The sequence below is a fragment of the Erinaceus europaeus genome, unplaced genomic scaffold (assembly GCF_950295315.1).
Source record: "Erinaceus europaeus unplaced genomic scaffold, mEriEur2.1 scaffold_275, whole genome shotgun sequence".
Taxonomy (NCBI): domain Eukaryota; kingdom Metazoa; phylum Chordata; class Mammalia; order Eulipotyphla; family Erinaceidae; genus Erinaceus; species Erinaceus europaeus.
The window spans coordinates 46,244-177,100 of record NW_026648162.1 but is presented as its reverse complement, the minus strand read 5'-3'; the positions used below and the strand labels follow the sequence as shown (position 1 = coordinate 177,100).

At 42.8% G+C, this 130,857-nt stretch overlaps 4 protein-coding genes, 1 long non-coding RNA gene and 1 pseudogene across 9 annotated transcripts; 2 read left to right on the top strand and 4 right to left on the bottom strand.

Annotated features, from left to right (window-relative positions):
• Nucleotides 1-10,650: 10,650 nt before the first annotated feature.
• On the top strand, nucleotides 10,651-45,937 carry LOC103120560 (testis associated actin remodelling kinase 2; the record flags this gene model as incomplete). The annotated part of the gene is made up of 8 exons (XM_060184785.1): nucleotides 10,651-10,721; nucleotides 24,108-24,254; nucleotides 41,801-41,883; nucleotides 42,096-42,180; nucleotides 42,434-42,517; nucleotides 42,721-42,807; nucleotides 43,925-44,042; nucleotides 44,275-45,937. Coding segments are annotated over 8 exons (1,394 nt in total), but the record flags the coding sequence as incomplete, so codon positions are not given.
• On the bottom strand, nucleotides 12,213-18,295 carry LOC132536645 (uncharacterized). Its single transcript, XR_009548133.1, has 3 exons — nucleotides 17,953-18,295; nucleotides 13,443-13,951; nucleotides 12,213-13,144 (listed from the first exon to the last, which is right to left on the bottom strand). It is a non-coding gene; the product is annotated as an uncharacterized LOC132536645 (long non-coding RNA).
• On the bottom strand, nucleotides 45,840-49,698 carry TOE1 (target of EGR1, exonuclease). 2 transcript variants are annotated; one of them, XM_060184784.1, is made up of 8 exons: nucleotides 49,520-49,698; nucleotides 48,710-48,852; nucleotides 48,584-48,624; nucleotides 48,346-48,442; nucleotides 48,057-48,236; nucleotides 47,551-47,810; nucleotides 47,002-47,161; nucleotides 45,840-46,762 (listed from the first exon to the last, which is right to left on the bottom strand). In XM_060184784.1, the coding sequence occupies exons 1-8, from the start codon at nucleotides 49,569-49,571 to the stop codon at nucleotides 46,145-46,147; spliced, it is 1,551 nt and encodes a 516-aa protein (XP_060040767.1). In that variant the 5' UTR covers nucleotides 49,572-49,698; the 3' UTR covers nucleotides 45,840-46,144. The 2 variants fall into 2 exon arrangements, with proteins under 2 accessions (XP_060040767.1, XP_007531050.1); XM_007530988.3 differs by having other exon boundaries at nucleotides 48,057-48,215.
• A 22-nt stretch (nucleotides 49,699-49,720) lies between these two features.
• On the top strand, nucleotides 49,721-63,624 carry MUTYH (mutY DNA glycosylase). Of its 4 annotated transcripts, none has more exons than XM_016191644.2 (16): nucleotides 49,723-49,864; nucleotides 59,201-59,345; nucleotides 59,853-60,010; nucleotides 60,100-60,139; nucleotides 60,261-60,334; nucleotides 60,480-60,521; nucleotides 60,601-60,672; nucleotides 60,970-61,083; nucleotides 61,280-61,377; nucleotides 61,456-61,600; nucleotides 61,676-61,739; nucleotides 61,904-62,095; nucleotides 62,199-62,335; nucleotides 62,418-62,570; nucleotides 62,767-62,808; nucleotides 63,425-63,622. In XM_016191644.2, exons 2-16 carry the CDS (start codon nucleotides 59,207-59,209, stop codon nucleotides 63,554-63,556), a joined length of 1,602 nt encoding a protein of 533 aa, XP_016047130.1. In that variant the 5' UTR covers nucleotides 49,723-49,864; nucleotides 59,201-59,206; the 3' UTR covers nucleotides 63,557-63,622. The 4 variants fall into 4 exon arrangements, with proteins under 4 accessions (XP_060040764.1, XP_016047130.1, XP_007531056.1 ...); XM_007530994.3 differs by having other exon boundaries at nucleotides 59,850-60,010; XM_060184781.1 differs by lacking the exon at nucleotides 62,418-62,570 and having other exon boundaries at nucleotides 49,721-49,864; nucleotides 59,850-60,010; nucleotides 63,425-63,624.
• A 77-nt stretch (nucleotides 63,625-63,701) lies between these two features.
• HPDL (4-hydroxyphenylpyruvate dioxygenase like) lies at nucleotides 63,702-65,776 on the bottom strand. The gene has a single exon (XM_007530987.2). It carries the CDS (start codon nucleotides 65,492-65,494, stop codon nucleotides 64,379-64,381), a length of 1,116 nt encoding a protein of 371 aa, XP_007531049.1. The 5' UTR covers nucleotides 65,495-65,776; the 3' UTR covers nucleotides 63,702-64,378.
• Nucleotides 65,777-115,316: 49,540 nt separating this feature from the next.
• On the bottom strand, nucleotides 115,317-116,086 carry LOC103120568 (mitochondrial genome maintenance exonuclease 1-like; annotated as a pseudogene).
• Nucleotides 116,087-130,857: the final 14,771 nt, after the last annotated feature.

The window sequence follows — 130,857 nt, the reverse complement described above, 5'->3', positions numbered from 1 at the left end:
AGGTCATGAAGAAAAGAATAGTGAAGAGTGGTTAAGAGCATAGGCTTTTGTGGCAGAAGTGACTTAGTGCATAGAAGTGCAAGAGTCGCAATTTCTGGTACTGCACTCCATCTACTGGAGTAGAGCAGAACTCTGGTCTGCCCTCTCTCATTAAAGTTTCTGCCTAAGGTCAAGAGTTTTGTGCCTCAGTGTATCATCTATAAATAGTACTTGCTCCAGAGAGTCTAGATAGAAAAGTAGACTACTCTATGAGTATTTTTATTTTTGATTATCGATTGACTTTTACCACCAGGGTAAAAATTGCTGGAGTTCAGTGCCTACACAATAATTCCACCATTCTTGGTAGCCACTTTTCCCTTTTTTTTATTTTCTTTCTTTTTTTTTTAAATTTTATTTATATATTTTCCCTTTTGTTGCCCTTGTTGTCTTTTTATTGTTGTTGTAGTTATTATTGTTGTTGTTATTGATGTGGTTGTTATTGGATAGGACAGAGAGAAATGGAGAGAGGAAGGGAAGACAGAGGGGGGAGAGAAAGATAGACACCTGCAGACCTGCTTCACCGCCTGTGAAGCGAATCCCCTGCAGGTGGGGAGCCGGGGGCTGGAACCCGGATCCTTACGCCGGTACTTGCGCTTTGCGCCACCTGTGCTTAACCCACTGCGCTACCGCCCGACTCCCTTTTCTTTTCTAATAGAGGGTTAGAGACAGAAATAGAGAGAGAGGGAGAGAGACTGAGAAAAAGAGTCACTTGCAGCACTCCACTGCTTGTGAGCTCTACTCCCCTTGTAGGGGTATTGTAATGTTAAAAGTTTGAGAAGGGCAGATTGAGAAGGAGTGACTAGTGCGCCAGGGAGATAGCATAATAGTTATGCAAAAAAAACTTTCGTGCCTGAGGCTTCAAGGTCCAGGTCCAGGACCTAGGTTCAGTCCTTGGTTCCACTATAGGCTAGAGCTGAGCAGTGCTCTGGCTGATTCTTCTTCTAGCGTTTGCCCTTCTTCCGTAGCCAGTCAGCAGCATCAGGTTGAGCCTGATGTAAAGTTTCGAGACCTCCTTTGAATCTGGAGAGGTGGCAGTCATTGACTATGTGGGTCATAGTCTGTCTGTAGCCGCAGGGGCAGTTCGGGTCGTCTCTGATTCCCCAGCGATGGAACATAGCGGCGCACCGACCATGGCCTGTTCGATAGCGATTGAGGAGGGCCCAATCATAACGTGCTAGGTCAAAGCCGGGTTGACGCTTGCAGGGGTCTGTGATGAGGTGTTTGTTCTTTACCTCAGCTGGCTGCCAACTCTGTTTCCAAGAGACTGGAACAGAGAAGTTCAGTGTAGGCGTAGGGGACCAGATTGGGTGACGAGACGTCAAGCGTTGGACAGGGTGGGCGAAGATATCCGCGTATATTGGCAGGTCCGGTCGAGCGTAGACGTGGGAAATGAACTTAGATGATGCCGCATCCCGACGAATATCTGGCGGGGTGATGTTGCTAAGAACTGGCAGCCATGGAACTGGGGTGGAACGGATGGTTCCAGAAATTATCCTCATGGAGGAATATAATTTGGAATCGACCAAGTGGACATGGGGGCTACGGAACCATACTGGGGCACAGTATTCTGCAGTGGAATAGCATAATGCCAGAGATGATGATCGTAGTGTGGAAGCGCTCGCGCCCCATGAGGAGCTGGCCAGTCTTGCAATGATGTTATTCCTCGCGCCCACCTTTGCTGCAGTTTTTATGAAATGTTCGTGAAATGACAGAGTGCGATCGAGAGTAACGCCAAGATAGACTGGCTGGGCTTCATGCCGGATTCTCGTATCGCCAAGCTGCACATTAAGCTCACGCGAGGCCGAGGCATGGTGTAGATGGAAAACAGATGATACCGTTTTTGCAGTGCTAGGGATTAGTCGCCATTTTTTACAGTAATCAGATATCAGAGACATGTCTTTTGTGAGTGTTTCCTGAGGATGTCGAACTTGGATGCCTGAGTTGCACAGCAGATGTCATCGGCGTAGATGAACTTCCTTGAAGAAGTTTCTGGGAGGTCATTGATGTAAATATTAAATAGCGTAGGAGCCAGAACAGAGCCTTGGGGGAGGCCACTTGAGACAAGTCTCCATCTGCTAGACTTGTCACCCAGATGCACCCGGAATCTTCTGTTTTGGAGAAGAAACGATATAGTGTTGGCCACCCATGGAGGCAGGCATCTTGAGATCTTGACTAGGAGAGCACGGTGCCAGACCGTGTCATAGGCTGCTGTGAGATCAACAAAGACAGCACCCGTCTTTAAATTCTTCTGGAATCCATTTTCAATGTGGGTTGAGAGGGCCAGGGCTTGTTGGCAGGTAGATCTTCCTGGGCGGAAACCAGCTTGGGCGGGTGATAGGAATTTCTCTGTAAGATGAGAAATACATGACAGAAGCAGCCTCTCAAGGAGTTTGTAACACACGGAGAGGAGAGAAATTGGTCTATAGCTGGTGGCCAGTGTTGGGTCTTTCTTTGGTTTCAAAACCGCTATAATCTTCGCACGACGCCAAACTTTGGGCATAGACTCAGATTCCAAGATGTGGGACAGGAATGAAGCGAGCCACTTCTTTGCCGCGGGACCCAGGTTAAGAATGAGTTCTGGGGTGATGTTATCATAGCCTGCAGCTGTTCCCGGTTTAACCCTCTTCAAAGCGTCTTCCAGTTCAGACAGTGTAAAGGGAGAGTTTTGGAGATGGACAAGATAACCGGAAGTGGGATGACCCAGTCTGGAAAAGAGAAATTTCCCATGAGTGGTCATCCCACTCTGGCTAATAATAACAAACAGCTTATTATTATTATTGTTATATAAAAACATTCCTTGAAAAGAGGAGTGACTAGAGACAGGAAGAAACCTGGAATGTCTGCCTGGAATGGAAAGATAAACCACCTCTCCCCCCCCCCCTCGAGAATGGACTAGTTGTTGCAAATATTTCTTTTTAATCTACTTATAAAACCTTTTTAATTTATTAATGAGAGTGACACAGAGATGGAGAGAGAGGACTAGAGCATCAATTCTGGCACATGCAATGCTGGATTTTGAACTTGGGAATTCTTGTTTGAGAGTCTGTCCACTGCCCCCTGCCCCAGCCCATGGAAAATGCTTCTGATAAGATGGTGACCTTAGAGGAATGTAGTGAGGATGAAATGTGAAATGCTTAGTTAGCACAATGCCTAGCATATAGTAATTGCTTAATGCATGCTTAAAATTTTTTTCTTATCTTTATTTATTTATTGAATAAAGACAGCCAGAAATTGAGAGGGAAAGGGGTGATAGAGAGGAAGAGAGAGAAACACCTGCAACACTGCTTAGCCACTTGGAAAACTTTCCTTCTACAGGTGGGGACTGGGAGCTCAAACCCAGGTCCTTGTGCTTTGTAACATGTATGTTCAAGCAGGTGTGCCACCAACTAACACCCTTAATGCATGTCTTAAAATATTTTTAAAAATCACCTCCCATATTGTCCTGGAGCTCAAACTGGAGTTCCTTACATGGCTACATTAGGCAGATAACCCTAATGAGTGAGATATCCTTCCTGCCCACTCTTATTAATGTCAGTGAACATTTTTAGAGGTATTGAAATAGCTCACTTGGGTAGTGTGCTGCTTACCCATGTTCATGACCAAAGTTCAAGCCCAGCCCCCACCACACTAAAGGTAGTTTCAGTGCTGTGGCTTCATTCACTTTCTCTCTGCCCCTGTCTCTATCTCTATATATATATCTCTATCTATATATCTCTATCTCTATCTATATATATCCATATATATATATATATATATATATATCAAGCCTTTTATGGAGGTATTGCAGAAGGCACACATACAAAAAGCCCACATTTTTTTTCACGTGAACACACCCATAACCAACATCGTAGATCAAAAATATCTTCTATGTGTTTCTTTTCTCGGAAGTGAGTCTATAAATTCTTCAAAGACAAATTTTTCTGTTATCAGGTCTTATATCTACTAAAGTTCCCCCCCCCTTTTCAGAGCACTGCTCAGCTCTGGGCTTTGTTGGTGCTAGAGATTGAACCTGGGATCTTGAAGCCCCAGGCTCCATGGAAGGCTCTTTGCATAATCATTATGCTATCACCTCAGCCCTATTTTATTATTTTTTAAAATAGTTATTATTATTGGTGATTTAACACTGTCAAAAATGTAAGATTTCAGGGGTAGAGTTTCACAAAGCCTAAGAAACAATTTTGTTACTTTTTTTTAAGTTGTTCCACATATGGATGAAACCACCTGGTAGTTGTCTTTCACTTCTTTTATTATTATTAAATTTTTTGCCTTCAGGGTTATTGCTGGGGTTTGGTGCCTGCACCACAAATCCACTGCTCCTAGAAGCCACTTTTTCCTTTTGTTGCCCTTGTTGTTTTATTGTTGTGGTTATTATAATTATTGCTGTTATTGATGTCATTATTGTTGGATAGGACAGAGAGAAATGGAGAGACGAAGGGAAGACAGTGAGGGGGAGAGAAAGATAGACACCTCCAGACTTACGTCACTGCTTGAAAGGCGACCCCCCCCTGCAGGTGGGGAGCCAGGGGCTCAAACCAGGATCCTTACGCCAGTCCTTGCGCTTCACGCCATGTGGGCTTAACCTGCTGCACTACTGCCTGACCCCGTCTTTCACTTCTTTACTTATTTCACTAACCATAGTCTCCAGTTCCATTCTTTTTAAATTAATTTAAAATTTTTTTTATTATTATTTATTTATTTATTCCCTTTTGTTGCCCTTGTTGTTTTATTGTTGTAGTTATTATTGTTGTTGTCGTCATTGTTGGATAGGACAGAGAGAAATGGAGAGAGGAGGGGAAGACAGAGAGAGGGAGAGAAAGATAGACACCTGCAGACCTGCTTCACCGCCTGTGAAGCAACTCCCCTGCAGGTGGGGAGCCAGGGTTCGAACCGGGATCCTTATGCCGGTCCTTGTGCTTTGCGCCACCTGCGCTTAACCTGCTGCGCTACAGCCCGACTCCCTAATTTTTAATTTTTAATCTTTTTATTTGATAGGACAGAGTGAAAGTGAGAGAGATACCTGCAGCACTCTTCACCACTTGTGAAGCTCCCCTTGGGGAAAGACTGGAATCTTGAACCTGGGTTCTTGTGTACAGTAACGTGTCACCACCCAGTCCCTATTCTTTTTTTTGAATGATACAATCCATTTTTTTAAAATTGCAGAGTAGCATTCATTGAGTATATATTATTTTTTATTATTATTACTGATTTAATATTGATTTACAAATTTACAAGATAATGGGTACAATTCCACACCATTCCCACCACCAGAGTTTTGTGTCCCCATTCCTTTCACTGGAAACTGCAGTAGTTCTCCCAAAGTCACAGATACGGACTGGCTATTATATATATATATTTGCCCAAATTTTTCTATGGTTTTACTTTCTCTTCCTTTCTGAGTCACACCTACCCCTATTCTACTTCCAAATGTCTTTCCTTTTTTCCTCTTCTCTTTCTGGGTCCTGATGGAATTGGGTTTCAGAGCCCTCTGGCTTACTTTTCCTAACATTTCTCCGCCTCTGAGAGCATGGAACAAAATTATTTTTTTTTAATATTTATTTTTTTATTTAAGATTTTATTTATTTATTAATGAGAAAGATAGCAGGAGAGAGAAAGAACCAGATATCATGTACATGTGCTGCCAGGGATTGAACTCAAGAACTCATGCTTGAGAAACAATGCTTTATCTACTGTGCCACCTCCTCGACCACTGGACCAAAATTCTTTTTGGGGTGCAGAATGTGGGAATTCTGGCTTATGTAGTTGCTTCTCTGGACATGGGCATTGGCAGGTAGATGCATACCCTCAGCCTGTTGCTGTCTTTCCCTAGTGGAATAGGGCTCTGGAGAGGTGAGGTTCTGGGACACATTTGTGACGTAGTCCAACCAAAGAGTTCAGGATGTAATCATAGTAGGATTTGCAGCTTGGTGACTATAAGACATTAAGATGTAAAGCAGGACAAAATGTTTAATAAACAAGAACAAAAAAGTAGGAATAGAACGGGTGAGAATAGGGATTTTAGGGTGGCAAGAAGCTAGGAACTCTGTTCCTAGGAGGCAATGATGTTAGTAATTTTTGCTTGAACTTGATAGTTAACATGGAGGTGGACTAAAAAATATTGTCTGGGAAGATGTATTCAAAGTTGAGAATAGAACTAAAAGCTAGATTAGGGCAGAGAGTAGTTCCTCAACTTGAAGAAAGTATATAAATACAATTAACAGTCATATCAATCTGACCTCAGGCCCATGCACAGGAGCCTGTATAATCTCCATGGACACAGCTGGGAACTCTAGGCTGCACTCATTTCAGGACCAATCTTCTTCAAGTGGCAGAGTAGGCTGAGCCAACCTCCTTTTGGAAAGTGGGGCAGTCCCTACCATTGCTGCTTTATAGTGAGGGCAAGGTCCCACAAAATGGCTTATAATGATATTCCTGTTGGAAGTGACCAGTGATGGTGGAGAGAGGGATCTATTAGAGGTCTAGGCCCATTGTATATATGAGGGAATCTTAGGATTTCCTGACTTGGGCCCCAGATGGGTGGTCTGATAGTGACCAAAAAGGCCACCATTGAGTGAGCCAGTCTTTTGCTCTATTCTAGCTTTTAATATTATTATTATTGATTTAATAATGATTGACAAGATGGTAGGATAAGAAGGGTACAATGCCATACAATTCCCACCACCATAGTTTCATATCCCATCCCCACCATTAGAAGATTACCTATTCTTTATCCCTTTGGGAGTATAGACCTAGGGTCATTATGGGATGCAGAAAGTGGAAGGTCTGGCTTCTGTAATTGCTTCTCAACTCCAGCTTTTGTAGTTCTTTCTTTATCTGACGAACTTGGACTTCCCAACTGTTAAAGCATTGGATGTCATTTGTTGTATCCAAACTGGTATAGGTTTATGGCGTCTGGCCTCCAGTTGGGGAGGAAATACACCTAGGGGTTTTAGTGGGGTTTAAGTTAACCTCAAGTTTTACTGCAATTACTTGTTTGATGATTCTAATAAAGGGACAATCCATAACTTTTTTTAAAAGTTTTCTTAAATATTTATTTTCCCTTTTGTTGCCCTTGTTGTTTTTTATTGTTGTAGTTATTATTGTTGTTGTTATTGATGTCGTCGTTGATGGCTAGGACAGAGAGAAATGGAGAGAGGAGGGGAAGACAGAGAGGAAGAAAGAAAGATAGACACCTGCAGACCTGCTTCACTGCCTGTGAAGCAACTCCCCTGTAGGTAGGGAGCCAGGGGCTCGAACCCGGACCCTTACTCTGGTCCTTGCGCTTTGCACCACGTGTGCTTAACCTGCTGTGCTACCACCCGACTCCCCGACCCCCAACATTTTTATGTAACCATTTGTTGATGAGTATTTAGGTTGATTCCATGTTTTGCCTATTGTGAATAGTACAACTATGAACATTGGGGGTACATAAGCCCTTTTGAATTAGTATTTTTTGTGGCTTTTTCATACATTTAAAATGATAACAATCAGTTTTTTATTCATTTTATTTTTTTGCACCAGGGTTATTGTTGGTACTTTACACCTGTATGCAGCCCTGCTCCTCATCAATTCTTTTCTTTCTTGGGGGAGTGGAGGTGGGTAGAGGTTGACAGTGAAGGAGAGAAAAACAGAGAAGGAAAGACAGCACAGTACTGTTCCACTGTTTGTGCAGCTTCCCTTGTGCAGGTGCTACCATGTCTTGATCGGAGCTCTGCACTGAGTCCTCGTGAATTATAAAATGTATATTCGGGAGAGTCGGGTGGTGGCGCAGTGGGTTAAGCGTCACGGACTGGCGTAGGGATCCGGGTTTGAGCCCCTGGCTCCCCACCTGCAGGGGAGTTGCTTCACAAGTGGTGAAGCAGGCCTGCAGGTGTCTGTCTTTCTCTCCCCGTCTCAGTCTTCCCCTCCTCTCTCCATTTTCTCTCTGTCCTATCCAATAACAACGACATCAATAACCACAACAATGTTAAATAACAAGGGCAACAAAAGGGAAAATAAATAAATATTTAAAAAAAATTAAAAATGTATACTCAGGAGCCAGGTGGTGGTACACCTGGTTAAGTATGCACATTACCATGTACGGGGACTTGGGTTCAAACTCCTGCTCCCCACCTGCATGGACACACACACCCTTCATGAGCATTGAAGCAGGTCTGCAGATATACTATCTTTCTCTCTCCCTCTCTAGCTTCCCTCCCCTATCCATTTCTCTCTGCCCTAGCCGATAAAAATAGGAAAGAGGAAAAAAAGGAAAAAGAAAAAAATAATGGCCACCAAGGGCAGTGGATTCAGTGCTGGCACTGAGCCTGAGTGATACCCTAGTGGGAAACATAAATAAATATACTGTGTGCTCTACTGGATGAGCTGTTTCTGCTCCCCCCCAGCTTATTACTAAGGACCTACTATAGTTTTAGTGTGATGTTAGATGTTTTATATGTTAACTATAATTCTCAAGTCTAATTTTGTTTTTTCATTTTATATATGAGAAAACAAATACTTAGAGAAAGTAAATGATTTTCCCAAAATAGGACTGTTCATTTGACTTCAACATGTTGTCCTTAATCCATTTGTGTATTCCCCCACATGCTGAACACAGGTTCTCGTTTGTATAGCTTCTATAGTATTTGAAGAATTTACTTTTGACTAACTCCTATATTTTGGCATATTGTTCCCTGATTATTGGATATAATAGAGTGTGTTTGGTGCAAGAACAGAAATAGTTAAATGACCTTAAACAATAAAAGAACTGCACTTCCAACTGTTTATTAGGTTAAGGGTTGGTTTAATTCAGCAATTAAATAGATGGTATCAGAGACTCCATTTATTTTTCTTTGCATTGTTAAGTTCATCCTAAGGTTGGCTGTCACTCATAATCAAAAAGTAGCTGCCACCAACTTATATGCTATACTTTGTCTTGTATCTCTAAGATGAAGGCAGGGCGAAGGGTCAAAAAAAGAGAGGAGAGACATGCTTTTAGACAGATGTATCATTTCATAATACTTTTAAAAAAGATATATAAGAAGAATGCTTTTCTTTTCAAGTTGTTAGTAAATGCACAGAGAGGGGAATAGTCTTATAATTAAGCAGTTTTGGGAACCTCTGTGTGGAATCTCTTAGAACACAGTTGTAGGGCATGTGACAATATTGTCTGGTCAAAGGAGTGAGTAAAAGATTTTCTGAGTGAGTAGGATGCTTTGCCTACTCTCTCTTGCCTTTTCTCCATGAAGATATTCTTCTGTTTTTTCTCCCACTGTGGCAGTGAAAACCACTCAGATAAAGACATAGCAATTGTTTGACCTGATAACAGTTTCTTTGTAGCAAAGACATCCCAGTCTAGCAAAAATCTTGGTACTGAAAGAAATCTTGGTACTGAAAGCTCTTAATTAATGAGGAAATAGGACAATCCTGCAGGTGATTACAGAACATTAAAAAAAAAACAATTTTAAAAACAAAAAAAAATTTTCATGGTCATCCCTCTTAGTCACCACTTTAGAGCACAGTAGCACTAACCCACTAAGTATTTTTTTTTAATTAAAGAATAGTTACTTTCTCCCCACTTGCAGGGGAGTCGCTTCACAGGTAGAAGCAGGTCTGCAGGTGTCTGTCTTTCTTTCCCCCTCTGTCTTCCCCTCCTCTCTCCATTTCTCTCTGTCCTATCCAACAACGACTACAACAATAAAAGAAAAAGGGCAACAAAAGGGAAAAAAAAAAGAATAGTTACTTTGGAAACTTGTTTGTGTGGGTTAATGTGTTGTTTCCGAATTCTTTTCTTTTTTCTTTTTTGACTTATAAGAAGACATATAATCAGAGAGTTTATTACAATGAAAGGAAACTCTGTGGGTTCAATGACCAAACTCATGCATTATTCATAAAAATGAGCAGATAGACCCGATTCCAGTTTCTTGTTGTGCTGTGATATTACCATTATTCAAGCCTGCTTCTTTTCTTGTTTTCATGTGACCCAATACAGAGTATTCTCTTGGTTTTATTTACTTTGAGCCAGATACCTGTCTTGGGCTAACTCAGCATAGCCACACCTATATTTTAAGTATAGAGTAACTTTGGGGGAGGTTACTGCTACTACTATTACTATATGTTAGTTATGAACATTCAACATGGGGTTGGGTGGTGGCACATCTGGCTGAGTACACATGCTACCATGCACAAGGACCCAATTTTAAGCCCCCTGGTCTCCACCTGCAGTGGGGAAGCCTCACAAGTGGTGAAGCAGACCTGGAGGTCTCTACCCCTCCCTATCTCTCCTTCCCTATCTCCCCCTTCTCTCTTGATTTCTGTCTCTCTCCAATAAATAAATAAAACATTTAATTAAATAGCATTTGCATAACTATTATGCTATCTCCCCTGCCTGTGATTGACTTCTAACTTCATACCCTCATGGTCAGAAAAATACTTTTTATGATTTTGATATTCACATACTTATTAAGGCTATCTTTGTGTCCCAGCATATGGCCTGTCCTTGAAAATGTTCTGTGTACACCTGAGAAGAATGTGTATTCATTTCTTTTGGGATAGTATGTTCTGTATGTATAATCTTAAGTTTATCTTGTCTATAATTTCATTTAAGGACACTATTGTTGATTTTTCTGTCCCCAGGATCTATCTCTTGCTTTGAGTGGTGTGTTAAGATCTACTATTATTATTTTGCTGTCAACTTCTCTCTCGAGGTCAGTCACCACTTGTTTTATATATTTAGGCGTCCCATATTGGGAGTGTATATATTGATGATTATGTCTTCTTGTTGAGTTGAACCTCTGACCAATATGTAATGCCCAGCTCTGTCTCTTACTACTTTCTTTTGCCTGAAAGTTTGTTTTATCTTACAGCAGAATAATGGTTCCTGCCTTTTTCCTGCATTATTGGCTCAGAACATCTGTTCCAGCTTGTCACTTTGAGCTTCTGCTTGTCTTTCTGTCTTTCTGATTTGTGTTTGCTAGAGACATAGAATAGATGTCCATTCAGTCACTCTGAATCTTCTGATTGGTAAACTTAAGCCATTCACATTTAGGGTGATATTGATATATGTGGTTTATTTATAGGTATTCTGGTGTCTGTTTTGAGGTTATCTTCTTATTGATTTCTTTTCCTGCTTGCTTGTATTTGTCACTTTCTGTGGATAGTTTTCTATAATAGCCTCATCTACTGCATTTATGCTTCTTATGGGTCTCTGTTCTATATTTTGTTCATGAGTGTTTTGTTTAACTTAGAATGTCTACAGCAGCATTTTTTTTAGGTTGGTCTTGATTTATCAACATTTGATTTTATCACCTTGTCCATTTTGTCCTCCTCTTCCCTCTTTGTTCTTTCCTGTTACTGTTGTTTGTGTTCCTTGCTCTGTTCTACCACTGGTCACCTTGCTTAGAGTTGGAATTCCTTTGTTTGTTTTCATGTGAAACTCTTTTCTAGCAATTCTTACAAGGAAGTGTATGTTAGACTAGACCTGATTATGCAGAATATTTTTTAAATTTTTATTTATTTATTCCCTTTTGTTGCCCTTGTTATATGTAGAATCTTTTAGGCCATGGTAAAAATTTTGGATTTTATTTCAAATACAGGAATAAGTCATTGAGATATTTTTGGATAGGAGAATAATATGATACACTACTTTTTTCCCCCTTTATTTGATAGCACAGAGAGAATTTGAGAGGGGAGAGGAGATAGAGAGGGAGAGAGACACATGCAGTATTTGTTTCATTGCTTGTGAAGCTTCCCACTCCCCCATTGGTGGGGATTGGGAGCTTATATCTGGTTCTTGCCTATGCTAATATGTGCACCTAACCAGGTATTCCACCACCTGGCCCCTGATACATTGCATTTTTAGGTAGCACTTTTGCTTCTCTGTGGAGAATAGACTGTATTGGGCCAAAAGTTGGGGCCAGGAGACTTGCAAAGAAAAACTTTATTGAAGATTGGGTGAAAGGTAACTGAAGCTGGGGTGGTATGAACATGCTTGAAGATCTTTTTGGAAATAGAAGCAAAAGATCTTGGTAGTGACTTTAATAAGGAGAGAGTGAGGAGTCAGTTAATGATGCTTAGTTTCTAGATAGGTGGTAATGACCTTTATGAGAATGAAAAACTTAGCATAGCTGGAATACTTTGCCCCACCCTAAGCAGTTTGTATATTGCCCAGAAAAACATTTTGTTTTTGTAAATATTAATCAATTTATTTACTTCGAAAACTCACTTTATTGAGGAAGTATTGATACAGAATAATTGTTGTCACAGTGATAGTTTCACATCTCCCCAATATTTATTTTTATGAGAGAAGGAAAGAGAGAGAGAGAGGTGGTATGGCTGAGACAGGCAGACAGACAGAGACATCAGATCACTGCTGACCTCTAGCATATGGTGGTGCTGGAATTAAACCTAGCACTCTGGGGCCTTAAGCATGTAAGTCCTGTGTGCTACCACTGTACTATCTCCTCAACCACTGGGAAATGTTTGAAGAGCATACCATTATAATCAGTATAGTCTCTTCACTTTAGAAGACCAGACCAGTCTTAATCTGAACCTTTAAAAGATAATACGGGGCTGGGGAGAAGCATAATGATTATGCAGAAAGCCTCTTAAGATATGAAAGGTCCTAGGTTCAGTCGCCAGCACCACCATTAAGTCAGAACTGAGTTAGTACTCTGGTAATATTAAATAAATAAATAAATAAACAAACAAACAAACAAACAAACAGTATGCCACTGTATCTTTAGGTACTTTCCTTAGATAATTTTTTGTCTTAGTTTTGAAGACCACGTTTGCTAGTGAGATAGAATAGAGCCCTATGTGTAAACAGAAAGCTTGAAACAATTATAAATTAATTCAACAAATATTTATTAGGGAACTACTCTTCCAGTTGCTGATGTAGGTAGGCCTGGCATCAAAGCTATTCCCAATGAACTCATGAAATGTGTCAGGATCTTCTGGATTTCAGAAGTCAGTGCTATGGTCAGTCCTTGTTTTTCCTTTCTCCTCCTCTTCCTCTCTACCCCTACTTTTCCACTTGTACTTTATTTATGTATTTATATTTTTTATTTTTATATTACAGAATTACATGTCAACAGGGGTTTGAATCCACACCATTCCCACCACCAGAGTTCTGAATCATCACTCTCGCGCAAAGCACAAGGACCGGCATAAGGATTCCGGTTCGAACCCCGACTCCCCACCTGCAGGGGAGTTGCTTCACAGGCGGTGAAGCAGGTCTGCAGGTGTCTATCTTTCTCTCCTCCTCTCTGTCTTCCCCTCCTCTCTCCATTTCTCTCTGTCCTATCCAACAACAACAACAACAATAATAGCTACAACAATAAAACAACAAGGGCAACAAAAGGGAATAAATAAATTAAATAAATATTTAAAAAAATTAAAAAATATATTTAAAAAAACCAAAAAAAAACCTGAATCATCACTCTCCCCACTGCAATCCACCGCAGTTCCCCTAAGGTTGTAGACATGGGCCAACCATCATCTCTACAACTATCTGTCCACATTTTTACATAATTATGCCCCCCCCCTTTCTGATTCAATCCTCTCTTCAAGCCACTCATGACAACATAACTACCTCCATGTGTCCCTCTCCTTTTCCTTCTCTCTCTCTGGGTGCTGATGGAGCTGGAGTGCAGAGCCCTCTTATCTTCATCCTATCACTTCTCCCCTGCTGGGAATATAGATCAAGGTTGTTTTTGGGGAGCAGAAGGTAGGAGTTCTGGCTTCTGTAATTGCTTCTCCGCTGAACAGGGGCATCAACAGTTCGATCTATACCCCCAGCTTGTTTCTATCTTTCCTTAATGGACCAGAGCTCTGGAGATGCGAGGGTCCAGGATACATTGGAGAGGTCGTCTGCCCAGAGAGGTTGGGATGGAGTCATGGTAGCATCTGCAACTTGGTGTCTGGAAAGTGGCATGACCTAAGTTGAGACAAGATGGTTAATGAACGGGAACCAAAAAGCAGGATCAGAGCAGATGAGATTAGGGATTTTAGGATAGAAGAAAGCTAGAAAACCATTTTAGATATGTTCCTGGGGGCACACAACTATGGTAGTTTTGCTTGAGTTTGGTAGCTAGCTTGAAATTGCATAAGAATATTGTCTGAGAGAATGGTATAAGACTAGAGAAAAAGAGCTAGAAAGTTGGATTGGGGCAGAGAGTTGCTCCAATTCTTGGAAAAAAAAAATCTTTCACTTTATCTCTCTCACCTTCTCCACTTCCTCCTCTTCCTTTTCAGCTTAATTTTTTAAATTAAATCACTTTATTAGGGGGAAATGATGATTTATATAACTGTTGTCACATATGTAATTTCTTATCTCTCCATGATAGTTGTCAGCAAACCGCACCCATCACCAGCATATCATCTTCCTCTACCACAGGGCTCTTCACTTTCCATATATACCACTCCTACTAGTCAGTCCTTTGTCTTAACAGTTCAGCAAAAATTTTTATAATTTAACTTCCCCCTAAGCCTTCTGAGTGATAGCATGTCCAGGGATGCTGCTTTGCTTGAGTTGAGAGTTGGCCTTAGATCAGTATTAGCTACTTCCCAGTGAGTCCCTCAGAGGAAAGACAGTTTTGAACAAGTTAAGATATATTTGGACTTAACTTCATTCAAGTTTAACCATCTGGTTTTTCTCATTTACTCTCATTAGAGAGGTCGGCACATCATTCTGACACTGGAGATGGTCTGAAACCTAAGAAGTAAAGGCTCTGCCTTTTTCCTTGAGGATGGAGACACTTGTATCTCTATCAGTCGTCAATCTGTTTCTTTACAACAGAACCAGAACTGTCCTCTGTACTCATACCTTCCTATGATAAATCCAAGTAGTCTTTGGGAAATGAAGGTGAGGGTGTGAGAGTATTTAGTTATTTACCTGACCCTTACTTTTTTTTTTTTTTTCCCTCCAGGGTTATGGCTGGGGCTTAGTGCCAGCACTATGAATCCACTGCTCCTGGTGCCCCCTCCCATTTTATTGAATAAGACAGAGAGAATTTGAGAGATGAGGAGAGAGAAAGACAGACACCTGCAGACCTGCTTCACCACTTGTGAAGAATCCCCCTTGCAGGTGGGGAGCCAGGGACTCAAACCTGGGTCCATGTGTGGGTTGCTGTGCTTAGAACCATGTTTGCTTAAGTGGGTGTGCCACACTGCCTGTCCCTCTGGCCCTCAGCCTTCAAAAGAGGTTACTGCCTGTACTTGGAGTGACTCTTTGGCTGGGGAACTATCTTCCACATAGAAAAGCAGGATCCTGTCCCTTCCTTTCTATCTCTCTGCCTACCTGATCTACCTTTAGAAGACACCATTTGAACTAACAGCTTTTGTTAACTTTTGCTTTTGCTTGATTTCTTCCTTATCTAGAGGCAAAATAGCATGCTAATGTTGGCAAAGGAGAAAAGAAGAAGTGATTGATTCATTTAAGGACAGATTCCTTTGTTATGTTACCTTAATGAGAAACTTAAACTCCTTTAGTTGCCATTTTCATTTGTCCACTGTCAGGCCCCCTACTTCTCATATCTTGTGCAGAGGAAGGATACACTGTCTTCTTTAATAGATTGCTTTATTCACTGGTGAGCCAAACCATCAGGTTAATGTCAGAGAGTCCCATCGGGAGCTGTAAAGTGTGAGGTTGTAGTAGATATGAGATAGCAAGCTGTAAGGAAGAATGCTTTTAAACTTGGCTCCAGTAGCCAGGTCACTGGTAGACTTATTAAGGAATTTGAGTTAGGAACACAAATTGGGTGGAGTGTTTAGGAGCCCTGGCCTGATACTAAATCATGTCTAAATCTAGTTGCTAGAGAGTTTCATGGACTAGAGTGCTATTATGGGCATAGAAAAGTGGGCCAGTGAGCAAAGGTAGAATCAAAAGGATTTAGCAACTGAGGCTAGACAATGAGAACTAAGAACAAAGGAAAAGAACAAAGGTGAGTGGTCCGGTAGGTGGCACAGTGGATAGGGCATCCGACTCTCAAGCATGAGGTCAAGCATCCGACTCTCAAGCATGAGTTCAGTTCCCGGCAGCACATGTACCAGAGTGATGTCTGGTTCTTTCTCTCTCTCCTCCTATCTTTCTCATTAATAAATAAATAAAATCTTTAAAAAAAAAAAAAAAAGAACAAAGGTGATGCAGAGATTTAAAACTGAGTTGTTTAGAGAAACAATGGGAAGAGCTCCTAGAATGTCGTGTAAGTCAGAAACCATAATGCCACATCAGCGGCTTCTCAGACCTCTGTTCTTTAGAGCAGCTGTCTACAGAAGAGAGCCTGGGCCCTGACCTATTTTTCACTGTAGCCTAACAATGCCATTGTGCTGGCCACTGTATGTTTGTTGGTTGGCTCCAAACACAAAGGCTAGCAGACATCCCATCCTACTGGCTTGGATTAAAGAAAAGAAAGCTTTGTTACTGCCATGGGTAATTCCAGGACAGGCATCCCAAGAGCGCCCTGTGGGAGGTTTGTGCTCTAAAGGATCATCCTGTTCTCGGCTCAAGGTTCAACAGTCACTACAAGCATATATTCATACATTTGCCAAGGCCTGAGTTTGCCACAGTTCAGCCTCCACTTCAGGAGGCCCATTAGGGCCTGCCTGGCTGAGTCAGTAATGAACTGACTCATGAAAGACAGAGAACCCAAAATATGTTTGTTGGCTATTGTTTCACTTCCTCTGCTTTCATATATGCTTATATACCACTCTGAATATACTTTCTCCTCATTATCATTTAGCTAGTTATTTTATCTAAACCCAGATCCAGTCTTTCGTTTTATAAGCATTTCCTCATGCCCTACTCCACACTTGTGTCACTTTGATCCCTATACATATTTCTGTTATTCAACCTACTGTATTACAATCTTGAAGGCAGGGACCAGATCTTTCTCAATTTTGTAATCCAGTATCCAGTGAAGTGTACACTACATTGCTAAATGAACAAGTGAATGATTAAATACAATTAAATAAATGAAGGCAAGATTTAAGTTCCTTCTTTTAATTGGGGCCCTTCTAATCAGCCACTATTATAATTTAAAATTCAGTAGCCTATAGATATTGATACCATGCAAAACAAATATTCAGTACTATGGTATGCCCTCTTAATAGACTCCTCAAAGTGATAAAAACCCAGACCCCCTAAACTCTTGACTACCTTTTCAATTTAGATATAATTCTGAAGTGTTGCAAATTCCTCAGGTAGTCAGTCAGTCAGTCTGTTTTCATACCCAAAATATTTACCTCTACCAAAAGAGGCTGGTGATATTATTTACACACACGTATCCCCCAATGAATTTATTTAAGGTATAAAAATGATTAATTCATGGAGATGAGTTATATATCCACATTTACTATGTGCCAGCCATGCTTCTGATCATGGGGCAAGGGGAGGTGTGACTTAGTGTTGATGTACATGGGCAGGTTCTTTCTCTCGAGGAGAATAGTATTCAGTAAACATTTGTAGAATAGTATTCAGTAAACATTTGTAGAATAGTATTCAGTAAACATTTGTAGAATAGTATTCAGTAAACATTTGTAGAAGTTACTTGAACTGGTATTACTGAGTAGAGAACTGAGTATCCGTGTATCTGCCCCTTTGGAGATTTTTTTGAAAAGGCTTATGATGTCTTGCATAAAAGTTTTGTTTATTTATAATACATACTTCATAAGTTCCTTCTAGGGACAGAGTCTATATTTTTTTAATGAAACTAGCAAACATAGATGAAATGACAGAAACTCTACTACTTTACTAGTCTGTGGAGAGGCAGGTTTTGGTATAGGTTTAGTTAGAAATTTACTGAGAACTGAAGCACACATATTTGACTGGCTGATAGTATGATTCTCTGAACTTGAAAGCTTAAAAGAATGAGAATAAAATGCAAACATTTCCTATTAGGTTATTTAAATGCATTGCCTGGGTTGGAAGATATAACTCACCTGATTGAATGCATGCCTTCTTGATATCCTGGGTTTAAACACTAGCATCATGTTGAAGTACTACAGAGAAGTCCACCAGTTGTGAGACAGTGTTTTGGTATCTCCTCATCTCTGCTGTCTCTTTTTCCCCACACTAGAATTAAAAAGCTGGCCTAGGAGCATATTGTGCATATGCAAGGCCACAGTGCCACATTATGTGTATTGCCAGTACTTTCAATTGTTTTGTAGGGCTGCCCAAGGGAGTGGTCTCCAAGAAACTGAGAGCAAAGTTGTTAACTACATCCCAGAAAGCTGAATGTGCTGTTGCAGTTCTAGCCTCTGCTTCTGCCAGAGGGGTTTGTTCAGATGACACATCAGCTGTGTCTGTATGTTGGGAAGTGAATGTTCCCAATAATGGGCACACAGAGTATGTAGCAACTTAGAAATCTTCCTTGTTGGCAGATCTCAAACTTCCTTTCCTCATATATGCAAAGGTCTTGAGATATTGAGAAGTTGTGGTTTTGAGTGCTTACATACTTATTAGCCAGTGTATTTACTAAAAGAAGAGAAGAGAAATAAGTTAAAACAATAAGCTTCATCTGGCTTCCCTTTCTAGTCCTGGTTGATTCTTTTCCCATTTTGCGTGGGAAAGCCAATGTAACTCCTTTCCTTGTCATTCCTTTCCTTCTCTGCTTTCTAATTTGGTGTGTGGATTTCACAGGCCTTCAGATACATTACTGACCAGAGCAAATACACATTTCTCTGAACCAGAGTCCTGTCATAGCCTGGCCTACAGAGAATGCACATTTAGGCTTTTCATCATAGGTTTCTCCTTTCTGCCTGGTCCTTAGTTGGGAAACCTAAGTGGCTCCTGAAGTCAGGCTTTTTTTTCTTTTCTTTCTTTCTTTTTTGTCTCCAGGGTTCACTGGAGCTTAGTCCCAGCACTACATATCCACTGTTCCTGGAGGCTATTTTTTCCTTTTGTTGCCCTTGTTGTTTATCATTGTTGTTATTATTGCTGTCGTTGCTGTTGGATAGGACAGAGAGAAATGGAGAGAGGAGGGGAAGACAGAGGGCGAGTGAAATATAGACACCTGCAGACCTGCTTCCCCACTTGTGAAGTGACCTTCCTGCAGGTGGGGAGCTGGGAGCTCGAACTGGGATCCTTACACCAGTCGGTGAGCTTTGTGTCATGTGCACTTAACCCACTGTGCTACTGCCTGGCCCCGGAAGTCAGGCTTTCAATATGATCGTGTCGATATGCCACCAAAACAAACCACTACCTCTTCCTTTTTTCTTTCTTTCTTTCTTTTTTTTTTTACTTTCAGAGATAAAGAAGTCTGCCTGTATGACTGGATTCTAGCTTTACTGTAGTTTGCAGTTTTCAAACTCTTATTTTTAGTAAACTGGCACCTCAAGTATAAATATTGGGTAGATTAAATCAGTGAAATCACTGTGCTAATGTCATTATGCTTTTTTTTTTAAATTTCCAAAGATGGATTATTAAGCAGGATGAAGTAAATTGACAAGTTTCTCTTTTGAGAAATTAGATATATTGCATTATCTCTTTACCTTGCCAAACTGGAGCTGCCTTACTCAAGGCTTTGAAGTGCTGCATGGTGCTGCCCCCAACTGGTTAATTTTGGTGTTTATGTTACCCTAGCAGAAAATCTCAAATAGGTACTTTTTTTTTCCCCTAGATACTTTCATATTTGTACTAGATTCCTGTGATAATGTTGTGAGTTACATGAACCATGGATTATCTTGCCTACTTTAAAAAATATTTATTAAGGAGAGAGAACCAGAGGATCACTTGGCACATGCAATATCAGGGATTAAATTTAGGTTCTCATTCTTCAGAGTCCAGTGCTTCTTCCAGTGCACGACCTACCAGGCTGCTGTCATGCCTACCTTATAGATGAGAAGACTGCTGGATTAGCTGACCTGTCCAAAGTTAAATGACTATCCCATTAGGCTCTCTAGTGTTTTATAAATTCAATATCTCCCCACACCTATGGACATTTAACTTTGGCAAAGGTGCCCAGACTATTAAATGGGAAAAGGAGAGTCTCTTCAACAAATGGTGTTGGAAAAATTGGGTTGAAACATGCAGAAGAATGAAGCCGAACCACTATATTTCACCAAATGCAAAAGTAAATTCCAAATAGATCAAAGACTTGAATGTTAGACTAGAAACTATTAAATACTTAGAGGAAAATATTTGGAGGTAGGAATAGATAGCATAATGGTTATGCAGAGACTTTCATGCTTGAGGCTCCAAAGTCCCAGGTTCAATCCCCCACATCACCATAAACCAGAGCTGAGAAGTGCTCTAGCAAAAAAAAAAAAAAAAAAAGGTCTTTGTGGTCTGGGAGGTGACACAGTTGATAAAGCACTGGACTCTCAAACATGAGATCCTGAGTTTGATCACCAGAGTGATGTCTGGTTCTTTCTCTTTCCCTCTCCACCTATCTTTCTCATAAATTAATTAATTAAAAAATAAAATATTTAAAAAATATTGGCAGAACCCTTCCATCTAAATTTAAAGGCATCTTCAATGATACAAATCCAATTACAAAGGAGGCTAAAAAAAAAAAAAAAACAATAGGACTACATCAAAGATTCTGCACAGCAAAAGATACCACCACCCAAAGAGACCTCTTACAGAATGAGAGATCTTTATATGCTATACATCAGACAAGAGGCTAATAACCAAAATATATAAAGAGCTCATCAAACTCAGGAACAAAAAAGCAAATGACCCTATTCAAAAATGAGGAGAGGGTACGAACTTAGAATATTCACCAAAGAAGAGTCCAAAAGGACAACAAACATATGAAAAAATGCTCCAAATCACTGATTGTCAGAAAAATGCAAAGAAAGACAACAATGAGATACCACTTCACTCCTGTGAGAATGTCATATATCAGAAAAGGTAGCAGCAACAAATGCTGGAGAGGTTGTGGGGACAAAGGAACCATCCTGCACTGCTTATGGGAATGTAAATTGGTTTAACCCCTGGGGAGAGCAGTCTGGAGAACCCTATGAAGGCTAGCCATTGACCTTCCCTATGACCCTGCAATTCCTTTCCTGGGGATATATCCTAAGGAACCAAACACACCCATCCAAAAAGATTTGTGTATACCTATGTTCATAGCAGCACAATTTGTAATAGCCAAAACCTGGAAGCAACCAGGTGACCAACAACAGATGAGTAGCTGAGTAAGATGTGGTGCATATATATAAACAATGGAGTACTACTCAGCTATTAAAAATGGTGAATTTACCTTCTTCATCCCATCCTGGATGGAGCTTGAAGAAATCATGTTAAGTGAGATAAGTCAGAAAGAGAAGGATGAATATGGGATGATCTCATTCAAAGACAGAAGTTGAAAAACAATAATAGATGAGAAAAACACAAAGCAGAACTTGGACTATATTTGGTATATTGCACCAAACTAAGAGACTTTGGGATGGGGAAGGGATCAGGTTCAGATCCTGGAACATGATGGCAGAAGAGGAACTAGTGGGGGTTGAATTGTTATGTGGAAAACTGGGAAATGTTATGCATATACAAACTATTACATTTTATTGTTGACTGTAAACCATTAATCCCCCAATAAAGAAATTTTTTAAAAAGATCTTCATTTATTCCCCCCACAAAAATTTAGTATTTCTGCACACACACACACACACCAGCAAGTGTTAAAAGCCTAATTTTACTTTGTGTGATTAATTGGGTGCACCACCTCCAGGCCCCCATAAAGCCTAATTTTAGACCTATAGGAATTCGCTCCTTTTCTTCCCTTGGGTTGAGAAAGTTCATTAACCTAGCCGGCAGGCATTTTTGAGCTTATGTTTTGCTTATGAGACTCTGACTCTGATGCTTTGGTTTCTAACTCTCCACAGTAATGTAGTGTAAACAGCATGGACTCTGGAACCAGACTACTCAAGTTTGAACCCGGACTCTGCTGCTTAATAATTGGGTGGCATCAGCAAGTTGTTTAACCTCTAAATGCCCTTTGTAAAATGAAAACAACAGCTCTCTTCCTTGATTATGTACAAATTAAATGAGATACTGTATATAAAATTCTTAATGTCTGGCACAGAGTAAGCATTATATAAATAGATGAATATTAGCTGTCAACATCATAAGTATTCTGTATTGTCTATTTGCTTTTAAAAAAGACAAAAACCTTTCTCATGAGTATGTAGGAATGACAGATTACTTGAAAAAAATCCACCTCCATGTAATTTCTCTATAGCCTTATCACTTACTCCTACTTCCGTTAGGTCTTACCAGGTCTTTACCATTTAACTGAGATGGTCTGCCTACAGTTACAGTGACTCCTAGTTGCAAATTCAGTGAACACTTCTCACATGCGTCTTTCTTGATCTGTAGCATTTGATACTCTTGGTCACTTTCTCTTTAGCATGCTTTCTTTTGTGGTGTCAGGATGGCTGAGCAGTCTAAGGCGCTGCATTCAGAATGTTTTCCTCCTTCCATGATAACTTTCTTATTTGGGATTCAGTTGATTTCTCATCTTACATGTTAAATACTGAACAATTTCATATATTTCTTGGCATCAGTGACTGTTTCAGTTCAGTGTATCTGTTTCTTAGATACTACTCTTTGACTCAAACTTTAATCCTAAACTTTTTTTGCCACCAGGGTTATCACTGGGTTCTATGCTTGCCTGAATCTTTCTTTTTGATAAAAGGAGAGAGTGAGAGAAGACAAACAGAAGACACACACAGAGGGAGAGACTGATACAGGGGAAGATACCTGCAGCATTACTACTCATGAAGCTCCCCCCAGCCCCCTGCTGGTGGGGACTGGGGACTTGAACCTGGGTCCTTGTATATGGTAATATTGAGGTCTACTGGGGGCTTCACTTCTTGGTCCCTGTTCCTAAACTTTCAACTCCCTAAAGAACAACTTTGGTTACCCCATAAACACTTAAATGCAATGAACTTTCAACATCACCTCTTTTAAAAACCTGACCTCTGTTCTGAATATTTAATAGCAGCGTCTAGGATCACCCTGGAGTTTTTACTTGCCCTTCTCCATCGTCATCACCTGCCATCTAAATACATCTTGAAGAAATAGTGTGCTGTTCTAATGTCTCCACCATTGTGTTGACTCAGGCACCCTTCTTTTGCCAGGATTATTGCAATAATCTTCTAACCTATTTTCACCGCTTTTCTCCACTCTAATCCATTCGAAATACTATTGTGAAAATAATCTTTTCTTCAGAAACCAGATATGATTATGTTGCTCCTGTGCTTAAAATATATCTTTTGTTCTACTATAGATAGAATGAAATGTCTTATGTCTTGATATAAGATAACAGGGATACAATAACACACTGTTCCCACCCCCAGAGTTCTGAGTCCCCATTTCCTCCACTGGAAACTGCATTAGTTCTCCCAAGATCACAGATATGTGTTCTATTATTTCTCTATCTATCTATCTATCTATCTACCCATTAAAAGTTTTTTAAAGTATTTATTTATTCATGAGAAAGATAAGAGGATAGAGATAAAGAACCAGACATCACTCTGGTACATGTGCTGCCGAGGATTGAACTCAGCACCTCATGCTTGAGAGCCCAATGCTTTATCCACTGTGCCACTTCCTGGACCACATATACCCTTTTTTTTTTCCTATGGTCTCGCCTTCTCTTCCTTTCTAAGTCACACATACTACTTCTGAGTGTTCTTTCTTTCTTTTTTTCCTTCTTCCTTCCTTTTTTCTTTCCCCTTTTCTTTCTCCAGGTCCTGATGGAATTAGAGTTCAGAGACCTCTGGTTATCGTCCCCTAACATTTTTTTCCCCAGACTTATTTCTATTGTGAAATTTTCTCTGAAAAGACTCTGAGTTATTTAATGACTTGATCCTTTTGCAGAATGTTATGTGGCTGTACATAACTATATTTTATTATTAACAAATGATACTTGATTATATCTCTTAGTAGGTTATAACTTCCTGAAAGAAGTTATCTTTGGATATATCACCTAACATAATGCCAGGATGCAGAATAAAATCTCAATGACAAAACAAACAAATAAAAAAAAAAACCTCAGTCTATCTTTTGGGATTTCCTCTTTAGTGATTTCACCACCAGCTTATGCATTCCTGTCAAGTGACATCTGGGTATTCCTTCTGTTTTGCAGTATATTAACTCTGGAAACCTGGAACAATTGCTAGATAGTGACCTGCATTTACCCTGGACTGTAAGAGTGAAACTGGCCTATGACATAGCAGGAGGCCTCAGCTACCTTCATTTCAAAGGCATTTTTCATCGGGACCTCACATCCAAGGTATGAAGACTTTATGTGTGTGTGTGCGTGCGCGCACGTGTGTATGTGTGTGTGTGTGTGTCTAGAGCCTTAAGCATGCACAATTTTACCTCTCCAAGCCATATTTTTAAAATTCATGTAGAGTAAGAGGGAGGAAGAGATCATAGCTTCAGAACTTCATCTAGTGTCACAGCATTCACTGTTCATGGGGTCTCAAAATTGAGTGACTCACATGGCAATGCAGGTATCTTCCCTGGTAAACCATCTCTCCAACCCTCAAGACTGTTTTCACAACTCTTTGAGATGCTGCTTTATATTACTAAGAAGATTATATTAAGATGCCATTCATTAAAGAACTTTGAAATGGACTAGGGACTAGGGCCTGGGGAGATAGCATAATGGTTATGCAAAATATTTCCTTACCTGAGAGTTTCCTCTCAGGTTTAGTCCCCAGCACCACCATAAGGCAGAGCTGAGCAATGCTCTGGTTAAAGAAAAGAAAAAAAAAAAAAAGGGAGAGAGTAGATATCTTAGCTAGTAAAATGTAGGACTTGCATGTATGAGGTTCTGGATTCCATTGCAGGCACCACGTGAATTTGAGTGTTTTGGATTTTCTCTCTCTCATATGAAATTAAAATAATAATATTTAATTTTTGTATTACCATTACTTTTGAACAAAATATTACTCAGTTCTGGGTTATGTCAGTTTTGGCTTATGGTGGTGCAGGGGATTGAACCTGAGATCTCAAGAGCTTCAGGCCTAAGAGTCTTGTTTGTATAACCATTATGCTATCTCCCTGGCCCCCTAAAATAAGTATTTTCTTAAATTTTTAAAATAATTTTATTTATTTATTTATTATTGGATAGAGACAGAGGAATTGAGAAGGAAAGGGAAGATAGGGAAAGAGACAGAGAGACACCTGCAGCCCTACTTCACCACTCATGAAGCTTTCCCCCTGTGTGCAGTAATGTGCATGCTTAATCAGATGCACCACCATCTGGCCACCCTAAAATAAATCTTTTTTTAAAATTTAATTTAATTAATTAATTTTTTTATTTAAGAAAGGATTAATTAACAAAACCATAGGCTAGGAGGGGTACAACTCCACACAATTCCCACCACCCAATCTCCATATCCCACCCCCTCCCCAATATCTTTCCCATTCTCTATCCCTCTGGGAGCATGGACCCAGTGTCATTGTGGGTTGTAGAAGGTAGAAGGTCTGGCTTCTGTAATTGCTTCCCCGCTGAACATGGGCGTTGACTGGTCGGTCCATACTCCCAGTCTGCCTCTCTCTCTCCCTAGTAGGGTGGGTCTCTGGGGAAGTGGAGCTCCAGGACACATTGGTGGGGTCTTCAGTCCAGGGAAGCCTGGCCGGCATCCTGATGACATCTGGAACCTGGTGACTGAAAAGAGAGTTGACATACAAAGCCAAACAAATTGTTGAGCAAAAATAAATCTTTAAAAGGAAATGACTGGAGTTAGTTTTCCTTGTAGAGTACATGTTTTCTGTGCAGGAGACCCTGGGTTTGAGCCCTAACACCAAGGATGGCACTGGTGGAGCTCCAGGGATGTTTGACAAATACTGTGGTATCTTCTTTTTCTTAAACTTTTTTTTTTATTATCTTTATTTATTTATTGGATAGAGACAGCCAGAAATTGAGAGGGAAGGGGGGAGGACAGAGAGGAAAAGAGACAGAGACATCTGCAGCACTGCTTTACCACTTGTGAAGCTTTCCCTCTGCATGTGGGGACCAGAGACTTGAACCTGGGTCCTTGCACATTTTAACATGTCCACTCAACCAGGTGCACTACCACCTGGCCCCTGTGGTATCTTCTTTATCTGTCTGTTCCTCCATTTCCACTGTCTCTAAGAAATAAAAGAATGAAAAATATGGCCTGGTATACTAGTATGTATATGTGGGACCCTAGGTTTATTTCCTGGCATTGCATTTAAAAGAAAAAAAAAAAGAGTGGCTTGAGATGTGGTATAGTGGAATGCTTGACTTGCAAGCTCGAGGTCCACATTCAATCCCTGATACCATATGGGCAGGAATGCTGCTCTGGTTCTTCCTCTTTTTCTCACTAGTATCTTTAAAAATAAACAGATCAATAAAGTGAACTTAATGGGTCAGAAATAAAACGCACTCAGGACAGCTTGTGCCGTGCTGTGCATGAAGCCCAGATTCAAACCCTGGCACCACATGGGAGATGCTACGGCACTGGAGGAAGCTGTGGTGGTGTGGTCTTCCCCCACCTCTGTTTTGTCTCTTTGTCTGAATTAAAAATGGTCCAAGAATGGTGATCTCATGTATGCGTGAGGCCCTGGCTCTATAAAATAGACAAAATTAGAAATGATGGGTCTTTTACCAATTTAGCATTTAAAAACTAGCTAACTAGTTCTTAGAAAGCCCATCTCTCCACTCACAACAGGAACCTTTAGTGTTGAGTCAGGCAATTGATACATGTTTTTAGAAAAAGAAATTTTTTTCTTTCCTTTTTTTTTTTTCTTCTACCAGAGTTATCGATGGTGCTCAGGGCCTGCACTATAAAGCCACTGCTCCTCACAGCCATTCTTTTCTTTTCTGTCTCCCCCCCCCCATTTTAATTGATAGGACAGAGAGAAATAGAGAGGGGAGGGGAAGATAAAGAAAGACAGACACGGGGAGTCGGGCTGTAGCACAGTGGGTTAAGCGCAGATGGCGCAAAGCACAAGGACCGGCATGAGGATCCCGGTTCGAACCCCGGTTCCCCACCTGCAGGGGAGTCGTTTCACAGGCGGTGAAGCAGGTCTGCAGGTGTCTATCTTTCTCTCCTCCTCTCTGTCTTCCCCTCCTCTCTCCATTTCTCTCTGTCCTATCCAACAACGACAACAACAATAAAACAAGAAGGGCAACAAAAGGGAATAAGTAAAATAAATATTTAAAAAATAAAAAAATAAAAAGAAAGACAGACACTTGCAGATGTGCTTCACCATTCATGAAACCTTCCCCCTCTAGTTGGGAAGCAGGGGCTTGAACCCAGATCCTTGTGCATGGTAATATGTGTACTCAGCTGTGTTTGTCGCCATCCAGTCCCCAGAATTTTTACTTTATTACATATGAGAGAGTTTCACATGAGACAGAGACAAACCAGAGCACCACTCTGGCCCATGCAGCGCAGAGACCTAACCAGGCTCCTCAGGCATGAAAGTCCAGTGCTCTGCCTGTTGAGCTATTTCTCTGGCCACATTTTATATATCCTGAGACCCTTCATGCTTAACTTTTTGTCCCCAAAATATTTATTTATTTATTTATTTATTTACATGAGGGAGATAGAAAGGAGAGAACCAAAACTTCATTTCTTAAGTCTGGTTTTCTAACCACTGTGTCATCTTCCAGACCACTCATGCTTGACTTGAATTTCCTGAATATGTGTTGCAGGAGGAGGGTTTGGACATTCTTGCACTACAGAAATCAAGGCAATGTAGCGGCCTATCTTAGTATTCTCTCCCGTGGCCGCTATGAAATTGTTCTCGACTGAGAGGCACAGGAGAACTTCAGAGATTTTCAGACACTTGAGTTCCAGCTCTGATGGTCATAATGTACTGACCCATTTTCTGTCTGTGTGATTGAGTTTCTGCCATCCTGCCAGTTCCTTTTTGGCATCAACTGGTCTCTGTAGTATTCTCTTGCTGTCCAAATTGCTATGTGACCAGGTTAGTAAACAGCTGCTTTGAGAGAAAGTTGGCCATGCTACAAAGCAGGCAACTCAGGGACAAGTGCCCTAGGACACCACCACAACAAGGCTTAGATAAATATTGGGTTGTTGGAAATATATATATATATATATGGTTATTGGAAGGGCCGTGACACATTTTTGCGTAGAAAAATACATCATGTCTTTTCCAACAACTCAGTAGTACTACTTGATCATTGTTGGGTTAACTGTAAATCATGCAGTATGAACTTCTGTCCAAGAATTGATTTAGTCTTTTTGTGGGGCTGGCAAAATAGACCATTTGGATAGTGCAGTGCTTTGCCATGTTTGTGACCTAGGTTTGACTCTGGCCTACTCTGCATCGAAGGAAATTTCAGTGCTATTCTCTCCCCTTACCTCTTTATCTCCTTTCCTCCCTTCCTCCCTCCTTCTGCCTCTCTGCCTCTGTCTTTAAAAAAATAGTCCACAGAGGGGCCAGGTGGTAGTGTACCTGGTAAAGCACACATGTCACAATGTGCACAGACCCAGGTTTAAGCCCTTGCTCCCCACCGGCTTCATGAGTGGTGAACGAGTTCTCCGGATGTCTCTCCTTTTCTTTATTGCCAGCACTCCATCTTCTCTTCCCCTCTTTATTTATTGGATATATACAAAAATTGGATATATACAAAATTTCTTTTTGTATATATCCAATAAATAAAATCTTTTAAATAGTGCAAGAATAAATAAATACACAGTATTTTAAAATAAAGAGTATTCTAGGAGGTTTATAAAACTTGTGTACCTATGCAGAAAGACTCTCAGGCCTGAAACTCCAGAGTCCCAGGTTCAATCCCCTGCACCACCATAAGTCAGAGCTGAACAGTGCTCCGGTAAAGAAAAGGGGGTGGGAAAAAAAAAAAAGAAAGAAAAGGGGGTGGGGAACAAACTTGTGTACCTGCCCAAGAATAACTCTCATTTCAGTCCCCATCCTCAACACACATATGTCTGTGCACACACATACACCTACACCACACACTCACCATTTCTGTCATGGATGGGGGAAGGCAACCTGTTTTGTTGCAAAGGGAACAAAAGCAGATTGTATCCTGGGACAGTTGAGTCCCTGGCACACTAGAATGGTTCTGGTGTCTCAAATAGTAGTACTATTCCTTAGGGACTGTGACCATTGGTGTATAAACTACTACATGGGTGGGTGGGAAGCAAAAATCTTTGGGGAGAAAATGATAGGGATCCTGGATGTAGGAGGACCACTAGTCATCAGCTGTACTATTACTGAAGGGAGACAAAGACTGGCAAGTAAGATCTGGTGACTAGCTGAGGCCTAGTTATGATGTGTTTTTTTTTTCTTTTTAATTAACTTTTAAAAAATTATATACTTATTTTAATGAGAGAGATAGAGAGAGATACCAGAGCACTGCTCAGCTCTGGCTTATGGTGGTGCTGGGGACTGAACTTGGAACCTTGGAGGTTGGGTATGCAGCCAATATCAAGCCTTTGCTTCCTACATAGTATAACTTCTTCCAAAGTGGAAGGTGACTGAGACAAGTTATCCATTAGTCACAGATGCCTTCCCCTTCCTAGATGAACAACCCCTGTGCATGGCACAAGGGAAATAAGAACATGAAAAAAAAAAAAAAAGACACTTTTGGGGCCAGGTGGTAGAATACCTGGTTGAACACATATGCTTCAATGTGTAAGGACCCGGGTTCAAGTCCCCAGTCCCCACCTACAGGGGGAAAGCTTTGTGAGTGGTGAAGCAGTGTTGTAGGTCTTGGTCTCTCTCTCTCTCTCTCTTTCTCTATTTCTCCTACCCCCTTCCCTCTTGATCTCAGGCTGTCTCTATTCAATAATTAAATAAAGGTAATAAAAACATTTTTTTAAAAAAAAATGACATTTTTTTTTTTGCCTCCAGGGTTATCACTGGGGCTCATTGCCTGCATTGTGAATCCACTGCTCCTGTGGCCATATTATATATTTTTTAAAAATTATTTTTTAGATAAGACAGAGAAATTGAGAGGTGAGGGGAAGACAGAGAGGGGGAGAGAAAGACACCTGTAGACCTGCTTCACCACTTGTGAAGTGACCCTCCTGCATGTAGGGAGCCAGGGGCTCAAATTGGGATCCTTGCACAGGTCTTTGTGCTTTGTACTATGTGTGCTTAACCCAGTGCACCACTACCCAGCCCCAAAAGACACTTTCTGACCTACAGGTACTTAGAGTCTTGATGGGAAATAACTAAAGAACCGTCTAGGGCCAAAGAGATCTCTCAATAGGGTGCCTGTACTGCCATGTGTGAAAACCATATCTGAGCCCTGGCACCACATAAGAGGAGCTCTTCTGCAGTTTCCAATAGAGGGAATGGGGACACAGAATTCTGGTGGTCATTGTGGGAACAGTGTGAAATTATACCTGTTATCTCCTAATTTTGCAAATCAATATTAAGTCACTAATAAAGAGGAAAAAAGAAAGAAATAGGAAAGACATTCTATAGTAAAAAGCCCGAGGACAACCTTAATTAAAAATTAAAATATATAAGGTAGTAATTTTTTAGTTTTAACCAGCTGTTAACCTTTATTTTTCTCTGATGTTACCTATTTGAAAGAGGATATAAATTTTAATATTGTTCTCCAAACAATAAAGTATTTATGTGTCAAAATTTTTTTTAGCTTTTCTTAAGATACAGAACTTACTTTTCTTTCAGATCTGTCTTTAAAAAATTTTTTTAAATTATTTTTTATTTCCTTATTGGATAGAAACAGCCAGAAATTGAAAGGGGGAAGATAAAGAGGTAGAGACACAGAGAGACACCTGCAGCCTGATCATGAAGTCTCCCCCCTGCAGGTAAAGACCTGGGGCTCAAACCTGGGTCCTTGTGCGATACTACTTGCACTTAACCAGGTGTGCCTGCCCCCCTCCTTTTTTTTGTCTTTGCCCAGACCTCACCACTCTGTCTGATGACTTTAGAGAGAGGGAGAGAGAGAAACACATCAAAGCATCGAGGCTTCACCCAGTGTGGTGGAATCTGAGCTGGAACCAGGGTTTATGCATGGCAAAGCAGGCACTCTCCCAGATGAACTATTTTACTGGCCCTTTCTCTCAGATCTCTACTGTGTTAATGGGATGAACTGGTTCGGAGTGAAAGGAAAGAAATGATGATCCATTGAAAGCCATTCTGTTATTGCTATTGTAGAAACAGCTTTATGTTAGTACAAAAGGACTTGGCTTGGTGGTTTTATTCAATGTCAATTCAGACTCTGCAGCTGCTCTAGGGCACCTTAGGAACTGTTCCTGAGTGTTGATTCACATCTAGTTGTGCAGAATTTATGTTGACTTTTAGAAACTTATCCATGGTCATCCCTTTGATTCCCTTGTCAGCAGAGTATGATTAGTGTAAGCATCTGACAGATGCTTTTGAAATAAGCCCAGTTGCTTTAGTCCTACGCCCACTTTCATTTAACTAACTTTTGCCAATTTCTTTCTGTGTTAGATATAGAGAGATGCATGGACTCCCTGCCCTTGAAAAGACAAGCCTGGGGAGTCGGGCGGTAGTGCAGCGGGTTAAGTGCACATGGCACAAAGCGCAAGGACCGGCGTAAGGATCCCAGTTCGAGCCCCAGGGTCCCCACCTGCAGGGGAGTCGCTTCACAGGTGGTGAAGCAGGTCTGCAGGTGTCTATCTTTCTCTCCCCCTCTCTGTCTTCCCCTCCTCACTCCATTTCTCTCTGTCCTATCCAACAATGGCAACATCAGTAACAACAATAACCACAACAATAAAACAAGGGCAACAAAAGGGAATAAATAAATAAATATTAAAAAAAAAAAAAAGAAAGAAAGAAAAGACAAGCCTGTAGGCCATTCTGCTCTAGTATGATAGATTATAATGAGGTGAGGACAAAGAAGAATGGAAGCCAAGCAGCACTAGTGCTGGAGCCGCTTTTGAACCTGAAAAGGTTACCTCTCCCTTCGGGGAAGTCTGACTGGACCTCTTTTTTACATTTTCCATTTGCTTTAGGCAAGTATACCTTATTCAAAAGTATTCTGTGTAATGAACCTTACATCCCACATAGCCTGAAAATTTCTTTAGTAAAGAACTCACAATGGTTTGAGCTTCATATTTTATACTCTGTAGCCAAAATTCAAGGTGAGTGAGAAATGGCAAGCATTACACTAGATATCCTTGAATTAACTTGGGTTAGGGCCAGATGAGAGGTCTTACTGTATTGCCTCCATAGTGCTGCCTTCTCCAAGGGCACTATCCCCTGTTGATTTCCTAAGGCAACACTGCTCCTGCAATGTTCGTACTGTTCACAGTGGAAAGTTTGTTCCTTTCTTCTTGCCTTCCTTCCTTCCTTCCTTCCTTCCTTCCTTCCTTCCTTCCTTTCTCTCTCCTTCTTTCTTCTTTACTTCTTTTCTTTTTTTTTTAAATAAGTAATTTTTTAGAGATTTTATTTATTTTATTAATGAGAAAGGAGGAGAGAGAGAAAGAGCCAGACATCACACTGGTACATGTGCTGCCAGGGATTGAACTCAGGACCTCATGCTTGAAAGTCTAGTTCCTTAACCACGGCACCACCTCCCGGACCACTTCTTTACTTCTTTTCTTCTTTCTATCAGAGACAGAGTTAAAGAGACTAGAGGAGCAAAGTTTCCTTCAGTGCCATGGGGGCTGTGATCAAACCTGGGTTTCACACATGGCAAAGTAGCACACAATCCAAGTGAGCTATTTCCCTAGCCCCAGTGAAAAGTTTTTTTTTTTTTTTTTAATATTTATTTATTTTGTTGCCCTTGTTGTTTTATTGTTGTAGTTATTATTGTTGTTGTTGTTGATGTCATCATTGTTGGATAGGACAGAGAGAAATGGAGAGAGGAGAGGAAGACAGAGAGGGGGAGAGAAAGATAGACACCTGCAGACCTGCTTCACCACCTGTGAGGCGACTCCCCTGCAGGTGGAGAGCTGGGGGCTCGAACCGGGATCCTTACGTTGTTCCTTGGGCTTTGTGCCACGTGCGCTTAACCCACTGCGCTACCACCTGACTCCCATGAAAAGTTTTCTAACCTATTCCTTTGGAGAAGCCTAAATCATTGTGTGGGAACCCTTTAGAATCAGGAGACATGGATCTTTACCACTTCTAGTTGTAAAATAGTACATTATAGTTGTATAATCTTAACCTCATTTTTATCATCCTTAATGTAAAAATATCAGATCTGCCCCACCTAACAGTGGTTTTGAAGAACCATTGGAATTGTGTTTTTAACACAATTGTATAATGCCTAGCAATTTTTCCCTTATCCAAAGAACTACTCTAGGCCACTCCCATCTTAAGACATACCTGCTTTTCTTTTTTTTTTTCTTAAATTTTTTTTTAAATATTTATTTTTATTTATTCCCTATTGTTGCCTTTGTTGTTTTATTGTTGTAGTTATTATTGATGTCAGTGTTGTTTGATAGGACAGAGAGAAATGGAGAGAGGAGGGGAAGACAGAGAGGGGGAGAGAAAGAAAGACACCTGCAGACCTGCTTCACCGCCTGTGAAGTGACCCCCCCTGCAGGTGGGGAACCAGGGGCTCGAACCGGGATTCTTACGGGATCCTTACACCGGTCCTTGTGCTTTGCGCCATATGCACTTAACCTGCTGAGCTACCACCTGACTCCCTACACCTGCTTTTCTAAAGCTTATAATCTATAGCTATAGAAAGAGACTATAGAAAAAGACATTTTCTGTTTTCTTTTTTTCTACCAGAGTTATCACTGGGGCTCAGTGCCAGCACTATGAATCTATCACTCCCAATGGCCATTTTCTTTATTTTATTTTATTAGATAGGAAAGAGAAAAATTGAGAGAAGGGGAAAATAGAGAGGGAGAGAAAAAGAGACACCTGCAGACCTGCTTTACTGCTCATGAAGTGTCTCCTCTTGCAAGAGGAGAGCAGGAGCTCAAACCTTGTGCAACCTTGCGCACGGTAATGTGCACACTTAACTGGATCCACCATGTGCCCCCTTTTTAATTTTAGGATTAGAGGATATAGTTCCATACCCGCCATCAAAATTCTGTGTCCCCACCCTCCCACTTCCCAGAAATAACCACCATAGTTAGACAGCTTGCTTGCTTTTTTTTTTTTTTTTGCAAGTTCATGTGTATTCGTTCTCTAGATTCTGCATATGAGTGAAACTATCCGGTAGTTGTCTTTTTTTTTTTTTTTTTTTTTTACTTACCAGAGCACTACTCAGCTCTGGTTTATGGTGGTGCAGGGGATTGAATCTGGGACTTTGGAGCCTCAAGCATGAGAGTCTTTGCATAACCATTATTCTATCTACCCCCACCCTTCCAGTAGTTGTCTTTCATCTTAGTTCACTAAACATAATCACTTCCAGCTCTGTCCATTTTGTCCCAAATACTCTATAGAATATATGTCTTATAACTTCTTTAGCCAGTCATCTGTCACTGGCCATTTAGGGTGCTTCCACTCTTTGGCCACTGTGAATAAATACTACTATGAATATGTGGGTACATATGTCCCTTTGGAAAAGTCTTTGTGTGTCCTTTGGGTAAATGCCAGAGAGTATTATGGATATTTTCATTGTAATATGACAGATGCTAAATTTAGAGGAAAATACATTAGATTCCTTGAAAAAAAGACATTTAACCTAATCTGAGGATATAGAGGTTTCTTGAAAGAAATAATAACTAAACTAAATTTGAAAACTGAATTTTACTTTAGAAAGTATTATGCAGTGGCCCAGGAGGTGGCATAGTGAATAAAATGTTGGACCTAGCAGAATGAGATCTCAAAATCAATCCCTGGCATCACATATGTCAGAGTGAGGCTCTAGTACCCCCCCCCCCAATAATAAATTTTTTTTTTAAGTATGTGCGTGAGGGGTGAGGTATTCTAGACCAGAAAAGAGTATGGCTATGGTTTGGGGAGATAGCATAATGGTTATGCAGAAAGTATTTCATGCCTGAGGCACCAAAGGTCTCAGGTTCAATCCCCAGCATCACAGTAAGCCAGAGCTGAGCAGTGCTCTGGTAAAAAAAAAAAATTAAAAACCTAAGGCCATTCTGGGAGGGAGGCTTACTCAGAACACAGAACCTGAGTGCATGATACTCCAGTGTGATCCTTGGCACCACATATACTAAATAGTGCTCTGGTCTTTCTTGATCACTAAATCTAAAAAAAAAAGTTGAAAGGAAGGACCAGTGGTGGTGCAGTTAATATAGTGCATAAATTACCATAGGCGACAACCCAGTAACAATGCCCACTCCCCACCTAGAGAGGGGGAGCTTCATGAGCAGGGGAGCAGCGTTATTAGCAATGTCTTTTCTCTGTATCTCTCTTTGTCACCCTCTGTATTTAAAAAAAAATCACTAGGAGTGGCGGAATCATGCTGGCACTGAGCCTCAGTGATAACCTAGCAGCCAAAAGAAAAACAGAAAGGAAAGGAATCATAAAGAACTTCAGAACCATTCTGAGTTTTTTCTTAATGTAACAGCTTTTGTTGTTCTGGGAGGTGGTGCAGTAGATAAAACAACTCTCAAGTATGAGGTTATAAGATCAGTCCTCAGTATCGCATGTGCCAGAGTGGTGTTGTGATTCTCTTTCTTGTTAATAAGTGACTGTAAAATAAAGTCTCGGCTTTTTGTGAAGTCACACTATAATAAATATATGTAGATAAACATATGATATACTTCACATATAATAAAGATTCACCTCCACCTTTCTTTTTTTTAAGCCAAAATACTGCTCAACTCTGGTTTACAGTGGTGCTGGGGACTGAACATAGCACCTTGGAGCCTCAGGCATGAGAGTCTTTTTTTTCTTTTTTAATTTTTATTTATAAAATGGAAATATTGGTAAGACTGTAGGATAGGAGGGTACATTTCCACACAATTCCTACCTCCAGAACTCTGTATCCAATTCCTTCCCTTGATAGCTTCCCTACTCTTTATCCCTCTGGGAGTATGGACCCAGAATAGACATGAGAGTCTTTTAAATAGCCACTATGCTATCTCCCCAGCACATAAAACTCGTGTGTGTGTGTGTGTGTGTGTGTGTGTGTGTGTGTATCAATAGTTTTAGGTTTCAGTATTGAACTTTTCATCATATCATAAAGAAAGCCCATTCTCATAGTCCTCTCTCCCTTTAGCTCTTGGCAACCACTAATCTGTTTCCAGTTTTTGTGGATTTGATCTGTTTATTTTAGACATTTCATGCAAATGGAATCACACGATATGTCACTGTAGACTTTTGAATAGGGAGCATCGTAGTTAGATTTGCTGAGGATCGTGCTGGCAGGAATGAGGAAGGTGAGTTATGGAGAAACTAAGTCTGGAAATTCAGACACCAGTTAAGAAAAGAAATGATGAGGACCCGAACTGGGACAATGATAGTGGGATGAAGAGGTAGGGAATGTGGGGTAGATAGCATAATGGTTATGCAAAGAGACTCTCATGCTTGAGGATCCAAAGTTCCAGATTTAATCCCCTTCACCACCAAAAACCAGAGCTGAGCAGTGCTCTGGTTAAAAAAAAAAAAAAAAAAAAGGAATGATTTGAAAGAGAGATTATTTAATTATTAGAGAGATAGCATAATGGTTATGCAAAGAGACTCTAATTCCTGACACTCCAGAGTCCCAGGTTCAATCCCCCACACCACCATAAGCCAGAACTGAGCAGTGCTTTGGTAAAGAAAGAGAGACCCTGACCGAGACCAGAGAATCACTCTAGCATGTGAGATGCCAGGGATCAAACTCAGAAACTCATGCTTCCAAGTTCAGTGCCCTGTTCAACTGTGCAACCTCTCAGGCCCCTATTGCCATAAATAAATAATCTTGAAAAATCTTATGATTGGGAGTCGGGCTATAGCGCAGCAGGTTAAGCGCAGGTGGTGCAAAGCACAAGGACAGGCATAAGGATCCCGGTTCGAACCCCGGCTCCCCACCTGCAGGGGAGTGAAGCAGGCGGTGAAGCAGGTCTGCAGGTGTCTATCTTTCTCTCCTCCTCTGTCTTCCCCTCCTCTCTCCATTTCTCTCTGTCCTATCCAACAACGACAACAACAATAATAACTACAACAATAAAACAACAAGGGCAACAAAAGGGAATAAATAAATAAAATAAATATTAAAAAAAAGAAAAATCTTATGATTACTTTTAAAAATTTGAGCCTGGGGGGCCAGGAGGTGGTACACCTGGCTAAGTGCACACATTAAAGTGCACAAGGACCCAGGTTCAAGCCCCTGGTCCCTAGCTGTAGGAGGAAAGTTCACTGGTAGTAAAGGAGAGCTGCAGGGGTCTCTCTTTCCCTTTCTATTCTCAATTTCTCTTTCTCTATATCCAATAAATAAAATAGTCTTAAAAATTAAAAAAAAAAAAAAAAAGAGCCTGGGACCTCTGGGACCTCAAGCATGCAAGTTTGGTGCTCTAACATACTGAGACATCTCCCCAATTCTATCATCAGATTTCCCCCTTTGGTTCCAGTGTACAACTATTGGTTGAGGATAAGCTTTAAGAGGAGCAGTGGCCATATTCTGGACCAGGGATTGATTGGGCTGGGCAGCTTTGTCCTATTTTGCAGAACCTTAATCATCCTTACCTTCAACATTACTCAATGACTCAGAGAAAATACTGTCAAGTCATTTATATCTAGATAGGTAGCTTGCAGTAAGTGAGTAGTAGGACTTCATGAATGTTAAAATGAGGCAAACGGCGGACAGCTTTGCCTGGGGCAGTACACTGTGTCCATGTTATGATCCTTACTTCCTGCTCTGAGGCTGAATTTAACAGGGCTGTTTCTGAAGGCTATAAAGCAAATAACAAACAGAACTTTAGACTACACATTGGAGACAGGAGTTGTTGGAAGAAGGAGGAGGAGGAAATAGGTGACAGATTTGAGCTGCTACTCTCTAGCCAATGCCCTCTTGCTGAGCTTTGGTTGTCTAATATGCAGACTGCCTAGGACTCATCTTCTTATAGTCAAGGTCAGGGAGCTGTAGGGTGCTGAGCCAACAGAGCTGATGAAAGAGCCAGAGCCAAAACAAACACAAGGAAGTTCTTGCTTGAAAGCTTAGAGATAATGCATTTCCACCTGGGATTCCAGGGCAAGAGATTGTGAAGAAATCAAAGGCTCCTTCCAGCTAAGGGAAAGAGAATAGTGTGATTATGTCAAGGCCAGAGGAAGTGGCTGATTTGTATTTGATGTGGGAGTAAGCAGAAGGTGGCAATGCCCTGGCCACCGGATGCCAAGGCTGGTTTAGGTCAGATAGGGCCTTGCTGGCCCCAGAAATTTCTCTGTGAGCCAAGACTACCTACTCTCTGCTGCCTCTGGAGGAAGAGGGTGGTGAGTGCCACCTGAGCCAGAATTGTGTAGGGTTATTTTGAATGCAGCTATTTGGGGGAGAGTTTGTTGCTGCTTTGTGTTTATTTACAAGTCTTTCGGGTTCATCCTTTCTCTGAGGACAGCATCATTTGTCCTAAGCTTTTCTCATGAACTGGCAAGTGTGAGGTAGGAAGTCCCAAACCAGAACTTGCTCCTGAGATGCTCATACACAGCGTCTCTGCTGGACTGAAAGATAGAATCAGGAGATGAAGGTGAGCACTGGAGAGCTAACTGCAAAGGGAACTTGCCGCAAAAAAAGAAAAATTTTCTGAGGTGAAAAGGAGAATTAGGAGGACAGTCAACATGGTAGGGAACAATATTATTATCAAAGGCAAAATCTTGTAGGGCCTACTATGGAGGGGCCAGGGGGTAGCTTACACAATAGAGTGTACATATTATGTTGTGCAAGATACCCATTTGCAAGGGGAAAGTTTCATGAGCAGTGAAACAGTTCTGCGAGTTGGTCAGTCGGTCTATCTATATCTCCTCCTCCCTTCTCAACTTTTCTGTTTTATCAAATAAAATAAATAAAAGGGCTGAGGGCAGGGGAGATAGCATAATGGTTTTGCAAAGAGATTCTTATTTCTGAGGCTCAGAAGTCCCAGGTTCAATCCCCTGTACCACCAGAAGACAGAACTAAGCAGTGCTCTGGTGAAAGAAAGGGAGGGGGAGAGGAAGGAGGAGGAGGAAGGGAGGGAAAAGGACAGGCAAATAGCTTATATAGATAGTGTGCTTTGCCACGTGCACCATCTACGTCCCCATCACATTGAAGGAAGCTTCAGTGCTGTGATCTCTTCCACATTCCCACACTCTCTCTTCCTCCCTCTCTACCTCTGTCTCTATCTAAAAGTATGTGTGTATACATATATACATTTATGTAACGAGGATTCAGCCCCATGCTGGTGGCAATTAAAAATAAAAACTTCATGGGCTGGGTAGTGGTGCACCTGGTTGAGTACACATTACAATGCTCGAGGTTCTGGGTTCAAGCCTATAGTCTCTACCTGCAGGGAGGAAAGCTTCAAAAGTGGTGAAGTGGTGCTGCAGATGTCTCTGACTCTCCTCCCCATCTCCCCCCCCCTCTTTCTCGCCTCCAGGGTTATCATTGGGGCTTGGTGCCTGCACTACAAATCCACTGCCCCTGTGGCTTTTTTTTTTTTTTTTTGGATAGGACAAAGAGAAATTAAGAGAGGAGGTGAAGATAGAGATAGAGAGATAGACACTGCAGACCTGCTTCACTGCTTGTAAGGTGGGGAGCCTGGTCCTTGTGCTTCATACTATGTGTGCTTAACTGGGTGCACCATCGCCCGCCTCCCCATCTTCTTCTTCTGTTGATTTCTCTCTGTCACTTTCCAATAGATAAATAAAATATTTTTGAAAACTTCATAAATTGGGAGGCAGGTGGTAGTGCAGCGGGTGGCGCAAAGTATAAGGACTGGCCTAAGGATCCTGGTTTGAGCCCCTGGATCCCCACCTTCAGAGGAGTCTCTTCACAGGCAGTGAAGCAGGTCTGCAGGTGTCTTTCTCTCCTCCTCTCTGTCTTCCTCTCCTCTTTCCATTTCTCTTTGTTCTATCCAACAACGACGGCATCAATAACAACAACAATAATAACTACAACGGCAACAAAAGGGAAATAAATAAATAAATAAAACTTTAAATTATGGCCCAAGTCATGACAAATTAATTGGTAGAGATCAGAACTTGAAAATGTGAGATCCACCTGGTATGGCATATACTAGAATAATACTCTGGTTCTCTTTCTGTCACTAATGAAATCTTAAGAAGAAACAAACAAACAACCAAATGCACTTGAGTGTGTGCACACACGTGCACACATATCCTATCTAATAAAAATAGAAAGAAGGGGGGGAGAAAATGGCTATCAGGAGCGGTAGATTTGTAGTACTGGGACTGAGCCCCAGTGCTACCCCTGGTGGCAATAAATAAAACTTTGGGGCTGGCTAGATAGGTCATCTGGATAGTGTGCTTTGTTATGGGTGCAACACATGTTTGAGTCCCACCTCAGTTCACTGAAGGAAGCTTTGCTGCAGGAATATCTTTCCTTCTTTCTCTGCCTTTCTATCTGAAAAAGTTGGTCCATAGTGTTGAAGCCCAAGCAATGGAATGAAAACATACACACAGACACACACACAGACACACACACACACACACACACACTTTAGGGACTGGAAAGTAGCTTACCCAGTAGAACACAGACTTTGCTATGCACAAGGACCTAGGTTTGAGCCCCTGGCACCACATGGGAGTACGTCACGGTACCAGGAGAAGCTTCATGAATGGTGGAGCAGTAATGTGATGTCTCTCCTGTTTCTATCTGAAATTAAAAAGGAAAAAAGGTTTGCCAGAAGTGATAGAACTGTGCCAGGTGCAAAGCCAAAGGAAGGAAAGAAAGAAGGACAGACTTCAGACATCCAGCCTCTTGGTGATAAGTTTAGAAGACATGTACATAGGGGGATGATGACATATGGGAGGGGCATGAACTGACTGGTTTAAGCCAAAGCATACATTTGTAATGCATAATAGATTGGTTATGATTCTGTAGGCAGTGAAAAATTCATATAAATTTGAGTTACTTGTTCTATATTACTTGACAAGGTTAGACCTGGTCTTTGGGTCTCTACATTATTTTTTTTAAAATCTATTTATCTTAAAATGCTTTTTAAATCTTTATTATTGGATAGAGACAGAGAAGACTTGAGAGGAGTGGGGCAGATGGAGAAGGGAAAGAGATGGAGACGCCTGTAGCCCTGTTTCACCACTCGTGAAACTTTTCCACCAGCAGGTGAGGACCAGGGGCTTGAACCTGGGTCCTTGTGCACTGTAATGTGCATGCTTAACCAGGTGTGCCACTGCCTGGCCCCTGGGTGTCTACATGTTGAGTAAAGAAGGGAAGTCTTTCACTGGATTGTAATCTCCATGAGGATATGCATATTCAGTTGAGATAAATTTGGCACTTAGAACCATGAGTGGCTCATAGAAAACAAATAGTTGAAGGAGCCAGCGGTGGCGCAGTGGGTTAAGTGCACATGGTGGAAAATGCAGGGACCTGCATCAGGATCCCAGTTCGAGCCCCCAGCCCCCCATCTGCAGGGGGTTCCCTTCACAAGTGGTGAAGCAGGTCTGCAGGTGTCTCCCCCTCTCTGCCTTCCCCTCCTCTCTCCATTTCTCTCTATCCTATCCAACAACAATGACAGCAATAACAACAACAACAACGACGATAAACAATGGCAACAAAAAGGGAAAAAAATTAAAAATAAAGTTAAAAAAAAAACAAATAGTTGTTTGGAACATGAAATGAATCCTAGGTAGTCACCCAAGTGCAGGTCTAACTCATTTCACATAGCTGTCAGAGCTGCCAAGTCTGACACTGGGTCACCAAGGAACAGAGGGCAATGTTCCCTATGACAGGGAGGGGTGGCTGACTGACTGGTCCCTACTTCTGAGCCACACTGTCTTCTTCTTTGGGAACCCTAGAACTGCCTGATAAAGAGGGATGAGAATGGTTACTCTGCAGTGGTAGCTGATTTTGGCCTGGCTGAGAAGATCCCTGATGTCAGGTGGGTAGCCTTAATGGGTACTAGAGTCAGAGGCAAAGAGAAACACCAGCTCTTTCCCAGTATTAAGAGCTCAGTCATAATTTAATATCAGCTCGCCAAATTTGGTCACCCTTAGTCAGTGCCTGTCCTTGGGGGAGTGGAATTTCCAATGGTTATGTAGCTCACTGCACCAATAGTGATCAGCTTGTTTTCCATATAATTCCACCCCACAGCATGGGGAGTGAGAAGCTGGCTGTGGTGGGCTCACCCTTCTGGATGGCACCCGAGGTTCTCCGTGATGAACCATACAATGAGAAGGTAAGTCAGGCAACCTGAGACCTGGGTTCTCCTTAAAATCCACTTTCAGGAGAAAGTATCTAGCCTCACACTTTATATGCAACATGAGGATCTGTATTCCTTCTCCCCGTCAGAAGTAGTGCTGGTTGGTGGCAGTGGCCCAGGGAATGACTTAACAAATGAGCAGGAGAATCCATGTCTGGGTGGACAAGAGCGGGAAATCCTTATATTCACCCTGTAAGCTCACTTACAAGAAGGTCTCACTACTCACCAGGCGGACGTGTTTTCTTATGGTATCATCCTCTGCGAGATCATCGCCCGTATCCAGGCTGATCCGGACTATCTTCCCCGTACAGAGGTGAGCCGTAGGCATGGGATCAGGGCTACTGGGATGGGGCTGACTTTGAGGCTATGAAACTCTTGTTCTGAGGCTAGAATTGCTGGGATTAAGTCTGTTGGCTGCTTCTCAGGGTGTAGTTTCCAGCTTCTCTGAACAGGCCAAGATAGGTGGAGGGACTAATGATCTATCTACCCATGTCCCGTTTGCCTCCTGTTCTGCAGAATTTTGGGCTGGACTATGATGCTTTCCAGCACATGGTGGGAGACTGTCCTTCTGACTTCCTGCAGCTCACCTTCAACTGCTGTAACGTGAGTGTCTCTTCTCTCTGACTTTGTTGGGACCTGGCTGAACCCTTTCACTTGGCTAGAGCTATAGAGGGAGTCCACTAACCAACCTCACAAGAAGTTTCATTCACTGATGATTGACAGTGTCTTCTCTGGTCTGAGTCTCTCTGGAGTCCTGAACCATGGAAAGGAAAACTGCTTTGTTATCCAGTCCTAAGTCTGCAGGGTAGATCCAACATGCCTGACTTTAGAGGTTAATGGAGGTTTGGATGAGGTTTTAGTTGAACTCTGGATCCAATTGGTTCAAAGGCTCATCGGAAATGTTAGCTTTTATTTTAGATAGCTTTGGGCTAGCACATCTGTTTTGCCTAAGAGGTAGCCTGTATGGCTTTCATAAACATATTAACAAGTGAGATGAATAGAATAAACTAATGTGAGCACATCTTCTTTAAAGAATTGTGCCAAACAAGGGAATAAGGCACAGAATGTTGGGACACGGGAGAGATGATAGCGCCTTCTCTGGTCTTAGCTTTGGGGATAATTTCATGGATTGGGACTGTCAGTAAAGATATTTTTTTTTCTTTCTTTTTAAGATTTTATTTATTTATTCATGAGAAAGATAGGAGAGAAAGAACCAGACATCACTCTGGTACGTGGGCTGCCAGGGATTGAACTCAGGACCTCATGCTAGAGAGTCAGTGCTTTATCCACTGTGCCACCTCCCAGGCCACATCAGTAAAGATCTTTTAGCTGCACTCTGAATTTTTTTTTAATATTTATTTATTTATTTATTCCTTTTTGTTGCCCTTGTTGTTTTATTGTTGTAGTTATTATTGTTGTTACTGATGTCATCGTAGTTGGATAGGACAGAGAGAAATGGATAGAGAAGGGGAAGACGGGGAGAAAAAGACACCTGCAGACCTGCTTCACTGCCTGTGACGTGACTCCTCTGCAGGTGGGGAGCTGGGGACTTGAACTGGGATCCTTACGCCAGTCCTTGTGCTTTGTGCCACCTGCTCTTAACCTGCTGCGCTACTGCCCCACTCCCTGCACTCTGAATTTTAAAAGATGCAAGAAACCAACTCAAATGGTATCCCTGGTAGAAGAGGGCAGGGTTAGTAACTAGTGTGGATGCTTACAGATGGACCCCAAACTGCGACCATCCTTTATGGAAATTGGAAAGACTCTGGAGGAAATAATGAGTCGTCTACAAGAGGAAGAACTAGAGAGGGATGCAAAGCTACCATCCACAGCCAAGGGTAAGAGATCAGACCAATGTTCAGCCTGATCCCAAGGTGGAAAATTAGGCCCTGCCTTTCTGCCTCTCTAGCACTATCAATGTATGATCTTCTGTCTTGGGGGAGGGGAGCAGAGAAGGATGGGAAAGTACTGAAGTCTAGGAGTTACGATTGGCCATACTACCTCCTATTCTTTCCTATGGTGCTTCTTTTTGCTATGACTAGTGATAGTAACTGGCTTGCTATATTTCAGGACTGTTGGAGAAAGTACCTGGAGTGAAGCGACTGAGCTCATTGGATGATAAAACCCATCCCAAGTCTCCACGCCCAAGACGAACCATCTGGCTATCTCGAAGCCAATCAGACATCTTCTCCCATAAGCCCCCACATATGGTGAATGTCTCAGACCCCTATTACCGGCCACAACGAAGTGGTACTGCACACCCCCCCAAAATCAACCCTTTCAGTGCTCGCCAGGACCTCAAGGGTGGCAAGATCAAGCTATTTGACTTGCCCAGCAAGTCTGTCATCTCCTTGGTATTTGACCTGGATGCACCAGGATCTGGAACTATGCCCCTGGCTGACTGGCAGGAGCCACTGGCCCCACCTGCTCGCCGGTGGCGCTCTTTGCCTGGGTCACCAGAATTCTTGCATCAAGAGACCTGTCCATTTGTGGACCGAGAAGAGTCACTCTCTGGTGGGCCTCCACCCCTGCTCAGTAGTCTCAAGTACAGAGTAAGAGAGATCCCACCATACCGAGCACCTGCCCTACCAGCTGCTCCAGCCCATGAGAATATGGACTGCACTGGTTCCCAGGAAGAAAATGGTTTTGGACTTAGGCCCCAGAGGGCCAGTCCACACCTTCAAGGTGCCTCTGAAGAGATTAATGTAGAAGAAAGGCCAAAAGGTTTGGCTTCAAACCTCTCTGTCTCAGGCATAGGTCTGAAAACACAGGGAGAACAGGATGGGTGAGCCAGGTGAGTTCTGGACTCTCCCAGGGTATCAACCTCCAGCTGAAGCCATAGGATCCCCTTAGTGTACAGCCTTGATGCTTCCTGGAAGCCAGAACCCACAGAACCAATTCCACTTCAACTTTGGGGTTCTCAGTGCCCAGTGGCTGTGTATGAGAGGGGAGACAGCAGTAAGAAGTCCTCCTAGTTAGGGCCAACAGCTGATACTAAGCCTCTGAAATCCAATAAGGAGCCCTGGCTCCCACCAAGACCCCATGCACACCCCCAGACAGAATCAGAGGATTCCTAGTTCTAGTTTGTACTGGCAAGCAACTGCTACCCCAGATTTGTCTTCTATCCCAGAGGTCTGTCTTTTGCCTTTTCATAGGGCATATAAGCTGTCAGACAGAACCTGTAGCTAACCAGGAGGCCTTAGGACATGGTTAGTTCTGAGACTTGAAGACTGGGGTGCTTCTTGTCAGTATGTCTAAGACACTTGAATAATTGCTGTTTGCACTTACTGCTCAGTCAGACCACACCACTACAATTCTATGCAAGGGGAGGGGGAGGGTAAGACAGCGTGTGGTCTTGGCTCTTAGCTAACCTATTCAAAGATTGTTCCCAGTTGATTAATCTATTTTTCGTATTTATGAAGGTGTCATAATGCTCTGCCCTGTATGACTTTCAACCTTGTGGTTGGGAGTGGGGCTGGTTTTGTAGGCCTTAGGGCCTGCTCTATGTATTTGTCAACAGGTGATACACCCAGCTGGTTAAATAGTTTATAAATGGACTGATTTTTATGGCTGGTGCTATGGAAACAGTCTTCTTACAAAGTCGCAATAAGAAATAACCAAAGATGAAGCTGGTCAACATTTTCATAACTTGTTTCTGTTGATTTTTTGTTTTTTTGTAAAAATTTCCCAAGATACTTCCAGATTTAAAATTTAATAAAGATGGTGTTACAGGCGTTGGCAAACCTTCTTATTTGTACTCTTGCATCTCAGTCTCCCAGATATAGAAGGTCCAGGAGCAACACAGTCTTAACTGCCAGACGCCACTCCATCCCCAACAGTGTGTAGTTGAGAGAAGACACATCACAGGTTGGAAGTCCAGAACTTTCTGTTACACTCTAAGCTTCTTCTCCTGGGCACTCAGTGTTAGATAGAAACTGGGTTAGCTGCTGCCCCATGCCAGCTTCATCTTCTGGTTGTGGGCTTTTGAGGAACGAGAGAATTGGCTCTTGGCCACTGTGAGGGGTACAGCTTTGCCACTCAGATATACTTTGTTGTGGCATTCAGGTAGCCAGTGTTCAGAGCTACAGGACTTGGGCTCTTGGCTCAGGCTCATGTAGGCCATCACAAAACCTGTCATAAAGGCATCGAAACCAGCCCGATGCAGTCCATCACCAGGCACTGAGTTAGGACTTGCTTGATTCCCTGGTGTTTCTGATGCAGCCAAGTCAGGTGTTTCAGGCTTTGTTGCATTAAGGTTAATCTCCATGTCATTTCTGTGACCTTGCTCAGAGCAAGGCTGGTTCTTAGTCCCATCCTCTGCCACTTCCTCAGAAATTTCCTCAGTCCTGAGATCTCCACAGATCTGCTTCGTGGGAGGACCATCCTCAGCTTCCCCAGAGGTCTGTTTCCCAGGCAGGCCCAATAATGCCCTTCGCCGTTTTTCCTTACGCCGCCGTCTTCGCCGTTTGTCCTCTGCCACAGCCTCATCAGTATCAATGATGAGGTCAATATCGTGGGATCGAAGACACTGTGGTCCTTGAGGGCACCAGCCATAGGCCTAGATGTAGAAAGGAGGATCAGAAAGAGGTTCTACAATTTGGGTTTGAGCTCAGCCCCCACAGTAATGGAAGAAGCTTCAGTGCTATGGTTTCTTTCTCCCTTTGTATCTTCTCTTTTCATCTAAAAAGTTGGTTCAGAGCAGTAAAGCCCCAGTAATGGCAAAAACAAAAAAGGGTTCTAGGTTTCAGGAATGTCCCTCTCTCTCAGGAAATTGGGGTATAGAGGGGTTGCTCTCACTGAGAAGTTATCGCAGATGCTGGTAGATTGAGGACGGTGGGTTGCAGGTGGCATGCAGCAACGGTAGTCAATTTGGCTCCTCATACTAGAAGGATAGTTGCAGAACTCCAGATGAAGATGTGGCTTGCCAGCTGCTCGCTGCTTCCCATTTTCCCGCTCACTGCAATAACACGAGGAAATCGATCCACAAACATTAAACTCCATGAGATTAGGGGTTTTGTTCATTGCTTGATGTGCATGCCTAGCACTGGTATGCACTTACTATAACACACACAGTATTTTATTTGACACAGTAGTTTAATTAGTTTTTGGATAAACACAGAAACTGAGGGGGAAGAGAGAGGAGAGACACCTGTATCACTGTTTGACCTCTTGTGAAGCTTCTTCCCTCCGGCAGCTGGGAACTAGGGGGGTTTGAACCTAGGTCCTTGTACACTGTAACACATGCACTCTACTGGGTGTTCCACAGCCCACTCCCCTTAATAAACTTATTAATATGCCTATGAAATAGGCTTATACCAGGTCCCTTGCCCCCGAACCAGTTCTCACCATTTCCGGAAGGCATATTCTAGGTAGGAAGCTACAAAGCGGGCATGAAACTCAGCAGCATATTTGGTGTCATAAATGCCAGCAGGGAACATTTCACACAGGTCAGCAGTAAAAGTTCCTAGGTTCTCTGGCAAATGTGCATAGAAGTTCTGGTACAGGAACACCAAGTCTATCAGACCATTGTGTAGCACAAGAGGCCGGCGGGCCCGGATCAGCTCCAGGAACAGAGTCCTCACTGACTGGCTCTTGCTTTCATCACCCTATGGAAATAAAAAGACCACTGGGAAGGCATTTATTTTGATGTATTTATACTGGGTCCCTCCCTATTTCCCCAATGGCAAGTTCTCCCTCCCTGCCCAGCCCAATACTATTCATCTATGCATCAGCTTTATTTCCCTAGGCCTGTAAGTAGTGACTCCCCATTCCCCTAAGAAACAGATGCTTTCTGTGTACCCTGTAGAGGGTAGAAAGTAAGCTGCAGAAGAGTTTCAAGGCAGAAGGCCTACCTTGTCATTGCCCTTATGGTAGGGAATACCCTGGGCATACTGGCGGTTGAAATTGAAGCCATGCTGTACCAGGAACTGCACAGATTTTGGTTCTATGACATACTCCTCCATGCAGAGCAAAGTCAGATTGAATACTTGGGCCAGGTATGAGTGTTCACCCTGGGAGACAAACAGGGTCTGCTATATCAAGATTTGGGAGGAAAAAAACTTCACACTTGATGTTCCTCAGGATCTGGACCCTCTTCTCCACAGCTTCAGCTCTGGGATGAAGGTTAAGATTCACTCCTACCTTGTCTGGTTGCTGCTTGAAGCAGGCGAGGCCCAAGGAGAGGATGGAACGGGTTCTGGCAGCATGACACACAGCCTTGTAACGATCCTCGATGCACCTTAAGGTTGGGTGTGAGGGTGACTGTAGCTGGGAATCCTATGAAGGACTTTAACCACCCAGGACTGTGACTTCCACTTGAGGGCTGAGGTCTTCGCCTCCTGCCAGGTGTGGACTAAAAAGACCAAGGCCTTATACTTACTGGTTTAGCAAACTCTTCCTGTCTCCAAGCCCACTCAGTTCCTAAGAGGGGGAAGGAAGAGATTATTTTGAGGTCCCAGGACTAGGCCTTTACCCACCACCTGCCTTCCCACTCTCCAGTCTTCACCGTGTCCACAGCCACAAAACTGGATGTCTTTATGGCCAGCAGGAGGGATGGCCACATCTCTTTGAAGTTGTCGCTTTGCACATCCACTACGGGAACCTGGATTACTAGCTCTTCTCCTGATTTTGTGCTTTTGCTAACAGCATCTGGGAGGCAAGAAAGGAGGTGGACTTTAACGATTTACAAATGCTCAGGAGAAACAAAACATAGTTGGGGCCTGGGAGCAATTTCTATTCAAGAAAGATGTGGCAGCTTGCCTCTGTATCATACACACTCTACACACATACCTTCAGAGTCTAGAATTTGGAGACAGGAAGCCTGGGTCTTCCAGCAGCACATGTGAAATTTTGAGAACATTATTTCCCCCTCGGCCTCACAATCCATAGAAAAGACTAGTTGGACTAGAAAATCTGAGGTTGACATGTTCTGCAGGGGATATTTTGCAGGGCTTGAGGGCTTAAGTTCTCTTAACATCCTTCAAGGTTTCATCGTACTGTTCATGTTGTCTCCAAAAGCCTTTAGTGCAGTAACAGTACAGCCCAGAATCTGATACATAAGGTCTCAAATTAGAGATTCCCCCCCAAAACATCCCACTTCTTGCGGACCACAACTCCCAACCTGCCTTGCTAAGCAGCTCCAAACTACATTTCCCGACATGCCCCAATAGGCTCTCACGAGGCGTCCCACACGCTTTCGGGACTTGTAGGCTAAGTCTTCTGAAGCTTGAGGTCGGTTTCTAGAACTGTAAGTTCGAAGCTTTCCCCTCCCTCGTTGCGCAAAGGATTTTAAGGCGACCCCTAGGAATACACTCACCGTCAGAGGCCGCCGAAGTTGAGACTGCGCCATCTTCATTATCCGCAGCCATGACACCGCGCGTCCCTCGCCTGAGTTCGAGGACACGGAACTTCCGCCGCTTCGCCCAGCGCGAGTCTAGCCTTTCAGGATGGGGGCGGGGCCTCGCACTCCGAATCGCGGGTCGGTCCGACTTCCGTTCAGACCTCTAGGGTCTGGCGCGAGGAATTGGCCCTGTGCTCTGGGAGCCTATTGGCCGGCGGCTTCCGATTCGCCGGCGAGATTGGCCGAAGCTCCGCCTCCTGGTCAGGCGCGGCCACGCCCCCGCCGGGAGTCGGTGGCTGAACCCCGGAGAGCGCGCGGAAGGTAATTGGTTTGGGTACAGACTTGGACCGGGGCGTTTTCGCTGTGCAGTCCATAGTTGCGGCCTTCAGGGGAGATGGCTTACCTACAGCCAAGCTTAAAGCAGGCTTGGGATTCAGGCAAAGCCTTTGGAGTTTGGAGGAAAGAAGGCTATCCTGGGAATGAACCTAGTTCATCCTAGCGATGATGGAGAGCTCGGAGAGAGGAAGATGGGCAAGAGGCCCCGAAATGAGGCTGCAGAGGGGTTAGAGTGACCGACTAGCAGGGAAGCAACAAATAATAATGAACATTTGAACTCCAGCAGTGGGGAGGGCGGGAAGAGGACAAATTGTAAGCCAATAGGAAGCAGCTCCCCCTTCCATCATTTTGTTGTTGGGGTGGGGGGATAGTTTTACAGTTCAGTTGTTGACACATGGGTTTATTCTTATCTCCCTGTGATAGATGTCTGCAAAACGCACTTACCCCCAACTTAGATTCTTTCTCACCATCATTTCCCAAGGACTTACAACTCTCTCCTCTTGGTTAATCACTTTTTTTTTTTAATTATCTTTATTTACTTATTGGATAAAGACAGCGAGAAATCGAGAGGGCAGGAGGGAGATAGAGAGGGAGAGAGACAGAGAGACACCTGCAGCACTGCTTCACCATTTGCAAAGCTTCTCCCCCTACAGGTGGGGACTGGGGGCTCTCTCTAGTCCTTGTGCACTGTAACACATGCACTTAACCATATGCACCACCACCCGGCCCAGGTTAATCATTCTTTCTAGTTCATCTTCAGCCTTTCTCTGCTGAGCCTTTTTCTTCATTATTTGAATTCTTTTCATTTTTAAAAAAGGCTCTTTTTAACGTCCTTCATCTCACTAACTTAACAAGTATGTACTCACTTCAGTTTACCTAGCACTATATTTAGCATAGGTGAGACAAATCAACAGGTGAGACAAAGTCCTTGCTCATGGAATTCTATAGTCAAATCAAAGAATCACAAGCAAATGTAAAATAACACTTGTGGAGAAGTACACAAGAGGGTAAGGCTGGAGGATCTGAATTAAACATTTAAGACATGACAGTCAACTAACTGTTAGAGCAAAAGAGTTGTCCAAGTGAATCCTCAAGGTAAACAGACACTTAGATTTAAGCAGCTATTTCAGGCAAATCTTACTGGAGCGTAGTAGAGGGAGAAGTTGGGACGAGGTAGGCGGAACTAACAGCAGTGAGTATGATGGCCAGTCTCCCAGTGACCAGTAAGAAACTTTGTCATCCTATACATCTCTCACCATCCTACTATTCATCTGCTCCTCATTCTATTCTGACCACATCGACTTTTTTTTTTTTTTTTTTGCCTCCAGGTTATTGCTGTGGCTTGGGGCCTGCACTATGAATTCACTGTTCTTAGAAGCCATTCTTTTCCATTTTGTCACCCTTGTTGTTGCCAGATAGAACAGAAAGAAATCGAGAGAAGAGGGAAAGATAGGAGGAGAGAAAGATAGACACCTGCAGACCTGCTTCACCATTTGCAAAGCATCCTCCCTGCTGGAGGGAAGCCGGTTTTATGCCAGTCCTTACACTTTGCACCATGTGTGCTTAAGCCACCGTGCTACTGTCTGGCCCCGACTTTTTTTTTTTAATTGCTAACAGTCTTATTACTTGGATTCAGTTCCAGCACTATGAATCCACTGCTCCTGGTTGCCATTTCCCCCTTATTTTATTTGACAGGACAGAAATTGAGAGCGAAGGGGGAGATAGAGGGAGAGAGAAAGATAGACAGCTGCAGACCTTCACCGTTCCTGAAGCATCCCCCCTGCGGTTGGGGAGCCGGGGCTATCTCAGGTCCTTGCACATAGTATCATGTGCACTTAACCCCAAATGTGCCACCGCCTGGCCCCCCACATTGACTTTACCAGGCATCATCGTTAGGGTTTTCTTCCTACCTCCGTCCTTGCCACAAGAGAGACGTGCCTTTCCCACATGACTTACTCCAACTGCTGTGAGTCATTGGTCAAATACCACTTTAGTAAAGCCTACCTTCACCACTTTTTAAAAAATTTTTTTTATTATTTTACTCATTTATTGGATAGAGACAGCCAGAAATCAAGAGGGAAGGGGGGGGGCATAGAGAGGAAGAGAGATAGAGAGACAACTGCAGCCCTGCTTCACTCGTGAACTTGCCTCCTGCAGGTGGGGACCGGGGACTCGAACCTGGGTCCTTGCACTCAACCTGGTGCGCCACCACCTGACCCCCTTCACTTCTTTTTTTTTTAAATTAATTAATTAATTAATTAATTTTTGTTGCTCTTGTCTTTGTAGCCTTGTTGTGGTTATTCTTGTTGTTGTTGATGTCGTTCATTGTTGGATAGGACAGAGAGAAATGGAGAGAGGAGGGGAAGACAGAGAGGGGGAGAGAAAGGTAGACACCTGCAGACCTGCTTCACCACCTGTGAAGCGACTCCCCTGCAGGTGGGGAGCCAGGGGCTCGAACCAGGATCCTTCCACCAGTCCTTGCTCTTTGCGCCACGTGCGCTTAACCCGCTGCGCTACCACCCGACTCCCCCCCTTCACTTCTTTACAATTACAGTACTCCCCCAACTTCATATTCTTTTTTTCCCCTCTTGTCTTTTCCTCTTTCTACTAGCATTTATCACCTAATATCCCATATAATTTACTTATGTGGGTTTTGTTTGTTTTGTTTTTACCAGAATACTGCTCAACTGTGGTTTATGACTGTGCTGGGGATGGAACCTAGGTAGGACCTTGGAGTCTCAGGCATGAAAGTTTTTCGCATAATCACTACACTATCTCTCTGCCTCTATTTGGTTTGTTGTTGTCATCATTACTGGGACTTCACCACTCTAGGCTAAATTTTTTTCTTTTCTTTTTCAGATAGAAAGAGGCAGGGCCAATGAAATAGCTCGCTTGGATAGTATGCTGCTTTGCCATGTGCACAACTCAGGTTCGATCCTGGTCTGCATCTCACTGGAAGGAGCTTTAGTCTGTGGTTTATCTATCTGTCTCTTTCTCTGCCTCTCTGCCTCCTCCTTTTTTCTTTTTTAAACATTTTTATTTATTTATTAATGAGAAAGAAGAGGAGAGAGAGAAAGAACCAGATATTTTTCTGGTATGTGTGCTACCAGGGATCGAACTCAGGACCTCATGTTTGAGAGTCCAATGCTTTATCCACTGTGCCGCCTCCCAGACCACCCTGCCTCCCTTTTATTTGATAAAAAAACAGGACTGGGGAGATAGCATGAGGGTTATGCAAGACTTTCATGCTTGAGACTCTGAAATCCCAAGTTTAATCCCCAGCACCACCGTAAACCAGAACTGAGCAGTGTTCTGGAAAAAAAAAAATAGAAAGATACAATAGCACTGAAGCTTCTTTCAGTGTAATGGAGTCCAGATTTAAGCCTGGATTATGTCCATAGCAAAGCTAGTATGCTATCCAAGTAAACTGTCTTCCAGGCTCTTTTAAAGACTTTTTTAAGATAAGCATTTACTTACTTATTTACAGATTCGATGCTTTATAAATATAAAATTTCCACACTGACATTTTACTTTTATTTTTCCAGAGAGACATAGAGAGGGAGAGACATCATGGTACTGAAGCTTCCTCTGGTGCTGTGCATGGCAAGTCATGCACCCTTCCTGGTGAGCTATATACTGGCTCCTATTTTTACTCATGTATATTATTTACTAACTACCTCCATTAGAACATAAATTCTGGGGTTTAACTAGGTAGTGGCACACCTGGTTGAGCACACATGTTATAGTGCACGAGGACCCACATTTGAACATGCAGAGGGAAAAGCTTCACAAGTGGTGAAGCAGTGGTTCAGGTGTCTCTTTGTCTTCCTTCCTCTCTATCACCCCCTTCCCTCTCAGTTTCTGGCTCCCTATTCAATAAATAAAAATAATTAAAAAAATTAAAACATATATATATATATAAATTCTATTAAGGCAGAGTCTTTCAGATTTATTCACTGAAGTATTCGAAGTACATAAAACTGTTTTACATCATATTTGTTCACTGGATTAATGAGGCAATTTTAAGTAAAAAAGTAGCATAGCAGGGTCAAGGTAGATTGCATATGGTTATACAAAGAGACTCTCATGCATGAGGCTTCAAGCCTCACCTCTCGCCACCACCATGGTAATCCAGAGCTGAGCAGTGTTCTGGTAAAAAAAAAAAAAAAAAAAACAAGTAGCAGCTGTGATTGTGTTTGTGTGTGTGCTTTTTTATTAAATTTTTTTTATCTTTATTTATTTACTGGGTAGAGACAGCCAGAAATTGAGAGGGAAGGGGGTGATAGAAAGGGAGATAGATGGGAGCTGGGCTGTAGCTTAGTGGGTTAAGCGCACGTGGTGCAAAGCGGAAGGATCCCGGTTTGAGCCCCGGCTCCCCACCTGCAGGGGGTCACTTCACAGGTGGTGAAGCAGGTCTGCAGGTGTCTTTCTCTCACCCTCTCTGTCTTCCCTCCTCTCTCCACTTCTCTCTGTCCTATCCAACAAAGACATCAATAACAGCAATAATAACTACAACAATAAAACAACAAGGGTAACAAAAAGGAATAAATAAATATAAAAAAAGGTATTAAAAAAAAAGAGAGAGACACTAGCAGCCCTGCTTCACAACTCACAATGCTTTCCCCTTGCAGATGGGGACCAGGGACTCAAACCCAGGTCCTTGAGAACTGTAACATGTACACTTAACCAGGTGTGCCACCACTTGGCGCCTGCTTTTTTTTTTTCTTTCTTTTAATTTATTTCATTGCTGCCAGGGTTAGCTGGGGCTAGATGCTGACACTACAAATCCATTGCTCCCAGTGGGCATTTTTTTCCATTTTCTTATTTTTTGGATAGAACATAGAGAAATTGAGAGGGAGAGAGAAAGATATCTGCAAACCTGCTTCACCACTCATGAGGCATCCCTAATGCAAGTGGGGAGCAGGAGCTTGAACATGGATCCTTCTATGTAATGTGTACACTCAGCTGGGTGCCCACCACCCAGCCCCTGTGTTTGTTTGTTTTTAACAAGAGCACTGCTTATCCCTGATATATGGTGATGCCAGGAATTGAGCCTGGGGTCTCAGAGCCTCAGACATGAAAGTCTTTTGCATGATAATATGCTATCTCCTTGGCCAATATGATTCTCTTTTGATAATATTAACTTGACTCTTTGAAGAATGTTTTATATAAATGAGTTATGGAAGTAAGGAAGTTTGACTGTGACAGGGAGGAGAGCGAGTCTTGTGGCAGAAACTGGAGGAGCAGGGCCTTGAGCTTAGAAAACTTAGGAGGGGGAGTAGGGTGGTAGTGCAGTGTGTTAAGCATAGGTGGCACAAAGCACAAAAACTGATTAAGGATCCTGGTTTGAGCCTCCGGCTCCCCACCTGCAGGGGGGTTGCTTCACAAGCAGTGAAGCAGGTCTGCAGGTGTCTTTCTCTCCCCCTCTGTCTTACCCTCCTCTCTCCATTTCTCTCCTATCCAACAACAATGACATCAACAACAACAACAATAAAACAACAAGGGCAACAAAAGGGAATAAATAAATAAATAAATATTTTTTAAAAAACTTAGGGAGAGTAGGGTGGTAGTACAGTGGGTTAAGTGCAGGTGGCGCAAAGCACAAGGACCGGCATAAGGATCCCGGTTTGAGCCCTGGCTCCCCACCTGCAGGGGAGTCTCTTCACAAGTGGTGAAGCAGGTCTGTAGGTGTCTATCTTTCTCTCCCCCTCTCTGTCTTCCCCCTCCTCTCTCCATTTCTCTCTGTCCTATTCAACAGCAACAACAACAATAATAACTACAACAATAAAACAACAAGGGCAACAAAATGGAATAAATAAATAAATAAATAAGATAAATATTTTTTTAAAAAAAACTTAGGAGGAAGGACCATTTCTCTTTGTATTGAAAGGAAGGAGGAGAGTGCAGAAGTCTGTTATTTTTTCTCTCTCTCTGAAGGAAGAATCAAGTTATTTTCATGAAAGTAAGGTCAAGAACCAGGTTTAAGGGAGTTGAGTAGTAGCACAGTGGGTTAAGCACACGTGGCGTGAAGCACAAGAATCAGCGTAAGGGATCCTGGTTCGAGCCCTGGCTCCCCACCTGCAGGGGTGTTGCTACACAAGTAGTGAAGCAGGTCTGCAGGTGTCTATCTTCCTCTCTTCGTCTCTGTCTTCCCCTCCTCTCTCCATTTCTCTCTGTCCTATCCAACAACGATGACATCAATAACAACAACAATAATAACTACAACAATAAAACAGCAAGGGCAACAAACGGGAAAATAAATAAATATAAAAAAAAATTAAAAACTTAAAAAAAGAACCAGGTTTAAGGGGCCAGGCAGTGGTACACCTGGTTGAGTGCACATGTTACAGTGCACAAGGACCCAGGTTCAAGCCCCTGGTCCCCACCTGCAAGGAAAAGCTTTGTGAGTGGTGGAACAGTACAGCAGGTGTCTCTGTCTCTCTCCCTCTCTGTCACCCCCTTCCCTCTAGGTTTCTAGCTATCTCTAGCCAATCAATACAGATTAAAAAAAAACTGAAAAAAAAAAAAGAACCAGATTTAAGTACCCAGTCCTCACTGTAGGGGCAACTAGGGGGTAGGTATGGATCTTTGCAAGTGGTAAACCAGTGCTGCAGGCTTTTTTTAAAAACCAGAATACTGCTCAGTTTTAGCTTCTGGTTGTGTGTGGGGTTGAACCTGGGCCTTTAGGACCTCAGGCATGAAAGGCTTTTTTTTTTCTTTCTGCATAGCCATCATGCCACCTTTCCCTTCTCTCTTCTTCTCTTGACTTATCTCTGTATCTATCAAAAAACAAACCAGAAAAAAAACATTGGGAGCAGTGGAGTTGTTGAGCAGAATCAAGGCGCAGTGATAACCCTGATGGCAAAAGAAAGGAGAAGGGGCTGGGATGCACACATAGGTTATGCAAAAGACTCTCTCATGCCTGAGACTCTGAGTTCCCAGGTTCAGTCCCCAGCCCCCATCATAAGCCAGAGCTGAGAAGAGGTCTGGTCTTTTGTCTCTGTCTCTGTCTCTATCTCTCCTGTTAAAACAAAATATTTAAAAAAAAAAAAAAAAAGGAGGAGGAGGTGGTGGAGGAGGTGGTGAAGTCTAAGGTTTGAGGAGAGCAGGACCGGGCAGTGGCACACTCAGCTGAGTGCATAGATCACCAAGCACAAGCACTTGGGTTCCAGGCCTTGTTCTCCACCTGAAGGGGAGAAGTTTCACAAGTGGTGAAGCTGTGCTCTCTTTCTACCTCTCTATTTTCCTCTCCCTTCTTAATTTCTTTGTCCTATCAAGTGAATAGAAGGAACAAGGAAGGAAGGGGAGGGGGAGGAGGGAAGGAAGGAAACAAGAATAATTATAAAGAGAAAACACGACCTCCAAGATAAGTAGACTTGTTATGCAGGCACCAAGCATCAGTAACAACCCTGTTGGTAAAAAGAAAAAGACGGGGGCCAGGCGGTAGCACACCGGATTAAGCACACATACTGTGAAGTGCAAGGACCAGCCCAAGCATCACGGTTCAAGCCCCTGGCTCCCCACCTATGGCGGGGAAGTCGCTTCACAAGTGGTGATGCTGGGCTGCAGGTGTCTTTCTCTCCCCCTCTTTATCTTCCCCTCCTATCCGACAACAACAACAATGGAAAAAAGATGACCTCCAGGAACAGTGGATTCGTAGTACAGGCACCAAGCCCTGGGGATAACCCAGGAGACAAAAAAAAAAGCAGAGACTAAGGGAGCCAGGTGGTGGCACACCAGGTTAAGCGCACATAGTAATAAGCACAAGGATCACAATTTGAGCCCCTGGCTCCTCACCTTTGGGAGGGGGAGTATCGCTTCACGAGTGGTGAAGTAAGTCTGCAGATGTCTTATCTATCATCCCCCTCTCCATCTTCCCCTTCTCTCTGTTTTTCTCTGTCCTGTCCGTAAAACAAAAAATCAAGAGCAGTGGATTTGTAGTGCCCGCACCGAGCCCCAGTGATAACCCTGGAGGCAGAAAAAAATATAACCTATACACAGTAATCATACCACCTAGCAATTATACTGCTTAGAACTTATCCACAGGAGTTGGAAAAAAAAAAGTTAGTTTCAACTAAAGGCTTACCAGGGGCTGCAGTGTAGCACAACACAAGAGTACAGCTCCAAAGACAGATTTTGTGGTTAAAGGGACAAGTTGCTTGATCTCTAAAAGACTGTTTCCTCAAAAGTAAAATTAAAATAATACTAAAAGGTATCTCATGGAGTTACCAGGAGATTGAGAAATTTAGTAAAGCTCTTGGCTTAGGGTCTGACGTAGAGTAAGTTTTCACTTTGTCAGAAAAAGGCAGCCAGAATAGTAAAGAAGCAGTGAAGTGTAATAAGATTTATCTTCTCTCTACTAATGACTAGTGATGAGTTACTAGATCAGGAAAAGATTAAGAAAAAAAAATAGCTCATCTCCTCCCTTTCCTACTCACTATTTGCTCTTGAGGCAAACTTTTCCCTTCTCTAATCCCTGATCTCTCTTCTATATAGAATGACAATTTTGGGAGTCAGATGATGGTGCACCTGGTTAAGCGCTCACATTACAGTGCACAAGGACCCAGGTTCAAGTCCCTGGTCCCCACCTACAGGGGGAAAGCTTCACAAGTGGTGAAGCAGGGGTGCAGGTGTCTGTCTGTCTCTATCTCTCCTCCCCCTCTCAATTTCTCTTGTCTCTATCCAGTAATAAATAATACTTTAAAAAAAAAAAGAATGACAATTTGGATTTGGTGACTACTAGAGGCCATTTCAGTTCATTTATTAAGAAGATACACCTCCTGCTCTCCTCATCCCCCCAGGCTCTTAGATACAACTGAGGAACCCTGTCCACACGTACTGTTACAAAAGGCACCAGGAATATGCAGATACTTCCAAACAAGGATTTGGTCCTTGACACAGTCTATGACTTCTTTTTTTTTTCTTTTTGGCATCACCAGGACTTCACCTCTTTAAGTCAACTTTTTCAGATAGAAAAACTAGGGGAGGGGAGGGGAGGGGGGGGAGAGGAGGAGACTGAAGCTTCTTTCAGTGTACTAGAGGCTGGGTTTAAACCTGGGTGAAACCTGCAGGTGCACTATCCAGATGAGCTATTTTTCACATGACTGCATTGGTTACTCAAAGGCCACTTGCAGAAGCTCAGCCCTACTGGTTATACCTCAGCCACAGCCAACCAAGAGCAAACCCATGAGCATATAGAGAGTGTGTGAGAGAAGCTAGACACTATGAATAGTGTGGGGAGAAAGGTGATTATACCCTTACAGGACCCCAAGATTCAGCCACATTGTGACTGACTGTTTTGACTGGACTTTTCTGTCTTAGGTCATTATGAAGAAGCCACGAGCTACTGCTGTCAGAAGTCGAGCTGCTACTGTCAGAAGTTGCTGTAGGAAGCAGTTGTCAAATAAGAAAGGAAGGGAGAAATGTGCATCCGGCAGCAGTCAGACCAAACCTTCTCCCTGTGGTGGTAAGGCACTAAGTTCTATCAGGAATTCAGTGGCTGGCTACGAAAAAAGGTTAATTTAGGCTGGGAAGGGGGGATGAAGGAGGGATGGATTATGCCACTCAAGGACTACTTAAAGATGTGATTTTGAGTTTATGACTTTGAGATAATTACTCCAATAGGCTTTTTGCCAGTGAAATGGAATGTTAATCTGTGCATTTCCTTTCTTGAGTGATAAAATCATCAGCTTGAAAGTATTTTATAAACACGAAATGCCTACATAGGTATACATTTTGCTTGGCTGAAGCTGTTGAATTTTCACTATGACCCAGAGACAAAGGAGCCAGCAGTACCCCATCCTAGGAAAGTTAAGGCCTCTAGAGACTCTGCTTAGACTCTGCTGGGAGAGTTGTGGTCAGAAGCTTAAGGATTTGCCATTGGAAGCACAAAGCAGCCAGGCTGTGGTAGCCTGGGTTCTTGATACACAGGCTGTGTAGGGACAGTTCTTAAATTTTCCTTGGACCTCAGCAGACTTCACCAGGCAACAACAGCAAGAGAAGGAGTTGGTATTGCCATCCTCTGTCTCCTCATACCATCTATTCAGAGACCAAGCTGAGGTCATAGTCTTCCGGGAGAGCTTGCTGACCTGGTATGATCGAGAAAAAAGGGACCTGCCATGGAGAAGACGGGTAGGTAGACAAGGGACAGAGATGGTGGGGTGGGAAACTGGTGCCAAGTCCCCTCCACACTAACACCCCATCTGGGGTTGCTTTGGCAGGCAGAGAGTGAGGTGGACCTGGATAGGCGGGCATATGCTGGTGAGTACCTCTCCTGAGAACAGGGCTGCTTTTCCTAGATGCCCTCAGGTCTGAGTCAGGGGGTTGTGAGTGACTAGCAAGGCAGGTCAGCAGAACCCTCATGCCAACCCCTCTCCCCCAGTGTGGGTTTCAGAGGTCATGTTGCAGCAGACTCAAGTTGCCTCTGTGATTGACTATTACACTCGATGGATGGAGGTGCGTTCAGGGAAGGAAGGGGAGGGTCATGGGCTAGATCCCAGGTGAGTGCCCCTGTTTTGGGTGTAAATATAACCTGGGGCTGGGGGCTGTGTACCTCCTTCTCCATTGACCTCATCTCTTTTTGTTTGCCTTTGGACAGTAGAAATGGCCAACACTGCAGGATCTGGCCAGTGCTTCCTTGGAGGTGAGAGTCACCCTACGGTAAGGGAATAGAACACTGAAGAGTAGTTACTGATTTCTCTCATCTCTAATCTCATCCACAGGAGGTGAACCAGCTCTGGGCTGGCCTTGGCTACTACTCCCGAGGTCGACGGCTCCAGGAGGGAGCCCGGAAGGTAAAGGGTTGGCAGTACAACTCCAGCCCTCAGATGTCTCATAACTTAATGCTTTTAAAAATATATATTTATTTTCCCTTTTGTTGCCCTTGTTGTTTTATTGTTGTAGTTATTATTATTGATGTTGTCATTGTTAGGACTGAGAGAAATGGAGAGAGGAGGGGAAGACGGGGAGAGAAAGAGACACCTGCAGGTGGAGAGCTGGGGGTTCAGACTGGGATCGTTACTCCAGTTCTTGCACTTAATCTGCTTTGCTACCACCCAACTCCCAACCTAATGCTTTCTTACCACAATCAGGTAGTAGAGGAGCTAGGGGGGCACATGCCACGTACAGCAGAGACCCTGCAGCGACTTTTGCCTGGTGTGGGGAAGTACACAGCTGGAGCCATTGCTTCCATAGCCTTTGGCCAGGTGAGTCCATAGTGTGTCCCATGTGTGTGAGTCTCTGCACCAGCAGAATTGGGCACCACCAGGGGCTCTGGGCTGCTCCAGAACACAGGTGGCAGAAAACTCCTCCTTGGGGGGCCTCCGAGTTTTTTTTTTCTGGGGAAGTTGGTGTCTCCCAAAGTCTGGTCCCAGGGCTCATCCCTGCAATCTTCTATGCCAGGCAAGTGGTGTGGTGGATGGAAATGTAGTACGAGTGCTATGCCGTGTCCGAGCCATTGGTGCTGACCCCAGCAGTACCCTTGTCTCCCAACAGCTCTGGTAGGATATTGGGGTAATGGGGGAGATCAGGATGGGCATCTCCAAGGGTATTTGGCTTAGAGCAGGTTTCCCTTGTAGGAGCCTAGCCCAGCAACTGGTGGACCCAGCCCGGCCAGGGGACTTCAACCAGGCAGCCATGGAGCTGGGAGCCACAGTGTGCACCCCACAACGCCCGCTTTGCAGCCAGTGTCCTGTGGCGAGCTTGTGCCGTGCATACCAGAGGGTGAGTTCTCTGAGGAGTCGGGTATCCTAGGGAAGAATGACCCCTGCTCCGTGACTTTTGCTTTCTGTCTCTCAGGTGAAACAAAAGCAACTCTCAGCTTCACGGCATTTGCTGGGCTGTCCTGATGTGGAGGATTGTGGTGAGTATCAATACTGGCCTTTCCCTGTTAAGGACTTGCTTGGGGAAGCCTCATTCTACTTCATCCTATAGCTTGAGTTGGGTTCTGCAGAGCTGGGCCAAGTCCTGCTCTTGACTTGGCCCCTAAGCTCATCTGACCTGAGTGGAACTTGGATCTGTTTCCAGCTCCCGATGCTGGACAGTGCCAGCTGTGTGCACCTCCCACGGAGCCCTGGGACCAGACTTTGGGAGTCACCAACTTCCCCAGAAAAACAATTCGGAGGCCCCCCAGGGAGGAGTTTTCTGCCACTTGTGTTCTGGAGCAGCGCAGGGCCCCTGGCGGTGCCCGAATTCTGCTGGTGCAGAGACCCAACTCAGGTACCAGGATCCTGGGAGTTGGGTACAGTGGCAAGAGCAACAAGGGAAAAATGGAGGATTCAACAGTAAGATTTACCCCTGCCTGGGCTGCCCTCCTTCTTAGGTCTGCTGGCAGGACTGTGGGAGTTCCCATCTGTGACCATGGAGCCCTCAGAGAAGCATCAGCTGGAAGCCCTGTTACAGGAATTGCAGACTTGGGCTGGGCCCCTCCCAGCCACCCACCTCAAGCACCTTGGCCAGGTAAGTGAGCAGAGAAGCCAGGAATGATGGCTTTTGTTGCCACATGCACAGACCTATTTCAGCCCCTTGTCCCTTCCTGCAGGTGATCCATACCTTCTCTCACATTAAGCTGACATATCAAGTATATGGTTTAACCCTGGAAGGGCAGACCTCTGTGACCATCACACCACCTGGAGCTCGCTGGCTAACTCGGGAGGAGTTCCACACTGCAGCTGTCTCCACAGCCATGAAAAAGGCATTCCCTTTGCTATCTTTCCTGTATCTCCATGAACCTATAACTATATAAACAGAAAAGAAAGTAGACATTAAAGAAAAGTGCTGGGATATGAACTTGAGGGCAGAGCACAAGGGTCTGAATCAAAGGGGGGGGGGAATCTGGCTCTTTGGGGAAAGATGCCAATCCTGCGCTGTTCTTTTCTCTCCTTGGCTAGGTGTTCCGTGTGTATGAGGGTCAACAACCAGGGCCCTGCAAGGTGAGTGTTCACCCAGCCATCTCCCCAGACCTAAAAGTACTGGCTTTTACTGAGTTAGATCACACATAGAGGGTGGACATTCTCCACACTTTTAGCCTTATTATGGGGAAGGGAATAGTGAAGACTTTTCCAGATTGGGAAGGACAAAAGATCAAATGGAGATGGTAGTGTCACAAGTGTGTGAAATGCAGGTTTTGTGGAATATGAGGAGGCATGCAGTTAGTTCTGTCTGGGAGGCAAAAGATTGGAAGACTGCTTAGAAATGACTAGTTTTCTGCATCCTAGCTAGGAGTCAATTATTTTCTCTAGGCAGGAAGTTAAAATGTTCTTTCCAGGCCCAAGAGTAGTGTGCACAAAGGGGAGTGAATGGTTTACTAAACTGGAGTGGGAAGCAGGGCCTGTCCAGGCCAGTCAAGCCATGAACAGGCCATTATAGCATTCTAAGTGGATTTACATTTTAGAAAGATTACCTTGAGCTGGTTTGTAGAGGTTATCTAATAAGCAGGACAGGTTGCATTCCAGGCTAGAACTTGAGCTGGGTCAGTAGAATCATGGGAGGGGTAGGAAGAGACAATTTTTTGCTATCACACAGTGCTTTTCTTTGCCTTCTGCACAGGGTTCCAAAAGACCCCAGCTGTCTACCCCATCTAGCCAGAAAAAGCCCAGCCGAGGCCAGCAAGTCCTGGATAGCTTCTTTCATCCTAACATCCTGACTGATGGACCCAACCTCAATAGTGATGCCCAGTGACACTCTGGGAACCACCACTTCCTCAGAATTACATTTTAAAATAAAGTATCTATTTTTGTAGTCATTTGGGAGACTCTGCACCTTCTTCCTAGCCCTTCTGACTCCTCTCAGGGGCCTGAAAGATGGTAAAGTCTTTTTTGGTCCTAATGGTGGAATCCCCAACCTGTTCTGGGCAGCTAGAGGAGGGGGTATGTTCTGTCCAGAGCAGTGTCTTTCCCCAGTCCAGAGAAAGCAGCTGCAGGAAGCCCCTGCCAGAGGCTGATACCTAACACCCTGGTCCATTGATTGGAACAACGCCATCCTAGAGCAGGTGGTTAGGCTCAGGCCCAGGAAGCGAGCCCCTCCCCACCTGCAGTGGCTGCTTCATAGGAAGAAGGGAAACACAGGGATGGGTTTGTTCTTAAATTCCCACCTCAAGTACTAAACTTACTTATTTCCTAAACATTTTATTTAAGGGTATATTTGTCATGAATCAATACACAAAAGTAGGGTGCTCATAGCCATAAAATTGGGGGTGAGTAGAGAGATACAGGATCAAAAAAAGACACAAGGAGACTAAAGTATTGCTTATGTTCTATTTCCTAGTTATAATTTCCTTAATCTTTGTACCTAGCATATTATTATTTAGATTTAGGCTCTAATGTTCATAGTTAAAAAAAAAGAACTCCCATTCTGGCTCACTGCAAGAAAGTCAATTTCTGGCAGGTGCTGGTGAAATGAGGCTACACCTGGCCCCTGGGAATTCTTAGCTCTGGGCCTGTAGGTGTCCTTAGTTCCTGTGTTGCAGTCCCTACAACTCCAAAAGAGGTGACTGCACACAGCTCAAGCTTCTTGGCTCCTGGCAGCTTCCTCTTGTACAGACTGCCACAGGGCCCGGATGTTGCCCTGGCCAAAGCCTGTAGCCCCCTGCCTCTGAATCAGCTCTAGGAAGAAAGTGTCCTCCGCAAAGAGAGATTTGGTGAAGACCTGAAGCAAAAACTTGCCTTTATCACCATCTAGCAGGATCCCCTGTCTGGCCAGTAGGCTGGGCTCATGCCCTGCAGCCAGGATCTGTTTTTCCTTGCCAGGCTGCCGGTAGTAAGCTTCAGGGGGATTCAGAAACTGGCCTCCTGCCCCCGCCACTCCCTCTGCGGCTTCCAGGATGTTCGATGTATAAAGTCCCACATGCTGCAGCCCTGGTCCCCCGTGCCGGGCCAGGAACTGCTCCACTTGGTCCTGTCCTGAGACGCCCCCGGGGAGGGACTCAGCAAGCACGAGAGTGGGAACAGCGCTGCCAAGTGGGGTTTGCAAAGCGGTGAGCCTCAGTCCTCCGCGCCCGGACTTGACGGGCACCTCGAGGCCCAGCTCCGGATCCTCCCCTGGACTCAGTGGCAGGTGCTGAAAGCCCAGGCAGTCGTGGAACCAGCGCACCAGTGTCGGGGAGCTGCCGGGGATGCAGGCCAGGGTTAGGTGGTCCACGTGGCTGACCCAGCCCGGGCTAGCTGCCGAGGACACAGGCTTGAAGCCGGGCAGGAAGGGCCCACAGGGGCCGGCAAGCTCCAACAGCGTCAGGCTGAGGGTGCCGGCTGGAGAGCTGATCACCGTGTAGGTGGCGGCGCCCTGCGCATCCCGCACGCTCACCGGGGGAACCCGCACGTTGCAACCCCGTGCGGCCAGCGCCCGGGCGGCAGCGCCCGCGTCCGCCACCTCAAAGCACAAGTTGGTGGCGCTGGGCACAGCATGGTGCGGGTCCAGGCCGTACAGGGGCTCCCCGGGCCCCGCGCCCTCGTTCACCAGGAAGACCGTGTGGCGGCTGCGCAGCGCCAGCTGCCTCCAGCCACCCGCCTCCCGGAGCGCCAGAGGCTGGAAGCCGAAGAGCCGCTGCAGGTCGCGGGCGAGTGGCTGCCCTGCCGGCACGTGGAAGGCGATGTGGCACAGCCGGCGGGCGGGCGCGGCCATGGCGCTGCGGACGGCGACCCCGCCTGTCCTTCCCCGGCACCGCTCACTTGAAGTTCAGGACTCACGACTCTGGTAACGCTTGTCGTCAGAAGCCGGTGGTGTCTGGTTTTGCTCGCCCAGCGCGTTCCTAGCTCCTTCCAGAGTGGAGTCAGGAACTGACTGACTGACTCCTAGGGAGCCCGCGGTTCTTCTTCCCTAGACGAGCAAAACCTGCTGCAGCTGCCGCGGGAGCCCGGCTGTGAGCCGCGGGCGGTAAGGACCACTCGGAGCCCTGGGGGCGGGGCTTGCGGGGCGGGGCCAGACGGGGTGGGGCCAGTGGCCGCGTTCTCCTTCCTCCCTCCCCGCGCCAGTCCCCCAGGGTGCACGGGAACACCGGACTGCGCCTTCCCAGGACCTCTGGCCGAGTCACGCCCTGGGACACAGAGCCTCTGTCTTCGTTCAGTTCCAGGCTCTTGAGTTCAGTCATTCCTCCAGCCGCAGAGTAAAGGAGTCAGCCCCGGTTGGGAGAGGAGCCCAAATGTTCCCTGAAGTATGAAATTTCTTTTTTCTCTTCTCTTCTATTTCCTTTCCTTTCCTTTCCTTTTTCCTTTTTTCCTTTTTCCTTTCCTTTCCTTTCTGGTTATTTATTTTACAGAGCATTGATCATCTCTGGCTAGTGCAGGGCAATTGAACTTGAAACTTTTGTAGCCTTAGGCATAAGAGTTTCTTTGCATAGGCAGTATGCTGTCTACCCCCCCACTCAACACAGATTTCTTAGCAATATCATGTGCTTTAGTTTACTAAAACTAGAGAACTTTACTTTTAGGTACTAGTAGTCCTTTAAAACTTAAATGAAAATATTCTTATATTCATTCTTATATTCATTCTTTCCCCAAAATGCTCCGGAAAAATTGATACATTAGGAAGAGAGATCATTTATTCAATATACAATATATGGCTTCTACAGGTCTTTCTTTTTTCTTGTTTTCCCCTCTCTCGAGTACGTCTCTTTTCAACTCCACTTTTTCCCAACATCTGTAGTCCTAGTTCCAAGACTGAGAGAGAGAAAAACAAAACAAAACAAAACAGACAAGGACTAGAACCTAAACGGAATAACTGCACTGATGTCCTTTCCTGTCTAAGTACTGTGCTAACCAATTGCGCCACTGGAGCTCCAATGTCATTTCCTATCCTTTCAACCCTGCTAGGGTAGAAATCAAGCTCACCACAAAAAACAACTCCCCCTTTATTTATTATTTATTTGTTTGTTTTGCTTTTTGCAATATCCTGATGGGCTTCTGGCCAGAGGGTTTTTTTTTTTTTGGGGGGGGGGGGTTGAGACCCAGAGTTGTGTCAGATCTCTGACCTTAGGAGATTATGTATCTTCTGTGAGGTTAGCTGGTGGTTATTGTAGGATCTGGGAATAACATACCAAGGACAAGTGGTATACACAAAAACTCAGGAGTGTGAACCAACCTCTCAGAGAAGCAATATAGTATAAAGTTAGGGAGGATTTGTGGTGGGTGCTATGGTTCATGGCAATGCAAGAGAGATTCTTTTGTCAGGCAGCCAGATGTGATAATTTACAATGGAGTTTCATGGGCAAGAGGGAGGGGATATGACTGGGGGGAGAAGCTTAGAAAAAACAAAGACTGACTGGGTATTTGGGTCTGCACCCAGGAGGGCACATCCAGAAGCTGATGGTAATATTGTGCTGGGTGGGCTTCCCAACAGACCACCAATAGACAAGATTGGGCATGCAAGCACAAAGGAGTTTTATTTTTAGCCCAGGCTAGGGTCGGGCCCCATCACGGACACAGACTCAGCTGCTCCAGGTGCCGACGACCCAGACCCCAACTACTGAGCTTCATTTATAGGAATTTCTGAGCACATTGAGCAAGCAGTAATTATTAAGTAATTAAACATCATACAGTTCCCATCAGGACAGGGGGTTTCTAAAAATTTTCCAACTTCCTATTAGTTTCATGTAAGTTTCAGTAACTACCTGTTTTCCCAAACTTTATTCCTCCGCCTCATTTCCCTAAAACTGTTCCACCTGGTTCCTTTCTTATTCCCGTAAATTGCCCATGCTGAGAACAATGTTGGCTTGGACCTCCATCTTCCAACAGTAAGAAACACTTTATGCTATTCTGCAGACAAGTGAATGTGAAAACATAGGTCCCAAAAGGCAGACAGACCTAGATTTGAAATCTACCTCCAAACTTACTACCTATCTGAACAGCATTCTGAGGTTTAGTTCCTCCATCTATAAAAATGGGCATAGTAAAAAAAAAAAAATGGGCATAGTAGTACCTATTTCATAGGGTTATGATAAATGGTATATACAGCAGTCTAGTAAGGGATCTAGGTTTTACCCTGTTTAACCCAAGTCTGGTGTAGGAGGTGAGGGCATACAAAGCAGAAAGGGGTACAATGACATAAGAAGAGGGATAATAGTGCAGTAGGGAATAGTGGACACAGGTGAACTTGGTGGGAGGTAGCACAATGGCTAAGTCTTGGAGTCTCAAGCATCAAGTTCTGAGATCAATCCCTGGCTTAGTTACAGCTGCGAGTTATGAGCAAGGTTGTCTTCTTTGCTCTCATTAATAATTTTTTTTTTTTTTTTTTTTTTTACCAGAGCACTGATCAGCTCTGGCTTATGGTGGTGTGGGGTATTAAACCTGGGCTTTGAAGCTTCAGGCAAGAGAGTCTTTTTCCATAACCATTATGCTATCTACCCCTCCCTGCCCATATTAATAAATCTTTAAAAATGTGTGCGTATGTATGTGTTGTGGGAGAGGGATAGAATAATAGACACAGGCCTACTCAATCTCATTCTACAATCAAGCTCTGGCTTTGGTTGCAGATTCTGGGGAAAGGGTCCTAGAAACGGCTTTTTGTGGGCTGACTCAGAGTAGGCTCTCTATGGCCCAACTGCCAAAGTCAGGGTATCAGTGGACAGTTTTATTTATTTATTTATTTATTTATTTTCCCTTTTGTTGCCTTTGTTTTTCACTGTTGTTGTAGTTATTGTAGTCGTTGTTAGATAGGACAGAGAAAAATGGCAGAGGGGAAGACAGAGAGGGGGAGAGAAAGACACCTGTAGACCTGCTTCACCGCCTGTGAAGCAACTCTCCTGCAGGTGGGGTGCCGGGGGCTCAAACCGGGATCTTTAAGCCCTCCCTCGAGTTTTGCGCCACATGCACTTTACGCCACTTGCACTTAACCCGCTGCGCTACCGCCTGACTCCCTCAGTGGACAATTCTAATGCCTCTAAGCCTTTGGTCCTACAGAAGAGGGCTCCATTCAAAAACCCCAGGCTTGAGTGAGAGAGCAGAAAAAAGGACTCCATGTCCTTCACTTCCCATCTGCTCCAGAGATTAGATTAGCTAGATTAGATTAGATTTTTGGAAGCTCAGTGGGAGCTATCTGAAAGAAAGGAAAGGTTTTCCTGATCCCGATCCAAGACACATTAGGCTCTGAAGAAACCAGCTAGGAGTGAGGGCTCTTAGGAATTGATCTTCCTTCAGGTCAGACTTCACTTTCTACTCTACTGCTGGTTCCTTGTTCCCGTGGAATCTAAACCCAGTGGAATGTTCTTTCGCAGCAGGAGTCCTCCGAGCCTATCCCTCCAGCCGCTGAGCCCCTCCCCGCCTCTCCCCCTTGCTGTCCGGGAGGAGGTCACGCCTCTTGGCCGCACCCTGCCCCCACCCCTCGCGATCTTGGACCGGGCTCCCGGAAACGCCGGCCTTCTTGGCCAGCCCGGGCCTCCTCTCAGTTTGTGGTGTGCTAGATTTTTTCAAAACGAAGGACCAGAGAAAAGTTTTCTATTTGTTTGTTTATTGATTTATTTATTTACTTATTCATTCATTCAGACACTCGTTTATTTATTGTAAAGAATCAATCCTTTTTATTTTTTTTATCCCCCCCTTTTGTTGCCCTTGATGTTTATCGTCATTGTTATTATTGTTGTTACTGCTGTTGGATAGGACAGAGAGAAATGGAGAAAGGAGGGGAAGACAGAGAGGGGGAGAGAAAGAGAGACACCTGCAGACCTGCTTCACCGCCTGTGAAAGGAACCCCTTGCAGGTGGGGAGCCGGTGGCTCCAACCAGGATCCTGATGCCGGTCCATGCGCTTTCCACTAATCTTTTTAAAATTTTTATTTTATTTATTTATTATTGGATAGAGATGGAGAGAAATTGAGAGAGGAGAGGGAGATAGGGAAAGAGACAGAAAGACACTTGCAGCCCTGCTTCATTACTTTTGAAGCTTTTCCCTTGCCAGTGGGGACCAGGGGCTTGAACCTGAGACCTTGCACACTGTAATGTGTGCACTTAACCAGGTGCCTGGCTCCCTGTGAGAGCTGTTTTCTTTTTTAAAAATTTTAAAAAATATTTATTTATTTTCTCCTTCTTGTTGCCCTTGTTTTTTTATTGTTGTTTTAGTTATTATTGCTGTTGTTATTGATGTCGTCGTCGTTAGATAGGACAGAGAGAAATGAAGAGAGGAGGGGAAGACGGAGAGAGGGAGAGAAAAATAGACACCTGCAGACCTGCTTTACCGCCTGTGAAGGGACTTCCTTGCAGGGGTCCTTGCACTTCACACCATGTGCACTTAACCCCACTCCCAAGAGCTGTTTTCTATCTTCTGTCTCAGCTGTCATCATCAAGATTCCAAATGAGTACCAAAAAAAAAAAAAGTTTATTTTTTGGATGAGGCATATATCAGTTTTAAGTGTATAGTGCAGTGGTAGTGTTAATGACATTCATATTGTATATCCCTCACCATTTTCCATAGATGGGATTCTTAAGTTTTATTTTATTTGTATTTTGTATTTTTTACCAGAGCATTGTTCAGCTCTGGTTTATGGTGATATAGGTTATTGAACCTGGGACTATGGAGCATAATCTCTTTAAAAAATTTTTTTAAAAATAATTTATTTCTTTATTGGGGAATTAATGCTTTACATTCAACAGTAAATACAATAGTTTATACATGCATAACATTCCCCAGATTCCCATTTAACAATACAACCCCCACTATGTCATTCATCATCTTTCATGGACCTGTATTCTCCCCACCCACACACCCACCCCAGAGTCTTTTACTTTGGTGTAATACTCCAATTCCATTTCAGGTTCGACTTGTGTTTTCTTTTCTAATCTTGTTTTTCAACTTCGGCCTGAGAGTGAGATCATCCCATATTCATCCTTCTGTTTCTGACTTATTTCACTCAACATGATTTTTTCAAGGTCCATCCAAGATCGGCTGAAAACGGTGAAGTCACCATTTTTTACAGCTGAGTAGTATTCCATTGTGTATATATATCACAACTTGCTCAGCCACTCATCTGTTGTTAGACACCTGGGTTGCTTCCAGGTTTTGGCTATTACAAATTGTGCTGCCAAGAACATATGTGTACACAGATCTTTTTGGATGGATGTGTTGGGTTCCTTAGGATCTATCCCCAGGAGGGGAATTGCAGGGTCATAAGGTAGGTCCATTTTTAGCCTTCTGAGAGTTCTCCAGACTGTTCTCCACAGAGGTTGGACCAACTGACATTCCCACCAGTAGTGCAGGAGGGTTCCTTTGACCCCACAGCCTCTCCAGCATTTGCTGCTGTTACCTTTTCTGATGTATGACATTCTCACAGGAGTGAAGTGATATCTCATTGTTGTCTTTATTTGCATTTCTCTGACAATCAGAGACTTGGAGCATTTTTTCATGTGTTTCTCAGCCTTTTGGATCTCTTCTGTGGTGAATATTCTGTCCAAGTCCTCCCCCCATTTTTGGATGGGGTTATTTGTTGTCTTGTTGTTGAGTCTGGCAAGCTCTTTATAGATATTGGTTATTAAATTCTTATCTGATGTATGGCATGTAAAGATCTTCTCCCATTCTGTGAGGGGTCTCTTGGTTTGGGTAGTGGTTTCTTTTGCTGTGAAGAAGCTTTTTAATTTGATGTAGTCCCATAGGTTTATACTTGCCTTAGTCTTCCTTGTAATTGGATTCGTTTCATAGAAAATTTCTTTAAAATTTATGCGGAAAAGAGTTCTGCCAATATTTTCCTCTAAGTTTCTGATAGTTTCTGGTCTAACCTCCAAGTCCTTGATCCACTTGGAATTTACTTTTGTATTTGGTGAAATACAGTGATTCAGTTTCATTCTTCTGCATGTTTCAACCCATTGTTTCCAACACCATTTGTTGAAGAGACTCTGCTTTCCCCATGTAATAGTCTGGGCCCCTTTGTCAAAGATTAGATGTCCATACGTGTGGGGCCTCATTTCTGGGCTCTCAATTCTATTCCACTGGTCAGTGTGTCTGTTCATGTTCCAGTACCAAGCAGTTTTGATGACAATGGCCCTATAATACAGTTTGAGATCTGGGATTGTGATGCCTCTGATTCTGTTCTTTTTTCTCAAGATTTTTATTATCAGAGCACTGCTCAGCTCTGGCTTATGGTGGTGGTGGTAGGGGGTTGAACCTGTGACTTTGGAGCCTCAGGCATGAGAGTCTATTTGCATAACCATCATGCTATCTATCCCTGCCTCTTTTTTCTCTATTTTATTTTAGTTTTTTTTTTTTCTTTTTTAAACAAGAGCACTGCTCATCTCTAGTTTATGGAGGTACGGGGGGATTGAACCTGGGACTTTGGAGCCTCAGGCATTGAGGTCTCTTTGTTCTTTTTTTTTTTTTTTTAACATTTTACAAACCTTTTTATTTATTTATTATTGGATAGAGACAGAGAGAAATTGAGAGGGGGTGGGGAGAGAGAGCTTTCCCCCTGCAGGTGGGGACCGGGTGCTGGAACCTAGGTCCTTGAGCACTGTAGTGTGTACACTTAACCAGGTGCCCCATCACCTGCTTCCCCTTATCCCCAGTTGAATCTCTGTGCTCTTTAAATAACTCCCCACTTCTCCCTCTGCTTCTGGCAACATATTTTCTCTTATTTTTGACTATTCTATTCAGGTAAGTAAAAGGGCCAGATCCTAACCAAAAAGTACACCTTAGCTAATGGAGTCATAGTTGTATGTGTGTGTGTTACAAATGATAATGCTGCACCAAGTGTGTGTGTGTGTGTGTGTGTGTGTGTGTGTGTGTGTTACAAATGATATGCTACACCATGGATGAACCTTAAATGCTTTTAAGGTTCAGTCATGGTGCAGTACATCACTTGCCTTTTGGTGCTGGGAACCAATACTAGCAATGCATCATGTACTCTACCACAGATTGGTACCCCAAAATCAAGAAGGTGACTTTTCTTTTTCTTCCTGCCTTCCTTTATTTCAGAGACAAAGGCAGAGAAGCAGAAAGTGAAAGAGACCACAGCACCAAAGCTTCCTTCAGTGCAGTAGGGTCTGGGCTAGAACCTGAGTCTCATAGCAAAAGAGCCCGTTGTGGGCTAGCTAACTTGTCTGCTTGCTATCTTCCTTTCTTTTAGAACTGAGGGAGCAGGAGGAAGTATAAAGTCCTTGAGGCAGGAATGGGACTGGTTAAAAAAAAAAAAGGTCAGAACAACTGGGGGAGGTGAGTAGCTGTGATAAGGGAAAAAACTTTTTTTTTTTCCTACCAGGATTATAGCTGGGTAGGTGCCTGCACAATGACTGCACTGCCTTCAATGATTATTTTTTCTTTTCCTTTGTTAGTGAGAGACACCTGCAGCACGGTTTTGCTGCTCCTGAAGCTTCTATCCTTACTAGGGGCTTGTGCCTCATCCTTTCACATAGTAATGGATGTGCCACCATAGACCCCAGACAAGACAAATCTTGTTTGGGCTTTAACTTTTACTCTAAGATAATAAGTGGTAGATAGCATAATGGTTATACAAAGAGACTCCTATGCCTGAGGCTCTAAAGTCTGAGGTTCAATACCCTGTACTACTGTCAGCCAGGGTTGGCCAGTGCTCTGGTGACTCTAAAAAAAAGAAAGAAGAAGAAGCCTTTGGAGGTTTTTGTTTGTTTGTTTGTTGTTTAGCTGAGGAATAAATGAATTCCATATTTCTTTTTTGTTTTTATTTGTACATTTTTTAATGAGTGGGAGAGAGATACACAGAGTGAGGCAAGAACACTTTTCTGCTCTGATTTTATGGTGGTGTGGGGGATTGAACCTAAAACTTTGGAGCCTCAGACATTTAGTCTTTGCATAACACTGTTATCTCTCCTGAGGAAGCAAGGACAATATGAGAAGGTCAAATAGAACTGTTACTGCTAGCAGCAAACTGCTACTACTGTTCCTCTCCTCCCCCTCACTCTCCTCCTTCCAATTCTAATATCACTTTATTGAAGAAATAAATGTTGATTAATGGAAGTTTTCTTGTTACGAGGGTACATTTCCATATTTCTTCCTAGTTCTGTTATTTCTAACATTGTTTAGAAGGCCAAGGAGCTCTTCTCAGAGATAATGACTTTTAAATTGAGAGCAGAAGATAGAGTAGTTTTTGTTTTTTTGCCCCCAGGGTTATTGCTGGGGCTCAGTGCCTACACTATGAATCCACTGCTCCTGGAGGCCATTTTTCCCATTTCTTCTTCCTATTTTTATTGTTGGATAGGACAGAGAGAAACTGAGAGAGGAGTGAAAGGAAGAGGGGGAGAGAAAGATAGACACCTGCAGACCTGTTTCACTGCCTGTGAAGTGACCCCCCCTTGTAGCTGGAGAGCTGGAGGCTTGAACTGGGATCGTTGTGCTGATCTTTGAGCTTCACACTGTGTACGCTTAACCTGGTGAGCTACAGCCTATTGAATTTTTTTTTTTTAAAGGCTAGAGATACAGAGGCAGGAAGAGAAAGAGACCACAACACTGAAACTTTCTTCAGTATGGTGGGGACTCAAGTTAATCATGGGTCACACATGACAAAGCAGTGAACTATCCAAGGGAGCTATTTCACCAGTTCAAGTAGAAATTGTCAAGGTTAGGATCACTATATGTATTGGAGGATAGAAGGGAAGTGGTTCTCTATGTGGAGAACAATTTTTACAACACTGAGAACAAATGTGTTTCATTAGTAATTTCAGTAATTGAATCCTCTCACTAGTAGGTAGATTTGGGGTGGGATAAGTCATCATGGAGCTATGACTTTAGGCAAAACAGTGTATAATAAAGTAAATTTTTTTAAAAAGCATTCATTTATTTATTCATGAGAAAGATAGGAGGAGAGGAAGAACCAGACATCACTCTGGTACATGTGCTGCCAGGGGATTGAACTCAGAACCTCATGGTTGAGAATCCAGTGCTTTATCCACTGTGCCACCTCCTGGACCACTCATACAGTAAAATTGACCATAGACTAATTGAAATAAACAATAATTTAGAGACAAGACTTTTTTCTTTCCTAATTTTTTTTCTTTCTTCTTTTTTTTTTTTTTTTTTTTTTTACCAGAGCACTGCTCAGTTCTGGTTTATGGTGGTGCTGGGGACTGAACCTGGTTCTTTGGAGCCTCAGGCATAAGAACACTTTGCATAATCATGCTATCTACAACCCCCTACACCCCCAAGACTTCTAGACATAAAACAGTTCTGATATTGAATTATCATTTATACTCTTTTATTCATTTTCTGACTTCCTTATTCCAGTTCAGGGTGGCTGGAACCTACCCTTAATTAGACTACATGACTTCTTGCACCCTTTGTAGTTTCATTTCCATAGCTCTAGGGCAGGGGTCTGTCTATACATGTGCTCTGGAGGCCTTTGCTATCTGTAGAATGGGAATGGGAACCATTAGTTGGTATTTTCCATCACCAAATCTTAAGATCTAGATATAGCACCCTCTTCACTTTTCCTGTCACTAGAAGAAAATGGCATCCAGATAAGATGACATTAGGGTTCTGGTTCCTACCAGTGCTGACATCATTAGTGAACTCACTTAACTGAGTTCATCATTATCATCATCTCCTCCTCTTCCCCCCCCCCCCCAACTTGTGCTCTGGTGATATCTTTTTCTTTTCCAACTTCCATATCACTTGCTTGAGGGAATGATGATTTACAGAACTGTTGTCAGGAGAATACATTTCCACATTTCCCCAAGATATCAGTACATCTCATCCTCCATCAAATCCATCTTGTTTCACATAGAGGTCATGGATCCTCTGACACCCCCTTAGTAATCCTTCTTCCTTCCCTTTCTGAGCCCCCAGTTTTGCTGCAATAGACCAGAGTCCATTGAGGTTACATTCTGTATTGTTCTTTGCTTTGTTTCTTAGGTCCCATCTGTGAGTGAGATTATCCATATTCATCCTTCTTCTGGTTCATTTCACTTGCTGTGATTCTATCCATATCCATTCATGTTGTAGCAAAAGAGAAGATTTTATCATTTCTTATAGCAGAGTATTCCAATATATATACTGTGTACTGTGGTTACACTTATGGTAAAGGACCACCTCCTTCCAAGAAAACATCTCATAGTCAATTAGTCTCTAGTGTCTAGCCATACACATACACACACACACACACACACACACACACACACACACACACACACACACACATATATTATTATTTTTTTCCTTTTAGAGAACTTCTCAAGTCTGCCTTTGGTGGTGCCAGGGATTAAATCTGGGACCTCAGAGCCAAGGCATGAAAATCTTTTCCATAACCATTATGCTATCTCCATGCCTTGTTTTTTGTTTGTTTTGTTGCCATTACCCTTCATCTTCATACTATAGTTTTTTGAAAGTTACATCCTTCTTCCCACTCAGAACTGTTCTCTTGCTGTTCTTTCTTGCCTGAAAGCCTTTTTAAAATAAGTGTATACTTTCTTTAAGTGTTCCTACCATCATTTGAAACTTCTAGTACCTAACACAGGATTGTCATGATTTCTTTTCACCAGAGAGCACTGCTTAGCTCTGGTGCAGAGGATTGAACCTGGGACTTTAGAGCCTTAGGCATGAGAGTCTCTTAGTATAACCATTATGCTATCTACCCCTACCCTGATTTTTTTTTTTTTTTTACCAGAGCATTGCTCAGCTTTGGCTTATGAAGGTTCTAGGAACTGAACATGGGACCTCAAAGCCTCAGACATTAAAGTGTTTTTGCATAACCATTGTGCTGTCAGCTCAGGATTGGCACACTTTTAGATTGGCTCAACTAAGGTCTGAAGGGTTTGGTGGATGATTACCAGACTGCAGTTTTCCTTATGATCTCTAGGTGTCAGTCTTAGCCTCACACCTCAGTCTAACCCAGCCCTTTCCTGGTGCCCTAGGAGGAGCTGTCAGCCTGGCCTGTAAATCCAGCATACTGGGAAGGGTTGTGGGAAAGTCATCTTCTTCTCCCAGGTTGGACACCTCCATCTGCTCTGGGTCAGCTGCCTTAATAGGGTGACTAACCATCCTAATTTCCCAACACTGAATGTTTAATGCTCCCAGGGTGTGAAACCTTCAGAACTGAAATTTAGAGAGAGAAACTAAGTATACTTTACATGAATATATATTTTTTAAAAAAACCTCCCACAATGTCTGACAATAGCAACCATTACTGTGCACCACCGGTTATAACGTACTTAGATACATTGCTCTGAGACAGGGAGATAGGGAGGGAGAAAGAGACCAAGCACCAAAGCTTTCTTCAGTGTGGTAGAGGTTGGACTCAAATCTGGATCATGCACATGACAAAGCAGAACACTATCCAAGTTCTGACCCAGTTCTAGCTTTAATTCCCACCATAAATCAATTCTGAGCATTACTCTGGGAAGAAAAAAAAAAAGAATGAATACCCGGTCATTTTCCTTCTGCTCTGTTGCTCATTTGGGAGTCTCCTGGGCTGTGAAGAGGAAAAAATAGGCAGTTCTGTGTAGACAGGGCAGAGGAAGAGGAACTTCAGCTTAGGCCTAGGGGGAGCGGTCCAGCTAGCATTGCTTGCTGTCATATGATAGAACTCTCACATTTTGAACTGGTGTGTATGTGGCCTGGGGAGGGCCTAACAGTATGCTATATCTCACTTAAGAGTCAGGATTGTGTTTCTTGGATTCCACGATGAACCCAGTCAGCTCTTACCTGGCTGCAAATATGTTTGGGGGAGAGGCACAGGAGTGAACCATTAGGAACTAGCCATATGTTAGAGGGACAAGGAAAGGAGGGTGAGATGGAAAGAGGTTATGGCAAAGGTTATACGAAGCCTAGTGTCTTGCCCAAGTTTGAACTTATGGAATGGTTGTAATTAATGGTATAGCTAGACTCTTCACTTGCTCAGAGATTCTGTAAGACTGAGTCTCTATCTATCTATCTATCTATCTATCATCTATCTTCTATCTGTCTGGTTAATTAATGTTAGGGAGAGAAAGAGAGCAAGAACCAGAGCATTACTCCAGCCCATGTAAGGACAGGGATTAAACTCAGGACCTTATCCTTCAGAGTTCATTGCTTTTACCCACTGTGCTGCCTCCCAGGTCACTGAGTTTCATTATTTTCCCCCCTCAGGAAGTTGTTTAGGCATTGAGTTACCTCTGAATACTAAACAAGTTTTGATAAGCTACCCAGGAGGAGGTGATACAGTAGTGGATAAAGCACTGGACTTTTCAGGCATGAGGTCCTGAGTTTCAATTGTGACTAAAAGGAGAAAAAAATTTGTGAAACAGACACCAACAGTGTGCTATTGATCTCTTCTTGCTAGGAGTTCATGTAAGCATTGACTTGGATCAGAGGAAACACATGGTTTTAGAGTCAGACAGAACTGGGTTCTGCTGGTTTTTTTTTGTTACATGATCTTTAGGAAGTTACTACCCTCTCTGAGTACTGATTTTATCACCTGATAACTAAGATATTAATAATATTCATGTTACAAGTTTGTTTTGAGGGCTACATTTGGTAACCAATGTATATAAAGCCCTAAATTTGATATATATGAATGTGATGTCTCTTTAGTGTTTATTATGTGGCAGGCCATGTTTAAATGGCTTATAAACATAGAATGAACGCATTTTTTTTTTCCTCCTCCAGGGTTATTGCTGGGCTCGGTGCCTGCACCATGAATCCACTGCTCCTGGAGGCCATTTTTTTCCCCCTTTTGTTGCCCTTGTTGTAGCTTCGTTGTGGTTATTATTGCCCTTGTTGACGCAATTCGTTGTTGGATAGGACAGAGAGAAATGGAGAGAGGAGGGGAAGACAGAGAAGGGGAGAGAAAGATAGACACCTGCAGACCTGCTTCACCGCCTGTGAAGCAACTCCCCTGCAGGTGGGGAGCCGGGGGCTCGAACCTGGATTCTTACTCTGGTCCCTGCACTTTGCGCCACATGCGCTTAACCCACTGCGCCACCGCCCGACCCCCAGAATGAACTCATTTAACCACATGTGTTATATACTCTTATTCTCTCTGCTTTGCACAGCTGAAAGTAAGATTCAGGAGCTTGATTAACTTGCCTGAAGTTACAGAGGTGGTAAATACCAGAGCCAGGATTTAGACCCAGCCTGTCAGCTTCCAATTCACATACTTAACTACCAAGCCACAATGCCAGAAGAAATAGGGCTGAATGAAGAATAGCTATTTTGATCATAGTAATTTAATACTGAGTGCTTTTTATACCCGTAATACTAAGTGTTAATTATTGGTGTATTTGGATGCAACATTTATCTTTTTTGTTCCTTTTTCTTTTTCCACAGCCATGGCAACAAAGGGTCTTTTGCTCTTACTACAGCAGAGTGTCCTGCCTTTGTCCTATCCAGCCCGGTGCATCAGTCTCTGCAAACAACAAAAGATGTGGCCACCCGGTTGGCTGTCCCTGCCCCCACCAGAGAGCCAAGGACTGGGACTGAGCTAGGAGAGCAGCAGACAGGTACAGATCAGCAGACTGGGAGCAGGGCTCACAAAGGAGAGGTCATGCTTAATAAACCTGATTAATTTCTTTGAGTGGCAACAATGCAAGCAGACAGGGGTGAAAAGAGGGACAGTAATTCATCCTGATTCCAAGGCAGAGAAGTGTAGTGTAGCTAAAACCAACACAAAGATTTTGTGGTGATGCTGCTGAGGCCTGGCAGGGCCTGGTGGGGTTCAGTTTTACTAGTAGCCAGAAGAAATCACTGTGAGCAAGTTGCTCACAGTGAGCTATTGGAGAGGAATCCCAAAAAGAGAGGGGGCAGAAAACAACCTGCCCAAGACATAAAATTGACCAGGATACTTGCCTGTTAATTCCCTTTCCACTATCTAGATGTGGATGCAATTGATAAGATCATAACAGCTACATTTAGCAGCCTGAGGAAGTGGTGCAGTAACTAGAACACTAGATTTAAAATCATGAAGTCCTGAGTTTGATCCCTGGTGTCACATGCACCAGAGTGATGATCTGATTCTCTTTCTCTCCTCCTTCCTCTTTTACAAGTTATTATTTATTATTATTTATTTTATTTAATGAAAGAAAGCTACAGAAAAAAATATACAGGGAGAGAGAGATCAGAGCACTGCTTAGCTCTGGCTTGTGGTGGTGCTGGGTGGTACTAGAGTTTGAACCTGGAATCTCAGAGCCTTAGGCATGGAAGTCTTTTGCATAACCATTATGCTGTCTCTGCAGTCCCCTCCGTCTATCTATATCTACAAGCAAATAAATCTTTGAAAAATAATAGCAGCATTTAGTTGACATTTATTGTGTACAGGGTGCTTCACAGAGCAGAAATTATGGCAGAAAGCTCAAGTAACTTGCTCAGTCATAAAATTATTATACACAATGATGACTCTAACCCAGTCTGCTCTCACACACCCTGCAGACTCCACCTATAGTTTCAGCACATTTATAATTCTGTTTGATGGCTCATCTTCCCACCAGACAGGAAGTCCTCTGTAGCAGGAACCATAGCTGATTCAAATCTCTCCTCCTTTAACCCTTGGCAGATGTTAGAGATGTAGAAGCTCCTATGGTCACTATTATTCTCACTCTAACACTCTTTCTGGGTGAGCTTAGTCATGCATTTGGCTTCAATTCCCACCTCTCAAAGGAGAATATTTAGAGAAGGCATATGGTTGACTCCTTCACCTCTATTCCACTCCAGATGATTAGCCTGAGCCCATTATATTAACTCCATCTTTCTTGCCAGAAATCAGTTTGGGAGTGGGCATATGTTTAGGAAAACTAAGGGGATATTTGCTTGGGGGCTTCTGGGAAAAGTACTTCACTCCTAGGAAAGAACCATTGGAAATAACAGTGCCTTCTCTTTCTGGAAATGTCGAGACTGGATGTATCCTGTAACTCCTGTCGCCATTGTGCTCACTGTAAAGATGGCAGAGTCAAGAGCTGAAGGAATCTTTATCCATATATACTTATTAATTTTCTTAGAAGCTTTCTAAAAATGTGGTACAGTATCCTGTTTATTTAAGTTATTAAGTTTCATTCATCTAAATTATAGTACTTTTCCCCATTCATACATACATATATATGTTTATTGTTGCCAAGGCTTCACCATTCTGGGCTGACTTTTTCAGGGAGAAAAAAAGACAGAGGGAAAGACACTGTAGCACAGTCAAAGACCCTTCAGTTTGGTGGGGGCCAGGCTTAAATTGGGGCTGCGTACCTGACAAAGCAGGCATACAATGTAGGTGAACTATTTTGCCAACCCTCATATAGATATTTTGTATATTTTTATTATGTATATTTCATTTTGGGGAGTTTTTATTTTTTATAATCTTTTATTTATTGTATAGAGACAGGCAGAAACCAAGAGGGAAGGGGGAGATAGAGGGAGAGAGACACCTACAGCACTGCTTCACCACTTGCAAGGCTTTCCCTCTGCAGGTGGGGACTAGGGGCTTAAACCTGGGTCCTTGAACATTGTAACATGCATTCAATCAGGTGTGCCACCACCCATCCCCAGGATTGTTTATTTATTATTAAAAATCATTTTATTGAGGAGATCATTAAAAATTTTTTTTTCCATCAGAGCACAGCTCTGGCTTATTGTGGTGTTAGGGGTTGAATCTGGGACTCTACCTCTGAGTTACCTCTCAAGTCCCTGGAGACATTGTCCTTGAATCTACTAAGCCTAGATGCCACCTTAGTGCTGAACTTGCTGGTATAAAGAGATTTGAATATCAAATATTACTGAAGCCATTCAGAGTGAGCTTTCTGGTATTTGTGGTAGAATACATCCTTACTGAAACAATCAAGACATAGGACGGACATTTTATGACTTTTGTCATATGAAAAACTTTTTTCCTTAACTTTTTTTTTCTTCTGGAGCTTCATGCTTGCATGAAGCTACACTTCCAGAAGACTTTATTTCCTTTCAATCACAAATAGAAACTGAGAGGGAGAGAAGCATAGACTGATAAGGAGAAACTCCACAGCACTGCGCCATCACTCATGAAACTTTGCCTGTGTATGGAGCTCCCATGTGGTGGCTGGGGACTTGAGACTGGGTCCTTGTACATGGTTAAAGTATCTTCTCTACTGAGTGAGCTATTATCATTAATTATTATGAATTAGTATAAATTATTCCTGGCCCTGGAATAATTTAGTATGTATGTTAAAATGTCTTTGACTTGGGGGCCGGGTGGTAGCACAGCGGGTTAAGCGCACATGGTGCAAAGCATAAGGACTGGCTTAATGATCCTGGTTTGAACCCCTAGCTCCCCACCTGCAGGGAGTCACTTTACAAGTGGTGAAGCAGGTCTGCAGGTGTCTCTCGTTCTCTTCCCTTCTCTGTCTTCCCCTCCTGTCTCAATTTTTCTCTGTCCTATTGAACAACAACGACAGCAGTGACAACAACAATAATAACAGCAACACTAAAGGGCAACAAAAGGAAAAAAATAGCCTCTAGGAGCAGTGGATTCATAGTGCAGGCACCAAGCCCCAGTGATAAACCTGGAGGTAAAAAAAAAAAAATTCTTTGGCTTAATGCTTGTTTTTTCTTCTGATTTAAAGATTAAGGCTTTCATTTCTTCTTTTTTTTTTTAAAAAATCTTTATTTACTGGATAGAGACAGCCAGAAATCAAGAGGGAAGAGGAAGATGGGAAAGAGAGAGAGACACCTGCAACACTGCTTCACCACTCGCAAAGCTTTCCTTCTGCAGGTGGGGACTGGGAGCTTGAACCTGGGCCCTTGTGCAATTGTAACATGTGCACTCAACCAGGTGTGCCACCACCTGGCCCTGCTTTCTTTTCTTTCGTGTAGTGCTAAAAGTATTAGAGCACTAGTGTGCCTGATAATTAAATTGACCCTGGCTATAGGTCTCAAATGGCCATATTAAATCTTTATCTTACTTTGACCTTCTAATCTTTTTATCCAACTGCTTATTGGGTAGTTCTATTTACATGCCTTCCTTAAACTCAACATACCCAAAGCTAAACAGTTTCCTCCACATTGTTCTTTGTCCAGTGTTCCTGTTTCAGTGAACTGTGAACTCCCAGCTAGTTGCACCAGCCAGAAATCTGGGACCTCAACTTCTCCCTCACCCTATGCTCAATCTATCACCAAATGCTGTCAATTTTCCCCTCTTAAATGGCTCTTAAAAGCATTTACTTGTTTCCATTTCCACTTCTATCTCCACTGCTATTGTCATAATCCATGTTACCAGCATCTCTTGCCTGGATTTCTGCCATGCCATGGACCCTAATGGTCTCCCTGAAGCTCATTCTCTCTGTAATCTTTTATCTACACTGCCCTCAGAAGGATCTTTACGAACTGCGAACCTGATCCCATTATCTCACCAGCTAAACCTGCTGATGGCTTTTTGTTGCTCTTATGACAGAAACTTGCACCTTCAGCAAGGCCTCAGAGGTCTGCTTAGTCTGACCTCTGCTTCATCTTGTTTTCTCCTTGGTCTCCATGCTTCAGCCACATGATCTTCCCTTGATGCCTCACATTCAAGCATTCCTTTCTGTCATAAGATCCTGCACACACTATTCTATTTCCTTTAAAAAAATATTTACTTTTTAAAATTTGCCTCCAGGGTTATTGCTGGGGCACAGTGCTTGCACCATGAATCTTCTGCTCCTGGGGGCCATTTTTCCCATTTTGTTGCCCTTGTTGTTATAGCTTTTTTTGTTACTAGATAGAGAAATCAGGAAAGAAGGGAAAGACAGAGAGGGGGAGAGAAAGATAGACACCTGCAGACCTGCTTCACCACTTGTGAAGTGACCCCCCCACCTGCAGGTGGGGAGCTGAGGTCTTGAACCCGGATCCTTAAGCCAGTCCTTGTGCTTCATGCCATATGTGCTTAACCCACTGTGTTACTGCCCAGCCCCCAGATATTTACTTTTTTATTACATATAAGAGAGGCAGGTTCACATGCGACATAGACAGAGGGAGAGAGAGAAAAGCCAGAGCACCATTCTGGTACATGTGGTGCTGGGGATAGAACTGGAAATGTCAGGCATGGAAGTCTGGTGCTCTGTCAGTTGAGACATTTACCCAGCTGCTATAGGCTCGGTGCCTGCATTATGAAACAACCAAAGTGTCCAAGGACAGGTAATTGATTAAAGAAGTTGTAGCATATAGACACAATGGAATACTACTCAGCTATAACATGATGAAATCTCTTTTGCTACAATACTGGCTTGAACTTGAGTGATTCATGCCAAGTGAAAATAGCCAGGAGAAGAAGGACAAATACTGAATAATCTCACTTACAGGTAGGGCTTAATAAACACATTTCTCTCAAGCCTTGACTTTTAGGGGACTGTCACATTATCTTGTATCAATAAATTTAATTTGTGAGTCACATTTCTTTTTTTTTTAATTTAAGAAAGGATAAATTAACAAAACCATAGGGTAGGAGGGGTACAATTCCACACAATTCCCACCACCCAGTCTCCATATCCCACCCCCTCCACTGATAGCTTTCCCATTCTCTATCCCTCTGGGAGCATGGACCCAGGGTCATTGTGGGTTGTAGAAGGTGGAAGGTCTGGCTTCTGTAATTGCTTCCCCACTGAACATGGACATTGACTGGTCGGTCCATACTCCCAGTCTACCTCTCTCTTTCCCTAGTAGGGTGGGTCTCTGGGGAAGTGGAGCTCCAGGACACACTGGTGGGGTCTTCAGTCCAGGGAAGCCTGGCCGGCATCCTGATGACATCTGGAACCTGGTGACTGAAAAGAGAGTTAACATACAAAGCCAAACAAATTGTTGAGCAATCATGGACCCAAAGCTTGGAATAGTGGAGAGGAAGTGTTAGGGGGATAACTCACTGCAAACTCTAGTGTACTTCTGCTTTCAGGTATATATTTTGCACTAGTTTGTGGATATGTGTGAACATATGTTCTCTCTCACAGAACCTGGTCTATATCTAGGTTTTGGGACTTTGTTAGAAAGTGAGCCACCTGGGATGGAATTAGAGAATACTATGAAAGGAAAGGTCTCACCCGAGTAATGAAGCTGAAGGGTTGTCATTCCACATGTGAAGTCTCTGGACACACTCTGAAGTGAAGCATGTTGAGGTGGCAATCATTGCGTTGATTAGGTTGTGATCGGCAGATGCAATATTATTTGATATGGATTGGGAGAGGCATGCGGGAAAGTGGGCCCTACCCAAGGGTTCCAGGACTGGGGGAAGTAGAGGCTCTATAGTGGAGATGTGAGGTTCCTGCTGTCTTAGGGTTCAAAAAGACAATGGATAGTTAATGTTATCATCACATTATTTGGTAATTGGGTTAACTTTGAGAAGTCCTTTTGTTAGGGTTTGCTGTATAGTACCCAGTATCTTGTATATAGCTATGCTATTGGTTGTGAGTCACATTTCTGTTGTATCTCTTTGGATAGGTGCTTTTATTTTATTTGTATAAATTGTTAGGAGAGAAACTGCTGGTTCTTATCTAATTTTATGAGGCATCTCTAGACTGGTATTCACAGGGGCCAAACCAATTTAAATTCCAACCAGCAGTGAAGACTGTTTCTTTCCCCCCACATCCTCACCAGCACTTGTCTCTGTCTTTTAAAATTTTTTAAAAATAGTTATTTATTTATTTTCCCTTTGTTGCCCTTTTGTTGTTGTTGTTATTGATGTCAGCATTGTTAGATAGGATAGAGAGAAATGGAGAGAGGAGGGGAAGACAGAGTGGGAGAGAAAGATAGACACCTGCAGACCTGCTTCACCGCCTATGAAATAACCCCCCTGCAGGTGGGGAACCGGGGGCTTGAACTGAATCCTTAGCCAGCCCTTGCGTTTTGCGCCATGTGCACTTAACCTGCTGCACTACCACTGGATTCCCTGTCTCTGTCTTTTTTTTTTTTATGTATGACATTCTCACAGGTGTGAAGTGGTGTGACATTATTGTCTTTATTTACATTTCTTTGATAATCACTGACTTGAGAATTTTTTTCATATATCTTTTAATTACATGGTCATCTTCTTTGGTTAAGATTCTGTCGATATCCTCTCCCCATTTTTTAAAAATATTTTTAAAATTTATTTCTTTTAGGGGAATTAATGTTTTACATTTAACAGTAAATACAATAGTTTGTACATACATAACATTCCCCAGTTTCCCATTTAACAATACAACCCCCACTATGTCATTTATCATCCTTCATGGACCTGTATTCTCCCCACCCACCCACCCCAGAGTCTTTTACTTTGGTGCAATATGCCAATTCCATTTCAGGTTCTACTTGTGTTTTCTTTTCTGATCTTGTTTTTCAACTTCTGCCTGACCTCTCCCCATTTTTAATTTAAGTTTTTTGTAAGGATGAGAGATAGGAATAGAGACACAAATTGATTGGATTTAGACCAAATTAGCTGGGCAGCCTAGCAGAAAGGCCCAAAGAAGACAGATCCCAAAATCTAATTCAGGTTGGGCTCAACAAATGATACTCAATGCTTAAACAACTGGGAGAAAGTCTAAAGTCATCAGATAAAAAGAGGACTACAAAAGTTGGATAAGGGCAAGAGACGTCTGACCCACTTAATAATGGCCCCTTTAAAAAAATTTATTTATTTATTTATTTTATGAGAGCACTGCTCAGCTCTGGCTTATGGTGGTGCAGGGGATTCAACCAAGGACTTTGGAGCCTCAGGCATGAGATTCTCTTTGCATAACTATTATGCTATCTACACCTGCCCAATAGTGGCCCTTTTGGTCACTATCCCACCACCTCATCATCCGGGGCCCTAGTTAGGGAATCCTTGGATTCCCATATGCATATGATGGGTCTAGACCTCTAAAGGATCCCTCTTTCTACCACCACTGGTCGCTTTCATAAGGAACGGCATCTTGCAGGCCCTCCCAGGTCCTTTTCCTCACCATAAAGCAATGACAGTCTCCAAAGGGAAGCTAGGGGTTTCCTGTTCTGCCACTCAAGAAAGACTGGGCCTGGAAAAGTGCATCCTGCAATATCCCCAGCTGTGACCATGATCTGTGAGCTCAGATCAATAGGGACTTAGAGGTTACACAGGCTCTGGTGATATACAAGCCCTGGTTCAGGTGGATGGAGGTAAATACTTAACTTTATTTACATATTTATTTTTTTTTTTGCAAGAATGGGAACTACTTATTGCCCTAATCCAACTTTCTAGCTCTTTTCTCTACTCTGACACCATTCTCTCAGACAATATTCGTATCCAACTTAAGCCTAGCTATCAAACTCAAGCAAAACTACTATAGTTGTATGCCCCCAGGAACATGCCTAGAATGGACTTCCTAGCTTTCTTATACTTTAAGATCCCTAATCTCATCTGCTCTATTCCTACTTTTTGGCTCCTATTCATTAGCCACTTTGCCTCAACTTTGTCCTGCCACCTTCCAGACACCAAGTTGCAGATGCTACCATGATTCTATCCTGACTTCTCTAGGCAGATGACCTCACCAGTGTGTCCTGGAACCCTGCCTCTCCAGACCTCTGGCCAACTAGAAAAAGATAGAAGCAGGCTGGGAGTATGGATCACCCTGCCAACGCCCACGTCCAGTGGGGAAGCAAGTACAGAAGCCAAAATTTCTACCTTTTGCACCCCCAAAACAACTTAGATTCATACTCCCAGTGGGGGAGAAGCAATATGAGGAAGATAAGAGGGCTCTGAACTCTTACTCCCAGCACCAGAAAAAAGAGAAGGAAAAGGAGAGGGACATATGGGGGTAGTAATGTTGTCATAGTGGTTTGGAGGGGAAGAGAGGATTGGATCAGGGAAAAAAAGGGGGAAATTATGTATAAATGTAGACAGATAGTTGTAGAAATTATGGTTGGCCCATGTCTACAACCTTGGGGGAACTTTGGTGGCTTGTCGTGGGGAGACTGAAGATTCAGAACTCTGGTGGTGGGAATGGTGTGGATTTAAACCCCTGTTGAAATGTAATTTTGTAAAATAAAAAAAAAAAAGGGGCTGGATGGTGGCACACCTGGTTAAAAGCACATGCTACAATGCATAAGGACCCAGGTTTCAGCCCCCAGTCCCTACTGGCAGGGGGAAAGTTTTGCGAGTGGTGAAGCAGCGCTGCAGGTGTATCTCTGTCTCTCATCACCTCTATCTCCACTTTCCTCTTGATTTCTGCCTGTCTCTATCCAACAAATGAACAGATATAATAATAATAATAAAGAGAGACAGAGGAGAGATACCTGCAGCACTTCTCCACTGCTCATGAAACTTCCCCCCTGCAGGTGGAAACTAGGGACTTGAACTTAGATCTTTGTGCATAGAAAGATATGCACTGAGCCAGGTGAGCCACCACCCAACTCCCTCTTCCCATTTTTAAAAAATCTTTTATTTGCTTTTCCCCCTTTTTGTTGCCCTTGTTGTATTGTTGTTGTTGTTATTCTTATTGTTGTCATTGTTGTTGAATAGGATAGAGAGAAATCGAGAGAGGAGGGGAAGACAGAGAGGGGTAGAGAAAGATAGACACCTGCAGAACTGCTTCACTGCCTATGAAGTGACTCCCCTGCAGGTGGAGAGGGAGCCGGGGGCTCGAACTGGGATTCTTAGGCCGGTCCTTGTGCTTCATGCCACATGTGCTTAATCTTTTTTTTTAAATTTACTTTTTAATTGGATAAGAACAGAGAGAAATTGAGAGAGAAGAGGGAACTAGAGACTCCTGCAGCACTGCTGCACCACTTGTGCAGCTTCCCCCTGCAGGTGGGGACCAGGGGTTTGAACTTGTGCACTGTAATGTGTGCACTTAACCAGGTGTGCCCCTTTCCACCCCTTACCATTTTTAATTTTTAACATTTTTTTCAATTTATAAAATGGGGGGCTGGGTGGTGGCGCACCTGGTTGACTGCATGTGTTACAATGCACAAGGACCCAGGTTCTAGCCCCCGGCCCCCACCTGCAGAGGGAAAGCTTTGTGAGTGGTGAAGCAGTGCTGTAGCTGTCTCTGTCTCTCACCCTCTCTATCACTCCTTTCCCTCTTGATTTCTGGTTGTCTTTATCCAATAAATAAAGATTAAAAAAAATTATAAAATGGAAGTATTGACAAGACCATAGGATAAGAGGGGTACAGTTCCACACCATTCCCACCACCAGAACTCCCTATCCAGTCCCCTCCCTTGATAGCTTCCCTATTCTTTATCCCTCTGGGAGCATGAACCCAGGGTCATTATGGGGTGCAGAAGGTGGGAGGTCTGGCTTCTGTAATCGCTTTCCCGCTGAACATGGGCATTGACAAGTTGATCCATACTTCCAGCCTGTCTCTCTCTTTCCCTACCCTTCCTATTTTTTAATGTGGTTTATTTGTTGCTGAGTTTCTGTGAGTTCTTTATGTATTTTGATCATTGTCCAACTGTGTAAAGATTTTTTCCCATTCGTTGGAGTGCCTTTCTGTTTTAATGATGGTTCCTTTCACTGAGCAGAAGCTTTTCAGTTTGATATAGTCCCACTGATTTATTTTTGCTTTTGTTTTTCTTGCTGTTGGACTTGAGTCTTCGAAGATGAAGTAACATCACAGATGTTCTGCCAATGTTTCCTTCTATATATCTGATAATTTTAGGTCTAATATCCAAGTCTTTGACCCACTGGAGTTGACTTCTGTGGTGGCCTTTTTTGTTTGTTTGTTTGTTTTTGCTTCCAGGGTTATTGATAGGACTCAGTGCCTGCACTATGCATCCACTGCTCCTGGAGGCCATTTTCCCCATTTTTTTTTCTTTTTTAAAAAATATTTATTTATTTATTCCCTTATGTTGCCCTTGTTTTATTGCTGTAGTTACTAATGTCATTGTGTCGGATAGGACAGAGAGGAATGGAGAGAGGAGAGGAAGACAGCGAGGGGGAGAGAGAGCTGGGGGGGGGGGGGTCCTTAATGCTGGTCCTTGCGCTTTGTGCCACAAGCGTTTAACCTACTGCGCTACTGCCCAACTCCCCATTTTCCCCACTTTTGTTGCCCTTCTTATTGTTGCTGTTGTTGCACAGGACAGGGAGAAATCGAGAGAGGAGGGGAAAACGGGGAGAGAAAGATTAACACCTGCAGGCGTGCTTCACCGCTTGTGAAGTGACCTCCCTGCAGGTGGGAAGCGCAGGGCTTGAACTAGGATCCTTTGCTGGACCTTGTGCTTTGTGCCATGTGCAGCTTAACCCACTGTGCTATCGCCCACTGCCATTTTACTTTATTTTATTTTATTTAGTTTTATTAACGAGAGGGATAGAGGAGAGAAAGAACCAGACAGCACTCTGGCACATGTGCTGCTGGGGATGGAACTCAGGACTTCATGCTTGAGAGTCCAACACTTTTTGCATTGCACCACCTCCTGGACTGCTGCCCTCCCCTTTTAAAAACAATTATTTATTCACTTATTTTTACCAGAGCGCTGCTCAGCTCTGGTTTCTGGTGGTGTAGGGAATTGAACCTGGGGCCTTGTAGTTTCAGGCATGAGAGTTTCTTTGCATAACCATTATGCTATATACCTCTGCCCCATTTATTTTATTTTGCCACCAGGGTTATTGCAGGGGTTCTGTGCCAGCACTACAAATCCACTGTTCCTCGCAGCCATTTTTTTCCCCTCTCTCCAATATACTTGATAGGACAGAAAGAAATTGAGAGAAGAGTGTGATAGAGAGGGAGAGAGACAGAGAGACACCTGCAGGCCTGCTTCACTGCTTCAGAGGCTACACCCTGCAGGGGGGAGTGAACCCAGGACCCTGCACATGGTGGTATGTGTGTTTAACCAGGTGCACCACTGCCTGAAACACCCCCCCCATATCATTTATTGAAAAGACTCCCTTTCTCCATTCAATATTCTGTAGTAATAAATTCTGTAATTCTGTAATATTCTCCCTTGTAATAGACTGTAGGTGTGAGGGGGGGATTTAAAAAAATTCAAATTTATTTTATTTTATTTTATTTACCAGTAGGGTTATCGCTGAGGCTTGGAGCCGGTACTATGGATCAATTGCACCTGGCAGCCATTTTTCCTCCCCCCCTATTTTATTTTTACTTGACAGGACAGAGAAATTGAGAAGGAAGGGGAGACTGAAAGGGAGAGGGAAAGACCCCTGCAAATCTGTTTCACTACTTGTGAAGTGTGCCCCCTGCAGATGGAGAGCAGGGCTTTGAACCTGGATCCCTGAGCTTGGTGATATGTGTGCTTAAATAGGTACACCGCTGCCTGGCCCCTGAAAATTCCAGTTTAAGTTTTGGTTTTTTAAAAATTTTATTTATTTATCCTTTTGGTTCCCTTGTTGTCTTTTTATTGTTGTTGTTATTATTGTTGTTATTGGTGTCATTGTTGTTAGATAGGACAGAGAGAAATGGAGAGAGGATGTTGAACCAGCCTTGCATTCCTGGGATGAATCCCACTTGGTCATGATGAACAATCTTTTTGATGTGTTGCTGTATCCGGTTGGCCAAGATCTTGTTTAATATTTTGGCATCTATGTTCATCAGAGATATTGGTCTGTAGTTTTCCTTTTTTGTTCTGTCCCTATCAGCTTTTGGTATCAGGGTGATGTTGGCTTCATAAAAGGTGGAAGGGAGTATTCCTGTTTCTTCAATCTTATGGAATAGCTTAAGAAGTATGGGTATTAACTGTTTCCTGAAAGTTTTGTAGAATTCATTTGTGAAGCCATCTGGTCCAGGACTTTTGTTGTTGGGGAGATTCTTAATAACGGTTTCAATTTCTTTGTCTGTGATTGGTGCATTTAGATTTTGTAGTTCTTCTTGGTTCAGTTTTGGAAGTGCATAGGTTTCTAGGAATTGTTCCATTTCTTCCAGATTCTCTAGCTTGGTGGCATATAGTTCTTTATAGAAGTTTCGCAGAATTCTCTGGATTTCTGTGGTGTCAGTTGTGATATCTCCTGCATCGTTTACAATTCTATTAATTTGAGTCTTCTCTCTTTTTTGTTTGGTGAGTCTGGCTAGGGGTTTGTCAATTTTGTTTAATCTTTCAAAGAACGATGAGTATGGGATGATCCCACTCATCAACAGAAGCTGACTAAGAAGATCTGAAAGGGAAACTAAAAGCAGGACCTGATCAAATTGTAAGTAGGGCACCAAAGTAAAAACCCAGTGGTGAGGGGTAGGCATGTAGCTTCCTGGGCCAGTGGGGGGTGGGAGTGGGCGGGAGGGATGGGTCACAGTCCTTTGGTGGTGGGAATGGTGTTTATGTACACTCCTAGCAAAATGTAGACATATAAATCAGTAGCTAATTAATATGAGAGGGGGAAATCAATTGTATGTCTCAGAGTTTCTCAAAAGACAAACTGAATCTTTTTAATATATAGGCTACGTATTTGATATGCGGACTCTCTCAAAAGCCTAGACCAAGTAGATTAGAAGCTTCCAATAGCACAGCTATATACAAGATACTGGGTACTGTACAGCAAACCATAACAAAGGGACTTTTCAAAGTTAACCCAATTAACAAATAATGTGATGATAATATTAACTATTGAGTGTCTTTTTGAACCCTAAGACAGCAGGAACCTCACATCTTCACTATAGAGCCCCTACTTCCCCCAGTCCTGGAACCCTTGGATAGGGCCCACTTTCCCGTATGCTTCTCCCAATCCAAACCAAATAACATTGCATCTGCCGATCACAACCTAACCAAAGCAACGGTTGCTACCTCAACATGCTTCACCTCAGAATGTATCCAGAGACTTCACGTGTGGAATGACAACCCTTCAGCTTCATTACTCAGGTGAGACCTTTCCTTTAATAGTACACTCTAATTTCATCTCAGGTAGTTCACTTTCTAACAAAGTCCCATAACCTAGATATACACCAGTTTCTGTGAGAGAGAGCTTATGTGCACACGTATCCATAAACTACTGCAAAATATATACCTGAAAGCAGGACTATACTAGAGTTTGCAGTGAGTACCTCCCTAACACTTCCTCTCCACTATTCCAAGCTTGGGATCCATGATTGCTCAACAAATTGTTTGGCTTCATATGTTAACTCTGTTTTCAATCACCAGGTTCCAGATGCCACCAGGATGCTGGCTAGGCTTCCCTGGATTGAAGACCCCACCAATGTGTCCTGGAGCTCAGCTTCCCCAGAGTCACACCCTACTAGGGAAAGAGAGAGGCAGACTGGGGGTATGGACCGACCAGTCAACGCCCATGTTCAGCGGGGAAGCAATTACAGAAGCCAGACCTTCTACCTTCTGCATCCCTCAACGACCCTGGGTCCATGCTCCCAGAGGGATAGAGAATAGGAAAGCTATCAGGGGAGGGGGTGGGTTATGGGGATTGGGTGTTGGGAATTGTGTGGAGTTGTACCCTTCCTACCTTATGCTTTTGTTCACTAATCCTTTCTTAAATAAAAAATTAAAAAAAAAAATTAAAAAAAAAATTATAAAAAAAAAAAAAAAAGAAATGGAGAGAGGAGGGGAAGACAGAGAGGAGGAGAGAAAGACAGACACCTGCAGACCTGCTTCACTGCCTGTGAAGTGACACCCCTGCATGTGGAGAGCCGGGGGCTCGAACCGGCATCCTTATGCTGGTCCTTGGGCTTTGTACCACGTGTGCTTAACCTGCTGTGCTACCTCCCGACTCCCTAAAAATTCCATTTTATAGGGCTGACAAAGAAGCTCATTTTAATAGTGTCTCTGCTTTGTCATGTATGATAGTCAAGTTTAGGACTAGTCCCCACTAGCCACTAGGCAGAAGCTGTGGTAAGATGGTCTTTCTCTCTGTCTCTCTGAAAAAGTCAGCCTAGAGCAGTGAAGCCTCAGTGAGATGATTTTTAAAAAAAGAAAGAAAAAAGAAATCCAGGGGTGGGAGATATAACATAATAGCTATGAAAAAAATGTTAATGTCTGAGACTCAGGTCCCAGGTTCACTCCCCAGCACCACCATCAACCAGAGCTCAACAGTACTCTAGGAAAAAAAAAAGAAAGAAAGAAAGTGAGAAAAGAAGAAATTCTATTTAATATGCACACTGCCTAACACAAATCTTGAAACACTATTCAGTAAATGTTGGATTAAAAAAAAAAAAGAATAGATGAGTAGATGGATGCTTAAGTATAAGCATCACAAGGCTAGATAGACATGGACCTTCCATATGATCCAGTAATTCCTCTCCTGGGAGGAATTATATCCCAAGGACTCCATAACACCCAACTAAAAAGACGTGTGTACTCCTATGTTCATAGAAGCACAATTCATAATAGCTAAAACCTGGAAGCAACCCAGGTGCCCAACAACAGATGATGGCTGAGAAAGCTGTGGTATATATACACAATGGAATACTATGCAGCTATCAAGAACAATGAACCCACCTTCTCTGACCCATCTTGGACAGAACTAGAAGGAATTATGTTAAGTGAGCTAAGTCAAAAAGATAAAGATGAATATGGGATGATCCCACTCATCAACAGAAGTTGAGAAAGAAGATCTGAAAGGGAAACTAAAAGCAGGATCTGACAAAATTGAAAGTAGGGCACCAAAGTAAAAACCCTGTGCTGAGGGGTAGACATGCAGCTTCCTGGGCCGGTGGGGGGTGGGGGTGGGTGGGTGGGATGGGACACAGTCTTTTGGTGGTGGGAATGGTGTTTATGTACACTCCTAATAAAGTGTAGTCATATAAATCACTAGTTAATTAATATGAGAGTGGAAAATTAATTGTATGTCTTGAAGTTTTTAAAACACAGACTGAGACTTTTTAATATATAGGCTGTGTATTTGATATGCGGACTCTCTCAAAAGCCTAGACCAAGTAGATCAGAAGCAACCAATGGCACAGCTATATACAAGATACTGGGTACTATACAGCAAACCCTAACAAAAGGACTTTTCAAAGTTAACCCAATTACCAAATAATGTGATGATAACATTAACTATCCATTGTCTTTTTGAACCCTAAGACAGCAGGAACCTCACATCTCCACTATAGATCCTATATTTCCCCCAGTCCTGGAACCTTAGGATAGGGCCCACTTTCCCGCATGCCTCTCCCAATCCATATCAAATAATATTGCTGCCGATCACAACCTAATCAGTGCAACGATTGCCACCTCAACATGCTTCAGCTCAGACTGTGTCCAGAGACGTCAGGCATGGAATGTCAACCCTTCAGCTTCATTACTCGGGTGAGACCTTTCCTTTCATAGTATTCTCTAATTCCATCCCAGGTGGTTCACTTTCTAACAAAGTCCCAAAACCTAGATATAGACCAGGTTCTGTGAGAGAGAACATATGTTCACACATATCCACAAACTAGTGCAAAATATATACCTGAAAGCAGAAGTACACTAGAGTTTGCAGTGAGTTATCCCCCTAACACTTCCTCTCCACTATTCCAAGCTTTGGGTCCATGATTGCTCAACAATTTGTTTGGCTTTGTATGTTAACTCTCTTTTCAGTCACCAGGTTCCAGATGCCATCAGGATGCCAGCCAGGCTTCCCTGGACTGAAGACCCCACCAGTGTGTCCTGGAGCTCGGCTTCCCTAGAGACCCACCCTACTAGGGAAAGAGAGAGGCAGACTGGGAGTATGGACCGACCAGTCAACGTCCATGTTCAGCAGGGAAGCAATTACAGAAGCCAGACCTTCCACCTTCTACAACCCACAATGACCCTGGGTCCATGCTCCCAGAGGGATAGAGAATGGGAAAGCTATCAGGGGAGGGGGTCGGATATGGAGACTGGGTGGTGGGGATTGTGTGGAGTTGTACCCCTCCTACCCTATGGTTTTGTTAATTTATCCTTTCTTAAATAAAAAAAAAATAAAAAAGAATAGATGAGTAGATGGATGCTTAAGTATAATACTGAAGAAAAAATGCCATGGGGGCTGGGTAGTGGTGCACCTGGTTAAGTGTTCACTTTACCATGTGCAGGGACCTAGGATCGAGCCCGGCTCCCTGTCAACATGAAAATGCTCTCTCCCTCCCAATCTCCTCTCTAAATCTCTCTCTGTTCCATTAAAAAAAAAAGGCATGGGGGTGAATGTCATATATAAATTTATTGTTTCACAGCTCAAAATTTCCTTTGTTTGCCTTGCTTTGTGACAATAGACTCTAGAAAAAAAAGAGTTCTGATTCACCATGGTGGAAAACCATAACCTTCAGAACTAATCTAGTTCTTCAACCCAGATTCCCTTAATTAAAGAGGAGACTGAGCTCTGTTGAAGAAAAACCTTCACAATTGACACAAATACCTACACTATACATCTTCTCAATGTTTTATAAAGAAGCCTAGTGTCATTTATGATAGTGACAGTACTGGAGAAAAGGAAATTCCCAGACTTTTGGGGACGATTAAGCACTAGTTCTGCACTGGAAGCCCAGAATGTCTCTGTAGGTCAATAAGATGTGAGACCAGTTGGTTCCTGGACCTACCTGTGGTTATTTTTCCAGCTCCATAGAGAGAATTACTTGATAGACATGCTTCACCTGAGTGAAAATACCTGCATTTGGCTCTCTAACCCACAAAACACAACAATGATGACAGAAATAACTAAGAGGAAGTGCCTGGACTTCCTCTTCATATTTAGGTAAGAAACCAGAAACAGTGATGTATTTCTTGGTGAACTGCAGAGTTTAGTACAACATCAAAGACTTGAAAATGCAAGACTGGTGCTATCTATAATTTCTCTATTTAATTCACCTGAATGGGCCATAGAAATTAACTATAGATTTTAATAAACTTAGTATGTAACACCAATTGTAACTTCCATTATAAATAAGCATGTTTTAAAGCTATTTATTTATTTATTTATTTATTTTCCTCCAGGGTTATCACTGGGGCTCAGTGCCTACACTATGAGTCCACTTCTCCTGTGACCATTTTTTTCCATTTTATTTGATAGGAAGAGAGAAATTGAGTGGGAAGGGGAAGATAGAGAGGGAGAGAGAAAGATAGACACCTGCATATCTGCTTCACTGCTTATGAAGTTTCCCCTCTGCAGATGGGAAGCTAGGAGGCTCAAACTGGGATCCTTACATGTGTCCTTGCACTTTGTACTATGTGTGCTTAACCTGGTGTATTACCACCCAGAACCCAAAGCTATTTATCTTTATGAAGCAGAGAAAGAGAGAGAGAGGAAGAGAGAGAGAGAGAGCAAGAGAGAGAATAACAATCAATTTTGGCATATGGTAATGCTGAGGATTGAACCTGGGACCTCTAGGGTCACAGGCATTTAAATCCTATGCTCTAAGACTTAGATATTTCTCTGGCTTCCATAAACAAGTATTTTTACTGGAGCACATCAACAAAGCCCCAAGTCCCTTTCTCCTCCCAGAAAGGCAGGGCCACTTGCATGCACAATTTCATTACTCTGGGCCACTTAAAAAAAAAAATTGAACCGCCTCTATTCCTTCATATGTATATTGCCTTTAGGGTTATCACTGGGGCTTGGTGTAGGCATTACAAATTCGCTTCTCCCAGCAGCTTTTTTATTTTTATTTTTTAGGGTTTCCTTTTTAAATATATTTTAAAAATATTTTTATTTTCCCTTTTGTTGCCCTTGTTTTTCATTGTTGTTGTAGTTATTATTGTTGTAGTTATTATTGTTGTTGTCGTTGTTAGATAGGACAGAGAGAAATGGAGAGAGGAGGGGAAGACAGAGAGGGGGAGAGAAAGACAGACACCTGTAGACCTGCTTCACCACTTGTGAAGCAACTCCCTTGCAGGTGGGGAGCCGGGGTCTCAAACTGGGATCCTTACGTGGGTCCTTCTGTTTTGCGCCACCTGGCCACCTGCGCTTAACCCACTGTGATACCGCCCAACTCCCTTTTTTTTTTCTTCTCTTTTTCTTTTTTTCTATCATTCTTTCTTTTTTTTTTTTAAATTTTATTTATTTATTTATTTACCCTTTTGTTGCCCTTGTTGTTTTATTGTTGTAGTTATTATTGTTGTTGTTATTGATGTTGTTGTTGGATAAGACAGAGAGAAATGGAGAGAGGAGGGGAAGACAGAGAGGGGGAGAGAAAGACAGACACCTGCAGATCTGCTTCACCACCTGTGAAGTGACTCCCCTGCAGGTGGAGAGCCGGGGGCTTGAACCAGGATCCTTATGCCGGTCCTTGTGCTTTGCGTCACCTGCACTTAACCAGCTATGCTACCGCCCGACTCCCCATTCTTTCTTTTTTTATTATTAGCTAGGACAGAGAAATTGAGAAGGGAAAGGGAGGGGCCAGGTACACATGGTACAGGGCACAAGGACGTAGATTCAAGCCCCTGGTTGCCACCTTCAGGGGGAAAAGCTTTACAAGTGGTGAAGCAGTGCTGCAGGTGTCTCTCTGTCTCTCTCCCTTTCTATTTCTCCCTCCCCTCTCAATTTCTCTATCTCTGTCTGATAATAAATAAATAAATAAATAAATAAATAATTTTAAAACTCACTTGGGGTTGAAGTCTAGGCCTTCCATATATTAAAGCAGATGCCTTACCTAGTCAGGTGTCTTCCTGCCTGCCCCCTTGGTAACTTGTTATACAACTATTCTGACTAATTTGTTGTTGTTATGCTAAATTTCAAGAACTGTCAGAAGTGATTTGATTTTACATGGCAGTGCCAACAGTACATATTCATAGTCTGATCTCAGAGCTATATATACTGTCAAACTCTCAGTCATACTATCATCTGAGGTCTTGATTGTCTTGAGACAATGAAAATATTCTTGTCTATCATATTGATGGTGTTATGCTAATTGCATCTGATTAACAGATAATAGCTATTATTTTTGAAACTTTAGTTTTAAAAGATATGTGCAGACCACATGTTGAGACAAACTTTCAGAGTTTTTGGAGATTGAGTGAACTGGAATATATTGAAATATCCTTTCTAAATTGCTAGGCAAACAAGAAAAGGGTCTGTAACATTTTCAGGCTGTCGAATAAGATGCTATTCTACTTGATGCTTATGATCTAGTGGATTCTATGATAATCAAGGATCTCTAGCAAATAAAGATGATGAATAAAAATAAAAGATGATGAATAAAAATCAGGAGAATAACAGTATAGTCCCCTAAGAATATGAAGCGAATCTATGCCCTTTCATCAGCCACCCCAATGCTGACTTGATGGATTCATGAAGGATGAAAGCTATGTTTGGGTTCAACAACATGGATTGCCCCTTAAGGAAGGTCACTTAACTGCTAGCCACTATTGAGTACCTGTTCTGATAACAGATGTCAACACTGAGCCTTCAATATGGCAGCATACCCTAAGGGGACAAGCCAAGCACCTGGGAGTTGACTGAATACATTAGATCTCTTCAATCTCGGATGGGTCAAAATTCATCCATAGGAGAAGAAACATATATTATGGATATGAATTTTTCATCCCTGTCTGTAATGTTTTTGCTAGTTCCACAATATATAAGCATTGTCAAAATTTTTACCAATTATCTTGTTATTTTGTCCATGAGTGTTGAGTTCACACCCAAATAATAAATAGTTTTACTATAAATATTGGATTATTGGAAAAGTCATGACACATTTTTGCATAGAAAAACAGAAAAATATGTTGTGACTTTTCTGACAACCCGGTATCACTATTTTTTTTTTTGTTATGAAGACATGTCATTTTATTATTATTATTTTTTTTAATTTTTTATTTAAGAAAGGATTAGTGAACAAAAGCATAAGGTAGGAGGGATACATCTCCACACAATTCCCACCACCCAATCCCCATAACCCACCCCCTCCCATGGTAGCTTTCCCATTCTCTATCCCTCTGGGAGCATGGACCCAGGGTTGTTGAGGGTTGCAGAAGGTAGAAGGTCTGGCTTCTGTAATTGCTTCCCCGCTGAACATGGGCATTGACTGGTCGGTCCATACCCCCAGTCTGCCTCTCTCTTTCCCTAGTAAGGTGTGTCTCTGGGGAAGCTGAGCTCCAGGACACATTGATGGGGTCTTCAATCCAGGGAAGCCTAGCCAGCATCCTGGTGGCATCTGGAACCTGGTGATTGAAAAGAGAGTTAACATATGAAGCCAAACAATTTGTTGAGCAATCATGGATCCCAAGCTTGGAATAGTGGAGAGGAAGTGTTAGGGAGGTACTCACTGCAAACTCTAGTGTAATCCTGCTTTCAGTTATATATTTTGCAGTAGTTTATGGATACGTGTGCACATAAGCTCTCTCTCACAGAAACTGGTGTATATCTAGGTTATGGGACTTTGTTAGAAAGTGAACTACCTGAGATGAAATTAGAGTGTACTATAAAAGGAAAGGTCTCACCCGAGTAATGAAGCTGAAGGGTTGTCATTCCACACGTGAAGTCTCTGGATACAGTCTGAGGTGAAGCATGTTGAGATGGCAATCGTTGCTTGGTTAGGTTGTGATCGGCGGATGCAATATTATTTGGTTTGGATTGGGAGATGCATACGGGAAAGTGGGCCCTATCCAAGGGTGCCAGGACTGGGGGAAGTAGGGGCTCTATAGTGAAGATGTGAGGTTCCTGCTGTCTTAGGGTTCAAAAAGACAATTAATAGTTAATATTATTATCACATTATTTGTTAATTGGGTTAACTTTGAAAAGTCCCTTTGTTATGGTTTGCTGTACAGTACCCAGTATCTTGTATATAGCTGTGCTATTGGAAGCTTCTAATCTACTTGGTCTAGGCTTTTGAGAGAGTCCGCATATCAAATACGTAGCCTATATATTAAAAAGATTCAGTTTGTCTTTTTTTTTTTTTTAATTTTATTTATTTATTCCCTTTTGTTGCCCTTGTTTTATTGTTGTAGTTATTATTGTTGTTGTCGTTGTTGGATAGGACAGAGAGAAATGGAGAGAGGAGGGGAAGACAGAGAGGGGGAGAGAAAGACAGACACCAGCAGACCTGCTTCACCGCCTGTGAAGTGACTCCCCTGCAGGTGGGGAGCCGGGGTTCGAACCGGGATCCTTATGCCGGTCCTTGTGCTTTGCGCCACCTGCGCTTAACCCGCTGCGCTACAGCCCGACTCCCTCAGTTTGTCTTTTGAGAAACTTTGAGACATACAATTGATTTCCCCCTCTCATATTAATTAACTACTGATTTATATGTCTACATTTTGCTAGGAGTGTACATAAACACCATTCCCACCACCAAAGGACTGTGACCCATCCCTCCCGCCCACTCCCACCCCCCACTGGCCCAGGAAGCTACATGTCTACCCCTCACCACTGGTTTTTTTTTTAAATTAAAAAAAAATTTTTTTAAATTAAAAAAAAATTATTTATTTATTCCCTATTGTAGCCCTTGTTGGTTTTTTTGTTTGTTATAGTTATTATTGCTGTTGTTACTGATGTTGTTGTTGGATAGGACATAGAAAAATGGAGAGAGGAGGGGAAGGCATAGGAAGGAGAGAGAAAGACAAACACACCTGCAGACCTGCTTCACCGCTTGTGAAGTGACTCCCCTGCAGGCGGGGAGCCAGGGGCTCATACAGGCATCCTTACCGCTGGTCCTTAACACTTTGCACCACGTGTGCTTAACCCGCTGCGCTACTGCCCGACTCCCCCAGTGTCACTATTTAAAAGTAGCTGGGATAGTAAGATGATGGAATGACTTACTAAAGACATAGTTTTGGTGTCAATTGAGAGACAACTCTTTGAAACAATAAGACTTTGTCTTACTGGATTCAGTATATGCTCTGATTCAGAGTTAGCTATATAGTACTTTCTCCTCCATAACTAGAATATGTGTTTACGATGTCTAGGCAGCAATGTATACAAATAGTATTGCCTCAATTCACTGTTACACCAAGGAACCCACTAAGGATTTTTTTTCTACTGTCTTGCCAGCTTTCCTTTTAGATAAATTGAAGGTATTATTTCCTATCTTTTTTTCTTTCCTCCTTTGTTTCTTCCTTTCTTTCTTCCTGTTTTTCTCTTTCTTTCTTTCTTTAAAAAATATTTAATTAATTAATTAATTAATTTATTTATTTATTAATGAGAAAGATAGGAGGAGAAAGAAAGAACCAGACATCACTCTGGCACATGTGCTGCTGGGAATTGAACTCAGGACCTCATGCTTGAGAGTCCAAAGCTTTACCACTGCGACACCTCTCAGACCACACTCTTTCTTCCTTTCTTCCTTTCTTTCTTTCTTTCTTTCTTTCTTTCTTTCTTCCCTTTTGTTGCCCTTGTTTTATCATTGTAGTTATTATTGTTGTCGCTGTTGGATAGGACAGACAGAAATGGAGAGAAGAGAGGAAGACAGAGGGGGGAGAGAAAGATAGACACCTACAGAACTGCTTCACCATTTGTGAAGCGACTTCCCTGCAGGTGGGGAGTCGGGGTCTTGAACTGCAGGTGTCTTTCTTTCCCCCTCTCTGTCTTTTCCTCCTCTCTCGATTTCTCTCTGTCCTATGCAACAACAACAGCGATAATGACAATAATAACAAGGGCAACAAAAATGGAAAAAAATGGCCTCCAGGAGCAGTGGATTAGTAGTGCAGGCATTGGAGCGCAAGGACCAGAGTAGGATCCTGGTCCCACCTTTAGGGGAGTCACTTCACAGGCAGTGAAGCAAGTCTGCAGGTATCTATCTTTCTCTTATCCTCTCTGTACTTCCTTCCTCTCTCCATTTCTCTCTGTCCTATCCAACAATGATGACATCAACAACAATAACTACAACAATAAAACAACAAGGGCAATAAAAGGGAGTAAATAAATAAATAAATATTTTAAAAAATTAATCCACCTTCTCCAACCCATCCTGGATGGAGCTCAAAGGAGTTAGGTTAAATGAGATAACTCAGAAAGAGAAAGACAAGTTTGGGATGATGCCAAAAAAAACATAAACAGAAGTTGAAAAAGAAGAATAGAAAGGGAAACACAAACCAGAAATTGACTGACATTAGAGTACTGCACCAAAGTAAAAAACTCTGGGGGAGCGTGAGGGTAGATTTTCAGCTCCACTATAAGGGTGTGGGAGTAAGGACACAGACCTTTGGTGGCAGGAATGATGTTAGTACACATTCCTATTAACTTATGGTCTTATAAACTACAATTTAATCAATATAAGAGGAGAAAAATAGATTGAGTGTCTGGAACATTTTGACGCATAGACCCGAGTTCTGAGTATATATTCCTTTAATCTAAGCGCTTAAGGTTTCAAATTGATAACCTGATTGAATTTTAACAGTGAGCTTAAATTGTTAATTTCTAATAATGAGTTTTTGAAATATTGAATCACCTATAATGTTTTTCTATCATCATTTATTTACTTTTTTTTTATATAAAAAGGAAACATTGACAAAACCATAGCATAAGAGGGGTACAACTCCACGCAATTCCCAACATCAGGACTCTGTATCCTATCGCCTCCCCTGATAACTTTCCTATTCTTTAACCCCCTGGGAGTATGGACCCAAGGTCTTTGTGGGATACAGAAGGTAGAAGGTCTGGCTTCTATAATTGCTTCCCTGATGAACACAGGTGTTGACAGGTCGATCCATACTCCCAGCTTGTATCTATCTCTCTTTCCCTAGTGGGGTGGGGCTCTAGGGAAGTGGGACTCCAGGACACATTGGTGGGGTTGTCTGTCCAGGGAAGTCTGGTTGGCATCATGCTAGCATCTGGAACCTGGTGGCTGAAAAGAGGGTTAACATATAACGCCAAACAAGTTGTTGACTAATCATGAACCTAAAGGCTGGAATAGTGCAGATGAAGAGTTGGGGGGGAGTGTCTCCATTTTATAGATAGCTAGTAGGCCTATTTTATTTATATTCCAAAGGGCCTGTGGCTATACTAGTTTTTTTTTTTTTTCCCTGAGCCTGAAGTCTGAAATGCAGGTGGACCCAAGTTATTGTCTGGGGAGATGATGTCATGGCTGGAAAAAATGACCAGAAAGCTGCAGGGAAGAGAGCAGCTCCCAAACATGAGAAAGGTGCATAGATATTGTTGACTGTAGACCCCATCCATTTGATGTGATCTGGGGCCCATATTCAGCTTAGGAGCCTATGTGACCTCCGCATCCCTATAGATCTGAACTCACATTCTTTTTTTTTTTTTAATATTTATTTATTTTTTTGTTGTTGTTGTTGCCCTTGTTGTTTTTATTATTGTTGATGATGATGTTGTTGTTGGACAGGACAGAGAGAAATGGAGAGAGGAGGGGAAGACTGGATGGGGAAGACAGAGGGGGAGAGAAAGATAGACACCTGAAGACCTGCTTCACCGCCTGTGAAGTGACTCCCCTGCAGGTGGGGAACCGGGGGCTCGAACTGGGATACTCAAGCCGGTCCTTGCGCTTTGCGTCACATACGCTTAACCCGCTGTGCTACCGCCTGATTCCCCTGAGCTCATATTCTGTGGTCATGAGTAGGAACATTCCAACCTGCCCCAATATCAACCCATCTTCCTCAGGCATGCCATAGAGTATTTTGTCCAGCCTGCCTTTGGAGGATGGAACATTCTCTACCATTGTTGATCCAAGTTGAGGGCAAGGTCCTATGGGGGCCCACAAAGGGGTCTATTGTGTTGTTCCTGATAGAGATGACCAGTAACAATGGAGCGTGGGATTTATTTGAGGTCTAGGCCCATCATGTCTGTTTGGGAATCTCAGGACTCTCTGACTAGGGCCCCAGCTGATGGGGTGGCCTGATAGTGACTAAAGAGTCATCGCTAAAGTATGCCAGTCTCTTGTTCTTATTCAGCTTTTGCAGTCCTTGCTTTGATAAAGTTAGCTTTGGAGTGATAAATCACCTATAATCTTAGACCAGGAAGACCAGAAGCAACTGGTCTTGTCAGTATATAAGATAAGTTATTTGTAAATAGCATTAAATGACATAAATCATAGTAAGGTCTTGTATGGTACACTAAATCCAAGCCATGGAATTTTCAAAGTAAAACAAATCCCCAAATAACTTAATTATAACAGTAACTATCTGTTGACTTCTTAAACTCTAAGACAGCAGGAACTTTCCACATTCTCTATAAAATCCATATTTCTCCCAGTCTTGGAACTTCTGGGGCATGGCTCATTTTCCCACACATTTCTCTCAGTCCACACCATTTGATACTGTATCTGCTTATCTCAACCAAATTAATGGAACAAGTACCACCTCAACATGTTTCATTTCAGACATATCCAGAGATACTAGGTGTGGATGTCAACCCTTCAGTTCCATTACTCTGCTACCAAGTTGCAGTTGCTACCATGTTGCCAGCCTGACTTCCCTTGGCAGATGACCTCACCAAAGTGTCCTGGAATTCCACCTCTCCAGAGCCTTACCCCACTAGGGAAAGAAGAAACAGGCTGAGAGTATGAATTGACTTCCCAATACCCATATCCAGTGGAGAAGCAGTTACAGAAGCCAGACCTTCCATCTTTTGCACCCCATAATGACCCTGGGTCCATACTCTCAGAGGAATCAAGAATAGGAAAGCTTTCAATGCAGGGGATGGGATGTGGAACTCTGGTTGTGGAAATTGTGTGGCATTGTATCCCTCTTATCCAACAGACTTGCTGATCATTATTAAAACAATAAAAAAAATAATAAGGAATAGTTGAGACTAACCATATGTTTTCTAAGAGGAAGTTTGAGGATCCATGGTCTCTGACTGTGGGTTAAAACAGCAAAAAATGCCATTTCCCCTTCATGCAAAAACTGGGTAACAGAGTTTGACTTTCTGTGGCATCAGGCAGAGGGTGCATGTTTGGCTTTAACTTGAACATATTTGAGATTCCCTCAGGCTACAAGAGCTTGTTGTTGTTGGGACATTTCCCTCTGTGCCAGATGCTTGTGTTTGGAAAGTCTCCAAGCCACTGATGAGCAACAAGTTGTTGCCATTTATTTCTGGGCTAAGTTTAAAGTTGATGCTGTTTATGGTCTGAGCTTATGACTTCTTTCCTTATTATGCATTTTTAACATGTGAGTTGATATTGATGGCAAGAATTGGGTAAATGGAGAAGAGAGGTGGTGCACAACAGGGAAAGAAAGTGTAGGAGCCTTTCAATTCGATACTTAAGTGTTGTTCAAGTTTGGGTTGTGTGACCCTGTAACATCTGGGTGTCACAAATAGACTAACTGCAGGAAATTGTCTTTCTGCATTGTTACAACACATTCTTACACTGGAACTTCCCCTCCACCCTCTCACAGGGCATTTTCTGCTTTTGCACTCAAATCTTCTACTGCTCCATTCACTCCCCTTATAACCTTTTATTAGATTGTAAAACTCATAGATAACCAATGCTTCCAGATTGCCTATTAATCTAGGTACCTGTAAACTTTACTGTGGGCCTGGGCCAATACAATTTAGGTTATATCTGCTAATGTTACCTCTTTGTTTTTATTTGTTTATTTATTTATTTATTTATTTTGCCTCAAGGATTATTGCTGGGGCTCAGTGCCAGCACTAGGAATTTACTGCTCCTGGTGACCATGAATAGGACAGAGAGAAATTGAGAGGGAAGGGGGAGATACAGAGAGGGACAGAAAGGTAGGCACCTATAAATCTGCTTTACCACATGTGAGGGGACCTCCCATGCAGGTGGGGAGCTGGGGGCTCAAACTGGGATCCTTGCGCGGGTCCTTGCACTTTGTACTATGTGCATTTAACGCAGTGCACCACCATCCTACCTCCCTAATGTGACCTCTTTGTACCTACGGACTGGAGTGAGATCTGGGGAAATTTTGGTATAAAAACATTACCAAAGGGGCCAGGTGGTGGCGCACCTGGTTGAGCACACATTACGGTGTGCAAGGACCCAGGCTCAAGTCCCCAGTTCCCACCTGCAGGGGGAAAGCTTCACAAGTGGTGAAACAGGGCTGCAGGTGTCTCTATTTCTCTCTCCTTTATCACACCTTCCCTCTAGGTTTCTGGCTGTCTCTATCTAATAAAAAAATAAAGGTTATAAAAAATAAAACACACACACAAGGGGCCAGGTGATGGCACACCTGGTTAAATGCACATATCACTGAGTGCGCACAAGAACCTGGATTCGAGTCCTGTTCCCCACCTGCAGTGGGTCGCTTCATGAGCAGTGTAGCAGTGCTGCTGGTGTCTACTTAACCTCTCCCTCTCTATCTCCTTTACCCTCTCAATTTCTCTCTGTGCTATCAAGTATAATAGAAAGAAGAAAAAATAAAAAGGAAAGGAAAAAATAACCTCTAGGAGTGGTGGAGTCATAGTGCAAGCACCAAGTCCCAGTGATAACCCTGGTGGCAGAAATAGTAATAATAAAAACATTACCACGCTAAATGTTTTCTAAGAAAAAGACTCATTTTGCAAGAGTCATTGAAAACAAAATAAAGAAGTCAAAATAAAACAAAGATATGGAAAATAATGGAAAACAAAAATATGGAAACAAAACAAAACAAAACAAAAATGGATATGGAAAATAATGGAAAACAAAATAAAGAAGTCATTCACAAATGGACCCAAACTACTAAATGGGGAAAAGGAAAGTCTCTTTAGCAAACAGTGCTGGGAAAGTGGGTTGGAACATGCAGAAAAATCAAGCTGAGCCACTACATTTCACCACACACAAAAGTAAACTCCAAATGGATCAAGAACTAGCATGTTTGAATATAAACCATCAAATACTTAATGGAAAATATTAGCTAAACTCTTTAAATTTTAAAAATTATTTTATTAAAAATTATTATCTCTATTGGATTGAGACAGTCAGAAGTTGAGAGGAAGGGTAAGGTAGAAAAGGAGAGAGACTGAGAGACACCTGAAGCATTGCTTTACTACTTGTGAAGCTTTTCCCCTGTAGAGAACTGGGGGCTTGAACCTGGGTCCTTGAGCAATGTAACACGTGTGCCAGGGATGTGGAGACAGCATAATAGTTATGCAAAAGACTCTCATGTCTGAGGCTTCCAAGGTCCTAAATTCAATCCCCTGTCCCACCATAAACCAGAGCTGAGCAGTGCTCTGGTGCCTCTTCCCTCTCTCCTCTCTGCCTCTCTATATCTCTGTCATTAAAATAAAATAAATAAGGCATAAAAAAGAGAGTGAGGGGCCAGATAGTGGTGTACCTGGTTGAGTGCACATGTTATAATGTGCAAAGGCCCAGGTTCGAGTCCCTGGTCCCCACCTGCAGGGGGAAAGCTTTGCAGGCGGTGAAGCAGTGCTGCAATGTCTCTCTGTCTCTCTCCCTTTCTGCTTCCTTTTCAATTTCTAGCTGTTTCTAGCTAATAAATAAACACAATAAAAAAATTAAAAACTCATAAAAAAGTAAGTCTTGTGGTCTGGGAGGTGGTGCAATGGATGGAACTTCAGGCTCTCAAGTATTAGGTCCTGAGTTCAATCCCCCGCAGCACATGTGCCAGAGTGATGTCTAGTTCTTTCTCTCTCTCCTCCTATCTTTTCCATTAATAAATAAATAAAATCTTTTAAAAAAAATAGTAAGTCTAAAAGCTGGCAAGATAGGTCACCTGGGAAGGTGATTGCTTTGTCATGTGTAAGACCCAGGTTCAAGTCAGGCCCCCACTATACTGGGGAAAACTTTGGTGCTGTAGTATCTTTTTTTTTTCCCTCCAGGGTTATTCTTGGGCTTGGTGCCAGCACTACGAATCCACTGCTCCTGGAGGCTATTTTTCCCATTTTGTTGTCATTGATGTCGTTGTTATTGTTATTGTTATTGTTGTTACAGCCGTTGTTGCTGTTGGATAGGACAGAGAAAAATCAAGAGAGGAGGGGAAGACAGAGAGGAGGAGAGAAAGATAGATACCTGTAGACCTGCTTCACTGTTTGCAAAGCAACCCCCCTGCTGGTGGGGAGCTGGGGGCTCAAAACTGGGATCCTTTCTCCGGCACTTGCACTGGTCCTTGCTCTTTGAACCTTGTGCGCTTAACCCACTGCACTACCGCCCTGTCCCCAGTGCTGTAGTATCTTTACATTCTCCATTCCCAGTTCCTCCTCCCTTCCCCTCCCCACACCTCCCCTCCCCTCCCCTCCCCGCCCCTCCCCTGCCCTCCCCTCCTCTTTCCTCCTCTCCTCTCTTCTCTTCTCTTCTCTTCTCTTCTCTTCTCTTCTCTTCTCTTCTCTTCTCTTCTATTCTCTTCTCTTCTCTTCTCTTCTCTTCTCCTCTCCTCTCCTCTCCTCTCCTCTCCTCTAGTGAGAGAGGAGGAGGAGAGAAAGAAAACCAGAGCATCACTCTGGCACATGTGCTGCCAGGGGTTGGACTCTAGACTTCATGCTTGAGAGTCCAATGCTTTATCCACTGTACCACTCCTGGACCACTCTGTCTTTTTTATCCCAATTTCTATCTGAAAGGAAAAGAAGAGGGCAGCCTGGAGAGCTTAATCCCTGATGGTCACAATAAATAAATAAATAAATAAATAAATGTGAGTCTTCTGAGAATGTATGGGAGAAACCATGTCCCCAAAATCTTTGAGGATAGATTTTTTTCCCCCACCCAGCATTCTGTAAGATGGTGCAGTGGATAAAGTGTTGGACCTCAAACATAAGATCCTGAGTTGGACCTCTGGCAGCGCCTATGCCAGAGTGAGGCTCTTTATCCCTCCCCCACCCTCTCTTTCTCATAAATAAGTAAATATTTTAATAAATATTTTATTTATTAGCTAATGAGAAAGAGAAGAGAAAGAAAGAACCAGACATCACTCTGCACATGTGCTGGCCAGGATTGAACTGGGGACCTTATGCTTGAGAGTCCAGCTTTATCTATTGCATCACCTCCTGGACCACAATAAGTAAATCTTAAAAAAAATTTTTTTTCCGTTCAAGAAAAATGGCAAGAAGGTCTAGGATGTTTCTAAGAGAATGATCACAAGAATGGATCAGAAGACAAAAAAAAGGAACTCAAAAGTGCTAGTTGATAGAATGGACAAGGGAGTTGGGTGATGGTGCACCTGGTTAAGTGCATGTTACAATTATCAAGGACCCAAGTTCAATCCCCAGTCCCCACCTGCAGGGGGGAAGCTTCATGAGTGATAAAGCAGGGCTGCAGATGTCTCTTTCCCTCTTTTTTTTTTTTTTTAACCAGAGCACTGCTTAGCTCTGGTTTATGGTGGTGCAGGGGAATTGAACCTGGAATTTTGGAGCCTCAGGCATGAAAGTCTCTTTACATAACCATTATGCTATCTACTCCTGCCCTCTTTCTCCCTCTCTATCTCCCCCTCCACTCTTGATTTCTGACTGTCTCTATCCAATAAATAAATAAAGATAATAAAAAATAATAAATAAAAATGGACAAAACAGGGGCCCTATTCAAGAAGTCTGAGATTCCCAAACAGACATGATGGGCCTAGACCTCAAATAAATCCCACGCTCCATTGTTACTGGTCATCTCTATCAGGAACAACACAATAGACCCCTTTGTGGGCCCCCATAGGACCTTGCCCTCAACTTGGATCAGTAATGGTAGAGAATGTTCCATCCCCCAAAGGGAGGCTGGACAAAATACTCTATGCTACACCTGAGGAAGATGGGTCCTGAAATTGGGGCAGGTTGGAATGTTCCTACTCATGACCACAGAATATGAGCTCAGATCTACAGGGATGCAGAGGTCACATAGGCTTCTAAGTTGAATATGGGCCCCATATCACATCAGATTGATGGGGTTTACAGTAAAAAATATTTATACACTTTTCCCATATTTGGGAGCTACTCTCTTCCCTGATCCAGATTTCTGGTCCTTTTTCCAGCCATGACATCATCTCTCCAGACAATAACTTGGGTCCCTAGTGGGGGTTGTATTGTTATATAGAAAACTGGGAAATTTTATGCATGTACAAACTATTGTATTTACTGTCAAATGTAAAACATTAATTCCCCAATAAAGAAATAAAAAAAAATAACTTGGGTCCACCTATGCATATCAGATTTCAGGCTCAGGGGGAAAAAAAAGTAGTATGGCCACAGGCCCTTTGGAATATAACTAAAATATGCCTACTAGCTATTTACAAAACAGAGACATCCCCCCCCCCAACTCTTCATCTGCACTATTCCAGCATTTAGGTTCATGGTTAGTCAACAACATGTTTGGCTTTATATGTTAACCCTCTTTTCATCCACCAGGTTCCAGATGCTAACATGATGCCAACCAGACTTTCCTGGACAGACAACCCCACCAATGTGTCCTGAAGCTCCCATTCCTCAGAGCCCTGCCCCACTAGGGAAAGAGAGATACAGGCTGGGAGTATGGATCGACCTTTCAACACCCATGTTCAGCAGGGAAGCAATTATAGAAGCTAAACCTTCCACCTTCTGCATCCCACAATGATCTTGGGTCCATACTCCTAAAGGGATAAAGAATAAGAAAGCTATCAGGGAGGGGATGGGATACAGAGTTCTGATGTTGGGAATTGTGTGGAGTTGTACCCCTCTTATCCTATGGTTTTGTCAATGCTTCCTTTTTATAAACACACACACACACACACACACACACACACACGGACAAAACAATAGCCAGAAGTCCTTATAAGATCAAAAATGACTTCCATGGTAATTTTCAGATAAGTAAACTGGAATGAGAAGGCATTTTGGCATTTGTTGTCTAAAAAAATGAAATGTCTAGATAGATTATCTTTAGTTTTTTTAAAGTTATGTTTAAAATATTTATTTTATTTCTGATGGAGACAGAAACAGAGAGGGAAGGGGGATAGAGAGGGAGGGGGCAGGGGTAGATAGATAGCATAATTATTATGCAAGGAGACTCATGCTTGAGGCTCCAAAACCTCAAATTCAATCCCCCACAACACCATATAAATCAGAATTAATCAGTGCAGGTGGAGACTGGGAACTTGAACCAGGGTTCTTGTGCATGTTAACAGGTGTGTTCTACCAGATGTACCACCAACCAATCCCAGGATAGGTTACATTATGGTGATAAGATTCTGATGATGATCAAGATCCATGGATGATAATAGACATGGGAAGCCGTGTGGAATGGAGAAAATTGGCATTGACTCTGAACGAATCAAGGAAATTGAGAACCCAGAATGTAGGCTGGCTGTTCAGATTGCAGAGCTGAGGTTATCAGAGAGGGGAATGGTCTGAAAGATGCAGGGGTTCAATAGACTGATAGGAGGCTAGTGATACTTTGGTGGTAGTGTGTTAAAATATGAAGAAGTGTGAGATTGTACTTTTTTAATTTTTTTACTTAAGAAAGGATTAATTAACAAAACCATAGGGTAGGAGGGGTACAATTCCACACAATTCCCACCACCCCATCTCCATTTCCCACCCCCTCCCCAGTAGCTTTCCCATTCTCTATCCCTCTGGGAGCATGGACCCAGGGTCATTGTGGGTTGCAGAAGGTAGAAGGTCTGGCTTCTGTAATTGCTTCCCCGCTGAACATGGGCGTTGACTGGTCGGTCCATACTCCCAGTCTGCCTCTCTCTTTCCCTAGTAGGGTGGGTCTCTGGGGAAGCGGAGCTCCAGGACACATTGGTGGGGTCTTCAGTCTAGGGAAGCCTGGCCGGCATTGAGATTGTACTTTCAAAGGTTATATAGTTTGTGTTTTCCTTTACCTCCTCTACCCCCCAGAGCACTACTCAGCTTTGGATTACGGTAGTGCAGGAGAATGGACCTGGGATCTGGGAGCTTCAGGCATGAGAGTCTGTGTGCAAAACCATCATGTTGTCTCCCCCACACAGGCTATATAGTCTTGTAAAGAAACATTATCTCCAAAAGAGATGGCTTAGTTATGTGGGTACTGATGCCACACAGAAAGGTAATTGGAAAAGAGAGGGAGACTTGAATGATAAGCTGTAAATCAGAGAATGACAAGTCATGACCAAAAGGTTGGGGACTCGTAGAGAATTTTGACCTGGTGGCTTGTGATACCCCCTACTCCCTGTTTTAGCTCTGGCACAGAAGCTATGCCTGGCACACAGCAGTCATTCAAAAAGTATTTGTTGAATAAATGAGTGAATAAATTTATTTTTTTAAGAGAAGCTGAAAAATAAGAAAACAAAGCAGAACTTGGACTGGGTCTGGTGTATTGCACCAAAGTAAAAGACTCTTGGGTAGAGGGGAGGGTTCAGGTCCTGGAACATGATGGCAGAGGAGAAACTAGAGGGTTGCACCTAGAATTATTATGTGGAAAACTGAGAATTGTTACACATGTACAAACTACTATATTTTACTATTGACTTTAAACCATTAATCCCCCCAATAAAGAAAATTTAAACAAGAAAACTAATGGAGGGGGGAAAGCATCAAAATAAGGGGGCCAGGTGGTGACACACCTGGTTGAGCACACATATCACAAGACACAAGGACCCAGGTTTGAGCCCCTGGTCCCCATGTGCAGGGGGAAAACTTTGTGAGGTGAAGCAGTACTACTTCAGAAAGAGAATCTTTCTGTCTCTCTCCCTCTATTGCCTCCTCACCTCTCCATTTTTGACTGTTTCTATCCAACAAATAAAGATAATTTAAAAAGAAAAAGAAAGAAAAACATCAAAGTACACTACGTATCTAGTCCATGCTTTTGCCTAAACCTAGAGACAAGCCAAGCACAGTTGCATCGTGAAACTGACAGGGCTGGATGGAGAGTCAATTCCAAATTATAAAATGGTGTACTCTGGAGGTCACAAACAGGAGAGAGGTTCTAAGCCTGGGTGATTAGTTGGTGATAAAAATGAGAACTTTTAGGGGCCAGGTAGTGGCACAGTTAGTACAGTGCATACATTACCATGTACAAGAACCTGGGTTCAAGCCCCTGAGCCCCACCTGCAGGGAGGAAGCTTCAAGAGCGATAAAGCAATAATGCAGGTATCTGTCTTCCTCCCAGCCTTTTGTCCCTCTCAACTTCTCTCTGTTGCTATCAAAAAGGGAAAAACGAGAAATTTGACTAAGAAAAACGAAAATTCTAAATTAAGGGCCTGCAAAATATCTCATCTGGATAATGTGCTGCTCTGCCATCAGTGTGACCGAGGTTCAAGTCCAGCCCTTACTGTATTGAAGGAAATTTTATGCTATGGTTTCTTTTCCCCTTTCTCTGTCTTTATATAAAATAAATAATGGTGATTGGTAAGAGGGTTATAAAAAATATTTGTTAAATTTTTATTTATTTTTTATTGGATAGAGACAGAGAAACGGAAAGGGGAGGGGAGGTAGAGAAGGAGAGAGACAGAGAGATACCTGCAGCCCTGCTTCACCACTCATGAAGCTTTCCTCCTGTAGGTGGGACCATGGACTTGAACCTGGGTCCTTGAGCACTGTACTGTGAGCGCTTAACCAAGTGCACCACCACCTGGTCTCAGAAAAAATTTCTTTACTCATCATAGCCATTCAAATGTTAAAAAACTACTGTAATAGTCTAAGCAGGGCTGAATGTATAACTAAGAGTATCTGGAAAGAACAGGCAAAGTATGAATTATGTAGCATCATTTTGACAAGTGAACTACTGTGTTATTGTTTGTTTGCTCTTGTTTACATTTACTTTACAAAAGTATAATTTTTGTTTTACATCTTTGTAGTCTATTAGGGATGTGGCTGTGTCTGTGGACTGGCTTTATTCAACATCTGTTTCATTCTCACAATAGGGTGCTTTCCTGGAATGCAGAGACTGAAAACCTTAAAAGTACAGTTTCTTCTGAAACTCTAATTTCATTGGGGGGAAGCAATGATTTACAAGACAGTTATTGATCTATGGATATCTTTGCTGGTAGGGTTCTGAAAGAGAATTCAGTTCCTTCAGTCAAATGTCTTTAGCTGGGACCTAAAATGAACTGAGTTTACAGGGAGCCTTTGAGGCATCTGTCTTACCAGTCCTAAGGGTCTAAAGGAAAACTATTTTGTCTAGACCTGATATCAGAGGAGAGGGTTTTCTAATTTGTCAGGTAGTTTCCTGAGGTGGAAGAGGTAGCATGACCCAGAATTAGTGGCTACTATAGTCAATCCTCATTCAGCAGATATTTTCCTGTTCTCAGTAGGAGCAGCCCAGTTCTGCAATACAGTTCAGAGATTTTTCTTGGAATATCAGCCTCGATTGTTTCTTCAGTCCATCTAGCAATATTGTAAGCCACTTAATACCTTGCATTTAATCTCTTTCTGCCTGAATGAGTGGCTCTCATTTCTGTGCCATTGAACCTTAACCAAAGCTGGGGGCTGGTAATTACTACATAACTGACAAAATGATTTATTACTAGGTAGATCATTAGAATGCAGATGTACTTTAATATTTATGAAATGTAATTACTCTATTGTCAGGGAGATCCAGTTTCAAGCAAAAATATGTGCTCCTGTGACAATCTGTACATTGATGTAGAAAAAAAAATGCTACAAATTTGAATTCTATTGAAGTACTCTCATTGCTTGCCAGTGCTATCAGGACTGTGCTTTACATGCAATGAGATTCTACTAGATTTAAACTAAGAGAAAATTAATTTATATAAGAATATAGGTCCTGTCATAGAACCCAGCAACAAGAATACAGCTGAACCTCAGGAATGGTTGGGAGTTAAAGGTTGCAGTGATATTAAGAACCTACAAGCCCCCTCTTGACGATTCCCACCATGGCATCTCTCCAGACTGTTAGCTTCATTCTTTCTCACTAATATCTTTCTCTGCATCTCAATTGGCAGATGAAACAAAAAAACTATACCTCTATTTACATAGCTTCTATTTAAGATGTCAGATGGACTGGAGCTGAAGAGTCTAAGACTCACTTCCAGAATCTCCAGGAGAGACTAAATAGCCTTCTTTAGTCAGGTGCCCAGTTTAGCCAAGTTGCACAGCTCCAAAGGATGCTATTCTCCTTGTTTTTATTTTTTGGTGTTGAACTGGGGACCTTGCGCTTGTGCAGCTTCACTGCTTCTCTCTCTCTCTCTCCCTCTCTCTCTCTTTCTTCCCTTCTCCTTTCTCTGTCTCTCTCCTTACTTTCCTTCCTTCTTTCTTATTTCTCTTTCTTTCCTTTTATTTTCCTTCCTTCTTTCTTTCTTTTTTAATATTTTTATTTATTTATTTTAAGATTGAGAAAATTACTTGAAGTATATTCTGCAAAGCCATCCTTGCCCAGTTCCATAATCATCCACTTTCTTCACCTCTCCAAGTAGAAAAGTTGTTCTGGTATCATGGTCTGCTGAAGGACCCGGGTCACATTTGGTATATTCTTTTGCAAAGGTATTTTCAAAGGGGTTGTAGGAGAGCATGCTGCATTTGGTTTCATGGTTCTTTCTGGATTGAAGAAAGGAAACCAGTTCCATGCAATTGTTTCCTCATCCTCCTATGGTGGTTTGTACTTACAGAGTACAAACTTTACTTAGAGTAAAGCATCTTCCTCAAAAAATGTATCTGGAGTCCAACCATGGCCTCTGAGTGACAAGATAGACCAGACTAAATTAGAGTACTTTTCTTGATCCACTTCTTCATAAGGGTTCACTTTTTTCTTCTGGTCATAGTAATAAGAGGAAGTGGACCCACATGTGGGGTTGATTTTATAGACAACTCCTTTAAACTTCTGAGCTGCCTGCAGATGGTCTTAAATTCCTTCATCTTTAGATTCTTTTGTCACCTCCTGTTGGTCTGCTTCTAATTCTGCTTCTAAGACCCCTTCTGCTTTGATCATCACGTTAGGTTCGCTTGCATTGCTTAACGCTGTGGTCTATTTACATAATCATTGTTTTGTTTGAGACCTGCACTGGTTTAATCCCCACTGGTTCTCATTCTTTTTCCACTCCGTCCCCTCTCCTAGTCACATCCTGCTTTCCACCGTTTAATCCCCACTAGTTCATGCACTTTTTCCTTCTCCCCACACCCCCACTTCCTCTTCCTGACACTTCCGCCTCAGGAGATATAAAGGACAGGATTTTCTAATGAATAGAGATTAGATTGATTGCACTGCTTCTCACTCTCAATAAAGATTGAACTGCGTTCCCAGCTCAGCCATGAGTTCCTGGTTGTCTCTCTCCCACCCGAGAAGCTAGTCTGGCATTTGGCGCCTGAATAGGGACCGGCATATGGCACACCAATGTGGGATCTAACCCGCCTATCCCCCAGATAAGTATATGCCGCTTGGCTACCTGTCCGCCATGGGCTGCCTTCCTACTTATGAAGAAGTTTCCCAAAGTCTCTACTCTTTCTTAATGAAACAGTTTCTCTGTCTCTGGAACATTTTGCTCTGGGCCACACTTTGGTTCCTTATGACCGTGATCGTAGAGCTTGGGAGATGCGTGGAGATTTCCCCTGGGACTTTCTGGACTCCCTTTTCCATGTTCCCATGGAGAAGGACTACTCTAACTTGCAGAGTCGTATCCAGTACCTTGGCAGTCCCCAAGAATGGAGACACGTGGTTAGTTCTACCCTCCTGATTTGATTCTTTCTTCGATGGGAAGACGTTTTTAAAAATGGGTGCCTGCAGCAATCCCGCAGGAACAGTCAGAACTACCATAGCTGGAATTTTGGGGCCTTTTTTGAAGTAGGACGCCCTCTGGAGACTCATAATGTGACAAAGCGGGGGAGTCAGGCTGTAGCACAACGGGTTAAGCACATGTGGTGCGAAGCACAAGGACTGGCATAAGGATCCCGGTTCAAGCCCTGGCTCCCCACCTGCAGGACGGCCGCTTCATGAGGGGAGAAGCATGTCTTCAGGTGTCTCTCTTTCTCTCCCCCCTCTGTCTTCCCCTCCTCTCTCCATTTCTCTCTGTCCTATCCAACAACGATGACATCAACAACAACAATAATAACTACAACAACAAGGGCAACAAAAGGGAAAATAAATAATAATAATAAAAATTTATTAAAAAATGTGACAAAGCAGGATCTAAATAATCTGGTTCAAAGTGCCTTAAAAAAAAAACTCCCTACTACTTCTCTCCCCTCCCCACTCTCTCCAAATATCTTAAGTTTGCTGTCTAACCCCTCTGCTTTCAGTTGTGTTTCGTAAGAGTGATTTGAATGACTGAATTTTTGTATGACCCATTTTGCTCTGAGTATTCTGAAATTTAACTGACTTTACAAAAGAAAAAAAAAATACTGGACGCAGCCATGATTTCTGGAGATGTCCAAAAACAATCCAAAAAATCTGTTTTTTTCTCTTTTGATTTTTTTTTTTACATCTTGGCATAAAAGTGAAACATGTAATCTTGAAAACTGTATGAGTATGGGCAGGGTGGGTTGCTCAGTGGTTATGCTAATGATTCTCATGCTTGAGGCTTCTAACCATGGTTCTTCTGTTTACCTTTCCACCTTTCATTGAGCTTAAACTGTTTAAACAACCTTAAAACCATAATATAAAGGACTTCCAAAATTATAAAGATACTTAAACCAGTTATAATAATCGAGTTATCAATTATAGTAAACTTCTAATCTGCTACAAGTTTTGTTTCACAAGTAAGTGAATTAAAGCTGTCAAGTCTTCACATGAAAAAGCATCTGCTCATATGGAATCCCTGGAAATCCATTTGGACCCCTGTCTTCTGACATCACCCACAAGATGGCATGACTACAACGCACCCTCCAAAACCAATGATGTGACCTGGCACGACCTGAAGAAACTGATTCACCAACTCCAAAGCTCACTCTCTGCAGAAAAGCAGAATTACAGTGGTTGACCTTCCCCATCAAGACAAACGTGCAGCGTTTCATCCCCAAGCATTTCTTCCATGGTCATTTGCTTTGGACTGATGCTTCTGGACTTGCTGGTGCACCTTTGGACACTCCCTTTACGCTGCTGGGTTTCTCAAAGACTGACCGCAGCAGTCCATGGACTTTGCAGGTTGCTGCCTTGAGACTCTATAGGCCACTTTCCCTCGCCTGCAGGTCCTGTCCCCAGAGGTAGGAAATGTCCTTTCGCCTGATAGGTCCTCCTTTGAGGCAGGAAATGCCCCCTCAGGCCTCCCCTTGGCATCACATTGGTTCTTGCTGCTCTCCTACTTGTTCCTCCCTGTCTTGTGCCAGTTCTTTTGAAAATGCCTGCACGATATAGGTTTCTGTTCACCCACACTCCTGATAATATGGCCATTAGTTAAAAAGAAAGGGGGAAATGTTGCCGTGCTTCTAATTCTGCTTCTAAGACCCCTTCTGTTTTGATCATCACGTTAGGTTTGCTTGCATTGCTTAATGCTATGGTCTATTTACATAATCACTGCTTTACCTGAGACCCGCCCTGCCTACAGGGCATTGGTTTAATCCCCACTGGTTAGATGCACAAGCTTGATACGCTGGCTTTTTCCTTCTCGCCACCCCCTATCATATGTATTTCCTCTTCTGATCTGACACTTCTGCCTCAGGAGATATAAAGGACAGGATTTTCTAATGAAGAGAGATTAGATAGATTGCACTGCATTCCTGCTCATCAGTAAAGATTGAACTGTGTTCCCAGCTCAGCTATGAGTCCCTGGTTGTCTGTCTCCCACCCACAAAACTAGCCTGGCAACCTCCTTCTAGTCTTCTTGCAATATAGAGGGCCTCCATTTTAACATTTGTAATCCTCCGAGAACTCCATATTTCACTCTGATATTTTTGTTTATTTATTATGGGATAGAGTCAGAGAGAAATTGAGAGAGGAAAGAGAGATAGGGAGAGAGAAAGACACATACCTGCAGCCTTACTTCACCACTCATGAAGCTTTCCCCCTGCAGGTGGGGATTGGGGGCTTGAAACCAGGTCCTTGCACACTGTAATGTGAGTGCTTAGCCAAGCACACCACTGCCTGGCCCTTTATTTCTGTCCCTTTCTTCCTTCCTTCTTTTCTCTTTCTTTCTTTCTTTCTTTCTTTCTTTCTTTCTTTCTTTCTTTCTTTCTTTCTTTCTTTTTGCCACCAGGGTTATTGCTGGGACTAAGTGCCTACACTGTGAATCCACTGCTCCTGGAGGCCAATTTTTTCCTCCCCTCCTCTCCCCTCCCTTACCTTTCCTTCCTTCATTCCTTCCTTCTTTCTTTCTTTCTTTATCTTTTTTTATTAGATAAAACAGAAAGAAATTGAGAGAGAAGGAAGAGATAGAAAGGAAGAGAGAAAGAGAAGCACCTGCAGACCTACCTCACCACATCCCACAGGTAGAGAGTGAGGGTTCAAATCCAGGTCCTTGTACATAGTGAAGTGTGTGATCATCTGGGTGTGCTGTCACCCCAAGCTCTCTTTTTTTTATTTTATGACAGGGCTTCTTTGGGACGTCATATATGATTCTAGCAATCTTGGTGGACTCTTTTTCTTTCCAGATAGAGGTTAAGAGACAGAGAGGAAGAAAGAGATACAAAGAGAGGGCCAGAAAAATAGCTCACTTGGATACTCTGCTGCTTTGCTATGTGTGAGACCCAGATTCTGGCCCTACCCCCACTGCATTTGGTGCTTTGGTATCTTTCACTCTCTTTGCTTCTCTGTCTCTATTTTAAAAAAGAAAAACAATAAAGAAAGTGAAAGAGAGAGATATCCTAGCTCTACTGTTCATGAGGCTCCTGCTTTGCATGGTACTACTGTGTGGTGGCAGAGGACTCAAACCTGGGTGCTACACATGGTAAAGTTGTAAGTGCACACTCTACTGAGTGAGCTATCTCCTGACCCTGCCTTTTCATTCATCTAGGGAGATGGACAGAGAGACATAGAGACAAATAGAGGGGAATAAAGAGACACCATAGTGCCATGGCACCTCCCATGTGGTACCAGGCAAGGCATATACCTTACCTGGTATGCTAATTCTCAGGTGCTCTCCTTGTTTACTATGCAGAGCACACACCTTCAAGCATAGTAGTCTGTAAACTAGAATGTGAATGATAGCTCTTGGAGTTGTGCTACTTTCAGCCACTTAACTAGAGATTGGAATCAGAGCACCACTATAGAAAGCTTGCAGTGGTGCTCTACTGCTGGAACTGTGTAAGTTGTGGGAAAAGGGCGCTGAGGCTTCAGGAAGGAGAATCACCATATATGTTTCTTCTTTTTCTCCTTCTCCTCCCCAATATCCACCTTCTCCTCATCCTCTGCATCCTCCTGCTCCTTCTCTTTCTCCTTCTCCTCCTACTCCCCTGCACCTTCCTCCTCCTTCTCTTAACACAAGAGCACTGCTCAGCTCTGGTTATGGTAGTGCTGGGGATTGAACCTGGCACCTCAGAGCCTCAGACATGGAAGATTTTTTGTATATCCAGTATACTATAACCCCAATCCTATGAGAGAATTATTGAAAGCCAAATTCATTGTCAAGTGGCAGTGTTGTGGACATCCACTACAAGAATGATAAAATGGGCTAGAAATGAACTTACTTGGATAGTTCACTACTTTGCTCTCACTTATTTATCATATAGTTCTTAGAGTTTCACACAGCATTGCTCAGCTCTCACTTATAATGGGCTAGAGATTGAACCTGGGACCTTAGAGCCTCAAGCATGAATGTCTTTTTGCATAACCATTTTGCTGTCTCCTCAGCTATTCTCCCCATTTTTGTAAATAAAATTTTATTGGAACATAGCCATAATTATTTGTATATTGTCTGTAACTGTTCTTGACCTACAGCTGCAGAGTTGAATGGTTGCAGCAGAGCTCAGACAGTTTGAAAAAGTATCTGATATCTACTGTCTGGCCCTTTATAGAAAATGTTTGTGTCAGGTCCCGGCTACTCAAAATGAAGCCCACAATCTCAATGTCACCTGGGAGCTTCTCAAGTATCCACTTGGAACTGCTGAATCAGGACCTGTTTTTGCATTTCCTCAGGGACATTTTATTAGCACATATGCATTGCATTCCTAGAGAAGGAATCCCAGAATTTTCCCTCCTGTGTATCTTGTCTTGCTTCTTCATGGTCTATGATACCAGCTGAGATTGGGAGTACACAAAACCACATCTTTGAGTTGTGTGTGAAATCTGGGGTTATTCATTCTATATTTGTTTAATCTGCTGTGAGATTCATAACAATTTTCCCAGTTCTGTGATTCTCAGTTATTTCAGATTTCCAATGTCACTATACTTCATTGTTCTAGTTAGAAACTCAGGGCTTAGGAAGTGATAGAATGAAGAGGGCACTGAACTTGGAAACAGGAAGTTCCCAGCATCCCAAGTTCTAGCTCTCCCTTCCCCTCCCTGTCTTGTGTTAATAAGTAAATGAAGGGGGTTGGACGGTAGAGAAGCGGTAGGGTTAAGCACACATGGCACCAAGTACAAGGACCAGCATAAGGATCCCAGTTCGAGCCCCGGCTCCCCACCTGCAGGTGTGTGTGTGGGGGAGTCACTCCACAAGCAGTGAAACAGGTCTGCAGGTGTCTTTCTCTCCCCCTCTCTGTCTTCCCCTCCTCTCTCCATTTCTCTCTGTCCTATCCAACAACAACAGCAATAACAACAGTAACAACAACAACAAGGGCAACAAAAATGTGGAAAATGGCCTCCAGGACCAGTGGATTTGTAGTGCAGGCACCAAGTCCCAGCGATAACCCTGGATGCAAAAAAAAAAAAAAAAAAGTAAAAGGTGAATTTAGTACCCAGTATTTGTTCAATGATTTATTTAGTTATTTATTGCATAGAGACAGAGAGAAGTTGAGAGAGAAGAAGGAGATAGAGTTGGAGAGAGACACCTATAGCACTGCTTCACTGCTTGTGAAGCTCCCCCCTACAGATGGGGACTGGGGGCTTGAATCTGGGTCCTTGGCCATGGGAACATGTGCACACAACCAGGTATGCCACTGTCCAGCTGAAGCACACAATATTGATGATCTTTATAAGTGCACAAAAATATGTGGCATTGTTCTCTATATTCAAACTTTATAAAAACTGGATTACACAACACTTATCATTCTGTGGTTTGTTTTCTTGATTAACTAATCTAGTTTTGAGATCCACTGATGTTAGTAGGCATTCTTTTATCTACTCTAAACATTCCATCTGTTGTATAATAGTCTAAGTGGAACCAATATTTTGAATAAACACAACTTACCAAGAAACAAAAAGTAGGCAAACCATCTTCAAGACTTTGGAAGAACTATAGGGTTATTAGTGGGAGGGTGGGGGCACAGAATTCTGGTAGTGAGTGTGGTGTGGAATTAAACCTTGCAATCTTATAAACCATCACTAAACAAAACAGGCAAGCATACAGACACCCTGTTGGAAAGAGAGAGAGAGAGAGAGGGGAAGACCAGGACATAGACACACATAGAGGGACAATCTGGGAAGACGCAAGGAGGATGTAGCTTCTCCACACCCAGGAAAGAGGCCCTGGGAGGGACTCCCCTGCTCACTCCTGGCCTGGATGCCAGCCCTCAGCACAAGGGACAGGAGTGTATATAGTTTCAGTCTCTGATCTGGGGTGTTTGTCGTGGTCACTTGAGGATTGATAAAGAAGTGGAATTGTAGGCAGTGGCGCACATAGGTCCCTTCACCCCTGTAGCCAGTCAGAACTGTAATGTCCTAAGAGATGTCTTGGATAGCAGAAAAACAACTGTGAATAAGTGTGGTAATTGGAAAGTTATTCTTTTCATTTTCTACTAACCTTTCAATTCTATAAAGCTAGTTCTTAACTTGCTCCTAGATTAAAAGGTAAGGGATCACCCTTATCTAGAGTCAGCACCTTATTGCTCATCAGTCTATAGTTTGAGCCCAGCATCACCAATAGAAGCATCATAGATAGTACAGGAGGTGTTCCATAAATGTAGTGTCTGTAGTATCTCTCTTCTCTCCTACTCTGTGTTTCTGTCTTTCTCTCTCTGAAATAAGAGAGTAGAAAATTGGGCTAGTGAAGTTGCTTAGTGGTATATATGCATGAAGTCCAAGGTTCATTCCCTGGTGTTGGAAAAAAAAAATGAATTAGCATAACCCCCATAAATTAGGAAGTTCGGAGGGGCCAGTAGTGACATAACTGGTTAAGCACACATATTATAGTGAGCAAGGACTGGGGTTCAAATCCCTGGTCCCCACCTGCAGGGGGAAAGCTTCATGAGTAAGGTGGGGCTGCAGATATCTCTCCATATCTTTCCTCTCTGTCTCTTTCTCCCCTCTCAATTTCTGTCTCTGTTCAATAACACAATATAATAAAAAAATTAAAAAATAAGAAAATAGGGAGTCCGGCGGTAGCTCAGCGGGTTAAGCGCACATGGTGCAAAGCGCAAGGATCAGCATAAGGATCTACAGGGGAGTCGCTACAGGGGAGTCGCTTCATGGGCGGTGAAGCAGGTCTGCAGGTGTCTATCTTTCTCTCCCTCTCTCTGTCTTCCCCTCCTCTATCGATTTCTCTCTGTCCTATCCAACAATGATGACAACAATAAAAACAAGGACAACAAAAAGGGAATAAATAAATAAGTAAATATTTTAAAAAAAATCTTAAAAAGAAGAAAATAAATCTTTTTTTTTTTTTAAATTAGGAGATTTGGCCTCTTTAAGTTACCAAACAGTCTGGCAGGCACTTTAATATGACTCAATGCCATGGATATTTTTGTGAATTATCTGGAGATTCATCTGTGCTAACTGAAGATCTCTTACTGGCATTTCTCTTATGGGGCAAAAACATCTTTTCCAGATAATCTCTTCCCTCTTCAGTCCCTAGTTATCTGAGTTCTTTTATTCCTCCAAGGGTCCTGGGCAGGATCTACCATAATCCCCTAGCAACTCCCAGTCATGCGTATGATTCCTTCTTGCATCCTTTACTCTGACCAACTTCGAGAACACAGATCTATTCTTTTTAAAAATAAATAAATAAATGATTTGTTTATTGGATAGAGATGGAGAGAAATCAAGAGGGAAGGGGAAGAGAGGAAAGAAAAAGACACCTATAGCACTGCTTCACAGCTTTTGAAGTTTCCCCCTGCAGGTGTGAGCCAGGGGCTTGTACTTAGCTCCTTGAGCATTGTTACATGTGTGCTCAATCAAATGTGTTACCATCTGGTCCCACACAGGCCCATTCTAACATGATTCCTGATCTCTGTACCACTTCTCTCTCCTCTTTCAATTTCTAAGCCATATGTGACTCTCAGTGTGGCATGAAGAATTGCAGACTCAAACCGGGATCCTTACTCCAGTCCTTGTCCTTCACGCCATGTGTGTTTAACCCGGTGTGCTACTGCCCGGCCACCCTAAATTCACTTTTGGAAGGAATAGAAAGACTGGGGGAGGAAGAGATAGAGTGCCCTATGTAGTGTAATGATTCATTCCTTTGGCATAGTAGTAGACAGCTGGATTTTTGTTATTAAATTCTCTGTTCTCTTTATTATGGTAATTTATTTCAAATTTTTTTAAAGTTGGGGAGAGGACTTGGAGAGACAGCATAACTGTTATGAAACAACTTTCATGCCAGAGATTCTATGGCTCCAGGTTCAATCCTCCACACCACCATAAACCAGAGCTGAGCAGTGCTCTGGTTAAAAAGAAAAAAAAAAAGTGGGGAGAAAGGACCTTTTGGTGAAACTGGGTATGTAGCCCTTGGTAATAGTAATGTTGGTGGGATAGTTAAAACAGAAGCTGAAAGCAGAGGTAAATAGAAAAATGAGTCTTGGGAGTCAGGTGGTAGTGCAGTGGGTTAAGTGCACATGGTGCAAAGCCCAAGGACCGGCTCAAGGATCCCAGTTTGAGCCCCCAGCTCCCCACCTGAAGGAGGACTGCTTCACAAGCAGTGAAGCAGGTCTGCAGGTGTCTATCTTTCTCTCCCCCACTCTGTCTTCCCCTCCTCTCTTCATGTCTCTCTGTCCTATCTAACAACGATGACATCAATAACAACAACAACAATAATAACTACAACAACAGTAAAAAACAGCAAGGGCAACAAAAGGGAAAATAAATGAATATAGAAAAAGAAAAAAAGAAAAAGGAGTCTTGCAGGCTCAAGATGCACTTGAGCTGTCTCAGTTCCCTGTGGGGAGTTCTATATATATTATTAAAAATAAAATTTAAAAAAGACAAGAAAAAGGAGTCTTTAAGACTTGAAAGGCCTATACCTATATTTCCTGTACCTAGCCAAGCTAGACAGGCAAATCTGCACTGGACATAGCCAACAAGCTCCTTGAACCAAACAGCAGTCCTGCTTCCACAGATTTAGGATATGCTGTCATTTTGTGACAGTCTGCTACATTCCTTCCATTTTCAGGCCCCACCCAACATCTGTCTCTTCTATGCACTTATGTCCAGGTCCTCAGCGCTCCCACCCCTACCTCCTTCTCCCAGGTCTACTCTCTCTTTTGGCTGATAATAGAAAGGTATATAGGAGAGCTGTAAGTGCAGGTGCCAAGAAGGAACAATGGAATGAATAAAGTGCAAGGCAAGGACAGAAGGTTGGGTCAGTTGGGTGGACCTAGAGAATAAGTGTGAAGGACAGTTAGAGAGTCAGGGAACACCCCCCCACCCCAAAGGATGGGATTCATCTTGGGAATTCCTTGGAAGGAGAAGCATTAACTCTGACTCTTTTTGAGGGAAGTGCTCTTCTCATCCTTCCTCAGGGCTTCAAGTGATCCTTCATTCCAAGTGTCTAGAAGGTGCGATTGAACCAGAGTCATCTGTCTCTCACAGATAAAGGTGTCAGATTTGTTGCTTCTGAAGAGGAGGTCTTAGGAAGGGAACATAGCTCCTCTGGTTTTCAACTTACTTCAGTCTTGCAGCAGGATCTTGGCAGTATCTGGGAAGTAGGAGATAAAAATACTCTGTTTCTTATCTATGAAATACTGCCTTTCTATCTGTAGACCTAATTTAGATTAGAATCATCTAGAATCATGTCTGGCAATGCAACACAGAAAGCACACACACTCACATATAAGCTGTGTTGTCAGAAAGATATACATTTAATTTTCAGCTCTATCACCCACCAGCCATGTGACTTTGAGCAAGTTATTTAACCTCTCTGAGCTTCATTTCTTCATGAGAATTAAAGTATCCACCTTCTTTCTGTCTCTATGAAATACGTAAATAAAAACATAATAAAAATAAAACTATTTTTGAGAAGAGGCCACACTCAGTTGAGCAAACATGTTAAAGTACTCACCTTATAGAATATACAGCACTTTTTCTTTTCTTTTTTTTTAAAATTTATTTACTTCATTTCAATGAGAAATGCTGAGAAAAAGATACAGGGAGAGATCAGAACACTGCTCACCTCTGATTTATGGGGATGCCAGGGATTGAACCTGGGACCTCAGAGCCTCAGGAATGAAGAAGGTCTTTTGTATAACTATTATGCTGGCTCCTCACCCCTTATAGGAAGAATTCAATGAAATGATGTGTGAGGGTTCCATACCACTGTGAGGGTGGAGACTGTGCCAACTTGCCCACTATTTATAGTCCAGAGCCTGACATAGAGTATGCTCTCAATAAATATTTGTCATAATTCAGTGAGTAATTAGGCACCTAACAAACTATATCCGGATGTCCCTTTGTGTAGGCTGATTCTGGCTGCTTATAATGACCTTTTTCCCCAGACACAGCCAAGGGAAAAAAATCACTACTTCAAATACAGGGTTTGATATGCCTGGGTGATTGCATCATATTCTACAGCTGGGGGGGTATGTGAAATGAATTTCAAAGTATTCCATTGAAGAGCCTTCTTTGTTTTTTTGTTTGTTTTTGTTTTGGCACCAGGACTTAAGCCTGTGTGATTCCACTACTTCTGTTAGACTCTTTTTTTGTTTGTTTATTTGTTTTTGGTTTTTAATTTCACATAGAGACAGAGAGAGAGAGAGACAAAGAGGGAGAGAAGGAGAGAAGAGGCATGATAGCACCACTCCACCATTCATGAAGCCTTCCCTGGTGTCATGCATCGTGTTCCTATATGGTGCTAAAGAGCTCAAATGAGGGTCCTCACGCATGGTTAAGTGTGTGCTCTACTGGATGAGTGATCTCCTGGCCCTATAAAATGAAGACTTTAATAGTTCTTAAGCTTTGCTGTGCTTGTGAATCATAGGGTAGGGAGAGGTTGTTGAAAATAATGGAGAGGGGGTTGCTGGGGAGACAGCATAGTGGTTATGCAAAAGATTCATGCCTACAGTTCCAAGGACCCAGGCTCAACCCCCAGTACCACCATAAACCAGAGTTGAGCAGTGCTCTGTTCTCTCCCTTCCATATCTATCTATCTATCTATCTATCTATCTATCTATCTATCTATCTATCTATCTATCTTTTTCTCTGTATCTCTCTCTCTCTCTCACTAAAATAAGATAAAAATAGCTGGAAAAAGGACAAGAAAGCTAGATCTGGGAAGAGAGCAGTTCCCAGATATGGGAAAAGTGTATAAATATTGTTGACTGTAAACCCCATTGATTTGATCTGATCTGGGGTGTTGTTTCGGACGGGCTGGCTTCATGTGTTGGTATGCATGAGACCCCTTCTGTTTCATTTGGTTTAAATCCCCCCTGCTTAACACTATTCTATTTACATAACCACTTCATTCTATTTACATAACCACTGTTAACAAGTTCCACCCTCCCTCCAGGGCATTTGTGGTTCAGTGATAGGATTCTCGCCTGCTCTGCCCCCTCTTTGTCACACTCTGATTTTCACCAGTCACTTTTCTCTCCACCCTCTCTATGTCACATCCTGTTTCCACCTTACTTGGCAAGTATATGTAAAGACAGCATTGTGAGTTTTACAGTACTGTACTTTGAGTTTAACTTAGCTCGTCTTAGATTGTGCTGCGTCCTGCATGAATAAAGAGATACTGCCTACAGCTCAACCATGAGTCCCTGGTCGTCTGTTACCCGCCCATGAAGCCAGCCTGGCGAAAACAACATAACCCGTCGAAAACAACATATGGCGCAACAACGTGGGACCAGACCTGCGCAACTCCCAGATAAGTGAAGACTTTGCCTACCTATGCACTATGGTCTTCTCTTCTACTTATGAAGAGGTTTGCCAAAGCCTCTACTGTTTCATCATGAGACAGTTACTCTGTCTCTGGAACATTTTGCTCTGGGCCAAACTTTGTTTCCCTGACCGGGAACTTTGGTTTCTTATGACTGGGATCATAGAGCTTGGGAGATGCACTGAGATTTCTCCTTGGACTTTCTGCATTCCCTCTCTCATGTTTCCCGAGGAAAAGGACTACATTTTGCTCCAGGCCACAGTTTGGTTCTTTATGACTGTGATCGTAGACCTTGGGATATGCATGGGGATTTCCCCTGGAACTTTCTGGACTTCTTCTCGAATGTTTCCCGTGGAGAAGGACTACTCTAATTTGAAGAACATTCTCGAGTACCCTGGCAGTTCCCAAGTATGGAGACACGTGGTTAGTTCTACTCTCCTGATTGGATTCTTTCTTCGATGGGAAGACGCTTTTAAAAATGGGTGCCTGAAGCAATCCAGCAGGAACAGTCAGAAACACCCTAAATGGAATTTCGAGGAGCTTTTTGGACTAGGATGCCCTCCGGGGACTCTTAATCCTACATGGTGAGATCTTGATAATCTGGTTCAAGTTGCGTTTCATAAGAGAATGATTTGAATGACTGAATTTTTGCTTGACATTGACTTAAAAAAAAAAAAAGCTGGACTCAGCCATGATTTCTAGAGACATCCAGAAACAATCCCAAAAGTTGTTTTTTTCCTCCTTTGACTTCTCTTTTACGTCTTGACATGAATCTGAAATGTTTAATCCTGGAAACCGTATGAGTTATGGGTGGGGCAGATAGTGCAATGATTATGTTAATTATTCTCATGCCTGAGGCTTTTAACTGTGGTTCTTCTGTTTACCTTTCCACATTTTATTGAGTTTAAACTGTTTAAACAACCTTAAAATCATACTAGAAAGGACTTCCAATTATAATGGAATTATCAATTATAGTAAACTTCTAATCTGCTACAAGTTTTGTTCAACAAGTAAGTGAATTTAGCTGTCAAGTCTTCACATGAAAAAGCATCTACTCAAATGGAATTCCTGGAAATCCATTTGGATCCTGTTCTCTGACATCGCCCCCGGAAACCAATGATGAGACCTGGCACGACCTGAAGAAACAGATTCACAGACTCCAAAGCTCACTCTCTACAGAAAAGCAGAATTCTGGTGGCCGACATTCCCCATCGAGACAGACGTGCAGCGTTTCATCCCCTGGCATTTTCTTCTGTGGTCAGCTACTTTGGACTGACACCTCCATCGGACTTACTGGTACACACTGCTGTGTTTCTCAAAGACTAACTTCAGCCAATTGCCTTGAGACTTTATAGACCATGTCCCCTCGCCTGCAGGCTCTTCCCCCAGAGACAGAAAACTCCCCCTCCTTATTAGGTTATGCCCACAGAGGCATGAAGCGCCCCAAGAGGCAAAAGATGCCCACAGAGGCAGGAAATGCCCTTTGAGGCAAGAGATGCCCCCAGAGGCATGAAGCGTTCCCAGAGGCAAGAAATGCGCTTTCGCCTGCTAGGCCTTGCCCTTTGAGGCAAGAAACGTTCCCCTTGACATCACACTGCTTATTTTTGCTCGCCTATTTTGTTTTCCATGTCTTATGCCAGTTCTTTTGAAAACGCCTGTATGATATACGTTTCTGTTCACCCCACAATGGCCATTAGTTAAAAAGAAAGGGGGAATTGTTGGTATGCATGAGACCCCTTCTGTTTCATTTGGTTTAAATCCCCCCTGCTTAACACTATTCTATTTACATAACCACTTCATTCTATTTACATAACCACTGTTAACAAGTTCCACCCTCCCTCCAGGGCATTTGTGGTTCAGTGATAGGATTCTCGCCTGCTCTGCCCCCTTTGTCACACTCTGATTTTCACCAGTCACTTTTCTCTCCACCCTCTCTATGTCACATCCTGTTTCCACCTTACTTGGCAAGTATATGTAAAGACAGCATTGTGAGTTTTACAGTACTGTACTTTGAGTTTAACTTAGCTCGTCTTAGATTGTGCTGCGTCCTGCATGAATAAAGAGATACTGCCTACAGCTCAACCATGAGTCCCTGGTCGTCTGTTACCCGCCCGTGAAGCCAGCCCGGCGAAAACAACTTAACCCGTCGAAAACAACATTCACGGGCGGGTAACAGATGACCGGGGACTCATGGCTGGGTTGTAGGCAGTATCTCTTTATTCATGCAGGACGCAGCGCAATCTATACCAAGCTAAGCTAAACTAAACTCTACACTACAAACAATCTTGTCCTTATAAATATACTAGCCCAGTAGGGTGGGAACAGGATGGGATGCAGAGAGGGTGGAGAGAAAAGTGACTGGTGAAAATCAGGGTATGACAAGGAGAGGAGGCGGAGCAGGCAAGAATTCTACCACTAAACCACCAATGCCCTGGAGGGAAGGTGGTGCTTGTTAACAGAGGTTATGTAAATAGCATGAAGTTGTTATGTAAATAGAATAATGTTAAGCAGGGGGGATTAAACTAATGAAACAGAAGGGGGTTTTAGAAGCATACCAACAATTCCCCCTTTCTTTTT

Excerpts from the sequence above, each read along its gene's own strand:
- TOE1 (XM_060184784.1), bottom strand. The coding sequence starts at position 49,571 with ATGGCTGCGGATAATGAAGATGGCGCAGTCTCAACTTCGGCGGCCTCT. Across the intron at positions 48,237-48,345 it reads TCAAGCAGCAACCAGACAAG|CAGACCCTGTTTGTCTCCCA; the intron begins GTAGGAGTGAAT and ends ATCTTGATATAG. Across the intron at positions 47,162-47,550 it reads GAATATGCCTTCCGGAAATG|TGAGCGGGAAAATGGGAAGC; the intron begins GTGAGAACTGGT and ends GTGTTATTGCAG.
- HPDL (XM_007530987.2), bottom strand. The coding sequence starts at position 65,494 with ATGGCCGCGCCCGCCCGCCGGCTGTGCCACATCGCCTTCCACGTGCCG.
- MUTYH (XM_007530994.3), top strand. The coding sequence starts at position 59,207 with ATGAAGAAGCCACGAGCTACTGCTGTCAGAAGTCGAGCTGCTACTGTC. Across the intron at positions 60,673-60,969 it reads TCCAGGAGGGAGCCCGGAAG|GTAGTAGAGGAGCTAGGGGG; the intron begins GTAAAGGGTTGG and ends TACCACAATCAG. Across the intron at positions 61,601-61,675 it reads TGTGCCGTGCATACCAGAGG|GTGAAACAAAAGCAACTCTC; the intron begins GTGAGTTCTCTG and ends TCTGTCTCTCAG.